The sequence below is a fragment of the Protopterus annectens genome, chromosome 8.part0 (assembly GCF_019279795.1).
Source record: "Protopterus annectens isolate FY-2018-M chromosome 8.part0, PAN1.0, whole genome shotgun sequence".
NCBI classification, from domain to species: Eukaryota; Metazoa; Chordata; order Ceratodontiformes; family Protopteridae; genus Protopterus; species Protopterus annectens.
Genome location: NC_056741.1, coordinates 1,786,610,506 through 1,786,754,684, shown reverse-complemented (window position 1 = coordinate 1,786,754,684; position 144,179 = coordinate 1,786,610,506). Strand labels below are relative to the sequence as shown.

The window sequence follows — 144,179 nt, the reverse complement described above, 5'->3', positions numbered from 1 at the left end:
GGTGGTGAATTACACGCAATGAGTAATGACAATAATTAAGAGGTTAGACACTTCTTTTACTTCAGAAAAGGTGTATTAATCCATATGCTCTGGTTCTCTCAAAGTCTCAACTTAATGGCACTAATATTTTAAAGGTGTCCCTGACTTTTTCTCTATTTTTCCCTGAGTCTGTTTAAATATGTACCAGAGTGTTTGAGAGGTCTGGCAGAGGCAGAAACACAGAGGCATATCAGCCTTTGTGCTGTTACACACTGTGCAAACAACGTTGGAAGGAGTTCCAGAAGCATACCCTTATGTAGGAATACAACACTGAAATACATAAGGATGTAGCCATGTACTGGTAGCAACCAATTGTAACAATGCCATTGCTCTAGTGCTGAAAAGACCTGTGTGGTGCACAGACAAAGAATATCAAGCTAATCTCTGTCTACCATGTGGATATGTTCACAGTTGGGAGTTACGCAGACAGACTACTTGCCTTGATAAACTAACATGTACACAGCAACCCTGTAAGTCCAGCAAGATAAAATTCACACAATAATATGTACGCTCTCTGTACTTCTGCACCCCTACCCAAATGTAGAATATACCTGTGTGTGCAGGGTCTACCAAGGATGTAGGTAAGCATACTCACAGTACTGAAATGTGTCCAGTTTTTCTAAGCAGCTTGTGCTAATGTCATCACTAAAAAAGCACAAACTGTTTAGAACTGAGTAAATGAATATTCACAGTATAGCAGTTCACAAACAATTCTTGTGCCAAAGGAATACATCTCAATAACTAGCTTTGTATGGCAGTTAATTGTAAAATTTGAAAAGAAAGTACATCCTCCCATGTATCTTGGGTTAGCATTTTGAGGGGAGAGTATATTTCTACACTGACAAGTGCGTACTGGAAGCAGCAACATTTAGGTTACTGGCTACACCCCTGGGTTCTGATATAAGAACTATACCAACCTTCTGTCTTAAACAATGACGTCCACAGCAAACAAGGATGATCTCCATCTTGGAAAGCTGAAAGGGCCATGCCTACCTGAGTTAGCAATTTATAGTACTGGATTGCTATGACAGTGATTACTTCAATTACTACACAGCAGGTTGCATGCAATTAGCAAATGGTGGCCACTAATTGGGGCAGAGGCCATCACATGCTCATGTGCAAATACCTACAAAAGCAGGCTGCAATCGCTGCCAACAACCTCAATCACTCTATTGCAGAGATTGACAGAGAGAGAGAGAGAGACAGAGAAAAGGAAAAAGAAATAATACCAAATCATATAAAGGAAAGGTATGTGACACATATGTATTTACTGGCATGTAGTAGATGTTTTTGAAGAGTAGTCTACATAATGTGAACCATTCATATGTGGCAGCAGTACTTATCTATGCACAGATGTCCTGCTTAACTACTGCTGTGGACAATACAGTGTGTACCTGTGGGCAGTGGGACATACCTGTGAAATGTGTAGCTCAGCATTAAATGTCAAAGATCTGATCCATGTTATCTGTGTTCTGTACAGTAGTGTGGCCGATGGCTGATAGGGGGATTAGTGCTGCCATTATATAAACATGGGTGTGACAGAGCAATACATGCATGATAGTCATATTAAAGTGTAGCTTAGCACTGGCAACTGCTGTAGCAGTCTAGTATTCTTATCTAGCATTTGTAGCTATATATACACCCCCTCTAATGTTAGTGTGTGTTCACATGTGACACCTGTTTGTGTTGCAGCAAGGCCCAACAGTTCAGCTGTGAGGTCCAGGGACTTGCAACAGTGTGGACCTTGTGTGTGTATGCCACACACATACGGAAAAATATATATGTATCATATATATTCACATATGTATATGTGCATAGAGCAGGGGACATATTGCAACTGTTTGTGAAGGGTGGAGATATATATGTTGGTGAAGGTTAGTATGTGCATATTTGTATGTAGGTTTTAGTGTGTGACAAACAAGACAGCATACAGTGCTGGTATATGACATGTAGTGGTTAAACAGTGTGGGTGGTTTGTTCAGTTTGCAATGTTGAAGCCAGTGAGGCCTGCTAAAGCTACCTGAGCTGTGAACACTTTCAATGCATTTATCACAAGACTGTGCGATATTATTACATTACTGTACACCTCACATCCTTTGTATAATTGATATTCCCACTATGAAAGGTGAAATGTATATGTGCCCACATATATATGTATATGTACACCAATGGATGTGTATATGTATATATACATATATATATATATATATATATATATAGAGAGAGAGAGAGAGAGTCATATATACTCATACACACCTACATCTACTTGTTGCAATAGATTCTCTGTACTGTTGCCTGACTGTGATGTGTGATGGTCAATGTGTTTGTGAATACGTCAAAGATATGTATTTGTGGGATAGCTTAGTGGGAAACTATGTCATGGTATTATGGGTCCTTGCTTTGATCCCAGCAAAAGCTGTGTTTTCTGTTGCTAGGCAGAATAAGTGCTATGGCATACAGTGTGATTAAGTCCCTTGGTTTTAACTGGGGTGTGTCATTGGAGGATAAAGCACTACATCTATGATTATTGATTGGTACTGATGTTGAATCCAAATCCTGTATGTACTGTAGTACTACTTGAAGCTCTGGGCCTGTACAGCAAAGTATGGTGTATGTCCACATTGCTTGCATCCACTGTTTTGTGTGGTCCTGTATTCATCACAGATTACATTCCTCAACATTAAGGTTTTGTAAGTACTGTCACACAGTACTGTATAGTACACACGTAAAGCTTATCTGGGTTGCCATACCTTTGCGTCCTGTAATTATGTCTGATGTGTGTGTGGGTATGTCTCTAACATGTCCTCTGTCATATGTGTGGTAAAACATATAACTGTGCATCTAGCAACATTTATAGTGGACTACAGCAGTATGCAACCTATATTCCCAATTGTGCACATATTTTGGCCATGGGTTTGCCATTAAGAAGTTGTGTGGTATAAGAGTAATACATTTATTGGACCTTACACTCATTGTGATGGATGACATATTTCTTTACACATCAGCTTGATGTATATCTGCTGTGGTTAGGTGGTGCATTGTGTTGCATAAAGTGTGCCAGGTACTCTTGTATAGTCTTATATCGTAATTTTATTTTGTTGCTGTGCAGAACATAGTTCATTAGAGTGAGCCAGGCACTTTCAAGCAGTTGTGGGGTGAGCAGTGATAAATGGTAGTTAAAATGTTTCTCTCTCAGTTAGCTAATATGTTGCTACATATGGCAGTTCATTGATATCTGTACTGTATAATGTTAAATGTGCCACATGACTTGCTCAGACATTATATTTCTTTATGTCTTCCAGGGATCATGGCACATCACAGAAATCCCAGTTATAGTAGTGCTGAAGATGAGATCATTACTAGATGTATGATTCAGCACTATAGTCTAATGTTCTCACGAACCAGCCAGAACCAGCAGGAGCATGCTGAAATGTGGCAAGATGTTGTCCGGAGGGTATATGAGGTAGGCCTGCATAACCGGACATATGAGCAGGTACGCCACCACTGCAATGATCTACTCAGACATGTCCATCAGCGTGCTTCTGATGTGCGGAGACAACAGCTTGCAACAGGAGGTGGTGTTAATATCCATCCCCCCTCACCAGAGTGGAGGAGCTACTCCTAAGCCTTGTGGCACCTGCCCAACAACAACAGCAGCAGACATACACCATGATGGAGGTTGGAGCCACCCAGCAAGCACACATGGAGCATGCAGGTAACATGGCATATCTATAGACTACTGTTATCTGTATTGGTAGATCATGCATATGTGAGATGTGGAGTGTGTAGTTAGAAGATGTGGAGCCTGTTGTTGTGCAATACTGATCATTTGGAACATAATCTGCAGGCCTGTGAATGTAAACTGCTGTTCTACTGTAAGATCGCAAACACACAGTAGTAATGCCACAGTTGTGGCCACTGACAAACTGTCTCATCTCTAGGTAGATCCCTCTGGGGTGACATCAAGGCAGCGGACAGATGCTGGTGAGTGTGTTCTACATTTATTATTGTAAATAAAAAGTGCATGTCATAGTTAAGGTGTAGGCCATGTACACATGTAACACACCTACCCATAATGCATGCTGTGTATGTTTGGTGTAAGACCACGCACATCTCACTAATGTGATTAGCTGCCTCAAACACATGCAATACCCAGACCATCTCAGACAAATGTGGCTTCACTGTAGTGACCATTGGATAGGCAAAGTTGATACTCAACATGCACATAACATATACAACTATGTCATAGAAAGAGCATTTTAACATGCTACACATAAAGGATTCACAAACCCTCTGTAAAGGCACACTCCAGTATCCAAAATCTCATTCAAACATTACACATAATATACCTGAGGGGTAGAGGCCTATCATGGGGCATTTAGACACTCTGCAACACACTACACATTTATGTCAGGAAATGCTCCTTATTTGGCCTCCTTACAAACCCATGTAACAACTGGTTGTGAAATGGTGAATGTAGCCAAGGTAGTACAGTTCCGGTACAGCATGATTAGTGCTGGTTTGGGAAACATTTGCAGCCTTCAGTGGCCACATGATGCTTCATGATGATGGCCTATGGTACTATACCCCATCCAGTTATTGTAACCACAGTACTACACATAGCTTTCATTGCTATACACTTCAATGTTGTGTGTGTGCAAACATATGCACCTCTAAACAATATGCATACCAATCACCATTTGCACAACTGACACATATGTCTTGTGATGCTATTGAGTGGCTAGGTCATATGACACACATTGGGTTATGTGTTGTTTAAATATGTAGTTGTGTTTTAGCATGCCATGTCATGGATGACACTGGCATGTCCACAATATGATCTACACTCACCATAACTACTGTACATTGGGTATGTGGACAAATGGTATTCAATCAATTATCCATGCACCACTGATGATGTTGTGTGAATACTCATCATGCATGTGCTAAAACTGTGCCCACAATTATTTGCTAAAGACACAGAGGCTGTAATCAGCATTGGATACCTATCTGACACACAGATACACATCCAGCCATGGTATGTAGACCTGTAAGTTATGGTGCACAGTACATTACAGAGTTTTGAATACTTGCACAGCAATGTTGTGTCCATGTATGCATTGCATTCCAGGGGGAGGCCAATCACCTAATAACAAAACACATGCAACAAAGCCATGTATACTGTTAGTAACAAGGACTGTCTACACTTGCACTGCATGCTGTTGAGCAACACATGTCCTATATGCTGACATGTGTGATATGACTGTTTTGCTTGTGATACTGTACCCCACCATCACCTGCTACTGTGTATGTTCTGAGATTGCTGGTGTTGTGTGTGTGTCTGCTTTAGGGAGGAGTGTATTTGTGTGTGTGTGCATGTGTGCATGTGTGCATGTGCATGTGCACATGTGCATGTGTGCATGTACATGTGTGCATATCCATGTGCATGTGTGCATGTGAATGTGCGCATGTGTGGATGTGTGTGTGCATGTGCGGATGTGCATCTGTGCATGTGCATGTGCATTTGTGCATGTGCATGTGTGTATGTGTGCATGTGGTCTGACATCATGTTCAGGGCTTAAAGTGTGCTTCCTGTTTTCCTCTCACAGGTGCTGAGGTGGGGCTGGTTCAGTACAGCAGGGAACCTGATGTCACTGAGACAGACAGTGATCAAGATGACAGGTGTGTTGAGGCACAGGCAGGTTTGTCAACGTCTGTTGTTGGGCCACCAATTTACAGTACACAAGTCTCCACCCCCATCCATGCACACAGTCATACTGCCTGTACATCCATCATCACCATTGCCCTTAGCTGAGGGACAGTGTAGGGTTGGCACTGGCCAGGACAGTGTGGTATCTATGGCACATGTATTAGGACATAGCAGCCATAGCTAGATGCCTGGAATGGTACCACACAGGCAGATGCCCAGGGGTTCTTGTCAGAGCACTGCTGGTCATCATGCCCCTGGCAGACGTGCTACACCTCTTTCTACCACATGCATGCTCCAGACTGTCATGAAGGCACAGACACGAATGGAGCAGTACACCAGACAGGAACTAAGGGCACAGAGGGCTCATAACACCTTTGTAAATGACAGTATCCGTGACCTAGCAGGTGCCATACGTAATTACACTGAGGTCGTTGATAGACGTTGGCGTGAGACATTGGATGTCCTCCACAATGTCATGTCCATGTGTCAGGACAGTGCAGGACAGTGGAGATGTCCATGTGGCTGTATGCCAGCAACATCAGCAGCTGGAGGTCACCATGGATGTCCAGCAAGTCACAGCCACTCCTGTAGTGCCAGTACCAGCCCCAGCAATGTTGGGGGGGCTGTCCATAGACCATCCTAGAAGACCATGTGCACGTGGCTCTGGGCAGTCCCAGCTGAGACCTGGATCCAGTGGATATATGTCAACCTCTTCGGATAGTACCCAGTCTGGATTAGTACCTGATACTGTCTGTAGCAGCCCTGCCAGGCACATCCATGGCCAGAGACGGTGATCTGTAAAGCCTGCCAGGTACAGTCTGTAGCTGTCTCACAAATCCCCATATATGGCAGCCACATGGTGGAACTGTGTGCATGCAGACACACACACACATAAACAAGAAACCTAGGGCAAACACATACCCGCACACATTACATCAACATTGGCCCATAAAAGTACTCATGGCTCTCACACACACACTCACACACACGTCGATTGTATGGCTCAGTGTAGGCCTCTGGCAAACCAACAACACACCCTGTGCATATGATGAAACCTGTGCCACCTCCTGTCATCTGTAACATTAATGCTGGAATAGGCTAACATGGTGCTGATGCACAGGGTGACTTTAATCAAGTATAGCAATGGTTGAATGTGTAGCATGTTGTCAGCAGTAAAGTGTAATGGTATCCTTGAAGGTGTAGCTGAGCAGGCATGATGCATTAAAGCTGTAATTAGCAATGCTGTATTGTTTCCACCAGTGTTTATTCCAATTGTGTTTTGTTTGCCCTTGTGCCACTTGGCTGATGTGTGTAGTTGTGTCAGCATGCGTTATACAGTGGAGAGTAAGTATGGGGTGTGTGCAGCACAGGTCTGCAGGTGTACATTTGTGAACATGGTGGAGGTGCACTGTCTGCATGCACATGCATATTGGACACATGGTCAGGGTGACTTGCACTGTATTGACCAGAATTAACACTCTATACTTTCTATTGGTGGCCAGTATGCATTGTACTACACACGTTTTGGAACTTGAGTATGCATGTGTGTGTATGACATGGGTTGACACTGTGCTGTGGGTGATGCTGTTGTTGCTATCTGTCATTGGTTTGCATTACTAAGGTTAACACTGTCCCAGCTGCATAATCCTTTATTAATGCACACTGTTCACCTACAGGGTTGCATGGACCGTGGTATCACAAACACAAGAAATTCTCACTTATACAGTAAAAGTGCATTAGTCTCATGGACCCCTGCCATGAACTAAATATATAAAAGAAGGTGTGAAGTTGTACCAAAAGAGTTACATACCAAGAAGGGATAACCTTTCTGGTCAGTATCAGTGGGAAAATACAATCCCTCAATAAACATATAAGGCAAGCTTCAAAATACAAAATGGCAAGGATTCCAAAGACAGCACTAAAGCTTTCTTCAGTGTTGCTCATAATCTACAGGTGGAATCTCAGATCAGGTCACAGTTAATGTAAAAGTTCACAAAGTACACTTATCTGACTGACATTACAAATTCCTTGTCAGACAGTTTGAATGCGGATTTCACCACCCTGTCATTACACAAGGGCCACATTTCCAGACCCGAAGAATGTAAAACCTGATGATTCACAGACACTCTAGTTAAAACATCTCTTTAACAAAGTTCACACCACAGTGGCAATGGTACTGGACAGTGTCCCTGGCTGTGTCATACACAAGTTGACATATGAAGTCACCACTCACCTAAACGCTCTGTCGAGATGCAGCCTCTATACAGGTTACATACTTGTGGCATGACACACAGTAATGGTGTTCACAGTCCACAAGGGTTGAGCTACAATGTCTTCTTCTTCTTCTCCTTTTGGATGCTCCCATTAGGGGTCACCACAGTACATCATTTCTTCCTGACCTCTGCATCTTGCGCTATCACACCATCCACCTACATGTCCTCTCTCACCACAGCCATAAACCTCATCTTAGGCATTCCTCTTTTCCTGTTACCTGACGGCTTCATCCTTAGCATCTATTTCACAATATACTCTGCATCCCTCCTCAGCACATGTACAAACCAACTTAATCCTGCCTATCTGGCATGGTCTACTAACCTTCATACCTGGCCTGACCCTCTAATATACTTATTCTTAAACCTGTCCACCCTTGTCACACCCAGTGCAAATGTTAACATAAATTGATTAAGGGCAGAACTACAACAGGTCCTGGAAACTCTCACCCTATAAGCCAGACCAATGTTATCTGGAAGACTATGGAGCACAGCATTATGGAACTCATTAAAAGAGACATTATGAACCTGCAAACACTGCACCATACCCACTTAGGTTCTCTAAAGGCCAGATCATGACTCCTACACCTAGTAGACTTCAAGCCAGTCAACAAGGCTATAGGTGAGGGAGGGGAGGTCAACACAGCCAAGCTATAGCTCACCAGCAATTCATACCCATCCCACATACTGGTATTAGACATAACCCCAACAGACTGACCATAAATGATTGTTAGATGATGGCTTGACAACTGACACACAAATGTAGGACACACACAGTAACATTTGCAGCCTCCATGTACTATTCTATGCCAGTAACAAGTGGTATTCACCTGCACTCAGTCCTGGGACCACTCTTGTTTGGCATATAGCTTTCTTAGGTACAAGCAAACACAGTAGGGATATGTCTGCCCACATCTGATGAAAATACATTATGTGGGCTATACTTTATTCTCCAGATGACACATACATCCTCCAAAAGGGTATCATCCAGATAGATACCTGGTGTCAAACTCATGCTGTAAAACTATAAGCCTAAGAAAGTATAGTTATCCACTTTTAGAAAACAAAGTATCCCCAGAGTACCACATAGGTAGTAGCCCCCAAAATGTGGAACAGGTACTACTGTATACATAGAGCCATGTGTTAAGTGTTAATGACATTACCAAAGGGTTTTGGAAATATCTCTGCGGAGCACATAAGCAATAAAGGGTTTGCATGCAGATCCACAAAGGTTGTTGCACACCTATAATGATTAGTCATCTTTGCCAGACTTTGCTTGCTTTGGAACAGGTTTCAAATATACCTCAAGCATAAACCCTCACTCACACTCTTCAATAGAAACCGTGATGAGTGGATGTGAAATGGAAGCCATAGCCCAGGCATCACTGCAGTGGCTAAGCTTGTCACAAGCATACAGAAGTGACCTAAGGTCTGGAAAGCACCAGCATGTTCTGGCAAAGATAACACATGCGTTCAAGGAGAAAGCAGAGTACCCACCTATGAAATACTTGAGGTCACATGTATGTATATGGGTTTGCCCCACAGCTACCTTACATGTGTAATGCACATACAGTTGTCATTGTGATATGTCATACACTAGAAAAATCAAAACCCACTCCACATTGGTCAATGGTGTCACACACCTGGAGCACAGACACACAGTCAGCAAGTGCGAGATGCAAACTCTTTTTTAACTACATTATGATACTACAGCAGTACGCATTTACACGACGCACGGTACACATTACTGGGATTTCATCTTTCCACAGGTATATTTGTAGGATGGTGACATCATTGGACTTGACAAAGATGAGTATACCACTTTTAAGGTGTGTGAGTAGTCTCCAAAAAGGTTCCTCCTCCCCTGGGAGACACACACAAACACACAGTTGGCAAGTGCAAGATTCAAACCCCTACTTAACTACATTATGATATTATAACAGTACGCATTTCTATGACATGCTATACACATTACTGAGATTTCTCTTTTCCACAGGTATATTTGTAGGATGGTGACATCATTGGACTTGACAAAGATGAGTATACCACTTCTAAGGTATTTGAGTAGTCTCCAAAAAGGTTGCTCCTCTCCAGGGAGAGGTACACAGTTGGGAAGTGCAGGATTCAAACCCCTACTTATGCTATGCTAGTACAACAGTATACATTTACACAACGTGCTATACACATTACTGAGATTTCACCTTTCCACAGGTATATTTGTAGGATGGTGACATCATCGGACTTGACAAAGATGAGTATACCACTTTTAAGGTGTGTGAGTAGTCTCCAAAAAGGTTGCTCCTCCCCAGGAAGACACACACACACAGTTGGCAAGTGCAGGATTCAAACCCCTACCTAACTACATTACAATACTACAGCAGTATGCAGTTACACAACACGCTATACACATTACTGAGAGTTCATTTTTTCACAGGTATATTTAGGGATGGTGACATCATTGGACTTGACAAAGATGAGTATACCACTTTTAAGGTGTGTGAGTAGTCTCCAAAAAGGTTGCACCTCCCCAGGGAGAGACACACACACACACACACACACACACACACACACACACACACACACACACACACACACACACACAGTTGGCAAGTGTGGTGTTCTTAATCCAAACTAAGTACGTCTTTACACTTCAGCAAGCAATATGGAGTTACAGGGTGTAATACAGACATTACTTGCTGACAGTCTGCACAAGGGTTTTTTTCACATTTGCTAACCTCAGCAGGCTTATCATACTAGGTGTATTGTGAGTGTATTGTATGCATAGGCCATGACCATATCATATATGGGTTGATGCACCACATGCTGGCACACACAGGGTCAAACCTTCAGTAGCATCTTACCTTCACCTACATGATACTGCAATATAACAAAAAGATGATAAACTTCAACAATTGGCTGAGCTTCTGGTGTCATTCAAAGGGGATCCAGTCTCTGTCTGCCTGTGATGACATGATAGACAAGCCTTGTTGCTTCATTACAGATGGTTTGCACCTGTCGCCCCTATGCTTCTGAATACTGGCCAAGGCTCGTGCTGTCCCCATATTACCTTTTTTAGGCAAGGCTCAAAGGTTCATAGGTTCATAGGTAGGTACTAGTCTATCGGCCCTGGGGCCTATACAAGTCCAGCCAAAAAGGTACCCTGGCTTTTGCCACCCAAGAAATTTATTTTCCTGTGCCACTGTCATGCAAAGACACAGAAGTGATCCCCAGGATGAATATCCTATTTCCCATCCAATAATAGCTTTACCAGAAAGGCTCATCCAGACTCTGCTACACTTTGCTGTGAAGGAAAGGTTAGTTTGCTTTTATTTTTTTGTATTACTGTATTGCCTTTCTATATTTTGAATACTGTAGTTTGTTTTCTTTACCTTGTGTTTTGCTTGCATTCTGTTTTAACAGCATATTACAACTTCAAAAGAGACCACAGCTCTCTCTGTTCTGAGTCAGGCAGAAATAAGAACTGATTAATTAAGGACTCATTCATAAGATCAAGATAAGGACTCATTCATTTCCTGTCTTTCCCAGCCCCCTGCTTTAAAGCACGCTTTGGTGGGCTTTTCCAGCTGTAGAGAACTCAGCACAGCTCCTCGTGGTGTTCAGCAGAGTTCCTAGAGCAGCAGAGACCAGAAAAGACAAACTTTCCAGATTTTAAGTATTTTTCTTGGCTTTTTCGACCTTTTGTGACTTTTGACCACTGTTTCTGCTTATTTTATCGAAATATTACCTGTTTTTACTGTTTTTACAAGCTCAAACTGTTTACTGCACTTGCTAGTTTAAGTTTTGCTTAAAAGTTAAACTACAGGCTAATACACTCAAGTGTACTAGCTTTTGATAGCAATTAGTCGAAAAGTATAGCATTTATTGTGTTTTCTGTCTATCTGTGTAAAAAAATTTGAAAAAAACAAAAAAAAATATCCTTGTTTTCCATACTTTCCTAGCTAGTGTTCCAGTGATCAGATTTTGCTGATCTCTGGGCTTTGTCTTGGTTCCTGTACTTCTCCATTTTCCTTGTTTCGTCAGGGGGAAGTTTCTTTACTCACCAGTGAGAGTGGGGAGTACTGAGCTGCCCGTTTGTCCTCAGAGGAGTGGTTTAAGGCAGTAACTTGTAGTTTATTGGCCATTTTGGGTCATTTCCTGTCTTTTCCAGCCCCCTGCTATAAAGCACGCTTTAGCACGCTTTAGCGCAATTTAGCGCGGAGTTGCCACAGGAGCACACAAGAGCAGCGGCGGTTAATCAAGGTTAAACTATTCGGGCTACCTAAAGTCCACTCTTCAAATTTTCCCTTAAAACAGCCTTCCTTGAACTTTACTGCTGATCAAACCAGCGTATTCTATATCTAAAAAGTTCAGCTCTACTTGATTCCTAAGTAGACTATTCTCTATCTGTAAAGCCTAGCACTTGCTCCTAAAGTATTTTTTTACTTGATATAGCACTTTTATTATACATAGTACCCCACCAGCCTAAAACCCCTTTTTCGATCACCCACATCCCCCGGAGTCTTTTTTAAAGTTTTTGTCCATTCCTTCTAGCATGTCGAGGGATCAGTTGCCAGTGTCCTCTCCTGCTCAGCTGGTGAATCTGGGAATATTGAGGCAATGTTACAATTACCTCATGTACACAGACAACCCTCTCCTTCTCCCACAAAACACAAATACATATGAGAGATGCAACTATATAGCCAAACTGGAGGCTGAGCTCTCTCAACATAGGACTGGCAAGACCAGACAGGAGGAGAAGGTAACCACACACACCACAAACCCAGTCTCACATAGTACTATCACAACTTCAAATCATACACATAAACACACAAAGACATACTCGGAGGCTCTGATCAAAAATCTACCAAAACAGCAGAGGCCACCAAAGCAAACACCCAAACAACTGCCATCTCAGGACACAACACATGCAACACATAGACCACATAGTCAGTGTGCCAAACAGTCACAGCCCTTAAGGCCAAACACAATGCCAGACACACTCGTCATTGGTGACTCCATAGTCAGACACACTGACGTCCCACTCACCAGATTGAGTAAGGAGAAGGTCACAGTAAGCTGCCTGTCGGGCGCTAGAATCCTCCACATAACACAAGCACTCAGGTCTCTCAACAGCAGGTACAAGTACGACTCAGTCATTGTCCACGCTGGTGTGAACGACCTGAGACGTACCTCCTTGGACTACATGAAAAGAGACATAGAGGAGCTCTCTGATTATGTAGACCAGGCAGGTATGACCCTGACCTTCAGCAGTATCCTACCTTCACCAAGAATGATGCCACAATACAGAGACAAGATGATCAGCTTTAATAATTGGCTTAAACTCTGGTGTCATTCAAAGGGGATCCAATGTCTGTCTGCCTGGGATGACATGCTGGACAAGCCACGCTGCTTCACAAGGGACAGCTTGCACCTGTCACCTCTGGGCTTCTGGATATTGGCAAAGGCTCTTGCCACCCCCATAGTGCCTTTTTTAGGCAAGGCTCAAATTCTAAACCTACCACCCTAGAACACAAAAAAGGAAAAAAAAACTAAGGGTAATGCTGCTCAATGCCAGAAGTCTCAACCTCAAGATGCACTCGAGGCCTTTCTCAGTATGGAGAACATCGATGTCTGTGCTGTGACTGAAACCTGGTTCAAGGCTCCTGAGAGCACCCCGGCACTATCAGGTTTTACCTCATATCATGCGTTCCAGCCCCAAAATCCGGACACCACCAAGAAAGGAGGGGTGTCCATATTCATCAAGGACACCCACACCTCAAGGTTGGTGGCAACGCACGATGCATCGGGGACCATCCAGGTGCAATTAACCATAGGAAAGACTGCTCTGCAATTTGTAGCATGTTACAGGCCACCCTCTCAAACTCAGGAACCTCACATAGCTTTCCTGAAAACACTGGAGGGGATAAATGTATCTCCAAACACCATCATACTAGGTGACTTCAACTACCCGAATATAGACTGGGATCACTACTCAAGCCCCAACACTCTAGCCCAAAGGTTCCTAGAGTTCATAAACTCAAATGCCATGGAACAACTAGTCACCATCCCCACAAGAGGAGAAAACATACTAGATCTCATCATCACGAACATGGGGTCACAATGTTCAACACCGGAAGTATACCCCTCACTGGTGAGATCAGATCATAAACTAATCTCACTGGAAGTCCACATCCCGCCCCCACCTGAGATAAAAAAGACCACAGTGAAGAACTTCTCAAAAGTCGACTTCACACTTCTAAAGACTAGTGTGGTCTCTTTTAAGGCCTCCGAGCCTGCGGAAACCATTACTCAAGCCACTGAATCACTTACAAATGCCTTCTACCAGCACCTACAGGACTGCATGGATCAGGCAATCCCAAACAAAACAAAGACTCTTTGTACCAAAGGCAAGCGTCCAGTCTGGTGAACCCCAGCCATAAACAAGCTCTACAACAAAAGGAGGAAGCTACTACAAGATAGAGCAAAATGCTTAAAAGGGAAGACACCTTTGATCATTATAAGTAAAAAACTAAGATCTCTCATAAAATCATCCAAGGCAAATTTTGAGAGAAAAGTCGCTAAGGACTCAAAAGACAATCATAAGGCCTTCTTTAGCTATGTTAGAAACTTGGGAGGAAACTCCCAGATATTCTCAGAATTAGTTCAAAATGATGTAAAAATCACTGAACCTACAGACATTGCCAACATACTGGCTGACAGGTTCAGTGCAAACTTCTCCCCCCCCCCTCGCCTCCAAAAGGAGAGATATCTATACCAGAGGATTGTAGCCCCCCAAACATCTCTAACACGCGAGAACTGCTCTCTCCAAGGCGAAAAACACAGCATCCATGGGACCAGATGGTGTCCCCGGTTGTGTGCTCCACGAACTCAATGAGGAATTAAACCCACAGTTAGGGCAGCTGTTTAATCTTAGCCTCACCTCAGGATACGTGCCCAAGGAGTGGCATACGGCAACTGTGGTCCCACTTCACAAAGGCGGTGCCTCCACCGACCCGGGAAATTACCGTCCCATCAGCTTGACAAGCCTGATCTGCAAAGCTATGGAGAGGATCATAATGGAACTCATAAATAAAGACATAGGGGACTTGTAGACTTTGGATCCAACCCAGTTTGGCTTTGTCAAAGGCAGATCATGCCTTTTAAACTTGGTTGACTTTTTCGAAACAGTCACCAAGGCCATTGATGAGGGAAAGGCAGTCCACACAGCCTACCTCGACCTGGCAAAGGCTTTCGACACAATACCCCACTCAGGTATCATTGAAAAACTCATCAGCTTAAATGTAAACCCATACGTCACAAGATGGGTTGCAAACTGGCTAAGTGACAGAACCCACAGGGTCAGAGTTGCTGGCGCCATGTCAGACTCAAAGCCTGTCACAAGTGGTGTCCCACAGGGCTCAGTCCTAGGCCCACTCTTGTTCGGCATCTACTTTTCAGAAGTACAAGCAAACACAGGAGGGTTATGGCTGACAAAGTTTGCAGATGACTGCAAACTGGGCGCCATAGTAGAGAACACATCTGACACAGATATCCTTCAGAAGGGTCTCATAGAAATGGATAACTGGTGCCATAGCCATGGCCTAAAGTTAAACGCCAAAAAATGCATAGTCATACCCTTCGGGAAAAACAACGTTACCCCTAGCTACCATATAGGTGGCAATCCACTAAGCACAGAAGAGGTTATCAGGGATCTGGGGACCCAGGTTGACAGTAACCTTTCGTTTGACACTCACGTTGCCAAAGTAGTTAGGAAGACCTTCTACATTGCCCACCTGATCATGAAGGGATTCACATCTAGATCAAGGGAGGTCATTGTCCGCCTGTACTCATCACTCATCAGACCAATGATTGAGTACAATGCCCCATTCGGAATGTATCTGACCCGACACCTGCAGCAACTGGAAAGACCCCAAAAGTTCCTCACCAAAAGGATAAAGGGTCTCAAAAATATGTCTTATGCTGCCCGACTGAAGGAACTCCAGCTCTATTCAGTCGCTTACCGTCTGCTCAGAGGTGACCTGTGCCTGACATACAAGGCCATGTCCAACCCGGAATTGATGAACATGCTTCACCTCAAAAAATCTAGATCCCTCAGAACTACAAGGGTGGGAGACTTAAACCTTGACACGGTTATTAATAGGACATGCTGGAGGGACAGATTCATCACCCAGAGACTCCCTATGCTGTGGAACAAAATCCTGGTACATGTGAGGCAGAGCACCTCGCTGGCTTTGTTCAAGAGAAATCTTGACCAATGGATGGGAGATCGCAGATATACCCCAGGGATTACCTCAGTGTCACTGCTCGACAGAGGCACAGCAAAATAATGGGCATAGTATCCTTCAAACTAAAGGGGTGGCGAAAGCCACAAAACTCTGGGCTAGGCTTATAAATGCCCTTGGGCAGATAGCCTAGTATAAACCTATGAACCTATAATAATCAAGATTTTCCTTGAAGAGTGCTAATGAGGAGCTTTGTTTGATATAGATAGGTAGTTTATTCTGGAGTATGTGAAGTCTGTGGGATAGGAATCTATCCCTCCGGCATGTTCTGTTTATTGTGGTGACAAGGTTTAGGTCCCTAGAGTGTGTAGGTTCATAGATTCATAGGTAGGTACTAGGCTATCTGCCCAAGGGCATTTATAAACCTAGCCAGAATGTGTTGGCTTTTGCCTCCCTTTTAAATTAGTTTCCTGGGCCTCTGTCTAGCAGGGCCACTGAAGTGATCCCAGGGGTAAATTTACAATTTCCCATCCACTCATTAAGATTCCTCTTGAAGAGAGTCTGCAAGGGGCTCTGCCTAACATCAACTGGGATTCTATTCCAGAGTGAGGGAAGTCTCTGGGACAGGAATCTATCCCTCCAGCATGTCCTGTTTATTGCTTTGCTGAGGTTTAATTCACTGCAGCATGTGGCTCTAAGAGATATGTTTTTCTTGAGGTGGAGCATATCCATTAATTCCGGGTTGGACATGGCCTTATACGTCAGGCATAGATCAACTCTGAGCAGGCAGTAAGCAACCGAGTAGAGTTGGAGTTTCTTTAGTCGAGCTGCATAGGGCATCTCTTTGAGGCCCATGATCCTCTTGGTGAACTACTTCTGTGGTCTTACCAGCTGTTGCATGTGCCAATTAAGGTACATACCAAATGGGGCATTGTACTCTATTATGGGCCTAATGAGTGATGAGTAGAGGGGCACAATGACCTCTCTTGATCTAGAGGTGAACCCTTTCATGATTAGGTAGGCTACATAGAAGGAATATCTAACCACTTTGCCAATGTGATTATCAAAGGAGAGGTTACTATCTACCTGGGTCCCCAGGTCCCTAATTACCTTTTCTGTACCTAGTAGATTACCACCTATGTGGTAATTTGTGGGCACTTTGTTTTCTCCAAAGGGGGTGACTATGCATTTTTTGGCATTCAGCTTGAGGCCATGGTTTTGACACCAGGTATCTGTCTCTGTAAGACCCTTCTGGAGGATGTCAGTGTCAGCCAGAGAGTCGATTATGGCCCAAGTTTACAGTCATCTGGAAACTTGGTCAGCCATAGTCCTCCCGTGCTTGCCTGTACCTCAGAGAAGTATATACTGAACAGGAGGGGTCCCAGGACCGAGACCTGTGGGATGCCAGTTGTGACTGGTTTAGTGTTGGACATGGCACCTGCAACTCTGACCATGTGTGTTCTATCCATGAGCCAGTTGGCCAGCCATGTCGTGACATAGGGGTTAATGTTCAAGCTCGTAAGCTTGTCTATGATGCCAGAGTGGGAAATGGTGTCAAAGGCCTTAGTGAGGTCCAGGTAGGCTGTGTGGACTACCCTCCCTTCATCTATGACCTTGGTAACTGTTTCAAAGAAGTCAACTAGGTTTAGGAGGCTGGATTTACCTTTAACAAAGCCAAATTGGGTAGGGTCCAGTATCTGGAGGTTCCCAATGTCTCTGTTTATGAGTTCCATGATAATTTGCTCCATAGCTTTGCAGACCAGGATGGTCAGGCCTATAGGGTGATAGTTCCCAGGTTCTGTTGTGGCACCACCTTTGTGGAGTGGGATGACTGTTGCTGTACGTCATACTTTGGGTACATAGCCTGTGGTAAGGTTGAGTCTGAACAGTGAATGTAGGTGAGGGTTTAGTTCCTTTTGGAGCTCATGTAAGACACAGCCTGGGACACCATCCAGTCCCATTGATGCTGTGTTCTTAGCTTTGGAGAGGGCTGTTTTTACCTGCATGCCCATGAAGTATGGGGCTCTGCATTCTTCTGGGACGGACACGGGCCTTTTGGGGGTGAAGTTTGCACTGAACTTGTCCAACAGGATGTTGGCAATGTCAGTTGGTTCCGTGTATTTTTTGCCATTTTGCAGTAGCTGAAAGCATATCTGATAGTTGCCACCTAAATGTTTGATACAGCTAAAGAAGGCTTTGTGGTTATCTTTAGATTCCTTGGCAATTTTTTTTTTTAAAAACTGGACTTGGATTATTTTATGAGCAATCGTAGTTTCTTGCCAATAATGATCAGTGATGCCTTTTTGGAATTTTGCTCTATCATGTGTTAGTTTCCTCCTTCTGTTGTATAGCTTTTTTATGGGCAAGGACCACCAGATTGGTTTCTTCATTTTGGAGGAGTGAGTCTTGGTTTTAATTGGGATGGCTCGATCCATGCATCCCTGTAGATGCTCATAGAATGCACTTGTAAAGGATTCTGCAGATTGGATAGCAGTATCCTGTAGCAAGGGGGCTTTGAAACTTTACACTTCAGTCTTGAGAAGTGTGAAGTTTGCTTTTGAAAAGTTTTTCACAGTGGTTTTGTTGATTGGGGGGGGGGGGTTGGGATGTGGTTGTCCAGTGTGATTACTTCATGATCTGATATTACCAGTGAGGGATTTACCTCTGGTGTGGAACACTGATCCCCCAAGTTGGTGATGATCAGGTCCAGTATGTTGTCACCTCTAGTGGGCGTGGTGACCAGCTGTTCCAGGCCATTTTTTATAAACTCTAGGAAGCATTGGGCAAAGGACTTTGTACTCGAGTAATTCTCCCAGTCAGTGTTTGGGTAGTTGAAATCTCCTCATATCATGGTGTTTGGTAGGACCTTTATATTTCCCAGTGTTCTCAGGAATACTGAGTGAGGATCCTGAGACAAGGTATGTGATCTGTAGCAGGCTACAATCTGATAAGCAGCTTTGCCCAATGTTAGTTGTACATGCATGGTCTCCAAGGCCTCATGCTGTGCCACTAACCTGGAGGTGTGGGTATCTTTTATGAAAATGGATACACCCCCTCCTTTTGTATTTCAGTCTGGGATTTGGGGCCGACGCTCGAAGGGATTGGGATTTCTTTAAGTAGAGCATGTCCAACAGGTCTGTGTTTGACATAGCTTTGTATGTTAGGCAGAGATCACCTCTGATTAGGTGATATGCTACAGAGTAAAGCTGTAGTGTTTTGAGACGGTCTGTGTATGGCATGTATTTGAGGCCACTAATCCTCTTTGTGAGGTATTTCTGCAGGCTTTCCAGTTGTTGTAGATGTCTTGTGAGGTACATAGCAAAAGAGGCATTGTACTCTATAATGGATCTAATGAGTGATGAGTAGAGGGGAACAATGACCTCTTTTATTCTGCATGAGACACCTTTTGTGATGAGGTGTGCCATGTAGAAGGATTTCCTGACTACTGTGGCAATGTGATTATCAAAGGAGAGTTTACTGTCCATCTGTGTCCAAAGGTCTCTTATCACATTTTCAGTGTTAAGTATACTACCACCTATGTTGTAGTGCATGGGTACAGTGTTCTTACCAAAGGGGGTGACAATGCAATTTTTGGCATTGAACAAGAGGCCATGATTTTGACACCAGGCATCTGTCTCAGTGAGGCCCTTTTGTAGGATGTCCACATCGTTAGTAGTCTCGATTATGGCTTCTAGTTTGCAGTCATCTGGGAACTTCATTAGCCAGAGACCTTCCATGTTAACCTGTACTTCAGGGAAGTAGATACCAAACAGGACAGGACCCAGGACTGAACCCTGTGGTACTCCACTTGTCACTGGTCCGAAGTCGGACTTGGAGTCTGCTACTTTCACAGTGTGGGTTGTGTCAGAGTGAGTCAGTTGGCAACCCATCTTGTGACATAGGGATTTATACATAGTTTAGTGGGTTTATCCATAATTCCAGTGTGGGGGATGGTGTTGAAAGCCGTGGCAAGATCTAGATAGGCTATGTGAGCCACCTTACCCTTGTCTACAGCTTTGGTGACTGCTTCAAAGAAGTCGATCAGGTTTAGGAGACATGATCTGCCTTTTAGAAGCCCAAAATGGTTGTGGTCCAGAGTTTGGAGATTACCAATGTCTTTGTTTATAAGTTCCATGATGATACGTTCCATGGCCTTGCAGACCAGGCTCATCAGGCTAATGGGGCGCTAGTTCCCGGGGTCTGTGGTGGCTCCCCCCTTGTGTAGTGGGATAACTGTCACTGTGCACCATTCAGCAGGCACAAAGCCTGAGGTGAGGCTATGATTGAACATGGTAAGGTGTGGTGCCAGTTTGTTCTGTAGTTTGTGTAGAACGCAGCCTGGGATGTAATCTGGTCCCATGGATGCTGTGTTCCTGGCTTTGGAGAGTGTTTTTTTACCTGTGCAGCCATGATGACTGCAACTTTGCATTCTTCCGGTATAGAGATGTGCTCTTTCATGGGTGAGAGGGGGGTAAAGTTAGCACTGATCCTGTCTGCCAGGCTGTTGGCAATATCAGTTGGGTCTGTATATTTAGTGCCATTGTGCTGCAACTCAGAGCAGATCTGAGTGTTGCCATTGAGATGCTTGACATAGCTATAGAATGCTTTGTGGTTGTCTTTAGAATCAGTGCCGACTTTGTTTTCATAACTAGCTTTGGAGGATTTTATCAGGGATCTCAGCTTCTTCCTGAGGCTGACAAGGGAGCTCCTCCACTCATGGGATTTTACCCTCTTTTGCAACAGTTTCTTCCTTCCGTTGTGCAGTTTGTTTATGGCAGGGGACCACCAAATTGGCTTCCTTTTTTTGGAGGATAGCGTCTTGGTTCTGTTTGGGATAGCATGATGCATACACTCATATAAGTGCTTATAAAGAGCAATTGTGAAGGATTCAGTAGTCGTAACAGTATTGTCCATCTGCATGGGTATCCTGAAGTTCAGCACTTCTGTCTTAAGAAGCATGAAGTTGGCTTTGGAGACATTTTTTAATGTGGTTTCCTTAATGGGGGGTGGGTCCAGAATGTGGATATGTAGGGTAATTAGCTTATGGTCAGATGGGACCAATGAGGCGTTGACTTCAGGTGTGGAACACCGGTCACTCAGGACAAACCAAACCCCATAACCAACCCAAATAACCACAAAGTTAGCTAAATGCTACTCATTGCCAGAAGTCTCAGCCTCCAGATGCTCACACTCGAGGCACATCTCAGTATGGAGAATATTGATATCTGTGCGGTAACAGAAACCTAGTTCAAGGCTCCGGAGAGCACACCAGCACTACCAGGATACTACTCATTCCATACCTTCCAGCATCAGGACCTGGATCATAGCACATAGAGTGGGGATGTATCCATATTCATCAAGGATACCTACACCTCTCTCTCTACATACTCTGTACAGGATATGTACCCATAGAATGTTGCACAGCAACATTCTTCACACTCCACGGGGGGGGGGCACAAAAACCCCTTGGCATTCATGCTCTATAAGCCTGCTGAGTCTGATCTTTAAGGCAATGGAGCCAATCATAATGGAAGTCAACAATAAAGAGATTGTGAACCTTCACACAGTTGAGCACACCCAGTTTGGCTTCATCATATGCAGATCACGCCTCCTGATCTGGGTGGATTTCTTTGAGACCATTACCCAGGCTACAGATGATTGAAATGAGCTCAACACAGCCTACATATACCTCACTACAGCCTTTGACACCATTCCCCAGTCAGGTATCATAGATGAACTCACCAACGTGGGCATGAATCCATACATCACAAGATGGATTGCAAACTGGCTCACAGATAGAGTCCACAAATTAAGAGTGGTTGGCTACATGTCAGACTCTACACCGGTAACAACTGATGGCCCCCTGGGATCAGTCCTGGGGTCCCTCCTATTTGGTATAGACTTCTCAAATGTACATGCCAACACAGGAGGGTTGTGGTTGACTACGTTTGCTGGGAACTGTAAAGTGTTTGCCATAACAGATTCCCCGGATGACACAAATATTCTCCAGAAGGGTCTCTATGAGACAGATGTGTGGTGTCAAAATCATGGCCTCAAGCTCAATGTGGAGGAATGCATAGTGATCCCCTTTGGTGAAAACAAAGTACACACAGACGACCACATAGGTGTTACCCCCTTAAAACTGACAAGGTAATAAGGGATCTGGGGATACAAGTAGAGTCATCTTTCCTTTGACAACCATGTTGCCAAAGTGATTAGGAAATCCTATGTGGCCCACCTAATCAACAAAGGGTTTTCATCAGGAATCAAAGAGGTAGTGGTGGCCCTCTACTCTTAAGTCATCAGACCCATCATTGAGTACAATGCACCATTTTGGATGTACTCGACTATGCATATCCAGCAGCTGTACAGACCACAGAGGTACCTCACCAAGAGGATTACTGGCCTCAAACAGTTGTGTTATGCAACTCAACTGGTAAAACTAAATCTGTTCTTCGTTGCGTACCGCCTACTCAGAGGCACACTCTGCCTAACATAGAGAGCCATGTCCAGCACATAACTGCTGAGCATGCACCATCTACAGATAATAAAACTGAGTCACCCTACACACTCCAGGGACATGAACCTCATCACAACAATGAATACAACATGCTGGTGGGATAGAGTACCATCCCAGATACTTGCCTTCCTGTGGAACAGAGAACCAATGTACATCAGACAGAGCCCCTCACTGACACTCTTCAGTAGGAACCTTGATGAGTGGATGGGAAACAGACAATTCATGCCAGCCATCACATCAGCAGCCCCACTAGAAAGGGGCTTAGGGTACTAACTATTAGAACGAGGGCTTAGGAGACTATCCAATGGGATGGTGAAAGCTGCACAATTTGCCTAGGCTAACATATGCCTTATTGGAGATAGTCTACTACATACCTATGAACCTATGTGACAGGCACATGTCTACAGATAGTAGATGTGTACTTCATTGTACCATCATGTTGTCCAGCAGGCACGTGGACCACATACAGTGTAATGCTTACAGATACTAGTGGCTGTTATGTACACTGGGTGAGATGTGCACCTCATGTCTTTTGTGCCATTGGGATATGTGCTGGATGGGACAGTCCTGGATGGCTTCCTGTCTTGGTCACCCTCTTGCACACATCTCTGCCCATCCATCTTTGGCTTATTATACAGTGTTCCCCCTACACACACACATATATATATACATATATATATATATATATATATATATATATATATATATATATATATATATATATATATATAGGTACATAGGTAGGTAATAGACTATCTGCCTGAAGGCATATATTAGTATGGCCAGAGTGTGCAGCTATCACCACCCATTGAGTTAGTTCCCTAGGCCTCTGTGTAGTAGAGCTGATGAAGTGATCCATGGTGTGACAGTTCAGTTTCACATACACTCATCAAGGCTACTCTGGAAGAGTGTCAGTGAGGGACTCAGCTTAATGTAGGTTGGGAGGGAGCCTGTTCCAAAGAAAGGGAAGTCTGTGAGTTATTACTGTATCCCTCCAACATGTTCTATTTATTGTTGTGATGATGATATCCCTAGAGCATGTAGTACAGTGAGCTTGGGTTTACTTCAGATAGCACATGTACATCCGTTCCGCATTTGACTTGGACCTGTCTGTTGGGCAGAGATCACCTGAGTAGACAGTATGCAACAGAGCACAGACTGAGTTAAATTCAGTCTTGTTGCATGAGGCAACTGTTTGAGGCCAATAATGCTCTTGTTGAGGTACATCAGTCGTCTTTCCAGCTGCTGAAGGTGCCTAGTCAGATTCATCGCAAGTGTGTTGTGGTACTCTATGATGGGTCTGATGACTGATGAGTAGAGGGAATCTCCTCTGACCTACATGCAAAGACCTGGCAGTTTGTGGGAACATATAGCATGATTTTCTAACCACCTTGTGAATGTGTTTCTGGAAGTAGTGATGACTGTCGACGTGTCCATAGATCCCTTATTATTACCTCCATATTTAGGGTGTTGGCACCTATGTAGTATTTGTATGACTGTAGCTCGAGCCGATAAGTTTGACACCACATCTGTTTGACTGAGACCCTTTTTAAGGATGTCTCTGTTGTCCCAAACATCGATTATGACAACCTTTTTGCAGTCATCCATAAACCTTGCTAAACATAGCCCTCTTGTTTGACTGTATTTCTGCAAAGTATACACCAGACAGGAGGGGTCCCAGGACTGAGCCATGGGGGACAGCAGTTGTTACCAGCTTGAACAGGAGACCACAATTCTTACCTTGTGGGATCTATCTGTGCCCCAGTTGACAATCCATCAGATGACATATGTGTTTATGTACAGGTTGTTGATTTTGTGGATACGACATGTGTGTGGGATGTTCGAAAAGGGCTTTTCAAGGTCTATGTAGGCCGTGTGTAGCTCATTTCATTGATGCATGTCCTGGGCGACTGTCTTGAAAACTGTCTAGCAGGTTTAGGAATCATGATCTGCCCCTGACAAAACCAAAATGGGTAGGGTTGGGTGGTTGTAGGCTCTCAATAGCTCTGTTTATGAGTTCCATAATGATGGACTCCATGGCCTTGCACATCAGGCTTATTAGGCCTATAAGACAACAGTTCCCATGGTCTGTTGTGTGCCAAACATTGCTGTAACCCATTCAACAGTTTCATATCCTGTACAGACGGTGAGTCTCAACAGACTGTTCAGGTGCAAGTTCTGTTTGTTTTGAAGTTCACATATGACACAGCCAGGGAAACCATGTTATCCCATACACACCGTGTTTTTAGGTTTGGAAAGAGCTGTTTAACCATTGTATATGTGATTTCTGGGTTTTCACAATCTCCAGGTATGATAATGGGCCCTTTTGTCAGTGTGAAGGGGGTAAATATGTATGGATCTGTCTGACAAGATGTTGGCAATGTCAGTCATGTACATGTATTCATTTACAGTTTGTACTGACTCAGAACATATATGAGTTTACATTGATATTTATGACATAGCGAAAGAAAGCTTCATGGTTCTCTATGGACTCTTTGACCATGGCTTGGATAATGTTAGGAGTGCTCATTGTTTCTTGATGATACTGATCAGAGAATTATTGATCTTCTTTGGTTTTTCACTTTCTTTGAACAACTTAAGTATTTGGAGTACATAGTTTGATTAGGACAGGTGTCCAATATATTATAAGGGTCTGTTTTCATATCTGTGTGTGTACAAGGCAGGACCGGTGAATAGTGACAAGTGTCTGGAGTAAGAACTACAACTGCTAGATATGTGTGGCCCACTGCTGTACTCAGACATGGCCTAAGTGTGTGAGCATGCCCAGTATGAGCATATATACTATATGTGTGTGAAAATCAAGTTGGTTTTTACTTAAGGGCTCACCTTTGTGTTGTACATCAACAGGAAGCACAGTGTGCCTGCAGGGCTTCCATGAGTCATTCTACATACAGTGGGGACAGCTGTTATTTGTACATTTCTACCCGGGGGGGCACACCTGATTGTTACTGTGGGTGTAGATAGGATGAAGGGTTCACCTGACCCTTATACACATTTGCTAGGCCTGCACTGCTATGTCAGGTACTCCATTTCAGTCTGCACTGTTGTTTATCGTACTGGCATGAGGCATACCACTGTATTACAGACCTTAGCTTCCAATTACACACATACTAGTTTGCGACTTCATAGCCTACCCAACCCACATCACATCACACTGCCTGGACTGCTGTTATCTGTCTGCATAGGCCAGGGGGGAGGTTACTCATATGCCTCTTCAGAGGGCATGATACAGCATTTGTTTGTGTTTTCGTTTGTCTACATTTGTCCTGCTGGCTGTGACTGTTAGGTATGTGACCCCCCCCCAACTGGTATGTGTGAGTGAGTTAAGTTGTGTCTGAGCCAGTGAAATGCTGTCATGGCTTAGTGGTTCAGTACTGTTACTATAGTGCACAGTATCCTGAGTTCGAGCCCTGTCACTGCTTTTTATATTCCTGCTGGGCAGACCAGACTGCTTAAGGAACAGAAAAGTAGGTGTGAGCATGTTTACCTGACTTTGCTCAACTTTGCCCGACTTTGCCCAATATTGCTCAACGTTGCCTGACATTGTGCTGGTTAGCGCAGTGCGCAGCTACGTGCAATTGAATTTAAATATGCTCAATACTGGTAAAATGTGTTTAGCAGTGCTTTATATTGCTTAAAATAGGGCACTCATGCCTCAGGTGGTACTGCAGGGCTGGCTATGTCGGATGCACATAGTACACTCCCTATACATGTTTGAAAGCAGGTAGTGTCAAGTTAGGCATCCCTTTTACTGTATGTGCGAGTCAGAGAGAGGTGTCATTTCCAGGGTTCTTACTGAGTCAGTGTATGTGCTACGCGTTGCCTCTTTGCTAAGGCCAGGGCATACTGGGCATGCTTCCTCCTGCCTACTGGGGCAGGCTCAGGTTGTTCTTCCGAGTCACGCTGTGCCTGTGCAGGCCTTGGCAATGGTGGGGGGCTGTTTGGCCCTGCCCCATGCTGTTCCTGCTGCAGCTGTTTTCACAGGATCATATTTTGTAGCATGGCACATACCATGACAATTTGGGTACATGTAGTTGTTGAGTACTGCAAGGCTCCACCAGATGTGTCCAGGCACCGGAACCATGACTTGAGCATCCCAAGCACACACTCAATAATGTTTCTTGTTTGTGCATGTGCCTCATTATGGAGTTCTTGTTTGGGTGTGTGTGCATTTCTGATGGGTGTCATCAGTGGAGCCTCCTGTGCGTATCCAGCATCCCCCATTAGGTGACCGTCAGGGATATCCCCATTGGCAAATCTCTGGTACAGCTGCGTCAAATGTGGGAATCGTGATAGCTTCCAGGGCAGCCAGCACACACGTTCATTATTATGCCCAGGGAATCGCACATGAGCTGGCAGTTGATGGAGGCGAAGCCCTTGCGGTTGATGTAGGCACTACCCCGCTCACCGAGTAGTGCTTTGATGTGTATGTGCATGCAGTCTATTGCACCCACTACCTCAGGGTATTCTGCTATTTGGTGGAAAAGATGCATATTGCTGGCCAATGCCTCACGGGAATTGGGGAAATATATGTGCTCACCGACATGTGCTGACATGGCATCCAGGAATTGGTGCAGTACCCTGGATGCTGATGCCTGTGAAATCCCCATCATATCACCAGTTGGTCTCTGGAAGGTACCTGTAGCTAGTATTCTTAGGCCAACACATACCTTGGTATCCACTGGGATGGGTTCCCCTCTCTTGGTTCTGTGTGTGAGACATGGCCGGCACAGCTCAACAATTTGCTGCAGGAGGTCTCTGTCTACCCTATAGCACTCCACTATCTCCATCTCATGTAGCCCCTGGTAGGTTACCCTGGGACTGTACACTCTTCTCAGTCTCCTGACTGTGGGTTGCTCAGCAGCATTCATGTCACCAACCTCAGCACCTTGCACATGTTGGTTTATGATAGCAAGAGCAGCCCCTAACATTTTGTCTGACTTTAAAGTTTTTAAGCTTTCCCTCTTTGTATACTGCAGTGTTGCAGAGTTCTTGGGGAAAAAACAGGGGAGAATGCTGTTTGCAGAGTTTAAAGTGCTGGGCTGGGCTGGGCTAGTCTGCTGCCTGTGTAATTGGCTGATTCTGATATATTTCACCTGACAGCTCTGCTAATTCTCTTTGGTTAACTTCCTACTGCTTCTTTTCCTTCCTTTTCCCTTTCTGTTTCCACCCAGGGCAGTACCGCGCAAACGAGCACACACACTCTCGCACATGCTGTGTGCATGTTTGCAAGAAATTTCAGATATATTCATGGCGTACACCTTTGGTTTCTGGTTTTCAAAAAGGACAACTGTAGACACGCCTCTTGCAATCCTGAGCAACTCAGGGCAAACACAAGACACTGTGCTCCAATAAGTATACAGCTTTTCTGACACACCCCCTCATGATGTCACCCATCTTCTACTCTACTACTCACCTACTCCTACACTTACACTCTTGGGACATGGCTCACATGCTGGGGAAAATTGTGATTCACTATCCTTATCCTCATTTGCATTGGATTGCCTACTAATGCTTGGTTACATCTCTCACACTGAGCTTCCCCCCCCTTAGCAACCACTACTCAGTTGCCATGTTGTCTTTAGCCTGCCATTCACCTGCATGGCAGGATAAGCTTTTTAGTGAAAATGCCTATTTTTGGCTATGTTTTAATTATTTTCTTGTTTTTTTAAGCGCCGCACGTTTGAATGGCACCGCGCTATGCTTAAACATCGGAGATCGGGGAAAAAAATTATATTTTAATAATTTTTAACATTTAAAAATGCCAATGGCCTTATATTTGGCCATTGGCATGCTTCCTCAACTGGATGCATCCTTTATTTGGAGCTGTCATAGCTCCGTTTTGCTATCTGCAGAATGGTACTCCGTTACCAACGGAGTACAATTCTGCAGATAACACTACTCTTCCACGGACAGGTTAGTGTTTCCTGGATTGCAAATTTACCTCATTTGCATAGCTTTCAGCAGCAAATGAGGTAATTTGCATACCATGACACTGTCCGTGCAAGATTAGCTTTAGAAGCTTTCATGCACCCCCCTGCCGGCTGTTGCTGGATCGCTCGGCAGACATATTGGCTGTCTGACATCTTACTCTACTCTACAACTCCATGCAAGCTTTTGTAAATCCGGCCCAAAATATTAAACACAAACTATAACCATATCAATAAGGACTGCCTCCCTTATATATTCTGTTCATATTCCTACCTATTAGACAAGATGGCAAACAAAAAAAAAAAAAAAAAACTTTTTATGGTTCCACTTTTTATAATTCCTTTAGTTATATCTAGATGAAGCTACAACCAGATGAACATGACTGACTGTCTTTGTCCTAATGAAAAACATTAGTCTTTAAAGAGAATGTATGCAAAGCAAGCAGAACAGATTAATAATTTTGGTTCTTCAGAATATGGGTGGACAAAGAATGCAAGGGGGGCTTGAAGGGCATATAAGTTATTAGAATTTACACCAGTAATAACATTATTAGGAGCAGTGGGGTGGGGGTGTTGTACTTTTGTTATATGTCATGTACTGAATTTTATTGTATTTGAAGTCTACATTTAATTATTTTTTGCTGAAAACATCCATAAAAATTTAGGGGTAAAATTAAATTATTTCTTGAACATAAACCAAAACTGGTTATTATTAGTTATCTGGCCAAAATCCTCTTTAAATTCATTGAGTTATCTGGCCATTCCTCTCAACTGTCCAGATTTCTGCCTCATATTTTGGTCTGTGCCTCAAAATGTGTGTGCTTTTTTTGGCAAATCACAGAAGACTGAAGTCAGTAAATAATTACATACATTTGAGTTTCAGATGTATTATCCGTTTAGAAAATGCATGCTAATGCATGACCTGTTATTCTAACAACTATTGTTTGCCCTTTAACCCCCCCCCCATTATTTTAGAATTTGTGCAGATTTCTTGGCCTAAGAGGTTGAGAACTATGTTTGCATATACACTATAAAATAAAAGAATGGTTAGCATTCCATTAGTATTCTGTCTATTAGCAGTACATGGCAGTGATTTAGTACGTGATACATATTTTAATACAGAATGGTTGGACAATAATAGACTGGTAGTAATTACTGCTCATACTGACAACATACAGAGTTTTTCTTCCAGAGCCAGTGTTGTCAACGGGCAGTACTCACCTGAGTCTTCTTTTCTTCAAAACAATATACACAAAAAACAAAATAAAAATATACCAGCAGCCACATTGAATGCTGTATAATAATAATGCTTACTAGTATGTTGTTACAGAATACTATATACATTTTCCTTCTTAGCATGTGATCTAAAAGCTTAACTGCATATATAGTATCACATAACTCCAGCACAAAATTTCATTGATAATTACTCATTCCTTCTTTAAACAATGTGCACAGTCCAGAGTGTTAGGCTATCATCTGAGTACAGGGAAGTTTTTAATTCCATTGTTCCGCAGTTTTACCTTCCAATGTATGACCTTCTTATTTAATTAGCTAATGGTGGTGCAGCGGTTAGCATTGCCACCTCACAGCAAGCGGTTCACCGGTTCGATCCTTGGCTGGGGTGCCTTCTGTGTGGAGTCTGCATGTCCTACCTGTGGTCGTGTGGGTTTCCTCCGGGTGCTCCAGTTTCCTTCCAAAGACATACTGTAAGTAGATTGGACACACTAAATTGGCCCTAGGCGTGCATGTGTGTGTCTTCTGTGGAAGGTTGGGCACTGGGGTGTCAACTTGGCACCATAAAACTCTATTGCCAATCATGAGCAGACAGGTGATCCACTGTGGCGACCCCTAACTGGGAAAAAGCCAAAAGAAGAATTTAATTAGCTAAGGATTCTAAATAGATTGCAAATAAAAGGATGTGGGTGGGGGGGTACAGCAACACATGTAATCTTTAGCGAGATATTCAATATAAGCCATGCAGTCATGCAAAGTTTTTATCATATCAATATGTGTTGCAGATTTCATTACTAGCAGGAAGTTGATGTCTCTCAGTAAAGAGTGCACAGAACAAAAATAACTTACTAGAAGACATACAGAGGTTCATATCAGTTTAATATTTTGTATGTAGCATTAAAGACAATCAGCAAGAAATTACAGAAAGGTTTTCCTAATTATTACTGTGAAAAGCAATATCAAACGCATGATTCAGGGCTTGGTAAGATTGGAGGAATGATTAAAGGTACATGAGTGAATTCAGTCAGTATAGAGAACAACAAAACAGTCATATGGGTGGGAAAATTAAATGAAATGGAGAAGTGTTGACACCCAATCTATGTTTGTGTGTGTGTGTGTTTGGAGGGGAGATTGTACCAGACAACTGGCCACAATTAAAGTGCAAACAGACATGTATGATTTAGGAACTGTCATAAGTCACTCTCACAGTGGTTTTCTTTCTCAGACCACACACACACATTCTCTGAATCTGAATTGCTTAAAGCAGTCCAACACCAGCTTGTAGCAGGCTAGCAGCCTATTGTCTGTTTGATCACATTCACTCACCACATTACATGAAAGCACTGCTGCTGCTAACTATTTACATTAACAATAAAAGAAGTGTGCACTGTGCAGGCTGCAGCAGTCTGCAGAATTGTTTCCCATTCCTTTGTTGCAGTTCGGCATACATAACATGTTTTTTTTTTTTTTAATTGTTTTTCACATCCCTGGAAGGCAAGCCACCAAAGCTGGAGAAAGTAACTTTTCTCATGCTTCCTGACTGCAGTGTGGATACAGGTGGGCATGCTGAGGAGAATGACGGTCTAGACTCTTTTGAAGTTCAGACCTCAGAATCAGAATAACTAAAATTGTTGTAATGTGCACATAATTGCAACCCTCCACTCCACACCTCGTTGCTGCTGGTTAGGAAGATATTTCCAATCCAAGACCAAGACGAGTCTCCACTCTCTCCAATGGAGCTGTCTGGTTGATTCCAATAGGCTGCAGTCTGCTCACGAAGCTGGTGTCATCATGCATGCCCCTTCACATTGATGGCATTACAGGATATGCTGGCGATGCATGGTGACGTCAGCCATAACTGTAAACATGTATAAAAATTTTTTAAAAATCAGAAATTAAAGGGGGGCACTTGGGAATTCATGGCACCCCATTATTTTGACCTCAAAACTGGTATTTTTGTCTCACTTTTTATATCACAAAAACCTTACATTTTAACAGGGATGTGCACACTTTTTTTATATCCACTGTAAGTAGTATTTAGAACAGTGATTTATCTTAGAGATAGATAGAAATAGCCAGATTAGTCTAGCTATTTTCTATATTTATGTCAGACTATCCTACAGTATTGTTTTAAAGCATTTTCCTATTATTTCTGAAATCTTTATTAGCACTGTGTTGAATTTATGAGTATTGTCTTGTTTTTATTATTTATTATTAAATATTTTGTAACCTTTTAACTGTAGCTGTTTTGTGTGAGATAATTTAAGATCTAGAGTACTTCATGTATTTGGTGACATTGTACAAAGTACTCCAATAGCCTTGATATTCATCACACTTACTAATTGGATAATAATAATATTGCACAGTAAAATTGGACACCCTTTGGTAAGGGCCTTATTAGTAGTTGATAAATAGTGTTTGGTGACAGTGATTTCTACCTTACAGCCTGGAGAGAAGGGGGCATAGCTGGAGAACCTATGCCAGCCTTCCCCAGGAGTGTCTGTGTGTTTGTATATAACTCATATTTCAAAGTGTGTGTGTGTGTGTGCCAGCTACTTGGGCAGGGACACAAAGCACTGGTTGGACAGAGAGGGTGCTGGAGGTTTTGGCTTGACCACTAGGCTGAGATATGTACCCTACAGCTGTGCCAGTAGGGAGTCTTATTAGGGATCTGGAGAGAAAGGGAGAAACCAGCCCCAGACTGACTGTGATCTCTGTGTGCTCTTAAGGGAAATTGTACTTTACTGCGTATGTCCTTGCTATCTTCCCAATGTGGATACCCCTCACTGGTGCTAGTGGCGAGGATTGAGGCTCCTTGATTACTGGGCATCACATTTACGTATTATCTCAACCAGATTTGCAAGGCACAAAAATATGTAATGTTTTGACAGAAGTATGAATGTTAACCTGAAAAGGGTCACCTGAAGTGTTCATTTCTACTGCATCACATTGTTTATAAGTGTGAAAGAGGAATAAAGGCAAAATTACTCTTCCTCGGTAGTGGCAATTCCTGACGCAAGTTCATGAGGCATTCAATAAAGATGCCTACTGCCTGTGAGTCCTGTGAAGAAGGGCCACTTTCCTTCTTACCTTTGGTCAACATTTTGACCAAGCATCTCGTAAAAAAACACTTTATGCAGACAAAGTATGCACTACAGGGAATAAATCAAACTAATAGTACAGGTAAAAAATGCTGTCTCCTAAATAAATCCTGTCCGTTAAATACACTATATTCACTGCTTCGAAGTACAAGGAGAAACTTTGTGCATGTAAATATGACAGTATACAAAAAACAGCAAAATACAATGAATGCCACTGTGGAATAACAGAACAGAAAACGTCCATAACACATGCTGTTACTAAGAAGCCTCCAACAGTATGCAACTCAACAGTCACAGTGGCATGCATGGAATCTAACATTGCTTTATGAAGAGTGTGAATCAGCTGTCAGGTTTTTTTACTGGCACACTGACTCCCGTTGGAAAAGTACATCCCGGAGAAACCCAGAATGTGACCGTTATTTTTCTTCCTGAGTTGCACACAATCTGATATATTAATACTTATTACTAAACACACTCGTTGTCAGGCTACCATTAATGACTTCGGCCAAACAGAACGAATTTTTGTCCCTTGCAAATGTGGTTGTGATAATACACAAGTACCGGCATCACTATTATGGAATAGAATTTTAAAGCAGTCTTAGTAGTACAGCATGTAGATTTGTATTTTAATGTTGTGGGGTGCTGCACGTCTGAGTATGTCCTCCTTTGGATGAGATGCCTAGTAACTATGAACCTGTTTTTCAGCTTTCTACCCATTCCCTATTAAATATAAAGTTGTTTTCTAGTAACAACCTCTTCATTCATTTCAGATCTCTTTAATGTGGAATTATTCAGATGACTTTTACTTCTGCAGAGATGTGTATATTGACTGATATTGGTGGATTGTAATGACAGAAGTGAGTGGCCTTTTATGGTTGAAATGTTCTGAACTGGGCAGTTTGTCATTATTGGTTCATAGGTTTTCTTTCATTGCTTACTGGAAAAATGTTCAAAACTATAATTTAAGACACACTCTGACAAGTGGTGCTGTGTTAGACAAGAGATATAATTCAAGTATATACTATAGTTAATACAATCAGGAAGGTGAATTAAAGAACTTTAGCATGGCCCTAAAAATGTGTGCAAGGGGCCTATGGTTTGAAAACAGCCCAAATGTAAACGTAACCTGCCACTGGCTGGATGCAGTTTCTTTGAATGTGGGTTTCAAAAGTACAGAAGCTTTAATGGTAAGTCTGTTTTCATTGTAAGACTATTGCTTATTTTATCAAATGTCTAGCAGTGTTTGTGCAATACATTTTGAAACAAAAGTTGTAAATTAAATCCAAATATCTGTAATCACTGTAGAAGTAAAGCATAAAACAATATGCACACAAAGATTTGAACAGTGTTTATGGCAACTGGGGAGAAATAGCCAAGTAATGGGACACTAGTACGTTTTTTTTTGGGGGGGGGTCTCTTGGTTTGCACCCCCTCCCCTGCAAAAAATCATGTGAGCCCCCCTGGTTGCATTTAAGTTCTGCATTCATACAAAACAACAGTACAGACTATGGCATGATGCATCTGTATTGTGTAGTTGTATTTCTGCACAAGTATAACATGTCTGTAGGATGTCTTTCCTTAAATGATGCTTCCATAACACTGTCAGTGGACTTGTGTATTAAAAATTACTTCAGCCATATTTGCTAATTATAACGATTATGCTCAAACATATACACTTTCCTTGGTTGTTTCCACAGCAAATGTGTTTCGTTTCCATCCAGAAACAATTTTAAAGTCAGCTGTCTATTTTTACCTAGCTTTCTTAGTCTGTTATGTATTAAACAGCGAGTTTCACTTGCAAGTTAAAGCCTCTCTCAGCACGTAGCAAATGGGTCTGGTGCACGTTTCTCAAGCAAAACATTTCATCAGATATCAATGCAGGGTTGGCTTATTATATATTCAATCAGCTATCAAACAGACAGGACCAAGTGTGATCTTGATACAACTACACCATTTTGTAGCTCTGTAAAACTTACCTCAAAAAAGCAAAAAGTCTCAGCTACCTAGTATAACAAACTGGAGACAGCTAAGAATACAAAAAAGGTCAATGCGTGCATTTCTAGAGCACTGACAAATTCGGTACTTTTCCGTTAACAGGGCAACAAACACTTTCAGCTTCAACGTTAACACACACTAGCTTGCAAGAAGAGTCGACTTCATTTTAAAAGTATAATATTGCCTTTCTTTTTATTAAAAAGTACAGTAATCTGTATTTGGTATGTTACACCTGTGCTTTACAACCTCGCACTGCTGTAATGGCTTGAGGCGCTTTACGTTTTAAATCGGAAAACAGCTGTTACCAAGAAAAGCGGTTTTCTTACACTGGGTAAGATAGATAGTGCTGCCGCGGCATCCTAAATGACTGTGTTTGTCAGTACTGCTGGAAATGAAGTAAATGTGAAGTACTCATTTTTTTGTCAGCCTTGAGATGTGCTTTAGTTTTCAGTGTGAAAACAGCTGTTATTTAGCATCGCGGTTCGTTCAAAGTGGCAGCTACAAGTTGGGAAGTGTTGCCTAACCAACGTAAATTACTTATTTTCCAAAAAATAAAAAAGAAGCACAATTTGGCTTTTATATACCGCTCAGTTCTGTTTTAAAGTGGAGCTGATAACAGGAAGTACAATTACTGTATAACTATCGATGTTCTTTGTCTACCATTGCTGCAGTCCTGACATATGGGTATTCCGCTGTCCACCATCGGCCCGAATACCAAAGGGCTAGAATCTGGCGTCGGTCATGGCGCTCGAGGCTGACATCAGTATGTGCCAGTACAAATGCGCATGACCGACGCCATACCCTCAGTCTTTCTTGCCGCGTGGTCCTAAGCAGAAGCAGTGTTTGCAAGTGCCGTTTGGCTTTCTGGAATTGTCGGTTTTCGAGTTTCAGACCGGAGACCAAGCTGGGCTAAGTACCCCGTTGGGGACACTTTTGTCTTTTTCTTGCCTCAGTATTACCGGCTGTCAGAAAAAGTTAATAACTGTATTTCTTGTGGGAAACAGATTCCTTATAGGGATTACCATTTTCTCTGTATTCCTTGTTTGGGCCTGAGCACGGCGTTGTTGGGTGTCGCTTTTGTGCTGCCTTTGATGAGCGCACTATTACATGTCGCTTGGATTGTGCTAGGCTAGTGTTTGGTAAACGGTGCAATTATAACATGCCGTCGGATTCTCCGCCCAGTTCGGCTAAAACACGCAAGGAGTAATCCTTTGTGGTCCAAACAAGATGAGTCCATTGCGGACGCCGGTTCGGTAGAGCCACCAACTACTTCAACGGCTCCTTCTGACAGTTTAGCGGAGTCTCAAGGGGAGCCTTTGCTACTTCAGGAAGTGGCTTCTCCTGTTGTAGGCCAGGCTGAAGGGGCTTCTCATGTGTCGGTGGTTCCCTCCCCTCTCAGAGTTTCTAGGCCTCCCCCTTCTCATAGTAAAAGCCTTTCTAAATCTAATTCTGCCCCTGCTGGTGTCTGTCCACAGGGTCCAGCTCCTAGAAAGCACGTGTTAAAGGTGGCGGAGGATTTGATTGCTTTAATTAGGGGTTCTATGCCTCCCCCTGAGAAAAGGCCCAGGGTAGAGCCAGGGATAGAGGGTCTGGATCAGTCTTCCAATGACCCTGATTCTTCTGTGGAAGGGCTCCAGGATTTCCCTCCCTACTCTGATTCAGAGGCTGAGGATTCTCCTCCCTCTGCGTCCCCTCCTGAAGATTTTTCTTTTTCTGAAACCTTGCATTCCATGAGGGAGCATTTTAAATGGGAAGGCCAGGATTATTCTGACTCTCGTAAAAGGCTTAGAGAATTCTTGTTTTTGCCTCAGCATAGGCCTTTGGCTATTCCCCCTGTATTGGATGTTGTTCAGGATGTATTTTCTGAGGCTTCTCTTAACCCTGACTCTTTGCCTCCTGCCCCTGCTAAACCAGATAGATACTGCAGGGTACCGGAAGCTCACTAGTATTTATACAAGAGTCCTAGGACTGACCCAGACACCATTACTCAAGGCCCCAAGGGTGTCAGGGCTGCTGTGGTTAAGAATCCAGTTCCTTTGGACATGGATGCTAGAGCTCTGGATAGGTGGGGTAAGAAGTTGTATACCTCTTCCACTTTAGCTATGAGTGCTTTACATTGTCAAAATTATTTGCTGGGCCAATTGAAATGTAAAGTTGATGCTTTATCTGAAGGTATTGAATGTAAAGAGCTTCAGGATTTAGTGCATGTTTCAGACCTAGTTGGTAAGCATTCTTTGCAATGTGGTTTTGATGCTTTACAGGCTTCTTCCAGGGTGGCTGCTACTAGTTTAGTTCTTCGCAGGCATGCCTGGTTAAAAGTTCAGACATTGTCAGAGCATGTTAAGGCTCGGATTATGGATGCTCCTTTGCAGTCTGATGTTCTTTTGGCCCTCCGGTTGAATCAGTTTTGAAATAATGGAGGAAAACGCTAAGTCTATGCAGACAGTTAAGGATTGTTTACAGGTTCAGCCCCCTAAGTTCAGTAGGAATTGGCCTACTAAAGGGTGGTCTTTTCCCTCTTCAGATTATCAGTCTAGGGGCAGGTCTAGGCGAGGTAGGGGTAGAGCTTCCTCTCAGGGCCCTGCTACTCCTAGGACTTTGGGTTCTTTTACCCCTTCTGCTGGGGAGGGCAGGGGTCAGTTCTTTCGGAAACAAACTCGATGACCTGCGTCTTCAGCTGTCGGACTCTGCCATGCTGGCAGCTCCTCTAGGAGGAAAACTGGGACTTTTTGCAAAGTATTGGCATTTGGTTACCCAGGACAATGGGTATTGGACATTGTAAATCGAGGCTACAAATTTTATTTCCACACTTTCCCTCCTTTCAAAGGTATGCCAGATGTGCCTCATCAGCAAAGACTGGAAGCACAGGCAAAAAAAAAAAAAAAAAAAAATTCTTCTCTGCTTCAGTGGAGGGCAATACAGGAAGTACCTTCTGCTGAAAGAGGCACAGGGTTTTATTCCCGTCTTTTCTTAGTGCCAAAAAAAAGTAAATACTTGGAGACCAATTCTGGATTTGTCCATTCTAAACACCTTTTTGGAAATTCCAAAGTTCAAGATGTTAACGTTGCAGCAGTTGCTGCCTATGCTGGGCAGGGCTCATTGGATGGTAACTCTGGATCTCACGGAGGCCTATCTTCACATTCCTATCGGGCCCAGTTCCAGGAAGTTCCTGAGATTTCGGAATGGGAATTTGCATTATCAGTTCTCTGCATTGCCCTTTGGCTTGTCTACTGCGCCCAGGGTATTCACAAAAGTCCTGGCTCCAGTAATTGCTTTTTTCAGGCTACAAGGAATTCAAATTTATCCTTATCTGGACGACTGTTTGTTTCTGGCTCAAGGCAAGCAAGAACTTCTTCAACATCTTCACTATGTAATGACAGTTTTAAGATGCCTAGGGTATTCTGTGAACGAAATAAAGTCCAGTCTAGTACCCTCACAAGAGATGTGTTTTCTGGGTGTGAGACTGAATACAGCAACCCAGATGGCATTTCTTACCCTGGACAAACAAAGACATCTTCATCAATACTTCCAACAGCTTTCAGTAATGTCCAGGCTGACTGCAAGGACAGTCCTTCAAGCCTTAGGGTTCATGGCATCTTGTATTCTAGTGCTTCCCAATGCCAAACTGCATATGAGGAAGTTACAATGGTATCTCAAAAGCGTGTGGACTCAACACAGCCACGATTTGGACACTGTCATTCAGATTCTCCCTTGCATACCAAAAGAATTTCTGTGGTGGGCTCAGGAATGTCACCTAAACAAGGGACTCTCTGTGACCCAGCCAGAGGCATGTCAGATATTAACGACAGACGCCGAGTCGGCCTGGGAGCTCATCTCGAAGGAAAATGGATTCAAGACCTTTGGCCCCAGAGCTACTTCATTTACATATCAACATGAAAGAGATGCTGGCAGTTCAATTTGCTTTGGAAGCATTCAAGAGCCTACTTCAATCAGGACTGGTGTTGATTCGAACAGACAACACTACAGTCATGTGGTACATCAACAAGCAAGGGGGAACCCATTCTTATCCATTGTGCAGACAAGCAATGCTAGTATGGGAAACTGCTTTAAAACTGCACATCACTCTTCGAGCACAGTTTCTGCCAGGAGCACAAAATTCTTTAGCAGATGTTCTGAGCAGACAGATTGTGGATCCTCGCGAATGGAAGTTGGATCATCAGGTGTTTCTGCAGTTGGCCATGGCTTGGGGAACTCCAGACATAGATCTGTTCGCTTCTCCTCTGACTTATCAACTGCCAAAGTTTTGCACAAGGCTATTTCATCCAAAGCCTGGAAAATAGATGCACTATCCTTCAGCTGGAGAAACCTGCACGTGTATGCCTTTCCTCCTTTGCCTCTTCTTCCAAAGGTATTGTTGAAAGTCAGGAGGGAAATGCCTCGCATGATTCTGATAGCACCAGATTGGCCTCGACAACATTGGTACCCTCTCTTAAGGAGTTTAATTCATGGGACACCTTGGTCATTACCACAGTTTCCTCACTTATTGACTCAGGAGGACAATCATTTTCTCAATATCAGGGTGCAATCTCTTTACCTGACAGCCTGGAGAATTCAGTTTTGAGGAAGGAAGGCCTGCAGCTTCCACAACAAGTTTTGGATGTTCTTTTGGAAGCCGGGCGTCCTACTACTCGGAAAGTTTATGCTGATAAATGGAAGAGATTTTTTCTTTGGAGTGCAGCTCACGGCTTTGATGTTAAATTGCCTAACTTGAGTTGTATTTTGCAATATTTGACTGTTTTGTTAGACAAGGGATTGTCTTTCTCTTCTGTTAAAGTGCATGCTGCAGCTATTTCTGCTCACTATGAATGTGACCCTCCTTTGTTTTCTCGTCCATTGGTTAAACAGTTTCTTAGAGGGGCAAGGAATATAAGACCCCCATGAAGAGCTCCCACTCCAGCCTGGGATCTTAATTTTGTTTTGGAGAAGCTGACTCTGCCTCCATTTGCACCTGCAGCTACAGCTGAGTTGAAGTTGTTGTCTTGGAAGACTGCTTTTTTGTTGGCTGTTACTTCTACTCAAGGGTCTCTGAATTACAGGCCCTCATGGCAGTAGAACCATTTCTGATTTTTCACAAGGACAGAGTTTCCTTACGTACTAATCCTACTTTTATGCCTAAAGTAATTTCATATGTGGCACTGAACCAATCTATACATTTGCCTACTTTTTCTGCTGACCCCCAAAATAAAGGGGTGAAAGTTTTGCATTCTTTGGATGTGCATAGGCATTTAAGATATTATTTGAGCAGAACCACAGAGTTCAGAAGATCTCAACAGTTGTTTGTTTCTTTTGCTTTGACTTCACAAGGGAAAGCTGTTTCAAAACACACTATCTCCAAGTGGATTGGCCATTGTATTGCTTATGTTATTCTCATCATGGGAAAGATGTTCCTGCTGGGATCAGGCCTCACTCTACTAGGGCTACGGCCACCTCTACTGCTTTTTTGAGAGGGGTAGCTGCTAAGGACATTTTGGAGGCAGCTACTTGGAGTTCTGTACATACATATGCTGAGCATTATCATTTACCTCTTTATTCTAGGTCTAGGGCTGGGTTTGCCACTGCTATTCTACAGGGCATGTTAGCAGCTCCTAATTCTATTTAGTTGGCCATCCTCCCTGTTTTCCGTTGCTCTGGGATTCTACCCATATGTCAGGACTGCAGCAATGGTAGACGAAGAACATAGTACAGTTTTGTACCTACCATAAATGTAGATGTTCGAGGATATCCATTGCTGCAGTCCAGGTTTCCCTCCCTCCTACCCCCTTATTTAGGTTTGGGTTTTGGGTGGTGTTTTTTGCATTCTGACGTCTGAGGCAAGAAAGACTGAGGGTATGGCGTCGGTCATGCGCATTTGTACTGGCACATACTGATGTCAGCCTCGAGCGCCATGACCGACGCCAGATTCTAGCCCTTTGGTATTCGGGCCGATGGTGGACAGCGGAATACCCATATGTCAGGACTGCAGCAATGGATATCCTCGAACATCTACATTTATGGTAGGTACAAAACTGTACTATTTCAGCTTTCCAGCCCCCCCCCCCCCCCCAAAAAAAAAAAGTATTTTCCGATGTCGGCCTTAAAAAAGTGGTCATTACGACTGTTGACGTGATCACAGAAAACTCGGTCAGACATAATTTAAGAAAAATAAGGGTATCAGTAACCCACTTTCTAGTCTAAAAAAAAACATGTTCTTTTCCGATGTTGGGCTGATAACAGGAAAAAAAAAACATCAAACTGCTCATTGGCAGTGTTGCCCTGATAACGGAAAAGTACCACAAATTCTTTAGTAACAATGCACACCTGGAAGCTTCTGCTACAACACAGAAGCCTTACATAATTAAGAGACCTAAAAATAATGAAAGTTGTAACTGTCATCCGAGGCTGTGCGGTGAACAATGCAAAGTACGCATTAACTGCATACCTCTCAATGCAAGAAACATGGACAAAGCCAGAAAGAATGGGGTACAAAAGCCCCAAAACACAGACAGAATGTAAGTATTGCTCCTGGAGTTGCATTATTATGTCTTTTCTGAAGAATATAAAGTCTGAAACTCAAATATCTGTGTCTGTCACTATTTAAAACAAAACGTGCACAATTTATTAAATGCAAGTGAACTATTGATAAGCTGAGGAACATACAATTAAAAACAAAAAACAACCACATTGTCAAATACTTAAACGGTTAGGGAAGGAGCAACGCGTCGTATTGAACGGAAATGACGTTTTCCTTCCCACAAACATTAACAGGGACCGTGAGACAGCGGTAAGAAAATATATTCTAAACGTAATAGTGTGTTTGATGCGGTCTGTAAAGATATGGTGATGCTGCCGCAACCGTTAAAGAGAATACAGAGAGTTATGTGTTGTAAGTTCTGTGCATACATCTGGAAGTATAAATAGCAGCAAGGTAATTAGGGAATTCATGAATACTTCCGGAAGTGTAGATACTGGCAATGCAACTGTGGTGAGTTGAGGGACCCTTCTGGAAGTATAAAACAGACAGTTGAGCGCCACTTCCGGAAGTATGAATAGTGGAAGTGTAACTGATGTGTTGGATGTCACTTTTGGTAATTATATTGTACAGTCGTACAAATTTGTACAGGAAGTTTTTCTTGAGCTAGAATTTTCAAGTTGTTTCCTTATTGTATGTACATTCTAACTTTATTCACACAAATGGTTAATATTTCTTTCTGTTGTGTATGAACAACAGAACTTCATTTCCCAGGATTTGGGTTGGGGAGGGAATGTTGTTACAAGTCACCCCCACCTACCATAATAAGAAAAAAGAGAGGGAGGAATTAAAATAGTCGCTACTTGCAAAGCTTGAAAACCACATCAGTTTTAGTGTATGGTGTTCATGCGATATTGTACTGTACTGGCTCTTTCAGTTTTGGGCAGGAGTGGGCGTGGTCCGGATGATTGACGTTCGAACCTGAATATGAAATTAGGAATGGTTAAAAAAATTGATGTTGCCTCTTGTTGGCAGACATCCCAGTATAACTGACAGTGTAACTGAAAGCAAATGAACTGGGATTGAAAGCTTAACAACCTTGATGTGCAGTTCTCCCCAGCACTTCATTAGTGTTTATAAGGGTTGGAGAAGATCCCCACCAACCATTCTTCCCAGAATTACTTCTCAACTGCTTAGCGCACTTAGTTTGGACAAAGTCTAAAATAATGGGGGTGACAAAGGCCCAAAAATAGAGACACATTTTAAATATTGCTCCATAGCAGGGACTGTGTTATCCTGCATTTTTTGAAGGAAATTAAGCATGGCATTTAAAATGTATGTCATTATTAAGTGATGTCAAGCCTCAGTGATCTGCCTGAAAACTATTAGGAATGGAGCAAAAATATGAGGTGAAAATCTGGACAGTTGAGAGGTATGCGTCCTTTCCGCTGATGGGTCAACCATTTATTGTTTGATAAAATTAAAATTGGTAGTGAAGGAATCACTATATATATTTCATTTTTACTCTGTGATAATGCACTTAATAATGTATTACTCATTATTACTTGGCTACCCTGTGCTAAAAATATGGACTGAATGTAGATGCCAAAAATTGCATTATTGTATCCTTTGGGAAGTCATATATTGCAGGGAACTACCACATTGACAAAACACCCCTAAGAGTTGACCCAGTTGTTTGGGATTTGGGAATTTAAGTGAACAATGACCTAACTTTTGACCAGCATATGCCTGTTGTAAGAAAGCCTTTCTGTATTGCACATATCATAAACAAAGGGATTGTGTCTAGCTCTGGGAATTTCATTGTCCCCTTTTATTCAGCCCTCATTAAGCTAGTCATTGGCAATGATGCCCCATTTTGCATGCATCTCTCCAGACACATGCAACAACAGGAACGCTCACAGAAATACCTTACTAAAAGGATTCAGTGCCTAAACAACATCCCCTTATATGGAACGATTTAATATCCTGTCCCTATACTTAGTATCCTACAAACTAAGAGGTGACCTGTGACTGGCATACAAGGCATCCTCTGACACAATACTGATGGATTTATTAGATGTCATCAAGGCAAATGGCATCAGAAGTACTCAGTTTAGAAATCTAAATCTTTTCTGGAACAGAACGGTTTGGAGGGACAGGTAAATCTCAAATAGGATACCGCTGTTGTGGAACAGACTCCTGTTCCTCATAAGACAGAGTTCATCCATGTCCATATTTAAGCACAACTTGTATCTATGAATGGGAAACAGCAAATTTACCCCAGGATGGCCAGAGACAACTTCTAAATGCTTTATCTCATGCAGGGTCATCTCAAACTATCTATGGTATGATCTTGGATATTCTCACTGTTGTAGGGAGTACAGTAATGACTTGTATCATTAATATTTTATATGTTAAGCAATAAGCAAGCAATAATGCTGAACAAGGTATGCCTTATTGGGGAAGTAATGACCACCCAGGCTGGAATGGAACTAGTTCCCAAATAACACACACCCTGGAGGACATTATTGCTCCTAGAGAAAAGGCTTTCTTTAAAAAAAATATTACTGTGTACTTTTTTTGTATTTTTGATGTTAAAATCGTTCCCACACCTAATGTTTCAACTTTGCTGCAGTATATGTAATTGTTATAGGAAGTATTTTACATCCAAAATGTAAGATGTTATGTAGTCCAATCTCGCCTACATTCTTACCTGTGGGTTCGGAGCCGAATGTCGGCTCCGACTCGGCCAAAAGTTTTCTAGCTCGACGTCTTTCTATTGGCTGGGCTAAGATGGTATCCCATGTTGCACTGCTCTATATCCCCAGATCTCGTTTGCCGCTCGTGTAGCTCTGATGTGGTCTCGCTCTTGGCTGTGGCTAAGTACCCTTTTTCTTCATTGTAGAGAATTGGTTTAAAACAAAAAGCTATTTTAATAGCTATTGTGTGTTCTGGTCTTGTATGGTAAAAAAGTTTTGTGTTTGATCATTTTTTCTGTAGTATCCCCTAGCTGTTTCCAACGGGCTAGGCCCGTTTCAGTTAGAGGACCTAGTCTGTCCCTTGCTTCCTTGTGTTATATTTCTTTATAGGTCTAAAACCGTTTAAATTAGAGGTTTTAGTCTTCCCCTCCTGTGTTGTGCAAAAGAATCATTTTAGTTAGAGATCTTGAGGGGTTTTTTGTTTGTGGTAGTGTTTTTCCCGCCTTGTGACTGTTTTACCGTTAGTACTGTTGTCATTTATTTTTGTCTTTGGTGCTTTGTGGTAGCTAACTATGTCTAAAGATTCTAAGGAGCATAAGCCCTCTGGCTTCAAGAAATGCTCTAGGTGTAACTATAAAGTGTCCATTACAGATGGACATTCTGTCTGTGTGTATTGTCTGGGAGCAATCCATCTCCAGGAGTCGTGCAGTTTCTGTCACTCATTTAGTTCGAGAGTTCTTCAGGAAAGGAAGAATAAGTTGATTTTGAAGGGACTTCTGAAACCCTCCTTCGAGGAGGGTCTGGAAACTGCTTCCAGCTCCAAGACAAAATCTTCAAAATCAAAAAAGAAATCTCCAGCTCCATCAGTCTCCTCAGAGCCACTGGATAAAATAGCAAAGTCTGCTTCGACATCCTCGGCTCCATTGTCCTCGGGACCACAGGAAGTGTCTGTGGTTATGGAACCGGCATCGGCTCCGAATAGGTTCCAAAATTATTGGAGCCGATCACCTAGCATTAGGCCAGCATTACCTCCTCGCAAGTCCCCTTCGGAGAGGAGGTCTCGATCTCCCTCCTTATCCTCTAAATCCTTCAGGACCTTATCAAATGTGGACGTCGATAGAGTGGTGCAGAGACTCCTTCAGTCACCCGTTTTGGCTAAATTGTTCTCGGCTCCGACCCAGTTGGCTCCGGAGCCCATCCTTCAACCTGCTTCGATACTTCCTCCTCCGAGCGTATCTCGGCTTTCGAGCCGGAGTTCTCGGCTCCGTGTGATGTCCCTAGGTCGGTTCCGACAGCCCCTCCTAGCTTATCGGGGCCGACGTCTGCTCCGACCCCGTCGGCTCCTTCCACGGCTTTCAGGACTCAGGATTCTTCGGTCGGACCCGAGAGAGAGGCTTTGGGGCACCTATCGGTTCCTAGTCTCCCTCTCGGTGCTTCGGCGCAGGGAAGTCTGACTCCTGTTGTGGTTTCGGAGGCTGGTCGTTCCTCGAACTCAGGGGGACCGGCCTTTGAAGCCACGCAGAGTGCGCTGGCCAGGTCTTCAGCGACATCATGCAGGTCGGTCACTCTGTCCCCTACTACACCGGTGCAGGTCTCTGATCGCCATCTATCTCTAGACAGCGGAGACCCAAGGCCTCAGGGTACCCCCATGAGTGGTCCCCACAGAGTCCTTGCCTGAGGAGCCACCCAGAAAGAAGACGTGCAAGAGGAAGCACATAGATTCCCAGGACGTGTCTCTCACATCTGACACCGACCTCGATGAATCGAACGGGTCCCCCAAGTCATCCTCTGAGGATGTTTCTTTCTCTGACATCCTAGAGATTTTGAAACAGAGGTGACTGGCCATCCAAAGCCCCCTCCGAGGAGGAGTCTGTCTTCCTGCTGGCCTTTGGTGCTCAGCCCTCCGCCTTCTGGGTATCTCCACCCTTCGACAGGCTTCTGGATTTGGTTTGTCGAAGGGTGTGGGAGACACCTGACCCTGTGGAACCAGTCCCCAGGAGACCAAATAAATTTTTGTCTGCTCCTCCTGGTAAGGAATTTCTGTCCAAAGGAGTCCCTGTGGATGCCATGGTGGTGGCAGCGACCACTCAGAAGGAATTAGCCGAGTCTTCTTCCACCGTCCATCCTCCTAACAAGGAGTCTAGGACCATGGACCAGTACGGGAAGCGTACCCTTTCTTCAGCGACCTTTACCTTACGGTCACTGAATTATTTATCTCATCTTACACGGCTCCAGAGAGATCTCATGAAGGAGCTTGGAGATACTCTCACGGGTAACGTTTCTGAGGCGGTGACCCAGACGGTTAACGCTCAGATGTCTACCCTCAATTCCATCGTTAACTCCTCCATGAGGCTGATCTCATATGCAGCCGATGGAGCGAGTAGGGCAGCAAGTTCAGGAGTTGCTCTTAGGAGACAGGCCTGGATGCGCCTTTGTCATTTCGTGGAGGCCTTCAAGTCTTCATTCACCGACGCCCCTTTCGATGGTTCCTCTTTGTTCGGAAGCATGGTGAAAGACGCCCTCACCAGGTGCGAGCAGGATGGAAAAACTCTGTCTGCTGTAGGGGTCTGTTTTTCCCTTCCCTCTAGGCTTTATCCAAAGGCCCAGAGGGGTGGCAAGATGTGGTTCAAGAAATCACAGAGGTTTTTTCTCGGAGCACAAGGTGAGCCCCCCTCCAGAGGCAGAGGAAGGGGGGTGGTTATTCAGGGAGACACCGCCCTAGAGGCAGAGGAGGCCCCGCAACTCGGGAGACTGTGATTCCTTTCGTGGTTCTCCCTACCGCTGCTCCTGATGGGAGGCCCGACTGTGCGTTTCCGGAGCCAGTCGGGGGTCGAATCTCGTTATACCCGGAGGCCTGGCAAAACATCACCCAGGACCAATGGGTTCTACGAATAATTTCTGGAGGATATGTTATCCCCTTCTCATCAGATCCCCTTCCAATCAAGAAAATCCCGGATGTTCCACCCAGTGAAAGGGATTACGCAGCTTCAGAAGTTTCAAAGCTGCTAGGGAAAGGAGCCATCCAACATGTCCCCTCAGACCAGATCGGATTAGGGACTTACTCAAGATTCTTTTTGGTGCCGAAAAGGACAGGGGACCTGACACCAATATTAGATCTCAGCCAGTTGAACACCCACGTACAAAAGTCCAAGTTCCGAATGGTCACATTGCAGTCTATTCTCCCATTGTTGGGAAAAGAAGTGTGGATGTGCTTCATCGACCTCAAGGATGCTTACTACCACATCAAGATGAACAGGGCATCCAGAAGTCACCTATGCTTCCGGCTTGGATCCAGTCATTTCCAGTTTCGAGCCCTGCCTTTTGGTCTCACCACAACCCCCAGGGTGTTTACCAAATGCATGGCAGTGGTGACTGCTCACTTGAGACGTCAGGGATTCCAGGTGTTTCCATATCTGGATGACTGGCTCCTTACTGCCACCACCAGGCATCTACTGATTCAGACCAGGGATGCTACTATAAACCTATGTCAACAGCTGGGTATCACATTGAACTGGGAAAAATCTGCCTTGTTGCCCTCACAGTGTGTCACTTTTATAGGTGTAGAACTAGATACCATCCTCATGCGGGTGTTTCTACCACAGGAAAGAATCGGAGTCCTACAACAACAAGTTCATGCCCTGCTTCCCCTGAGAAGAGCAAAGGCAAGATGGGTCCTCCAACTATTGGGGACAATGGCTAACAATTGTGTTAGTCCCTCTGGCAGGGTTACATATGAGACTCCTTCAGTGGCTTCTTTTTGCCCAGTGGTCTCTCCAACGTCTTCCACTTTCTTACCCTATTCTTCTCACGGACAGATACAAACAGGATCTCAGTTGGTGGCTTCGCACCGACAATCTGATTGCTGGAAAGCCCTTTGTTCCTATGCCCCCAATTGTCACGGTGACCACGGATGCCTCCCAGATGGGGTGGGGGGGGGGGCATTATCTAGGCAGGATAGTCCAAGGCACGTGGCAAGAACACTAGATGCATCTGCATATCAATGTCCTGGAGATGAGAGCTGTGCTGCTAGCATTGCAAGCACTTCAGAGTTTTCTTCCTCTCGGGACTATTGCAATCCATTCAGACAATATGTCAGTGGTGTGGTATCTGAACAAGCAGGGAGGAACCAAGTCCTATCCCCTCTGCAGAGAGGCCATGCGAGTGTGGCAGTTAGCAGTGTCTTCCCAACGTTTTCTGGTGGCAACGCACATTCCGGGGAAGTCCAGTGTGATCGCAGACAGGCTGCTCTGATGCCTTACGAGTGGTCCCCGAACTATCAAGTTGCGGAACAGATCTTCCGCAGGTGGGTTCAGCCTTGCTGCGACCTTTTTGCCAGCCCCCTCGATGCCAAATGCAGCAGCTACTTCACGTTGATCCCCCCTCAGGGGGAGTCACCCAGGGACGCTCTAGTCCATGATTGGCCCTCCGGTCTACTATATGCCTTCCCTCCAGTTCCCTTACTGTCAAAGGTTATTCAGAAAGTGCAAGCCTTGGGAAGCAGAATGATTCTGATTGCTCCACACTGGCCTCGTCAAATTTGGTTCCCCTTTCTCCATCCCTATCTCATGGACGCTCCTTGGATTCTGCACCCACAGCCAGACTTACTGACACACGTCAGGACAGCTCCATCCCTCTCTTCGGACCTTCCGGTTGACAGCCTGGCTACTCCACTTCCGTTATTAGTTAGGCTTCATCATTTCTCACCGGAGTGGTTCATATTTTATCTTCTTCTCATAAGCCTTCCTCCAGGAAGATTTACTACAGCAAATGGAAGAGGTTTTCAATCTGGGCTCATACCTAAAAGATTGATCCGTACACGGCTTTAATTTCGTCTGTATTGGAGTTCTTGTCTATGCTCTTTAACCAGGGTTCAACGGCCGCAACCATTAAAGTCCAATTGGCGGCAATTTCTACCTTTCATTTCACTAACGGGCCTAGTCTGATGGCTCATAGACTCTGTACGGCTTTTCCGAAGGGCACTCTGTTACTTCGTCCTCCGGTATCAGAACCTGTCATGCCTTGGGATTTAAACTTTGTTCTACAGGCTCTTACTTCATCCCCCTTTGAGCCTGCAGCCACTTGTGATTTAAAATTCATAACTTGGAAGACCATCTTTTTTAGTAGCCATCACGTCAGCCAGACGCGTTTCAGCGCTTCAAGCCTTATCAATCAACCCCCCTTATTTGATTTTTCATAAGGACAGGGTTTCTCTCAGACCCAACACTTCCTTTCTTCCCAAAGTGGCGTCAATCAGTAACCTTAATCAATCTATTGAGTTGCCAGTGTTTTTACCCCAGTTCTCAAGCAAGGCAGAATTTAAATTTCATCAATTGGATGTACACAGACAATTACATTTTTATCTGCACAGAACCAAAAGACCTCAGAAAATCTGATCAGTTGGTTTCCTTTTCGGAAAACAGAATTGGGTCTCCTGTCTCCAAAGTCATGCTTTCCAGGTGGATCTCTAGTTGCATTTCTTTCATTTATTCCTCAGGGGGTAAAGATTTACCGTTTCCGGTAAAGGCTCACTCTGCTCGGTCTGTATATACATCTACAGCCTATCAGGCCTGATTGTCTATGGATGATATTTGTGCTGCGGCTACTTGGGCATCTCCTCACACCTTTGTTACTCATTACAAGTTGGATGTGGTATCTAGGGGCAGGTCTTCCTTTGGTTCCACAGTGCTCAGGAGTATTTTCCACTGAGCCTCCCAGGATTTAGGTGCTAGGGACGCTGTCCCACGGGTAAGAATGTAGGCAAGATTGGACTACATAACATCAAGAAGTTATGTACTCACCATAACGTTCGATGTATGTAGTCCATCTTGCCCACATTCTTACTTACCCCCTCCTGGAGGATTTGGAGGTTAGGTCTGGTTTCAGAGCTCCCTTCATTCTTGGTTTGTTCTTCCTTTCCTTGGGTGTTGTTATGCATGGAGAATGAGTGCTGGTGTTCGCAGCAAACTAAGCCCAGCCAATAGAAAGACTTCGAGCTAGAAAAGTTTTGGCCGAGTCGGAGCCGACATTCGGCTCCGAACCCATGGGTAAGAATGTGAGGCGAGATGGACCACATACATCGAACGTTATGGTGAGTACATAACTTCTTGTTACGTAAATATTAAATGTCTACACACACATCCACATTAAGAATGACAAACTCATAAACAAAGGGATTGTGTCCAGCTGTAGGAATTTCACTGTCCCCTTTTATTCAAGTCACACATATAAAACATATACACACACACACACAGCTGCAGTGTCTGTTGTGAGCAAATGAATAAAACACACACACACACACACACACACACACACACACACACACACACACACACACACACACAGAATGCAAGTCATTGCAACAGTCCGCCATGCCTCATTATTGTCTGATTTTGCCAGTTAGTTTTGTCTGTCCATGTAGAATGATTAGTTTGCTGGTAAATCACTGAGGACTAAAGTCAGTCAGTAATGCCAGAAGTTAGTGTGTCATACTTGGTGTTAAAGGAAAGCACGCTAATGGGCTGCCTGTTGCAGTCTAAAGACGATATGTGTTTCTCTTTCTTGCATGTAGGTGTTCTCTCTCTGTCTTAAATGCGAGCACACATGCACAATTTCTTTCATTTTTATCTTTTTTTGTGAATGTGTTGGTTTTACTCTTCCTAAACAGCAAAGCACTTTTCAGGAAGTGTAAATAAATGGCAGCCATTTATCTTTTCTGTCTGAACACTTGCTTTTCAGCAGAATTACTTGAACATTTAACACCCTGCTGGAAAATGTGTATAGGGTGCACATTCTCTAATATTAAGTATTGCCAGTATTGAGCATGATGGGTGTGCCAATGATTACTGCGGCCCATTAGGTCAGCTCCTGGGTTTCACTACTATACATCGGGGGGGGGGGGGATCCAGTCACCGCCATTTAGCATTCATTTGCAAATTTTGATAATGCTGGTTTAGAAGTTATAATTTAGTTGTTAGCAGTGTGAATGACTGAAAAATGGATTTCACGAAATTCACATGAAGAACAAAACTCTTGAATCCATGCTACAAACCAGTGGTATGCTTTTACGATCAGGAAACCAAAGATGTTTCATATCATTTAGACTCTTTTGTCAAAAGCAAAGCAGATAACTGTGGTGTAAATAATAGGAGTCTTACTGTGCTGCTCTTTAGACTTGTTATGTATAGTGTGCTTGTTGAGTAAGCAAACTGCAAATACAGTAGACTCCCTCTTATCTGGCCTCCTCTTTAACCAGCCATCAAATTTCTGCCATAGCTCTAGCAAAAGACAATAGGGAAGAAAAACACTTCCGTCTCCTCTGGACTAAATAAGGACAGACTTTTGAGTTTTAAACTTCATATTCATTAAAAAAATGCATACTAGCACAAATCCTGTTTTTCTAGCTGATTGATGACCTAGAGATGCTATTTTGTATGCATTTTCTGATACCAGCCATTCGTTTATCCAGCCTAAGGTCCAGTTCCAGTGAGACCGGATAAGAGGGAGTCTACTGTAACAGTTTTGTAATGTACAAGTCTTGGTATAACTAATTTATTATTTACATGATTTCTGTATAAAATAATGGCTGTCAGTATACCTCATGTTTTTTCTTAATGTGGATTTTCGGCCACCTTGGAATTTGTTCTGGCATCTGGACACCTGAACTTTGCTTTTGTCTAAGAACTTTGCATCCATGGTAGCATTGAAAAGCCTCACATGGTCTTATTTTTTGGACTGCCATACAAAGCCATAGGTTGACAGCTTTGTTAACATGGTTCAGAACCGACATGTATCACTTGCACAGCACATCATATGCCTTTATTGGATGGTTACTCACAGCAGCCAGTCATGCGTTTATTTACAGCCTGTCTGTAGTACAAAAATAATTCTGCCATGAGTGTTATCGATCATGCTAAACCTCACTGAACTGTGTTGGCATTGTTGATTAATTTGTGGCTTGCATGTATTGCTGCGTGGTTTATAGGTTCATTGGCATTTACTAAGCTATTCATCTCTGATGATCTTAAGGATATACCTGGATTTCCATAGTAATTGTTAGCTGTTAAATTTTGTGACATGAGTTTCAAAAGACAGGAAAAACACATATATGTTTGGGTAATTACATGTTTTGTCCTGTGTATAAGACCCATTAGTGCTAAACCAGGGATGTATTTGCAGTTACACATCCATTTTATCCAAATTGTATTTTGAGTAAGGGAAGTGTCCCCTTTATGTGGAAAGGAAGACTATTCTATAAAATTTTGATGCATGGGATTTCATTGCAGTTTTTGGTTAATGGCCTATTGTCTGTTGTGGCCATAGAAATGACAGCTTAGTTTAATCCACCCAGTGGATGTTAGTAAAACTATTGCATTCAGCTGAAGATTCATAATGCCTCCAAAGTTTACATGATTTTTGCCTTAAATTTAGCTTTGTCCTTCCTAGATTTTTTTTTAAACACACCTTTATTGAATTATCACTTGTGATGTAGGCAAATTTACATTTATACAAAAGTAATGAAACTGTATAACAAATAAACATTTACAAACATGATACTTTACATATATTGCTATATATTATATAACCTAAGCAATATTATGTAAATTATTCAATTCCTGTCCCTTTTTTAAACAAGAAACAGCTTTATTAAACCATCACTTACTAAACCATCACTTACAACATAAGCAATCATGCATTTATATAAATGAAAACAAACCACTCCGACACAATCCTAGTTGCAAGCATTTTTCATCACAACCCATACTGGCACACTCCCAGTTGCAATACATCACTTATAATCTACCCAATTATTTTCAGTCAAACATTACATAGCCAAGTCGTGCCTTCTTTTGAACCTCATTCCTCCTCTGTATGTATTGTTCCCACAATTCCCGTTTTTTTCCTATGTTCATAGGTGTGCACTAGGCTAATGGCCCTGGAGCCTTTATAAGCCTAGCCCATAAGATTACCCTGGCATTGTGCCACCCGACCTTAGTTCTCGATGCCTCTGTCGAGTACAGCCACTGGAGTGATCCTCAGGGTGAATTTTCTATTTCCCATCCGCTCATCAAGATTTCTGATGAAGAGGGCCAGTGATGTGCTCTGCTTGACATGTATGGGAAGTCTATTCCATAGCATGAGCAGTCTCTGGGTTATAAACCTGTCCCTCCAGCATGTTCTGTTGATTGTGGTAATGAGGTTGAGGTCTCTGGAGCATGTGGTGCGGAGGGATTGGGATTTCTTTAGATGTAGCATTTCTAACAGAGCTGGGTCAGACATGGCTTTGTATGTCAAGCAGAGATTGCCTCTAAGTAGGTGATATGAGACGGAGAATAGTTGGAGATTTTTGAGTCTGTCCATATAGGGCAAGTGTTTAAGGCCTAGGGTCATCTTTGTGAGGTACTTTTGCGGCCACTCCAGTTGTTGCAGGTGTCTAGTGAGGTACACGCCAAATGGGGCATTGTACTCTATGATGGGCCTAATGAGGGTAGAGTAGATGGAGACCATGACCTCTTTCTTCCTCAATGCAAAACCCTTAGTAATAAGATGTGCCACATGACTTTCTGACCACAGTGGCAATGTGGTGGTCAAAAGAGAGGTTGCTGTCAGCAAGTGTTCCCAGATGTCTTGTAATGCTTTTTCTGCTCAATGGACTACCATCGATGTGGTAATTCATGGGAACTGGGTTTTTCTCAAAGCGGATGACGACACATTTTTTGGCATTGAGCTTAAGGCCATGGTTCTGACACCAGTCGTTGCTCGTAGTGAGGCCTTTCTGTAAGATGTCAACATCATTTGGGGAGTTAATAATAGCTCCCAACTTGCAATTGTCTGCGAATCTTGTCAGCCAGAGTCCCTTCATGTTGGCCTGGACTTCAGAGAAGTAGATACCAAACAGGAGAGGAGGACCCAGGACCGAACCCTGTGGGACTCCACTCATGACTGGTCGGCAGTCTGATTTGGAGTCAGCTACTTTCACACTGTGGGTTCTGTTTGTGAGCCAGTTTGCAACCCACCTAGTGATATAGGGTTGATGCCTGGCTTAGTGAGTTTTTCTATGATTCCTGAGTGGGGAATGGTATCTAAGGCCTTGGTCAGATCAAGGTAGGCTGTATGAACCACCTTGCCTTCATCCACAGCACTGATGACCGACTCAAAAAAGTCGACCAGGTTGAGCAGGCATGATCTACCCTTCACAAAACCAAACTGTGTGGGATCCTGAGTTTGGAGATTCCCTATATCCTTGTTTATTAGGTCCATGATGATGTGTTCCATAGCTTTGCATATCAGACTCGTCAGGCTAATGGGGCGATAGTTCCCAGGGTCTGTAATCGCTTCTCCTGTGTGTAGAAGGATGACTGTAGCAGTGTGCCATTCGGAAGGGACAAAGCCTGAGGTGAGGCTGTGATTGAACAGGGCACACAGGTGAGGTGCCAGTTCATTCTGTAGTTCATTTTGACCACAGCCAAGGATATTGTCAGGTCCCATAGAAGCTGTATTCTTGGCCTTGGACAGTGCTGTTTTAACCTGTGCAGCAGTAATATTGGGTGCCTGGCAATTGTGATTGGTCCTTTGGGGGGAGGAGGGTAAGGTTGGCACTGAATCTGTCGGCCAGTATATTGGCAATATCGGTTGGTTCGGTATAGGAGATACCATTGTGCAGTAGCTCAGAGCAAATCTGGGTATTGCCGTGGAGTTTCTTTACATAACTATAAAAGGCCATGTGGTTGTCTTTACTATCTGCTGCAATTCTGTTTTCATAGGTAGCGTTAGAGGATTTGATGAGGGATCTCAACTTTTTGTTGAGGCTGATAAGGGAGTTTTTCCAGTCTTGAGACTTCACCTTATTCCGCATCAGTTTCTTCCTTCTGTTGTAGAGTTTGTTTATAGCAGGGGGACACCAAATTGGCTTGCTTTTTTGGAGGAGAGTGTCTTGGTTCTGTTGGGTATGGCGAGATCCGTGCATTTGTGTACGTGTTTGTACAGTGCATTGGTGTATGACTTAGCAGTCATGCAGCTATTCTCCATTTGCATGGATGCCGTGAAGTTGGCCACCTCTGTTTTTAGGAGCCCAAAGTTAGTTTTGGAGAAGTTTTTCATGGTGGTTACCTTTGCGGTGGTGGGCTGGGGTGGGAGGGATGTGGATTTCCAAGGTGATTATTTTGTGGTCGGATCTATCCAGGTAGGAGTTGACTATTGGTGTAGAGCAACGGTCGCCCATGTTAGTAATGAACAGGTCAAGGAAGTTGTTACCTCTAGTAGGGGTAAGAGTGAGCTGGTCCAGGCCATTGATGTAGTTTGCTCCTACCCTTTTCTAAAGATGTCAGTTCCAGTTGTTTTATCTCCGTTACTATATTCTCTACTTCCAATACAGTTGGTTTAGATTTTGCTTTCCATTTTCTAATCATTATTTTTTTGGCAACCACCATAATTAGACACAGCAAGGCCTTACCATGTCTAGGCAATTCCAGTTCTGTATCATAATTCAGAAAAAGCATCACCTTCCTCACACCAGTCTGCCCACCCAGCATCTCCGACAGTGCATCCCACAGGGAATCCTTAAAGTCCGTCAAACCACTGCACTCCTAGAAAATATGTTTTGTTTTTGCATCAAAATAGTGAAGGGTACTGTCACTGTAGGTGTAATAACTTCTTTTATTTTCAGCTTTTCCTGCTAGGGAAAGTTGGGTAAGGTAGAAATCGTACTGGTGGTTAGAGGTAAAGAGTTGTATTTTTTTTGCTTCTGAGTATAGGTTTTTGTCTAGGGGATTTATACAGTTTTTATTTAGTTTATTTATGGTGAGAAGCTATTTGCCTTCTAATCCGAGAGTTCTTTTAGGGAAATATGTGTTCATTAAAGGTGTAACAATGGTCAGGCTAATGGTTTGTGTATGATTTTATGTATTTTTATAAGTTGGATCTAGGGGAGGTGGAGGGGGAGTTCCAGACAGCTAGGGGAATGCAGAGCTTTACAGTGATGGGTAACCAAAGCTGAGTTAGTAGCAAACTTGGCAATTTTGTTGTAGCAAACTTGGCAATTTTGTTGTAACAGCTTTCAAGTTTGTTTTATGGATGATTATAAATTGGTTAGAATTGGGGATCCATAGATTTGGGTAGAAGGTAGGTTTTGGCTACATTAATTTTTGTGAGTATGCTCATAAAATGTTTTTTTTCCATGTAGCTCTCTACTTTTTTATTGGTTTTCTTAATATTGCTTTGGATGTTAAGGTCACATTTAAGGTAATGGTTATTCTTATTACCTATTAATGATTTTAGCTGTTTCTTAAATGCAGTACACTTTCCAATTTGCGTAATTTTATGCCTTAAATTGTTCCAGGATGCAGGAACTCTTTTAGTGGTAAGAGAGAAGGTAGGTCTCAGTAGTTGGGTTTCTGAGTTTTTCCTTGTGTGATACTTTTGAAGGTGAGTTTATTTTGAAATGATGGGATGTACCTGGCCTATAGTGATTTAAATGTCAAAGAATCTAACAAAAATTTAGCTGTCACAGTAATGTGCAACCATATATTTCTTTGAATTGTGTTGCAGTGATCTTGATCATAAGAAGAAAAATTGAATGTTAGAATTTTGTTTGCTGTGACTTGTGGTATGTAAGTATTTTGTGGAGAGAAATGGGCAAGTAAGAGATAGTGTTAATGATTTTAGATCTTCTTTCTTCAGGCATCAGCAACTGAGAGAACATATGAGATGTGTTTTAGTTATTTTAGGACTTTAACCTGAATTTCTGAACGGTAATGAAAAAAATGCTTACATAACAAAATTCACAGATGATATTGCTGTTTTATGTATGGTAATTGTGCACTATTAGTGTGGGTAATCTTTAAACTGTTAGTTTTATGTAGTTGTTTTGGGATGCCAAGTAGCATATTTGTGGTCAGTCTCTCTCTTTCATTTTTGTTTTTGTCATTCCAATTAAAATATTTTAATTTAGCCAGTTCCAGTTTGATATCAATTCATATTGTAAAAACTAGGTAAGGTTTTGCGAGTTCATTGATGTCTGCTGCATATAAAACGTGTTGGGTCCCAAGATCATTTAAATAGCAGAAAGAGCAGAGGACCAAGTAGTAACCGCAGTCAACACCACTGCCTGAGAGGACGCTCATGCATACCTTACTGCCAGTGCAGGCACCACAGTAAGTGCCTGTTTCAGGTATGCCTTTGTGTGTCTTCTTCTCCATAGACTGTTTACAGAGTTAACAAATGGTGGTATCCAGTCTGAATAAAGGGCTCCTGACTTTTCTGAGCCCAAGCCTCCTCCAGTGGAGCTCATGTAAAATGTAACCATTCAGTCCTGATTTAAACCTGATTGTGACAGCCTAGCTTATGTCTCCCTACTACCTAGATATGCTTTTTGAAAACTACCTTTGCCCCTCTATTTTCTTGACCTTTAACAAATGGGCTGTGGCATCCATTGATGGGAATGTGGCTTTGTTTCACTTTACATGAGATTTTAACGTCAAAACATTATGGCTGTTGCGATGTTGTGATGTATTGCTAGGTATGCCAGGGGAAGTAGGGCAGTGGATATGTAATGTATGCCAGCACAGCTGGAATTTTGTAAAGAATTACATGTCATTTGTGTATCAAACTGATTTGTACAGGTGCTTGTGTTTGAAAATATTTTTGTAAAGATGCTTGTGTTAAAAGTGTATCAACAGTGTATCCTGCTGGACAAAGAAAGAAATATACATGTATTGTTGTCACTGTTGAAATGTATATATTGTAACAAAGGGTATTGGAAGAGAAGGGGTTAATTTCAGTCCAGCTAAGTTTAAAAATACTTTGAAATTAAATTACCTGGCTTAGGCCATAAAGATTGTATTTTACAGTTCTCAGTGCAGCCAGAGACAAAAAGTCTGTATGAGGAAGCTTTGTCTTTGGAGTGAACTAATTGCTACTCGGAAGGGTGGAGGCTTGAAATTCTTTTATAACTTCCAGAAGATGCAACTTTAGCAAGGTATGTGTGTGTTATTGACACTTATCTGCTAAATCCTGACAGCTTCTAGCAAAGGGGGTAGCATGGGAACCAGAAGTCAGATGACCAGATGTATGTGATGACATTCTGGAATCCATCACTAAAAATGATGTTTTAATACTAGGTGAGACTGAAGTCTCAGGACAGTCTGTTTCTTGGAACCTGACACAGAAGGATATCTCACTCGCTTCATCTTGCCTTGCTTTAGTAAGTGAACCAGGGAATAGTAAATCTTTAGATCAGTCAGGAAAATATAGTGAGATTCGTTAAGTACAGTTTTTCTTTGGCTGTATAAATCTGTACATCTGTGTTATTTTAATATTTCCTTTGAATGAAACTCTAGTGTTTAATATAAATAACTGTTTAGAATCTTCATGTTCTTTAATTTTTGTATATGTATTTAAACTTTTCAAGGTGGCTGGTCCTTTAGAGAATATGTTTAAACTTTGAGAGGACCTACATCTTTTTGGTGACACTGGCCACTCCTGAAAGTCTTACTGCATTGGCCAAACACTATCATTTGTATTAGTATTAATTTCACTCAGTATAATTGGGTACCCTTGTAAGACCCTTAGAGTACCTGGCTTTGGAGTGTCTGGTGGCTGTGTAACTACTTTATAGTCTGGGCAGAAGGGGAATAGCTAGTAAATCTGTGCCATCCTTTCCTGTGTGTGTGTGTCAGCTGCTTTGGAGTAGGGGCACAAAGCACTGCTTTCACAGAGAGAGTGGTGGAGGACTTGGCTTGGACACTCTGTTGAATACTCAACTCTATAGTTGTGGCAGTGGGGAGTCTTATTGGGATCTGAAGAGAGAGGGAAAACCAGTCCCAGGACTGTGTGTGTTCCCTGTGTGCTCTTAAGGGAAATTGTGCTTGATGCAGAGAGCTGCATCTGGAAATACTGGGTGTATCCATTTTTGTTCCACGTGAACGTCCCTGTCCAGTGTCAGTGGTGAGAATTCAGATGCCTTGATTATTGGCCCAGAGTGGGTAACGTCACAACTGTATCTATATCCGAATACTTTGTGTTTTCTTTAAAGTTCTTTTGCTGGATTCATATTGCATCTTTTTTTGGGTACCTTTCCATTTTAAGCATCAAACCCCAAGTTGACTTTATAGAAAACCAGAAAGGTATTAAAATATAATATCCAGATCCAGAAATTCATCTAATAGTTGGCGATTTTTTTGTTCTCTTTTTCTTAACTTTAGGAAGTGAACTGGTCCTTATCTTTACTTTTTCAGCCGTGATCTAGACTACAAAGGCAAGGTTAAATCTTTTATACTTCTTGTTAAACATCTAACAATGGTTCCAGATAATCACAGGCAAAATCCAACTAATCCTTCAGATAGGTCAGCAGGTGTTTTCTGGTTGTTTCACAATCTCTGCCAGTAAATCTTCCAGCTGGTGTATTCTGAGTACATACTTTTGGCTACAACACTTACACTCCAAGAAAGGCAAATGTCTCTGCCATATCAGATTGAAAGGCATTCCTTTTACTACCTCTTCTCCAGGTGTCCCAAATCAGTCTTTACTACTGTATGATTTCCGCTGCCGCTGTATGCTTTACCACATTGTTTGAGATATATATATGGGAGCTTAACATTTTCATAGCATTTATTTACCAGGGTAGGGCACTAACCAATTTCAAGCCCAGCCACAGTTGTGGAGAAGCAAGTGATTAAACAGTACAATATGCCAAACATATTATAGACATAGGTTACAACAAATAACGTGCATGATTTTGATTACAAATACATGTGTAACAATATGTGTAAGTTAAAAGAGATGGTAATACTGTGTAAAAGAAGCAGTTGTGAGTAACTGCTCATTTTATGTACATTATACAGATTTCATGTTTACTGAAAGAGAGAAAATGGGTCAAATGAGAATAGATGCTTGTACAAAGAAGATATTTAGGTAACTTGGCCTGAAATGGGACTTCTGCACATGAACTGTTTCATTAGTTTTTTTTCTTTGGTGCATGTGAGAATATCCTTTTAAGATGATGAGAAATTATTGCCATAGTTCTGGGACTAGTAGAGAGAAATTGTGATTTTATGCAGTGGAGCCTGGCTTGGGGGGGGGGGGGGGGGGCTTGCAGATTTGGTCATGATAAAAGCCAGCTCTTTGTTTTATAGGCATACATTTTTTTAATTGAAAGGCAATGGTGTTTTTGTTTTGGAGAGGTGGATATTAAATGCCAGATTTTGTTAGTGTTTGTAGATGTCTCGAGGAATTCTTTCCATTTGGTCTAGTAACATACACGTGTCTGCAGTGGCTGTTGTAGGACAAGTAAAAAACTGGGAGTTTTTTGTGCCCAGAATAGGATTTAGTTGATTTTTTATCTGTTTTTTTTTTTTTTTTTCAATGTTGTATTGAAAAACTTAACATTTGTTCCAGCCATATAGCTAAGAAAGTGAAGGTAGTAATGGCATCTGTGATGCTGCCAGCCCAGCTAGCTGGAATTTTGTAAATAATTCTGTATAAGTCATAGCAATATTCATAAATGACATAGAAGTGTATGTTATGTACTGAGCTTCAGGAATATAACCACAGTGTACCCTACTGGAAAAGAACAGAAATATATATAAAACATATACCCGAGAAAATGTATGTTTTAATAGTAGAAGCTGGAACATACAGAGTTGACTTGCAAAACTTCAAGAAAATAAGTTGGAATCAAAATGTTGTACGATTGTGTCATCTCTCAGTTTCAGTGCAGCAAGCAGACACAATGTCTAGAGCTAGATATTTTTCTATTGTCTTGAAAGTAATTTTAATTACCAGGTTTAAAATGTTTTATTGTTTCCTAGCAGCTGCACATTTGAGAGATATATACTTCTCACATAGAGATGATAAAATTCTGCTGGTATCTGTTAGCCTGGGAACAGAAGGCAGGTGACAAAGAGTGATGTTATCCAAGTTGACCCAGCAGTAATGTTTGATAGTAATTTAAGAACTCTCTCAGAGAGAGAATGGACATTTTGTAACTTGTCTTGGACCTAGAAATATCCATTCAGTACTTCTGCCTGCATGTTGTTCTGTAATTAAATGTAGGATACAGTAATTTCTTTTAGATGTAGATAAGAATATAGTAAAGATTAGTTTATATGTTTTTTTTGTATTTATTTGAGACTGTCCTGCAATGTTGTTTTAAAATATTTCCTGTGATTCTGAACTCTGCAGTTACTGTGTTGTTTGAGCATTGTCTTGTTCTTTTATTATTTATTATTAAATATATTTAAACCTATCGTTGTGGCTGATATTTGTGAGACATATTTAAACTCTGAGTACTTGCATTCATATTTGGTGACACTGTACTGTCCATTCCTAAATTACCTTGATCTTGGTCACACTTGCCATTTGGATAATAGTAACATTACACAGTAGGATTGGTCACTAAATACCAAATGAAAAGACCAGAACCAGTATAATCCACAAAACAAGAGGTTAATAAAACACTCATTATTCTCATTATAAAGTTTTTTATCTGTCATTTTTAGTAAAATATCCTAGTCTGTAGCCTTTTAATAACAAAACCTGAAAATTCTGTTTTGCACTAACATATTCTTGTAATGGGACTCTCCGATAAGTATCTACATCATTAAGATGATCGACACATTTGCATATATTGATTAATATGCATAACAACCAACTTGTTGTCCTTATTCGAGGGCTTAAAAACAAGTTCCCTTTGTTCCCCCAGTTTTCTTAATGCCTTCCATTCAATTTTAGATAAATTATAGGCAACAGAGTCTTTATTTTCCATGAATTCGTTATATGCTTTTTCCAAAGAAAAAGTCACCATAGCAGAAAACACCTTCATGTGTATATGATGGAATAAAATCACTTTTGTGGCTAACACAAGAGGCATCTAAATGACAATAAGCATTTAGGTCCTCAAAATCTGATGCACATGTATAAAAGCTGTCATCAGAATCATCACTGTTGTAATTTGAATTACTAGATAAATTCAAATCAAAACCATCTCCATTAATATTTTCTGAGAAATGATTTAAAAAAAATTAACTTTCTATACATTCTAAAAATCTCCATTTTAATAACATACAACCTGGGTAAAGCTGTTGGTATGAATTTTAAACCCTTGTTGAGAACACACAGCTGCATATAGTCCAAAGAAACATTAGATACATTTACAACACTGTTACTCACACACCATTTTTCAAAGACATCAATATCAGTTCCAGTTAACCCTTTTAGTACTCTGTTGGTAAGTTTCTTTATAGTTCCCTGTTTGTCCCCTGGACTTCATTCCTTTTCCCATTCAGAAAGTTGTTAATCAAATACTATGTTTTTTGAGGTGGGGGGTAATGGTGAATACTGATGATCATCAGTATCCCAGTCTGTAGAGCCTCTAGATGTATCAGAAAGAGGCTTATGCATCATACATACACCTTCATTACCTCCTTGACCAGTAGATTGAGTCGATTGTGGTTTACTATGTTTATTAACTTTCCACAAGAAAGCCTTGTGGGTATTGTAGTCCTTTGAATCTCTTTGCAACTTGCCTTTTTTCTTTTTCAGCAGTTCCTATTCTAAATCGGACAGTTTCTTGTTGCAAACGGCTGGAACTAAGTTTAACCGCCAAAGAGTTGCACAAGCCACAAATTTCCTCCTTTAGTTTGCGCTGTCTGAATATATCTCTCTCAATGGAAATCTGCATCCACTCCAGTGCACAGCAATGGGCTGCAGCTATCCATCTGCTCTGAAACCGTTTCTCGGTTTCATCTGTCAAATTGAATGGCATAGATGGACTTTTGAAAGCACACAGTCCTCTGGGGGTTATATCAAGCTCTTTATAGCATAGTTAAAATGTTTTATTGCTTCCTAGCAGCTGTACATCTGAGAAATATATATACTTCTCACACAGAGATGATACAATTCTGCTGGTCTCTCTCTCTCAGCCTGGGAACTGAAGGCAAGTGACAAAGTGTGAAGTCATCCAAGTTGACCCAGCTGTAATGTTTGATAATTATTTAAAAACTCTCTCTGAGAAAGACTGGGCATTTTGTATCTTGTCTTGGACCTAGAAACATCCATTCAGCACTTCTGCAAACATGTTTCTCTGTAAGTAAGTGTAGGGTACAGTAATGTCTCTTGATATAGATAGGAATATAGTAAAGATTAGTTTATATGTTTAATGTATTTATTTGAGACTGTCCTGCAATGTTGTTTTAAAATACTTCCTGTGATTCTGAACTCTGCAGTTACTGTGTATAATATATTTAATGGTGGATACTGATAAAATACCATATAATGGGTATGTTATCCTTACGCTTTGTAAGGTCCTTTATAGTAGCTGATAAGTAGGGGTTGGTGGCAGTGATAACTACTTTATAGTCTGGGCAGAAGGGTGCATAGCTAGTAAGTCTTTGCCAGCCTTCCCCAGGTGTGTGTGTGTGTGTGTGTGTGTGTGTGTGTGTGTGTGTGTGTGTGTGTGTGTGTGTGTTTATATATAAATCAAATCTCAAAGTGTGTGTGTTTGTCAGCTACTTGGGCAGGGACACGAACCACTCGTTGGACAGAGAGGGTGCTGGAGGTCTTGGCTTGACCCTTAGCCCTATAGCTGTGCCAGTGGGGAGTCTTATTTGGGGATCTGGAGAAAGAGGGAGAAACCAGCTCCATACTGACTGTGGTCTCTGTGTGCTCTTAAGGGAAAATTGTACTTTACTGTATGTGCTTGTCATCCTCCCATTGTGTACACCCCTCACTGTTGCCAGTGGTGAGGATTGAGGCTCCTTGATTACTGGGCCAGTGCAGGGATGCCACATATTATTTGATGGCAGTGGTGGGATACCCACATCACTTATTGATTGGGTGATAGTGGTGAGATAACCACATCACACATTAATTGGCTTGTAGTGGTGTGGATATTGAATTCCTGTAGCCTGTGTACAGTGGTCACTGAAGGTGTTTGCACACTCGATTAGCCACGCAGGGAACATTCAGAGTTCATTGCACAATTGTTTTATTTTTTTGATGGCTTAGTTGCAGTTGCAATGTTTGCTCTTAGAGTGTTGATGGAGAAGTACAGAGAAAGCCAGAAGGAGTTACATTGTGTCTTTGTGGACTTGGAGAAACCATATGACAGGGTGCCTCGAGAGGAGTTGTGGTATTGTATGAGGAAGTGGGGAGTGGCAGAAAAGTATGTAAGAATGGTACAGGATATGTACAAGGGTAGTGTGACAGTGGTGAGATCTGCAGTGGGAGTGACAGATTTGTTTAAGGTGGAGGTGGGATTACATCAAGGATCTGCTCTGAGCCCTTTCTTATTTGCAGTGGTGATGGGACAGGTTGACAGACGAGATCACACAGGAGTCCCCGTGGACTATGATGTTTGCAGATGATATTGTGATATGTAGTGAGAGTATGGAACAGGTTGAGGAGACCCTGGAGAGGCGGAGATATGCTCTAGAGAGGAAAGGAATGAAAGTCAGCAGGACTAAGACAGAATAGATGTGTGTGAATGAGAGGGAGGATAGAGGAATGGTGAGGATGAAGGGAGGAGAGTTGACAAAGGTAGATGAGTTTTAAGTACTTGGGATCAACAGTTAAGAATAATGGCAAGTGTGGAAGAGAGGTGAAGAAGAGAGTACAGGCAGGGTGGAGTGGGTGAGAAGAGTGTCAGGAGTGATTTGTGATAGACAAGTACCAGTAAGAGTGAAAGGAAGGGACTACAAGAGGGTAGTGAGACCAGCTATGTTATATGGGTTGGAGACAGTGGCATTATGGCAGGAGTCGGAGCTGGATGTGGCAGAGGTAAAGATGTTAAGATTTGCACTGGGTGTGACGAGGGTAGACCGGATTAGGAATAAGTATATTAGAGGGTCCACCCAAGTTGGACAGTTTGGAGACAAAGCCAGAGAGGCGAGATTGCATTGGTTTGGACATGTGCTGAGGAGGAATGCTGGGTATCTAGGTAAAGGGATGCTAAGGATGAAGCTGCCAGGTAAGAGGAAAAGAGGAAGGCCTAAGATAAGGTTTATGGATGTGGTGAGAGAGGACATGCAGGTGGTTGGTGTGACAGAGTAAGATGCAGAGGACAGGATGAAATGGAAACAGATGATCCGCTGTGGCAACCCCTAATGGGAACAGCCTAAAGAAAAAGAAGAGTTAGTCAGGGAGAGCAGGCAAGCATGTCAGCAGAGGAGTATGGCAAGCTGCAAGCAGCCAGTTGGCTGAGATGTGCCAGTCTAAAGGACTGGTGCATGCCAACCTGACTAAAGCAGACATGAGTGCAGCTTTAGTCACAGCTACATCACAGAATAGCAAATAGGAGGGCAATTAGACTGGCCATGGAGATGTACAAATCTCAGAAAAACAGCTCAACCTTTCCACAGAGGACTTAAAAATCCATCTTTAGTTGAGACTTGAGTTGGAGGACAAGCATTTGGAAATAGAAGCAGCAGAGAGACTGAGACATCTGGAGGCTGAGGAAATGAGGAAAATGAGAAACTGTGATGTCTGCAGGCTGAGGAAAATGAGAGGCAAAGGCAACATGAAAAGGAAATGCTGCCTCTTCGCCATAGTCATGGAGGTAATGGGGAAGGGAGTAACTGAACCCTAGGAGCAACAAAGGTCAGTAAATTTCTCCCGCAATTTACAGTGGGGGATAATTTTGATAGTTTCATTCATATGTTTGAGAGGATAAGTAAACAGTATAATGTTGACCAAGGGTTCAGGGTTTGGTTCCTGGTCCCCTTACTCCATGGTAAAGCTGTAACTGCAATTTCTAAACTGTCTGATACCAATTGCTTAAATTATAATACAATCAAAATGTGTTTGTTAGAATGCTTTAAGTTAACACCTGAAGCTTGTAGGAAAAAGTTTCGTGACCATAGACACAAGGCTGATGAAAGTGTGTGTGAATGTGTTGCTGAGCTAAGCACTTATTTTCATAGGTGGGTGAGTGGATGTCAGGTCACCACTTTTGAAGGGCTGGCAGACCTTATGGTGAGGGAACAAGCACTTAGCACTTTGCCTAAGGACATGAGAATCTGGTTAGCTGACAATGCAGTACTGCAGATGAGTTGGGGAAGAAGGGAGACCTAAACCTAGCAAGCAGGGCATCACTGCACAGAAAAGGGACACCCTGTGCTGCTCATGGCTCTAAGGCAACCCATGATGGGGTAGCTCAGACTGCCCACAGACTGCCCAAACAGAGTCCATCAGTAGCAGGGGAAGCCACTAGTCCAGGTACACATCCAGGACGAAGGGTTAAATGTTTCAATTGCAACCAGTGGGGCCATGTATCTTATAGATGTCCTGGGAGACAAGATTGGGAACAAAAGGTAGGAGAGCCAGTAAGTGGGAATGACAAAATGCCAACAGTAGGTTGTCTCGCGTGACAACAAGGGTACCAAACTACCACAAGAGGTTGTATCCTATCTTGGTGAATGGGAAAGAGGCCATGGCTAAGAGAAACACAGCCTCTGACCTAATCATTGTGAAGCCTGCAGTGGTTACACAGGAGCACTACTTGCTTGGGCAGTCTACTCCAGTCAGAGCTTTAGGAGGGACCCCATTCCAAATACCTTTGGCTAGGGTTCACCTTGACTGGGGGGGTGGAAAAGGAAACAAACAAGTAGATGTGTTTGAGGATATCCCTGCAGATGTGCTGATGGTGAATGATTTTGATAATGCAGTACCCCGTGCCTGGAGACAAGCATGTGGATCTGGTAGCCTGGGGGAAACCCAGACAGACCTCACACTTGCAGCCAGGACTGGTGAGGTGGTTACCTCAGGGAGGGAGCAACCCTGTAGCAGTGAGACTGAAGGTGTGCCACAGCTGCCTGTGGGTACTGATGTTCCCTTGGAAAGAGTGACTGCAAGGGCAGAGGTGAATAGTAGTACCCAGTGAGGCACTGCTGTCAGAGAATACCAGACTTCATGTGGAAGGAGAGCTGGGAAGGGTTATCAAGAGGGAGCAGAGACAGACTCAGCTCTCAGAACATACATTATAGGGCTTGAGCGAGGTAGCCAGAGAGGGACCTGATTCTCAAGGAAAGGGGAATCTGTATACTGGGATAAAGAGTTACTGTATACAGACTGGACCCCTGAAAAAGGGCTAAAGGGTGAGAGAATATAGCCATTGGTAGTGCCAAGAGCCTACCATCTGGAACTTCTAGCCATAGCCCATGACATTCCCTTTGCAGGTCATATAGGCATAAAACATACAAAGAGATGTATTATGCAAAACTTTTATTGACCTGGGATTTCGAGAGATCTAACAGGGTACTACAGCAACTGTAATTGGTGTCAGAAGTGAGGCAAGGGTGGAGACCAGGTGAAAGTTCCTTTGGTGCCTTTGCTTTGATTGAGAAACCATTTCAGAGGGTAGTTATGGATATCATGGGGCCTCTTAATATCCCAAGTTTCACAGGGAAAAAGTATATCCTACTGGTATTAGATTATGCTACCGGATACCCTTAGTTGGTGGCTCTGTCTTCCATTGAGGCAGAAAAGGTAGCAAATGCTTTGTTAGAGATTTTCATCAGACTAGGTTTCCCAAAAGAAAAAACTGACTGCTAGATGTGCCAATTTCATGTTAGACATGCTGGCTTGTCTGTGGAAGCACTTTCTAGTGAAGCACCTAAAGACCACTTCTACCATCCCCAGACTAATGGTCTGGTTGAAAGGTTAAACTCTACACTAAAGACCATGCCATGGGCATTTGGAGGCTAGTTTAAGAAGGAGTGGGACAAATATTTGCCCTGTCTGTTTTTTGCTTACAGGGAGGTGCCCCAGGAATCAACATATGTTTCATCCTTTGAGTTGCTGTATGGGCATAGGGTGAGGGGACCCCTATATTTGATTTGTGATGAGTGGAAGGGTGAGTATGAATCCCACAAGGAGTCTGTTGTGGCATATGTCCTAAATCTCGGGACAAGGCTCAGGGAACTCATGGGCTTGGCCCAGTAGAACCTGGCAGAAGCTCAACAACAGAAAACAGGTCTAGTAAGATAGGAATGCTCGAGCCAGAGAGTATGCTGTGGAGCAGCAGGTTATGGTTCTCATTCCTGTCGGACACAACAGGCTGCAGGCAACTTGGGAGGGACCCTTCAAAGTGGTAATGAAGGTCAGTGCTGTTAATTACATGGTAGAACTGTTAGGCAGGAGGCAGGGGCACAAATTGTACCATGTTAACACCAGGAAACCTTACCATGATAGGGAGGCCCTGGTGCTAAGTATTCACAGTAAGAGGCAGGAGGAGTCTGGTTGGGATTTATGGCTACAGGGAGCTAGGCAGCAAAATCCCAAATTACTATGGTGGAGCCTTGGTTGCAGGCATATGACAGGACAGTGCAGCACTGTACTGTGGTCAGAGATGCCAAAGCAGCAGGAATCTCAAGACAGGGAATGGGTAAGGTATTCATGATAGGCTCATCCTTGTCAAGCAATGCTTCTCAAGTGTCACTTGAAAAACTAGCTTAAGTCTTTGAGGGGCAGAGAAATGTCACGAAGAGAGATACTGCCAGCTAAGCTATCTGGAATTTTGTAAATAATTATATGTCATTTGTGAATATCATGTGCTTGTGTTACAAATGGTTTGTGCAGACATGTGCTGAAGAGATATTTTGTAAAGTACTGAGCTAAAATGTAACCATAGCAGGACCTATTGGAATAGAACAGAAATGTACCTGCACTATTGTAACTGTTTAGATGTATATATTTAATGGTGGAAACTGAAACACGAGAGGTTAACTTTAGAGAAATAGTTGAAATTAAGTTACTTTATGGCCATGTAACAAAAGGATGTTACCTTTCAGTTTCACTGCAGTAACAGATACCATGTCTGGAACTACAAGTTTTTTTTTTTTGTATTGTCTTGGAAGTGTTTATTCTTTTATGAATTCCAGGATCTGCTTTAGGGTCTATATTATATCCTCGAGCGCTTAAAAAAGCGAACGCTGATTGATCAAACTTATTTTCGCGAAACTGCAAAATATCGAAGCAGCAGAAACTCAAATTTTTTCCTAGGGAAAGAATTTGGTTGTCCGTTTCTGTTGCTTCGGTATTTTCAGTGTTATGGTGGAAAGTTACCGGTCGGATTCAGGTAAGTGTGCGATTGTGTGGATGTGAGTGTTAGGGTGATTTAGGTGAGTTAGGGTTAGGGCTCGTTAGGGTTAGGTGTGTGTGCGATTCAGTGGACATGAGGGTTAGGGCGGATTTAAGTGAGTTAGGGTTAGGGAGCGGGTGAGGTGAGTGTGCGATAGTGACGGACCTTAGGGTTTGGGTTAAGGTACGTGGGTAGTTAGTGGTGTGTGCATAGTTTAGTGTAGGGTTAGGTATCAGATTTTAGGTGTATGTGTGTGGATTTCTGTTTGTTTGGTGTGCTTGTGTTGTGTGTATGTGTTTTGGATCAACAATATTTTTCCCTGGGAAAAAAATCTCTGATCTGACAGTTCGAGATTGTAAGCTTTCGCTTAAATTAGGTCGATCAATCCACGTTCGCTTTTTTAAGCGTTCGATGGTATAATATAGACCCTTGCCTTAGATGCTCCCTAGTGGTAGGAGTGTGCAGTTAGAACTTGTCTGATCGAAGACTGCTGGAACGGGGCTCAGTTTTTAACTTTTTATAGGTTAATTTGTTTGTCAGTTTGCTCATTTGCTACTGTTATATAAAAAAATGCACTTTATGCATCACTGCTTAGCTAGGGTTAACTATTCCTGGCGCCATAAAGTCTGCTCTTCAAAGTTTTCCTTAGAACTAGCCAGTTTTAGTTTTAGCACTCAAATCTTTCTTTGAGCTCAGCACTTGTTCAGAACTCGTAAGCACTAAATAAACTACAAACTACTACAGCACTCAACTTTCTTCACTTGTCTAGAGGAGAACAGTATTTAGTACTTAATAAGTAAGCACCTATCCAGGCATGTCTAAGGGTCAGCTCACGGTGTTTTCTCCTGTCTACCTGATGAATGTGGGCATCTTGGGGCAATACAGCAGTTGCCTCGTGTACACAGAAAACCCTCTCCTCCTACCATCCAACATTACAACCTGTGAGAGATGCACTTATCTAGCCAAACCGGAAGCAAAGCTGTCTTCACCCAAGACTAGACTAGACAGTCAAGAGGAGAAGGTAAACACTTGCACCTCACCACACTCATCACATAGTCCCTTAAAACCTACACCGCCAAAACACACACACAGCAACACAAAACACACATCTACATTCACAGAGGCTCTCAATAAAAATCTGCTCAAGCAACAGAGACCTGCAAAGCAGAAATGCATGCAACCTCCACCCCCAACACAACCCAAATGACACATAGCTCACAAACTCAGTGTGCCACTCAACCACAGCCCATAAGGCATAACAATGTACCCAACACTCTAGTCATAAGTGACTCTATAGTCAGGCACACTGATGTTCCACTCACCATGCTAAACAAGGAGAAAGTTACTGTCGGGTGCCAGGATCCTCCGCATAACACACTCACTCAGGTCACTCCACAAGTACAAATATGACTCTGTCATTGTTAGTGTTGGTGTGAATGACCTGAGACGTACCTCCCTAGACTACATGAAAAGAGACATGGAGGAGCTCTCTGATCTTGTAGCTCAGGCAGGTATGACCCTAGCCCTGAGTAGCATTCTGCCATCATCCAGAATGATACCACAGTACAAGGACAAAATGATCGATTTCAACAATTGGCTAAGCTTCTAGTGTCATTCTAAGGGGATCCAGTATCTATCTGCCTGGGATGACATGATCGACAGACCACGATGCTTTGCCAGAAATGGCCTGCACCTGTCGCCCTTGGTATTCCGGATACTGGCTAAGGCTCTTGCCACCCCTATAGTGCCTTTTTTAGGCAAGGTTCAAATGACAAACTCATGACCGTAACTGGTACAAGCAAGCAAAATCTGAGGGTAATGCTACTTAATGCTAGAAGTCTAAACCTCAAAATGCACTCACTCGAGGCACTCCTTAAAATGGAGAACATTTACATCTCTGCTGTGACAGAGACCTGGTTCAAGGCTCCAGAGAGCACCCCTCCATTTCCAGGCTATAATTCATACCACAGCTTTCGGCTACCTAATGTGGACCGAAACACTAAAGGTGGAGGCGTGTCCATTTTCATTAAGGATATCCACACCTCCAGGCTAGTTGCTCAGCATAATGCATCCGAGATTATCCAAGTGCAACTAACTCTGGGCAAGACCGCAATCCAAATTGTAACTTGCTACAGATGCCCCAGGATTCCCACTTCTCATTTCTTGATACACTGGAAAATATTAGGGTACAACCCAACATCCTAATAATGGGCAATTTCAACTACTCCATTAACTGGGAAATTTACTCATGTACCAACTCATTTGCTCAACGTTTTCTGGAATTCATAAATTCCAATGCCTTGGGTTAACTAATCCACACCCCCACCAGGGGCAGCCATATCCTAGACCTGGTCATTAACAACATAGGCAACCGGTGTTCCACACCAAAGGTCACTTCCTCATTGGCTAGATCCAACCACAAGCTAATCATCCTAGACATCCACATCCCGCCCCCACCCCCCATTAGGGAAACCACCGTAAAGAATTTCAACTTCACGCTTCTTAAGACAGAATTGGCAAACTTCACGATACCCATGCAGATGGACAATAGAGGTACGACTGCTGAATCCTACACAAATGCACTTTATAAGCACTTACATGAGTGCATGGATCGTGCTATCCTCCAAAAAAAGGAAGCCAATCTGGTGGTTCTCTGCCATAAACAAACTCTACAACAAAAGAAAGAAACTGTTGCAAAAAAGAGTAAAGCTCCATGACTGGAAGAACTCCCTGGTCAGCCTCAGTAAGAAGCGGAGCTCACTCATCAAATCCTCCAAAGCTAGTTATAAAAACAAAATTGCCACTGATCCTAAACACAACCACAAAACATTCTACAGCTATGTCAAGAATCTCAATGGCATCACTCAGATCTGCTCTGAGTTACAGCACAATGGCGTTAAATATACAGAACCAACTGATATTGCCAACATCCTGTCAGATAGGTTCATTGCTAACTTTACCCCCCCTCCCCCCTAAAGGGCCCGTCTCTATACCAGAAGAATGCAAAGTTCCTGTAGTCCTGGCTGCACAGGTAAAAACCACACTATCCAAAGCCCAAGAACACAGCATCCATGGGACCTGACAACATCCCAAGCTGCATTCTACATGAACTACAGAATGAACTGGCAACCCACCTAAGCACCATGTTCAATCATAGCCTCACCTCAGGCTTTGTGCTCACTGAATGGTGCACAGTGACGGTTATCCCACTCCACTAAGGGGGAGCCACCAAGGACTCCGGGAACTACTGCCCCATTAGCCTAACGAGCCTGGTCTGCAAGGCCATGGAACACATCATCATGGAATTTCTAAGCAAAGACATTGGTAATCTCCAAACTCTGGACCCCACCCTGTTTGGGTTTGTAAAAGGGTGGTTCACACAGCCTATCTAGATCTCTCCAAGGCTTTTGACACCATCCCCCACTCTGGAATTATAGCTAAACTAGGTATAAATCCCTATGTCACAAGATGGGTTGCCAACTGGCTCACTGATGGAACCCACACTGTGAAAATAGCAGACTCCAAATCTGACTTCAGACCAGTGACAAGTACCACAGGGTTCAGTCCTGGGTCCTCTCCTGTTTGGTATCTACTTTTCTGAAGTACAGGCTAACACAGAAGGTCTTTGGCTAACGAAGTTCGCAGATGACTGCAAACTAGGAGCCATAATTTAAATTCCTAATGATGTGGACATCCTACAAAAGGGCATCACTGAGACAGATGCCTGGTGTCAAAGCCATAGCCTCAAGCTCAATGCCAAAAGGTGCATTGTCATCCCCTTTGGTAAAAACTCTGTAACCATGAGCTACCACATAGGTGGTAGTCTGCTTAACACCGAAAGTGTGATGAGACCTTGGGACACAGGTGGACAGTAGTCTCTCCTTTGATAATCACATCGCCACAGTAGTCAGGAAATCCTTCTACGTGGCACACCTCATCACAAAAGGTTTTTCATCCAGGAAAAAAAGAGGTCATTGTTCCCCTGTACTCGTCACTCATTAGACCTATTATAGAGTACAGCGCCCGTTTTGGTATGTATCTCACAAGACATCTACAACAACTGGAAAGGCCGCAGAAATACCTCGCAAAGAGGATTACCTGCCTCAAACAGATGCCGTACGCAGACCTTCTCAAAAAAACTCCAGCTTTACTCTGTCGCATATTGCCTACTCAGAGGCGATCTCTGCCTAACATACAAAGCTATGTTAAACCAGAGCTGTTGGACATGCTCCACTTAAAAAAAATCCCTGTTCCTCCAAGCTACACTCTCTAAGGACCTAAACCTTGTCACTGTAATAAACAGAACATGCTGGAGGGATAGATTCCTGTCCCAGAGACTTCCCATACTGTGGAACAAACTACCTATCTGTAGCAAACAAAGCTCCTCATTAGCACTCTTCAAGAAAAATCTTGATGATTGGATGGGAAATAGAAAATTCACCCCAAGGATCACCTCTGTGGCTCTGCTCGACAGGAGCACATGAAAATAATTTTCTTGGGTGGTGAAAGCCAGGGTACCTTTTTGGTTAGGCTTGTATAGGCCCTAGGGCCGATAGCCTAGTACCTACCTATGAACCTAAGAAAAGCCCTTGTTTATAATTTTTCACAGGTAGATGCTAAATGATACCAGCTGCATCAATGGTTGTTTTTCACATGGAAAAGATTTGGATGACGAGCAGTGATGTCATCCTGCATGCTATCCTAGGTGTATTAATTTAAGAACTCTCTGAGAGAGACTGAGTATTCTGTATTTCTCTTTGACCTGACAACACCAGCTAGAAGACTCACTCACCACATCTGCCTTGCTTGCTCTGTAAGTAAGTTAACTAGGAAATAGTCATTCTCAAGATGTAGTCAGGAATATAGCAAAGCTTAATTTAGATCTTTTTCTTTATTTATTTGAGACTGTCCTGCAATGTTGTTCCATATATTTCCTGTGATTTTGAACTCTGATATTACTGTGATTATATACTGAGTATTTTCTTGTTCTTTTATTATATATTATTAAACATAGTTAAATCTAGTTCTGCTCTAGTTCTTCTTCTTTTCCTCTACCTATCTTTTTTTTTATTTTTTGCGCCTCCTCGTTCCAATATTTCTCATTTGATTATTATTTTATGTATTTCATATGTATGTGTTCTTTTGCATTATTTTATGCAAATTGTGCAAATGTATAATTCCATGTTTGCTTGTTTTAATTGTTTTGTGCAATTGTTTTTAATATGGAGCTTTTCTCACTGGGCCTCCACTGAAAACGGGCCCTTTGGGCCCAGTGGACCTCCCCGGTTATCAAACTGGAAATAAATAAATAAATAATCTTTCATTGTGGCTGATATTTGTGAGACATATTTACGTTCTAAGAATACTTGCATATTTATTTGCTGACATTGTGGGCCACTCCTTATAGACTTGCTTCTGGTCAAACTGCCATTTGTATTGATAGCAACATTACACAGCAAGATTGGATAGCCTTTGTTAAGGGCCTTAAATTAGCTGATAAAGAGTTGGCTGGTGGCAGTAATAACTAACTTAATAGTCTGGGCAGAAGGGGGCATAGTTAGTGAACCTGTGCCAGCCTTGCCCAGGTGTGTGTGTGTGTGTGTGTGTGTGTGTGTGTGTGTGTGTGTGTGTGTGTGTGTGTGTGTGTGTGTGTGTGTGAGAAACAAATCTCCAGGAGTGTGTGTCAGCTACTTGGGCAGGAACAAGAAGCACTGGTTGGACAGATAGAATGTTGGAGGTCTTGGCTTGGCCACTCAGCTGAGATCTCAACTGTAGCTGTGCCAGCGGGGAGTCTTAATGGGGATCTGAAGAAAGAGGGAGAAACTGATGGGTGCTCTTAAGGGAAATTGCACTTGATGCAGTTAGCTGCATCTGGAAGTGCTGTTTGTGTATCTGTCATTCTCCCACTGTACGTCCCCCACTGGTGCTAGTGGTGAGGATTGAGGCTCCTTTATTATTGGGCCAGTGGTGGGGCGTCACAGTCAGCTGTACATTTTGTACAGCCTTGTGGACATATGTGGATGACCAAGTCCCTTTGCACATATAACTGCGTATGGCTGTGTCTCTGTGTTCATCTGGATACCTGTGATTTTATGGCCATTATGCAGTTCTGGTCTTGTGATTTTGAATATGCTGCTGTGCACACAGCATGCTCATGATGAAAGTGATGGGAACTCCATAGTAAGGTTGCGTCTATGTACAGAATATGTGTTACAATTAGTCTTGTGGATTTGTACCCTTCTGCAGTACATCTGTTCAATTTCTTATGTCTGTTAAACAGCTCATTGCTCTGGCACCCCTGGATCTACTTGATATAGTTGGTGCTTTCTTTAAACTTGAATTCCTTTATATTCTGCCCCTTTGATAAAGTACTTTCAGGGAGGTTTACCTCTTTGGTAAACCGCGCAAATTTACTTTTTGTACTACTATTGCGTTTCACTTTCCACCCACATATTCAGTGTCTTTTTGAACACTGCAGCCCTGAATATATGCTGCTTTCCCAATACCCAAAGCTCAGTGGAGGTCTGGCATGTGTGGGTGTGGTGCATATTGTGAAGCTTTATTATTAATTTGATGTCTGTTATGACAGTGCTACTTCATGAGTATAAAAGAGCAAAGGAGCTACAGACAGGTGGCAAAATATTCAGGTTGAATCCAAGAAGTGCTGTAGTTACTCCATGAGGCATTTCAGATGGCAGAAACCGCTGTTCCTATAATGTGGCTTTGTTCTTTTGTGATATCTCTCAGCTCATTGTTGCCTACAAGAGTATAGTCATCGGGAAAGCAGAGTTGCTTTGCATTTTGAAAGAGTGTACTCTTTACAAGAGACTTCCCTGTACTCGTGAAATGAATATACTCCTCACGGTTTTCAAAGTCTTAATTTCTGAAGTCATGGTAAAGGCACATACATAAAACTAAGGCAGCAAGGTGGCATCTGCAAGCTGACATGATTTGTTAAGCATGACAGTGAAATGGTTAGTATAGGATGTGCAGATTTCAGTTGTGTTTCAAAAAGTTATAAAAAAATAGAACATATTCCCATATTGACATTAATAATGTAAAAATAGTGTGTGATACTCTTACTATCAGGGTGGTGTATTCAAGCAGTGGATGTTGGTAAAAAAAATGACATTAAAACAAGGTGGGTAATATGAAGACATTTCCTTTGTGCCTGGATGTCGTTTGGCATTGTTTGTCTTTGGTGTTTATGATTTCAAGTTATTCCATATTCTCAATGAAATGATATTCACTATGTTGAATGTCCAACTAAATGTATGCACAACCATATGGTTACAGTGTTACGATTGTCAACCGCATGCTTATTCTTTAAAACACTACATATCCCTTTGGTGTTCCATTCAGGCTAAGGTGGGTTATTGCTGTTACAGTCCAGACCTATTTAGACATTTTCATTAGTCTGAAGAATTAATCACTGTAACCAGATAATCTAATGCTGCAGGTGAAGCATTACTTTTAAATTGTATAGCTAAACTATAGAACCATTACCACTGAAATCCTTTCAGAATAATATACCTTGATTAGCATTTTCTTTCCTTTCCTCCCACATCCCAAAGACATGCTGTAGGGGGATTGGGCACTCTAAATTGGCCCTAGGTGTGTGTGTGTATGTGTGTGCCTTCTGTGGAAGGTTGGGCTCTGGGCTGGCAACTTGACACCATACAACTCCACTGCCAATCATGAGTGGACAGGTGATCTGCTGTGGTGACCTCTAACTGGGAAAAAGCCGAAAGAAGAAGAAAAGGCATTTATCTTTTGTGTGATTTACCCTTGAAACTGATGGCAGTGCATAATGATGCAATTCTAATTTTAGCCTTAATCTGCTAGCATGAGTGTATTAACCAATGAACAGTTCCTGTTATCATTGTTTAAGATGTTTTTTGCTGGTGGTATGAAATTGCCACTGAGAGACCATCACTGCTGATCATTTTAACATGTTTTTTGCCATTGTGTTACTATTGTCTGTTGTATTGAACAATGATTTCATTCCTGTGGCATGTTGAAACAGAAATGGAGGTATAAATGAAGGGAATTATGACAATTTCTCAAAATGCCTCAACATTGAACCACTGACCAATTAAATCGAGAAAACATTGGGAAAAAAACACACAAGCATCATTTTCTTATTTGCATGGGGCAAACCCCACACTCCATGATAATTATGTATAGCAATTCCGAGTTCACACAACAGTAGGGAAAGGGCAAAATCCTTGACCACTGCTGTTTTGCTGTCTCACAAAAAAAATCTCTCTTTCTCTTATAAGTTTTGATTAAACAAAGTGTTGATTAAAGGTAGATAACCGAAATGGAGTAATGTTGTTGCATAGCAACACACAGTGCTTAAGTTTATTATTTTCAATCAATAGCTTTTTTTTTTCATAGTAGTAATTTGACGTGTTCCCCTTTGGCTGATGTAACTACTGTGATCATCATCATCTTCTTTCGGCTGTTCCCGTTAGGGGTCGCCACAGCAGATCACCTGTTTCCATTTCTTCCTGTCCTCTGCATCTTGCTCTGTCACACCAACCACGTGCATGTCCTCTCTCACCACATCCATAAACCTTATCTTAGGCCTTCCTCTTTTCCTGTTAACTGGTAGCTTCATCCCTAGCATTGTTTTCCCAATGTACTCAGCATCCCTCCTCAGCACATGTCCAAACCAACGTAATCGTGCCTCTCTGGCTTTGTCTCCAAACCTTCCAACCTGGGCTGACCCTCTAATATTGTGTAATACATATCTGCCATACTTGATTAGTCTCACCTCCTAAAATGCACTCTCTTTTTCAGATTGTGTCTATGGAACTTACTGCTTCCCCATGGAAACGTCTGTATTTATACTGCTGCTTGTATGCCACACCGTGCTTCAGCACCACTGTACAGATGGATAAACTCTTAATTAAGGCATGGATCCAGGAATTTGATGTTAGATGCTCTTGACATTTGTAATCTACAAAAATAAATCAAGTCATGAATTACAAAAATGAATAGAAACAATTTACTCGATCTATAATGATATTCAGCACAGTTATAGCTGTGTTGAATAATTTTGTATATAATATTTCTAACCCTATTAGGGATATCATTTGAGAGGCAAGTGAAAATGGACTGTTGAAAATGATTTTTGGCTGCTTTGATAAATGGTTTAATTAACCTTTAGTCTATATTGGTCGGACCGAGCTCTTTATAAGCTGGCATGTGTTTTTTATGGAGTCAACAGTGAGTGATCTGTTTACATTTGTCCCATAAATCTTTGGTTTGCTTTATTTTTAACACAAGTAGCTGAACTGGTCTTACTCGAAAAGCCTGTTTATCTACTTACTGGGACACAAAGTAAAAAAAAATATATATGCATGTGTACGTAGCGAGTATAAAACACTGGAAGCACTTCAACTTAAGGGCAATTTGTTTACAGTGAAATGTAAAGTTCACTTCTAACTTAAGTAGAAAATGGGCAAACATTTGCTTTTATACAGTTCTTGGCAACATGGGCAAGCATTTGCTTTATACAGTTCTTGGCAACATAAAGGTCAACTCTGTGTTTTCCAGAGTAGTTTTAGAAGTTTTTTTTTTTTTTTTTTTTTCTGTGGAATATAACAATCCTTGCAGTTCACAGGCTTGTTGCAGCTTGGGTCAAGATACTTCCAAATGACTCTACTTATAGGCCTCTAGTACTCCTTGAGTAAATCCATTAGAAGTCCAATGATTCTGGAGTCCAAGTTGACCTTAAAGTCCATATCCTTGAGTGGCAAATATCTTGATCTCTGCAGCTACAGGCCCTAGTTTTGACAAAAGCTTTTTTCAGATTGACATTTGACTGTACAATCACAGGGCTTCAGTAAGGTAATGTATTAACTCTACATATATTACTACCAGAGTACATGGTACATATGTGGAACTTTTATTTGTGAAGTAGCCACTATGCCATAATGATCCCCCCGCATAGAATTCCTTGTTCAGTTCTGAATGGGATGGGTTATGGAAACAAATTAATCCATCTGCATTTTTTGTGTCTTTTGACAGACCTATTCGTAATGAAACAGAAAGGCTGTAGTGACAGATCTTGGTGTTATCATCCTGTTGCTTGTAATAACTGCTGCAGGGTGTATGCGGTAATTTGTCATACTGAAGCTACATTCCAGTAAATAATACAATGAAGTTAGTGCGCACATAATAGTGAGACATTCTCATTTTATGGCCGAATATCTTGTTTCACCCTTACTTCCCTAGGTATCACAGCTCCTTTCCTTACTTTTGATTCATCATTGTACACAATAAAGGATGTAGTAAATTCACAGGCAACACAGACAGACTCTGAATATACAATAGGTTACAGATGGTTATAAGCAGCATCTGCTTTTGTACTCCACTTTTTCTACAGTGGATATAAAAAGTTTACACAACCCTGTTAAAACTCCAGGTTTTGTGATATAAAAAATGAGACCATAATATATAATTTCAAAACTTTTCCCAACTTTAATGTGACCTATAACCTGTACAATTCAATTGAAAAACAAACAAATCTGTTAGGGGGAGAATATAAAAAAATAAATGTACAATAAGCTTTTTGCATAAGTGTGCACACCCTTCAACTAATACCTTAGTATTAGAAAAAGATTTCCAGTTGTTGAAACCATTTTTTTCTCTTATTGTGGCATCATCCTCAATGATGGTAATATGCTGCTTAGTGCTTGGCTTTTACCAGCCTGAGAAACATTGTCTGAAAGCTCCATAATGTGTCTCTCCATATAGTTCAGGAAGGTATATCTCGGGTCATTTGCACCTACATGGACTGTGATGAAATCATACTGGTACTTGAGTGCATAATTTATCAGATCCTGGCTTCAGATAAGCAGTTAACAGTTATTTTTTTTTCAGCCTGGTAAGCGGGGCATCAGTATATCTTGCAGTGGAGTCCCATATGATGAGAGTCCTGGGAAGTGTGTTTGCTTGCCTTAGGGGATTAGTGTTTGGGGCTCCACTGAGAGTGACTGTATGTGTGGTGTTTTTTTTTTTTTTCTGAGTGCCTCTGGGCTTGCTGAGGCTTAACTTTGACAGTGGGTGGTCTAGGTTACCTGTGTTGTTTAAGAAGATTGCTTTTAGTGCCTCAGCATATGTCAGTCTGTGTGTGTGTGTGTTGTGTGTTATGTGAGGTGGGTGTTTTGTGTGTATGGCTTCAATAACCTGATGTGGACTTGTATGCAAGAGTTCAGCCTCTAGTGTCATTGTGCAAGTACACCTCTTGCATACTGTCTGTTTCTTTAAGGATTAAGTGGTTGTCAGTAAACCTGAGACAATTGCTACATTGTGTCAAAATGCCCAAATCCACCCCTTGGCAACAGAGAATTAGGAAATTGCATATCCGTACTGTCATTTGATTTGTGAGCTACAATTTATGTATTTAACATTTATTTACCAGGATAGTCTGGATGGACCACTAGTGTCCGTTTTCATCGGAGTCCTGGGGAGAAAAGCTCCATACATTAAGAAACTACACAAGTTATACATAGTATTAATGGAAGAGACAGTTTAGTAACATGCTGTAGGATGGCTAATAGTTATAAAGGATACAAAGTTGGAGTACAGTATACAAGTGTAACAGTTTCATGGAAAAGCATAGATAGGTACAATATACGTCTAAGGTGTTGGTATAGTAGAAGTTATTTACATTGTATACAATTTATACACAAGGCAACTGTAGAGCAATTTATAAGTGTGCTACAGAGGCTTGGGGTGGTAGGCTACTGTGTTGGGTTTGCCTTCAGGAGGGTAAATTGCAGTTCCATAGAGGCTTGGAAATGAGGTATGGTTTAAGGAGGTTTTTGAAAGTAGTGGAACAGTTCTGCAGTCTGAGGTCGGGAGGTAGGGTATTCCATGACTTTGTGACTTCTTTGGGGAAGAGGGATTCCCCATGGCTGTTTTTACATGGGATATTTGCAATCAGAGCTTTGTTACTAGATCACGGTTGCCTATTTGAGTTCTAGAAGTTTAGTAGGCCAGATAGGGCAGGGGTTTTCTCAGGAGAGTATAGAATCTGGTGAGCTAGGTTAAGCTGGTGGTATTGTAGGAAGTTGGGGAACTCAAGCCAGTGTAAAGTATGTAGGGTAGGCAGTGGTGAGACAGGGATTTTGCATTGGTTGCAAACCTCAGCGACCTCCCAAACCTCTTATGGCACATGGGATATATATGCAAATGAGCCTTATGAACAACAGGTGTATTTTTTATTACACACAATGCATTTAATGCTTAAACTAGGAATAGGTAAGCTGGGAAAGGTATTTATACTCCTGTTAACCTACATATTTCATCATTTTATGTTTGCATATACTGAATTATCTATTGTATTTTTCATCATTCATATAATATTCATAATTTTTGTTTTTAATGAGAACTGTTATATATTTATTTTTGGATGGAATTGGTTATAAAGCTATGAGGTTCATAGGTTGGTACTAGGCTGTCAGCCCTAGGGCCTATACAAGCCTAGCCATAACAATTCCCTGGCTATTTCTTCCCACACTATTTACTTCCCTGGACCCCTGTCTACCAGGGCGACTGACGTGATCCCCGGGGTGAATTTCCTTTCTCCCATCCAGTCGTCAACGTTCCTTTTGAAGAGGGACAAAGAGGCACAAAGAGGTTATATCTCTAATGCAGAAAGGAGACTGCAGGGTTTGCCTTCTTCAAGCTGAAAAATGGATTAATTAATTTATTAATTAATTTCATTTGAACTTGCTAATTAGGTGTGAGCATATTTAAAGAATGAGCTGTTATTTGTTGCTAGTTCTAATGATGCCCAGTGGATGGACGAAAGCGCTTAACTTTTACTCATTTTTATTATTTTGTTTATTAAAGAGTTTTTTTATTTACTTGTTCTGCCTGCTTCTGTTGACCAAGATGACCCTTTTGGTTATTAGTCTAGTCTTAGAGTCATTTGGTTTGCACACCTTTTTTTGTTACTGGTATTTTTGGTGTGCACAGTCAGCAGTCGCAAGCTAACCCTTGGAGGACTGGGTTGACTTACTAACTTTCCTGATCGTTTTTTATGACCAATCTATATTTGGGAGTTTTTATGGATCTTAGTTATACTGTTGGTTGCTGCCTGTTGCTATTGTTGCTTTGAGCGAACAGAAGAAGCTCTTTTTGACCTCACTGTGCGTGTTGGTCGGATTTTATGCCAGGGTATGGACTGTTTACTTGTTGGTTTTTTACTCCATAACAAAGTGTGTTTCACAACAGTGTATTTTTTTTTTTTTTTAATGAGGCGCCAGTTTGTAGTCCGTTACCCCTTTGAACAGCCTTGGTAGTTTGATATTGGTATTTTCTACCATTTATTGTTTACCATAAAGGGTTTGCATGACCTGTACTGTTTTTTAGACCTCACTGAACATGTTGGTCGGATTCCCTTTTTGGGCTTCGATTGCTTATTACATTTTGGCAAGCCATTATATCGAAGTGAAACTTTATACACCGATAACTGTCTTTTAGACTTATTGCTTTATTTTTTGAATTTCCTGGATTGGGAGAAACCACTGAACTAGAGTATGGAGGGTACATTTGAGAGCAGTACACAACGAGACAGCATAGGGCAACTTAACACAGCTGTTGGAGTTGTTGACCCAAAAGATTAATGATATTTCCACATCACTGCAGTCCCTGCTTTCCTCACAAGGATGCACTATTATGGAAAATAAGTGTTTTTTAGAACAGATTGCCCCTTCAGTAGACGGTATGAGTGATTCTACAATGGGAATGAGTAGTTTTGACTCTAGACAAACAGAACACAGAAGTACAACTCTAAGTTGTGAAAGAGAAATGTTAAACCCCCAGACTTGTTTTTGGAATGGAAACACAAGTTCAGGGTTACCCGAGTCGAACAATTGGCTGTGTCAGGAGTTTGATTTCTCTACACGAACAACCTCAGTGGACAACAAACAGGTTAGTCTTAAATTTTGACTCCGGGATTTTGAAAAGAAACTTAAGAAACTAAGGACATTACAAATAGACAACACCTATTTAAAGGAATGTCTTCGCCGCCGGGAGATCCCAAATGGATTGAGACTTTTTAAATTTCCTTTTGGTGTTACCCATGTTTCAAAAGAGTATTTTACTCTTGTTGAAATGTTCAACAGGGATGGTATTGAATTGTTAGAGTTTATTATTAAGTTTAATGGTGAATGTATTGTAGATTTAATGAGAGAAGCTACCAACTTAAAACAGGTTATCAAAAATGATTTATTGTTTTTTTGAATTTCAGCACAAGTTTAATAACATTTTTAATTTTGTTGATGAGCATGCTTCCTGGGTTATTAAGAAAAAAGAAAAAAGTTGGTAAGGGACAGTGTTGAATATAGGGAGGGTAGAGCCTACCCACTGTTTTGGGGTGGTGGGGACACTGGTTATAATGGGAGGGATTTTATCCCTGCCCATTCCATCCCCCCGGACGATTGGATTGACTCCCCCCATAATGAAACTGTGCCCCCCACACAATGTGAGGAGATCAGACAGAAATAGGAATCAGAAAGCAAGGGGAATGCACCAGGTCAGAGAGGCAGGTTGTATTTTTAGGAGAAAAGTCACTTAATTAGATAAACCCCAAGTACTCGGGAAGCAACTGTATTGATGTTATTACTGTTGAATATGGAGGTAGAATTTTTATACATAATGGTTTTCACATTTTCAGCTATTCTGATCTTGAAATTGATATGACATACTTTACATTGTTTGAAAAAAGGTTTCAAATTCATACCACACTGTCTGGGTGGTATAGCGGATGTGATTTTGTAGTTAATATGTCCTTGTTATACAAGGATTGTACAAATTTTCAGTCGGCAACTATATGTAAGAAGATATTGTTAAGCTACCTATACACAATGTGTTGCATACATTCCAAAAGGTTTGTGAAAGAGAAATTTATTCCCTGTAGTAATAAGTGCAACATGTTTTACAACCTGACCATGGAGGAACGCTGCCTTTTGGATGCGCTCACTAGAGACAAATCTATTAGAATAATGAAACCGGATAGGGGGGGGGGGTTGTAATCACTACACATACTGATTATGTAGGAAAAATGTTTAATATGTTACAAGATGAAACCCGGTACCAGGTAGCTTCTAGGAACGAGGTAAATATAGCATACAGAAATATTGACGTGTTCCTTGAGGACACCTTGTTGCAGGGTACCATTACTATTGACACTTACAATTTTCTCCACATTAAAGATGCTTTGAGCCTGTCATTATCTGATATTCCAAAGACCCATAAAAGTGTTGAGGGACCTACCTTACTGGTTAATTGTGGCAGCCCAAGGCTGCAACTGCAGAGATTACTGTCTTCCCTTACCTGGACAACTGACTCCTTTTTTCCCCTTCCAGGCATCGACTCTGCCAAGCAAGGGAAACCTTCATCAAACAGCCCACCAGTTGGGCATAACCATGAATCTCAACAAATCCCTACTGACTCCAGTTCATGTTCTAGATTTCATCGATGCTCGGTTGGACACAATTCATACCAAGGTTTTCCTAACCTCAAACAGAATCCAGCCCCTGAAACTTCGTCTGGTGTATCCTTCAAGCTCAATCGCCAGCAGCAGGATTGGTCTTGTGGGTGTTGGGGTCCATGGTGGCCATAATTACCCTCATGCCCACAGCTCAGTTGCACATGAGGGTTCTTCAATGGACCCTTGCAGTTCAGTGGTCACTGCTAGATCTTCCATTGACTCACCCTATTCGCATATCCTGGGCATGCAGGGATTCTCTACTGTGGTGGATTCATTCCCCGGATCTTCTTCAGGGTCACCCCTTTGTTCTGCCTGCCCCTTTCGCCACGGTGACCATGGACTCTTCCCTACTCGGGTGGGGGGCATTGTTTGGAAAGGACAGTCCAAGGCACGTGGTCTCCCCACAGGACTCTGTTGCATATCAGTGTCCTGGAGATGAGGGTGGTACTACTAGATTTGCAAGCTCTGCATGCCTGTCTTCCTGTCGGGATGATTGCCATCCAGACAGACTATATGTCGGTTGTCTGGTACATCAACAAACGGGGGTAGGGCAGGTCTTGTCCCCTGTGTCGTGAAGCCATGATAGTGTCGGAGTTGGCGATCTCCACCGGCCATTTTCTGGTGACAACGAACATTCCGGGGAGGTTCAACATTCTAGCGGACAGCTCCTTTTTTCTTTTTTTAGCAGCTTTATTAACAAGCTGCTAAAAAAAGAAAAAAGGAGCCGTTTTCTTCCACTAGTACCTTTTGCTTTGCTTAGTTGTGACTGTTCTGGTACTAGGCTCCATTGTCGTGATTCTAGCGGACAGGCTCAGCAGGTCTATCCTGACACTTTGAGTGGTCACTGAATCCTTCGGTAGCGAAACAAATCTTTCTCAAGTGGTGTCAGCCTTGCTGCGATCTCTTCGCCTCTCCTTCCAGTGTGAAGTGCAACGAGTTTTTTGCTCTGAACCCCCCACAGGGGGAAGACCCCAGAGATGCTCTGGTTCATGTTTGGCCCTCCGGTCTCCTCTGTGCTTATCCTCCTCTCCCTCTAATCCCGAAATTCCTTCAGAAAGCTCACAGGCTCCTTCAGAAAGCTCTGTCATTCTTATAGCCCCATTATGGTCTCGCCAAGTCTGGTTCCCTTCTCTGTGGTCTCATATAGTGTGTCTGTCCTGGACATTAGATCCGGCTCCTGATATCATCTCTCATCCCTCAGGGATGCCTCACCCGTACCTGGTCAGTCTGAAGCTCACCACTTGGCTGCTGCGGTTCCCATGATGTGATAGTCAGGACTGCTAGGTTATCGTCACTGGTCAAAAATATATTGGTCGCAACTCATAAATCTTCTACCAGGAAGGTTTATTCCAGCAAGTGGAAACGTTTTTCTATTTGGGCATCATAGCGTGATCTAGACCCCTTTACTACTCCAGTTTCGGTGGTTTTAGAATTTTGGCAAGCATTTTTCATCAAGGCACCAGTTCTTTTACGGTCAAGGTTCAACCAGCAGCTATATCTAATTTTCATGTAGAAGATAATATGGCTTCTCTAGATTCTTCTTAGCTTTGCAAAGCCTTTTTGAAAAATACCTTATTAGTTTCCAGAAGTCTGACCAGCTCTTTATCTCGTATTCTAAGCCCTTTTTAGGGAAACCAGTGTCGAAGGCCATCATTCTCGCTGGATTTCCCAGTGCATTACCCTGGCATATTTAGCTAGAGGTTTACCCCCACCAGATCATGTTAAGGCACATTCTGTTAGATCTAGGGCTACTTCAGCTGCCTTCTTGTTCAGAGATTCATTGGATGATGTTTGCTCTGCGGCTACTTGGGCTTCTTCACATACTTTCATTTCGCACTACAAGTTGGGACATTCTGTCCAGGAACAGGGCATCCTTTGGCTCCACTGTGCTATGGAATATCCTTCCATGAGGGCCTCCCAGTTGTTTAGTAGCTGGGGATTCTGTCCCACAGGTTGAAGAGCAAATGAAGACAACAACTTCAGATAAAGAAGTTATGTACTCACCATAACATTCCATCTGAGTTGTTGCTCTTCATTTGTCTTCACCCATCCCTCCCTCCTTCCCCCTGCCTTGTGGTGGCCTGGATAGGAAAGATATAGTCACCACGTTGGCATGTCCTTGTTCTCCTTTTCATGCTTCTGGAGACCTGTTGTTATGGTAGATGGTCTTGGGTCAGGTTGGGATGCTTGGATAGCAGCAAACTTGATCTGAAAGGAGGAGGGAGACAGGGCATTAGGGGCGAGGGAGGAGCTTGGAGTTTGGATCAGATGTTGTAAATGCAGCCGAGTCAGATCAGAGTACCCACAGGTTGAAGACGAATGAAGAGTAACAACTCAAATGGAATGTTATGATGAGTACATAACTTCTTTTTTTTTCCTTTTTGGCACTGTCATCTTTGGTCTTGGCTTCCCTCAAGCCCTAAAGGGCTTAGAGCCCAAAAGAGTTTTTAATCCATTCATCTAGAGCTGCCTTAATGGTCTTAACGGTTTGAGTGTGCAGAAGATGCCCTGAAGCTTTGGAAACTGTCCAGCTGTTTTATCATATGCAGGATATAGCTTAGGCTACTGCAGCACTGGACATTCAACCATGTATTGTTATTGTAAATTTACGTACACAACCTTACTTTGTGCTAACTCAGTACTTAAATTGTGGTGAGAAGTGAAGCATATTTTTTTTATTCATTGTCACAAAAACAGGAATCTGCAAACACTAATCCTTGTTGTACTGCCTGCTTGTTTCTTCCTTAGGGTTTCAGTTGTATACCAGGGCATGTTTCTTACAGTTTTTTCTTTAGCATGTTTGGTGTTTGGGATTTGTCTGTTAGCAGATTGTGAAATAACAATCCAGGTAATTAATTTTTTGAACTTCCCCTGTGTGCTGTTTGCACATTTGAGAGTACATCATATGAAATAACATTCCTGAGATGTGCATTTAAGCTTTCCCTTTGTGTTTATTTACAGGTGCTTTTGTTGTAGACATTGAAATATGGAGAATTTAGAAAGCCGCAAACAGAGTGAAGCTATTCTTATTACTGGAGGTGGTGGCTATTTCGGCTACCGGTAAGTGGATTCATAAAAATTGTATTCTAGTTCTTTGTTAGAAAGGATAGTGACATTAAGTAAAGTTTCAGCTGAATGGCTGGCCTTCTGACAGAAGTTTATTTCACTCATACTTTCCAAACTATAGTTTAATTAATCCATTGTTTAGCATATCTCTGTGGTTTCATCCAAAGCAAGTGAAAATCAGCCATGGTTTGTCCCCATTTATAAAAGTGGGGATAGTGATATTGCTTTTAACTATAAGTCACAGTCTGTTTGACTAGTAACATTGGAAAAACATTTTAAAGAACTGTTTTGGGTTTCATATAGTTTTTACCAGTTTGTCTCCACATGTTTTATGTTATTTCCTTTCACCCTGACCTCATCTAGATATTTGATTAATCCCCAGACACAGCTTATTCAGAACTTGGTGGTGGTAACAGTTACATTATTAGATAGATTTGTGGATGGCACTGTGGGTTGAAAATTTCTGGGATCCTTTTTGTTCAGCATTTTTATTTCAACCATGCAAATCAGCCCTGGATACGCAAGTTTGATGATGATTGTAAACTAGGGGCGAGTGGGTGACTGTAACATGTGAGTGCACACAAAGTTTTCCAGCAAATTTTGTAATCATATGCGTGGGCTGCTATTTAATAAAATTATATTTAACACCAAAAAAAAGTGTTTTATTACTAATTTTGATCTTGGAAGCCATAAATAAAATATTTGGTCATCTTTGTAAATGATAAATTAATTTTTGTAGCTGATTACAGCTAAATTACCATGTGCAGTGTTAAAGATGTACTACATTTCCTTTCATCTAGGGGCTGGCAGTTTTTATTCCTCTGCGTAAAATGCAGAGTATAGTGTTTCACTACAGTCTGCATGTACAGTGTGACAGTTTGGTGAAAGAGTTCATTGTTGTCATATCAAGAAAGTTAAGTCTGACTTTGATCCCTAACTCGTAGTGTTTGGAGAGATCAAGACTATATTCTGCGTAGTATAGGCTAGTTACATGTGACTTGATAATTGCAGATCAATAGCTGAAGGATAAGTTCTTGGGAGCAGTAGTAGATATTAGTTATATGACAGGTCAACTGGAATACTTTAAGATGTTCTTCATATAGATTGCTGCTGCAGTAGTCCTTAACTACTGGTACTTCAGCCACAAAATGCCCAGTATCCAGCTTAGGACATTCCCTGTATAAAACTGGTGTCTTTCTTGTTGCAGATTGCAGTGCAAATACAATTTCTTATGTGTGTCCATAGTCAGTAAGTGTTTGCCCTGCTCCAGAGCTCAACCAGATATGTATTGTGTTGGGAAGAGTTTTTTCCCCTTATCATTTAGCATGTTTTGTTTGTTACTGACATTTGATTATGTGTAGTTTAGTAGGGGCAGTCACCCAGTAAAATATCTTAGGTTATATTCACCTTCAAGAGAAAAATGATGGTGCTCTTGCTGTAGGCAGATCCACAAAAAGACTACTGAAGTTTGTGCATTTTCTGTTTAGGCCCAGAACATGATACTGTGAGTTGTGTGGTCGGTCAAGGGCTTACCCGTAATGATTGTAGGTGAAGGCAGTCCCTGCAAAACTGTTTAGATCAGAAGAGATTTGAGGTCTTGACTTATACCACCGTGGCAGGTTCTATTTTGTCTTCAACCACAGACATCCCATGAAGAAGCAATTAAAAAAGCAGTTAGTGACTCAGGAGATGCAGCAGTGATGTCCCTGCTCAGCTTGAGGATACAAATTTTATAGAGGATGATTCCACCCTTTGTCCTTGTGTTTCAAAGATCCAAGACCTCTGGTGAAGCCACTTTGGAGGTCGTTATGCCTGCAGATTAAAGCACATACCACCATACAAAGACATGTCATGTGAACTTCAGACCAAACATCCAAGCTCTAATATCTGTTGCTTAAGGAGGAGATGATTTCCCCACCATTTTAGTCAGGGAGGCTATCCATGGTTTGAGAGTGAAGGTTCAGGAATCCCATCCTCAGTCCTTGGCCTTCAACTCAGCAGCTCCACTTAAGAAGACTTAAAAGCTTAAGCATGTGGAAGCCACACCTATCTCCTTGCAGCAGGTCCCTACCCATCAGCATGTGGAAGCCACACCCAGTTCCTTGCAGCACATCCCTACACATCCTCTCTCCTACCAAGGCAGTTTCCTGGGAATTGATCTCACTGTTTGAAGTGATCCATCTGGTTGTATGTAACCTGCAGCCCAGTGCAGATCAGACCTCTGTGTCTGAAGTACCCTTGGCCAAGTAAGAGAGAGAAACCTTCCCCCAACAAAGATGACTCCTCTGAGTGAGAAGGACGATGTGAACTACTGCTCCCAAGTAACAACCCTCCCCCCCCCGGTTATAACTCAGACACTGATGTTATCATATGCTGTGATTCACCCTTGGAGGAAGTCTCATTTGCAGGCACTCTTTGGAAGATGAAAGACTACTTTAGACAGCAAGCCAAAGAAATATTGTATGCCTAGAAAAGATGTATATGCTTACTGAGTCTGGATACCTCTAAACCTGTGGCAATAGTTTTAGAAGCTCTAAAAGATACATTCTTAACAGTTTCCATGGAATAAGATGCCTAGCCCCCTGCTTCTAAGAAACCTGGTAGGTTTAACAGAGTCAAGAAGTCACACAAGTTCCTGTACAGAAATCATCATCATCAACCCCTTTTTTCCTATTTTCTACATGGGATCAGGGTGTTGTCAACTGTCTCCATCTTTTTGATTTAATGCTTCACTGTAGCAAGTCGTCTCTCATGCAGTCCTTTCATCTCTTTGCTGTACACCCTCATTTACTATTGCCTTCTTCCTGTCTCTTCCAAGTTTTCTTCACCAGAGTTTTTGCTTTTCGTACACCTTCCCAAATTACTGTTATCTCTTCTTTTTATCTTGTCTGCAATTGGAGTTACTTTGACTTCTATTATCTCCTCATCTCTTCATCTGCACCACAGTATACAGCCTATCACCCATTTCAGATACCTCATTTCCATCTAGCTTCCTCGACTGTTCTGCCTTCACAGCACATTTTTCTGTGCTATGCAGTAGTAGTGGTCACAATACTGTTTTGTATGCCTTACTTTTCAGCTTACTTGTCATTCTTCTGTCCCATACTAACACTGACATTCAGTGCCAATTACAGCAGCCCCTATGATTCTAGCTTTGATCCCACATTTAGACTTCTCTTTTCTTCACCCACCTTCCCAGGTACTTAAAACTGTTAACCCCTTCCACTGTTTTCCCTTTTATCTCAGTTTTCAGCTTCTTCTGATTTTCCTCAGTTGTTGCCATGAAAACGTATGGTGTATATTCATTTTCATTCCATGTGCTTTTAGCTTTGCATTCCATTTCCCTATCGTTTGCTGAAGCTCTTCTTCAAAGGGAATTGGAAAACTGGCTGTCTGCATTGTAAATTGAGAAGCAGGCAGGGAACTGTGTAGCTTCTAACAGTAGGGCTTAGGAACAGAGTATTGGGCATATAAAATGAAACAAACAAAAGCGTGCTTGTAACTCATACCTGCACATGCTGCCTCTAGGCATCTGCTGTACTGGTTTAGCCCCACTCCGTGCCCCACCATGCTCCCATATCCCACCTGCCGCCAGTAGTGCTACTTTTATAGTGCCACTGGCACGCCCCCTTATTTAACTAACCAACTACACGTGCTCCTAGAACCCAACAAACTCCTAGCACAATAATACACCCTCTGTCCACCCCACTATTTAACCCACCCATAGCTATTCTATTCTTTCTAATCTTTTATCCACCACATACACTCAATACAGACTCTACCCTAGTAATTTACTATGACTACTGCTAAAACACTAATGCTGCTACCTTTAGTACCCCTGCTATTCATTCCTTATCTCCTAATCGTCTATGAATATGTACAGCATCTTGAAATCCAATACCCAAACTCTCAAACAGTCACTAACCCAGCAGTCAATAAGTTTATCCCCCACATAACCACCCCCTCTCTTAATTCCTCACCCCCCAGTTATCTTCACTCGACTAAATACCACTACATTAGCTTAAAAGCCAAAAGCTACGAAAAAAATCATAAACAAATGTTTAAGACTCATAAGCAACTTAAAATTTAATCTTATGAAGGATGGAGACATCCATCCCAATCCTGGCCCATCCACAACAGTAGACCCAAGCGCACCATCTAACAACCCAACGTGTACTACCCAAATTGACAGACTTCCAAACTCATTTCTGGTCTGTCATCTCAACATTAGAAGCCTAAACAACAAGATCCATAGCCTACATAGTGGACTCTTAGCTGCTCACTCCCCTGATATCCTCTGCCTTACAGAAACCTGGCTAAAAACCAATAACCAAAGTTAACAAAATAACCCCCCCCCACACACACACACACACACACACACACACACACACACACACACACACACACACACACACACACACACACACACACACAGTACAGCATCCTTAGACTGGACCGGATCTCCAGGAAAGGTGATGGGGTAGCTGTACAATGCAAGTCTACCCTAAGAATAACAATTGACACCCAACAGCCACCCCAGTTTTGGAATGCAGAAATTCTCATCACCAAACTAATAATAAACAAAAATAAATGCAGATACATTGTCTGCATTTATATTCCACCCGGCAAGAATGATAATACTGTAGAAAATATCTTACATTGGCTAGCTTCTAACTATCCCCAGGAAACCATTGTCTTGGGGGACGTTAACATTGATTGGAACACCTGTACCTCTGAAACTCCCTCCACCCATTTAAACCTTCATGGGTTTACTCAGATCATTGCCACCCCCACCAGATTTAGCAAAAATAAAACAGCCACCCCCAAAAGTACAAGTCGGGTACATTACCCAATGATCTAAGTGATCACTGCCTTACCTATATTATTAGGCTCAAAGCCGACATTCCCAAGCAGCCCACCTACAAAACTATAAGTATCGTCGGGAACTTTAACCTTGACAACTTCCAAAATGAACTCAAAGCATGTAATTGGAATGTCTTGAAACGACTCCCATTACAAGAAGCAGTTGAGTACTTCAGTACCAGATTTCTGGCTATCCTTAACTACCATGCTCCTATCCGTACCTTTCATGTAAAAGCCACAGTTCCACCGTGGCTATCTAAAGAAACAAAAACCAAAATTAAACCAAGAAACAATGCCTTGGCCAGGTGGCATGTTACCAAACTATGGACCAAGTAAAATATCAGCAGCTAAGGAACCAGACCAAAAAATCTGTCATTCTAGGCAAAAAAAAATCACTACACCCTCCTACAACAAAAATATCAGCAAAAACCTCAAAAGTTTTGGGCTGGTATTAACAATCTTCTCCACCCAGGCCGTTACGCCACTCCTACTCCATCAGTTGGCCTTGATAAATTCCCTGTAGAAATTGCAAACGGCTTCAACTCCTCCTTTACTGAAACTATCCAGTCTCTAGCTACCCATCTCACTCCATCGGACATCAGCTCTGGCACATCTAGCCCTGATCCACCCAGCACCCCAACCCACCTTTACCTTTCAAACCGTACCTACCAACCTGATCCTGACCTTACTCAAAAAGCTAAAACCTACTACACTAGCTGCCAACCACCTCCCAACTGAATATCTTCAAAAAGCAGCTGATGCCGTAGCACTTCCCATTTCTATTCTGATCAACAGATCCATCTCAGAAGGATCCATCCCAGCAATATGGAAAAGATCACATTATACCTCTCCATAAAGGAGGAAGTTCCACAGAATCATCTAACATTAGACCTATAGCCATTCTTTCACCACTAGCTAAAATCATAGAAAGATGCATACACAAACAAATCATGCACTTTCTTATTCAAAATGGAAAGCTCGCCGACTCTCAGCAAGGCTTTAGGCCATTCCACAGTACCACCACGGCTCTTCTATCTTTCTCTAATGTCATCAATCTTCATCGTAACAACAACAAACTATCTTCAGCACTCGTCCTAGATCTCTCAAAAGCTTTCGATATGGTCAACCATCGGCTACTGCTCAGTACCCTACAAACCATTGGTTTAGACCAACACGCAATACAGTGATTTCACTGCTACCTAAACGATAGACAGCAGGCTGTCTTATGGTAGAGCAAGCTGTCATCCCTACTTCCTCTAACCCTAGGTGTCCCACAAGGGTCCATACTAGGTCCCCTTCTTTTCTCTATCTTTATCAATGAACTGTACACCACCATCCCAGGAGCCACCTGCATCCAATATGCAAATGACTCAATGCTAATATGCTCCACCTCCTCTCCTTCACAACTTCTAACCCTCACCCAGACCACTTTCAGCACGGTAGAAACATGGCTCGCTAATCGCTGCCTGCTTCTAAATCCTAACAAAACCAAGCTACTACTTTTCTCCCCTAACCGTAGAATTTCTCCTCCTTCCTTCAACATCAAATCTAGCAGTGACACCATTATCTCCCCTGATGACCATACAAAGCTTCTAGGTGTCATAATAGACAACAGCCTTAAATTTGATAAACATGTCAATCACACTATTAAGTCCGTCAACGAAAATTTGGCTCCCTGTACAGAACCAAACCTTTCCTTACCCCCCTAGCTAGGGTAGCTATTCCAAGATTACGCCTCCTCTCTACCCATATGTATGCCTCCCCTGTACTCGCCAACCTATCCAAAACAGATCTCAACAAATTATCAGGATGTTAATATAGCCAGATTCGCTACTGGCACGGCTTTTAGGACCCACCATTGCCAGAACCTCAAATCACTGGGATGGCTAGAGTATCCTTGCCTTCTACAGTTCAACCAGCTTATAGTAGCGCATAAAATACTCCATCAACCTGATAACACCCCTGCCGTCAAAAATATTCTCATCCGTCATAGTGCCCCCAGGCCATTACGCTCAGCTGATAAATTATTGATACTGACACAAAAATCCAACAACTCTGCAGGCGATGCTATATTTGCCAACTCAACCGGTAAAATCTGGAATCTACTACCTACTACCGTTACCAAGGAAACCTCACTACCTCTATGTAAAAGAGAACTCAAAAAATACCTCACATCTCATTGGCTGTGCTCTTGATGTTCATCGTGTTTCACTGTTGCAGTCATTACACTTGGGTTATCCTGTTGGCAGGCTACCCGCAGTTGGCCTGAATTCCAAAGTCCTGGTCCGGCGTCGGTTGCTGTCGCCTCTTCCCTGACGTCAGTATGCCAGGGGTATAAAAGATGCATTCGACGCCATTTTCTTCAGTCTTTCTTGCCGCGCGGTGCCCGAAGCAAAAGCAGTTCACAAGTGCCGGTCAGCCGACTCCTGAGATTTTCGAAATCGAATTTCAGATCTGAAGTCTTCAATAAAGCTAAGTACCCTGTTGGGGAAACTTTTTTCTTGCTCCAGACTGATGTCAGAAAAAGTTAACAATTGTATTTGTTGTGGGAAGCAAATACCTCATAAGGATTTTCATTCTTAATGGGAAGCAAATACCTCATAAGGATTTTCATTCTTACTGTATTCCTTGCCTAGGCCCTGATCACAACGTTGCTAGCTGTTGGTTTTGTGCTAGATTTAGCCAACGCATCATTAAGCATTGGTACGGTTTTGCCTTTCATTACTTTAGTTGAAGGTTCAATTATATAATGCCGTCAGAACAGCTGACGACTGGAGTTTATAAAAAGCGCAAGGAAAAAGAAAAGGGCAGGCGTCCGAGGTCCAGAACTGACGAGGCTTCCGCTAAGTCAAGTCGCCAGTTCTCAGTGAGGCGCTTTCGCAGTCCCTGACACCTGCTACCTCAGAGCCACAGGCCGCTGCCAATTCCCACGTGGAGCCAGCTAGGTCAAGGTATTGGACACTCGGAAACTTTTCCCTCAGATGGGTCCGGAGCCGCTGAGCAGGCATCGGCTTCTGAGGGTGTTTTCATACCTACACAGTTATGTAAAGCCTACCTCAGCTTCTAAAGCAAAGTCTAAAGCAACTCTAAAGACAAAGAAACAAGTACAGCATTCTCCTGGACAGACTTCCATTCCTAAAAAAACAGATGCTCAAAATGGCCGAAGATCTAATTACCTTGATCAGGAGTTCCCATCCCCCTCCTGATAAGAGGCCTAGGCAAGAGACAGATTATGAATCTTCAGATCAGGTTTCCATTTCCTCTGACTCCTCTTCTGAACAAGAATACTCTCTTCCTCCCTTTGAGGATTCTGATGCTGAAGAATCTATCCCTTCAGCCTCCCCTCCTGAGGATTATTCTTTTGGGGAAACCCTGCATACCATGAGGGAGCACTTCACTGGGAGAGCCAAGACTACTCAGAAACAAAGAAAAGGCTTAGAGATTTTATTTTACTAAATCAGCACAGGCCTCTTGCTATTCACCCTGTGTTAGACATTGTGGATGATGTATTTTCAGAGTCTGGCCTTTCTCCTGACTCTCTACCCCCTGCCCCTGTTAAACCAGACAGATACTACAGGGTTCCAGATTCACATACATTTCTTTATAAAAGCCCTGCTGCTGACCCACAAACTATTTCTCAGGGTCCCAAGGGGGTCAAGGCTTCTACTGCAAAAAATCCTATCCCCTCTGATAGGGATTCAAGGGCACTAGACAGATGGGGAAAAGGTTTACACTTCTGCTACTTTGGCTGTGAGGGCTTTAAATTGTCAATTTCATATGCTTAAATATCAGCAATACTTAATGTCACTGCTAAAACAAAAAATGTTGGCAAATTCTGATTGTGCTGAAAATAAGGAAATGCAGGATTTATTGCATGCAACTGAACAAGTAGGAAAGCATACATTGCAATGTGGTTTTGGTTCTCTGGAGGCCTCTTGCAGGGCCACAGTTACGGGTTCTGTCATTAGGAGGCATGCTTGGTTAAAGGAACAAAATCTGCCTGATCATGTTAAAGCAAAATTATTAGATGCTCCATTACAGCATGATAATTTATTTGGTACTAAAGCAAAGGAGGTGTTGAAGAAAATGGAGGACAAAGTGAAATCTATGCAGACAGGAAAGGATTTCTTACAGGTACAGCCACCCATATTTAGCAGGAACTGGCCTACTAAGAATTGGTCCTTTCCAGTGTCAGACAGGCCACAAAGAGGCAGATACAGACGCCCCAGTGGCAGTTCCCAGCCCCAGGGCTCATACAGGCCTAAACAGTGGGGCAATTCTACCTTCAAAAGCGGAGAAGACAAATCATAGCCATACAGGAAACAGTCCCAATGACTTTCCTTTGCCAGCACCAAGCACTTATCTTTTGACAGCCCCCTTAGGGGGAAAACGTGCACTTTTTTCTCAAAATTGGCACATGATCACCCAGGACAAATGACAAATGGGTCTTACATGTAGTGTCCCAGGGCTGCAGGTTCCACTTTCACACCCTGCCAAGGGCAAAAGGTATGCCAGACCTGCCACACAATCAATGGGCAGAGGCACAAAAACAAGTTTCATCCCTCATGGACATGAGGGCCATTCAGCAAGTACCACAGCTGGAGCAGGGACAAGGATTTTGCTCAAGACTTTTCTTGGTACCCAGAAAGGACAAAGCCTGGAGACCAATACTGGACCTGTCTATTCTAAATACATTTCTGGACATTCCAAAATTCAAAATGTTGAGACTGCAGCAGCTTCTGCCGATGCTGGGCAAGAAGGCTTGGCTTGTAACTTTAGACCTAAAAGAGGCATACCTGCATGTTCCAATCAGACAGTCTTGCAGAAGATACCTCAGATTCATAGCTGGCTTAATGCACTACCAATTCTCTGCACTGCCCTTTGGCTTATCTACTGCTCCCAGGGTCTTCACAAAATGCCTGGCACCAGTAATTGCATTTTGCAGACAAAGAGGAATTCAGATATACCCTTACTTGGATGACTGCCTTATTCAAGCAGAGAACAAGGACATTCTAGTAAAGCATCTGGCATTTGTAAAAAGATTATTAATTTGCCTAGGGTACACAGTAAACAAAAATAAATCAATGCTAGTACCCTCTCAAGAGATAATATTCCTGGGTGCAAGCTTAAATACAACTGCCCAGATGGCTTATCTCATGCCAGACAAACAAAGGCAACTGACTTCTTACTTCAAAATGTTGGCAACAAAGACCCAGTTATCTGTAAGAAAAATTCTGCAGGCCTTGGGCTTCATGGCATCCTGCATTCTGCTAATTCCATATGCCAGACTGCATATGAGGAAACTACAGTGGTATCTAAAAAGTGTTTGGGCTCAACATTGCCACAGCCTGGAAACATTAATTACCCTCATTCCTTGCCTGTAACAGGAGTTTCGATGGTGGGCACAGGCCTGCCACCACAACAAGGGACAGCCTTTCACCCTACCCACAGCCAGGCAGCCAATAACAACAGATGCATCAGATTATGCCTGGGGGGCACACATGGCAGGAAAATGTATTCAGGGCACATGGCCCACAAGCCAAATGCATCTTCATATCAATCAAAAAGAGATGCTGTCTGTTCAGAATGCCCTGACAGCTTTCAAGGATCTACTTCATCCAGGACAACTACTGATAAGGACTGACAATACTATAGTCATGTGGTATATAAACAAGCAGGGAGGCACACATTCCTACCCCCTCTGCAGACAAGTCATAACTTTTTGGGACATAGCTTTGACTTATCAAGTACACCTGCAAGCAGAATTCCTGCCAGGAAAGAAAAATACTCTGGCAGACAAACTAAGCAGAAACCTCACGGATCCCCACGAGTGGAAATTGGATCCACAAGTCTTCAGCATGATAACAAAGAAATGGGGATGCCCAGACATAGATCTATTTGCCTCTCCTCACAACTGCCAACTACAGAGATTCTGCACAAGGACTTATCACAAGCTAGCATGGAAAGTGGATGCTCTATCATTCAGATGGAAAACCCTAACAGTATATGCCTTTCCTCTTCTGCCTCTCCTCCCCAAGGTACTCCTAAAGGTCAGACAAGAGACGCCAAAAATGATTCTGATTGCCCCAGACTGGCCCCGCCAGCACTGGTACCCAATCCTAAAGTGCTTGTCTCAAGGCCCAGCCTGGACATTACCTCCAATTCCTCACTTACTGATGCAACAAAACAATCAGATCCTGCACAGCCATCTCTGAACCCTAAATCTGGCGGCATGGCGGATAATGTAGCCATTCAGAACACACCTCTCTCTAAAGCAGTGATGGATGTTATTTTGGAGGCCAGAAGGCCCAGTACCAGAAAATCTTATGCAGAAAAATGGAAGAGATACTGTGCTTGGAACCAGGCACAAGGAATTGACACGTTTGTACCAAATATTCCTCAGATTTTACAATACCTAACTGAGATGCTGGACAAAGTCCTATCCTTTTCATCAATTAAAATACATGCCTCTGCCATTTCAGCTCATTACAATATGGAACCACCTATTTTTTCTCATCCGTTGCTAAGGCAGTACCTCAGAGGGGCCAAAAACATAAGACCTCCAAGGAGAGCACCAATACCTGCATGGGACCTCAATTATGTCTTGGAAAAACTTACACTGCCTCCTTTTGAGCCAGCCAATACAGCTGAAATAAAGTTCTTATCATAGAAAACAGCACTGCTCCTAGCAATAACCTCTGCAAGACGAGTCTCAGAGTTACAGGCACTCATGGCTGTGGAACCTTTTATCATTTTCCATCCAGACAGGGTTTCTCTGAGGACGAACCCGACGTTTATGCCTAAGGTAGTGTCCAGTGTGGCCCTTAACGAAGCCATTCACTTGCCCACTTTTTATCCAAGCCACAGAATAAGGGTGAGAGACTCCTTCATTCTTTGGACATACACAGACAGCTACGCTTCTACTTGGACAGAACTAAAGCTTTCAGAAAGACTGAGCAACTATTAGTGGCATATGCTGCAGGATCACAATGAAAGGCTATCTCAAAGCAGACTATTTCAAAATGGATAGGCCACTGCATTCATTTCTGCTATTCACAACATGGCAAATCAGTGCCTAAGGGCATTAGGCCACATTCAACCAGAGCAGCAGCCACTTCAGCAGCCTTCATCAGAGGAGTACCAACCAAAGACATTTTAGAGACTGCAACTTGGAGTTCAGTGCACACTTTTACCAAGCACTACCACTTACCCCTCTACTCTAAATCCAGAGCAGGCTTTGCCACTGCAGTTCTGCAGGGCCTTATAGCCTGTCGTAATCCTATGTAGACCCAGCCACCCAACCTCAACTTTGGGATTCAACCCAAGTGTAATGACTGCAACAGTGAAGCACGATGAACATACTACAGTTGTGTACCTACCATAAATGTGGATGTTCGAGTATATTCACTGTTGCAGCCCAGGTTACCCACCCACCACCCCCCTTTTCTTTGCTGGGACTTATCTGTACTTCTGTATCCTATACAACCTATGTGGAGTATTTGCTAGTAGATGAAGGAAATGTTTATTTTACTGCATGCATATTTATTGGCATAATTTTTAGCCTTCCAGTTTGAGGGCACCTGACATCTGGGGCAAGAAAAACTGAAGAAAATGGCTTCTGCTGCATCTTTTATACCCCTGACGCACTGACGTCAGGGAAGAGGCGACAGCAACCAATGCCGGACCTAGACTTTGTAATTCAGTCCGACTGCGGACTGCGGGTAGCCTGCCAGCAGGATAACCCAAGTGTAATGACTGCAACAGTGAATACACTCAAACATCTACATTTATGGTAGGTACACAACTGTACTTTCCCATCCCCCTCCTGATGAGAGGCCTAGGCAAGATAGAATATGATTCTTCTGATCAGGTTTCCATTTCCTCTGACTCCTCTTCAGAACAGGGATACTCTCTTCCTCCCTATGAGGATTCTGATGCTGAAGAATCTATTCCTTCAGCTTCTCCTCCTGAGGATTATTCCTTTGGTGAAACCCTGCATACCATGAGGGAGCATTTCCACTGGGAGAGCCAAGATTACTCAGAATCTAAGAAAAGGCTCAGAGACTTTCTTCTACTACCTCAGCACATACCTCTTGCTATTCCACCTGTTCTACACATTGTAGATGATGTATTTTCAGAGTCCGGCCTGTCTCCCGACTCTTTACCTCCTGCACCTGTTAAGCCAGACAGATACTACAGGGTTCCAGATTCTCATAAATTTCTATATAAAAACCCTGCTGCTGACCCAGAAACTATATCTCAGGGTCCCAAAGGGGTCAAGGCCTCTACTGCAAAAAACCCTGTCCCCTCAGGTAGGGATTCAAGGGCACTGGACAGATGGGGGAAACAAGTTTACACTTCTGCTACCTTGGCTGTAAGGGCTTTAAATTGTCAGTTTCATATACTTAAATATCAGCAATACTGCTAAAAAAGAAAATGTTGACAAATTCTGAATGTTCTGAGAACAAGGAAATGCAGGATTTATTGCATGCAGCTGAACTAGTGGGTAAGCATATACTTTGCAATGTGGTTTTGATTCACTGGAGGCCTCTTGCAGGGCCACTGTTACAGGTTCTGTCATTAGAAGGCATGCTTGGTTAAAGGAACAGAATCTGCCTGATCATGTTAAAGAAAAATTATTGGATGCCCCATTACAGCATGATACTTTGTTTGGTATTAAGGCAGAAGAGGTGTTGAAGAAAATGGAGGATAAAGCGAAATCTATACAAACAGTAAAGGATTTCTTACAGGTACAACCACCCAGATTTAGCAGGAGTTGTCCTTCTAAGAATTGGTCCTTTCCAGTGTCAGACAGGCCACAAAGAGGCAGATGCAGACACCCTAGAGGCAGACAACAGCCCCAGGGCTCATACAGGCCCAAACAATGGGGTGCTCCCACCTCCAAAAATGGAGAAGACAAATCACAGCCATATAGGAAAACGGTCCCAATGACTTTCCTCTGCCAATACCAAGCACTTATCTTTTGGCAGCACACTTAGGGGGAAAGCTAGCACTTTTTTCACAAAATTGGCACATGATCACCCAGGACAAATGGGTCTTTGTCTCTCAGGGCTACAGGTTCCACTTTCACACCCTTCCAAAGGCAAAAGGTATGCCAGACCTGCCACACAATCAATGGACAGAGGAACAAAAGCAAGTTTCATCTCTCATGGACATGAGGGCTATTCAGCCAGTACCACAACAAGAGCAGGGACAAGGATTTTACTCAAGACTTTTCTTAGTACCAAGAAAGGACAAAGCCTGGAGACCAATTCTGGACCTGTCTATTCTAAACACTTTTCTGGACGTTCCAAAATTCAAAATGTTGACTCTGCAGCAGCTTTTGCCCATGGTGGGCAAGAAGGCTTGGCTTGTAACTTTGGACCTCAGAGAGGCATACCTGCATGTCCCAGTCAGACAGTCTTGCAGAAGATACCTCCGATTCATAACTGGCTCAATGCACTACCAATTCTCTGCACTGCCCTTTGGCTTATCTACTGCACCCAGGGTCTTCACAAAATGCCTGGCACCAGTAATTGCATTTTGCAGACAAAGAGCAATTCAAATATATTCCTACTTGGACGGCTGCCTTATTCAAGCAGAGACCAAAGACATTCTACTAAAGCATCTGGCATTTGTAAAAAGATTACTAATTTGCCTAGTGTACACAGTAAATGAAAAGAAATCAAAACTAGTACCCTCTCAAGAGATAATATTCTTGGGTGCAAGCTTAAATACAACTGCCCAGATGGCTTATCTCACGCCAGACAAAGGCAACTGACTTCTGACTTCGAAAGCATGGCAGCATGGCAACAAAGACCCAGTTTTCTGCAAGAAAAATTCTGCAGGCTTTGGGCTACATGGCATCCTGCATTCTGCTAATTCCATATGCAAGACTGCATATGAGGAAGCTACAATGGTATCTAAAAAGTGTTTGAACTCAACATTACCTTAGCCTGGAATCATTAATTACCCTCATTCCCTGCCTGCAACAGGAGTTTCGATGGTGGGCACAGGCCTGTCACCACAACACGGGACAGCCATTCACTTTACCCACAGCCAGGCAAACACTAACAACAGATGCATCAGATTATGCCTGGGGGGCCCACATGGCAGGAAAATGTATTCAGGGCACATGGCCTGCAAACCAAAGGCATCTTCACATCAATCAGAAAGAGATGCTAGCTGTACAAAATGCCCTGACAGCCTTCAAAGACCTACTTCATCCAGGACAACTGCTGATAAAGACGGACAATATTACAGTCATGTGGTACATAAGCAAGCAGGGAGGCACACATTCTTACCCGCTCTGCAGACTAGCCATGATTTTGTGGAACACAGCATTGACTTATCAAGTACACCTGCAAGCACAATTCCTGCCAGGAAAAACAAATGCTCTGGCAGACGAACTAAGCAGAAATGTCATGGATCCTCACGAGTGGAAACTAGATCCACAAATCTTCAGCATGATAAAAAGGAAATCGGGGTGCCCAGACATAGATCTATTTGCCTCCCCTTACAACTGCCAACTACAGAGATTCTGCACAAGGACTTATCACAAACAAGCATGGAAAGTGGATGCTCTGACATTCAGCTGGAAAAACCTTACAGTATATGCCTTTCCTACACTGCATCTCCTCCCCAAGGTACTCCTAAAGGTCAGACAAGAGAAGCCAAAAATTATACTGATTGCCCCGGATTGGCCACGCCAGCACTGGTACCCAATCCTAAAGAGCTTGTCTCAGGGCCCAGCCTGGACATTGTCTCAAATTCCTCATTTACTGACCCAAAAAAACAATCACATCCTGCACAGCTAACTCAGAACCCTAAATCTGGCTGCATGGTGGATAATGTAACCATTCAGAATACACCTTTCCTCTAAAGCGATTATGAATGTTATTTTGGAGGCCAGGAGGCCCAGCACCAGAAAATCTTATGCAGAAAAATGGAAGAGATTCTGTGCTTGGAACCAGGCACAAGGAATTGATGCACTTGTTCCAAATATTCCTCAGATTTTACAATATCTAACTGAGATGCTGGACAAAGGCCTATCCTTCTCATCAATTAAGATCCATGCCTCTGCCATTTCAGCTGATTACAATAGGACCCACCTATTTTTTCACATCCACTGCTTAGGCAGTACCTCAGAGGGGCCAAAAACATAAGACCTCCAAGAAGAGCACCAATACCTGCATGGGACCTCAATTTTGTCTTGGAAAAACTTACACTGCCTCCTTTTGAGCCAGCCAATACAGCCGAGATAAAATTCTTATCATGGAAAACAGCTCTGCTTCTAGCAATTACTTCAGCAAGAAGAGTCTCAGAGTTACAGGCATTAATGGCTGTGGAACCTTTTATTATCTTCCATCCAGACAGGGCTTCTCTAAGGACAAACCCAACATTTATGCCTAAGGTAGTGTCCAGTGTGGCTCTTAACCAAACCATTCATTTGCCTACCTTTTATCCAAACCCACAGAATAAAGGGGAGAGACTTCTGCATTCTTTGGACGTAGACAGTTACGCTTCTACTTGGACAAAACTAAAGCTTTCAGAAAGACTGAGCAACTTTTAGTGGCATATGCTGCAGGATCACAAGGAAAGGCTATTTCAAAGCAGACTATTTCAAAATGGATAGGCCATTGCATTCGTTTCTGCTATTCACAACATGGCAAATCAGTGCCTAAGGACATTAGGCCACATTCAACCAGAGCAGCAGCCACTTCTGCAGCCTTCCTTAGAGGAGTACCAACTCTGGATATTTCGGAGGCTGCAACTTGGACTTCAGTACACACTTTTACAAAGCACTACCACTTGCCTCTTTACTCTAAATCCAGAGCAGGCTTTGCCACTGCAGTTCTGCAGGGTCTCATAGCCACTCCTAATTCTATTTAGGCCCAGCCTCCCAACCTCAGCTTTGGGATTCAACCCAAGTGTAATGACTGCAACAGTGAAACACGATGAACATAGTGCAGTTGTGTACCTACCATAAATGTAGATGTTCGAGTGTATTCACTGTTGCAGTCCAGGTTACCCTCCCTCCATCCTCCTTTTATTTGCTGGGACGTATCTATACTTCTCTATCCTATACAACCTGTATTTGCTTGTAGATGAAGGTAATGATTATGTTACTGCATGCTTTTTTATAAGCAGAATTTATAGCCTACCTTTTTGGGGGCACCTGACGTCTGGGGCAAGAAAAACTGAAGAAAATGGCGTTGGCTGCATCTTTTATACCTTTGGCGTCAGGGAAGAGACGACAGCACCCGACGCCGGACCAGGACTTTGGAATTCAGGCCGACTGCAGGTAGCCTGCCAGCAGGATAACCCAAGTGTAATGACTGCAACAGTGAATACACTCGAACATCTACATTTATGGTAGGTACACAACTGTACTTTCTAAACTTGACTGACAACTTCACTAACACGTGTCTTGCTACCCAACCTTCTGTTTAGCCAAGTATCTATGCCCCATAGCATTTGAATGTCTAAGCATTGTGAATTATGAGATCTGGTTGTATTCTTTGTTCACATTTTCTGATATGTCTTTGCCAACCAGATGTAAGTCTGCACATTGTATATATTGATATCTGCCTGTATTCTTTGTCTATATTTTTCTAAACATGCCAGCCTGAGTTTATCACTCAGTGATGTATGTATGTACTGTCTCTTTTTTGGTATGTGAACCTTTTACTCCGCGCCTCTGCTGAAAATGGACATACATCCAGTCGGACTATCCCGGTCAACAAATGTAAAATAAATATGTAATGTTATGTCATCTGCATACAGCAGTTTTATCGATCTGTCCCCTCTGACCTGCTTGTTACAGTAGTCCATCTGTAGTCTGAATAGCTCTGGGATCAGTATTTAACCCTGATGCACACCTACTCCCACTAGGAACCCCTGTTTGAGTCTGAATACTGTGCATACTTGTGTCATTGGGTCCTTGTACATAGTCTGTACTAATTCTACCAAAGCTCCTGGGCGTTCAAACCATTGCAAGAACTGCCAAATCAGCTTTCTTGGGACTGTCTTATGCTTCAACTCTAGGAATGCCCAGTTGGATTGTTTCCTCGTCTCTAGCTTCTCGTCATCTGTCTGTCAAACTGCAAATATCAGGTTGGTTGTGCTGCATCCTGGTTTGAATCTGGACTGGTCATATGCTGATGATAAATATGTATTCATACTTTACATTCCTTACTCTCCCTTCTTCATTCACTTCTTTACTTCTATCAATTTCTCTCCCCTGGCTTTCACTAAATATACCATAAGCTTGCTTCTCTCTCTCTCTCCCCTGTCTTTCTCTGTAAATATACCATAAGCCTGCTTTTTTTCTCACTTCTTATTGCAATTCTTATTTGTATTATAGTAACTTACCTTTAATTTCTCTATAAACTGGCTACAGTTTCTCTAATTATTAAATCATTGTCATATAACTTGTATTTATTCCTAACCATTTTTTCATAGTGTGTCTAATTTGGTACAATTTAAGCTGCATTTTGTTTTTTTTGTATTATTTTTAAAGACTGTAAACTTATTCTTAAATTTTTTTGTAATACTTTGGAGCTTTTCTCACTGGGTCTGCACTAAAAATGGGCTCCTACCCAGTCGGACTTTCAAATGTCAAAAAGTAAATCTCCATCTTACTTTCTACTACTCTGCATATTTGTTTATCAGTTTGTCTTTTCAGCAGTGTGGCAGGAGTGTGTTAACCTCTATACTGTCCACATTTGTGAATCCCCTCCTTGTTCTTGCTCATTCTTCTGTCATCTGGGGTATGCTTTTCTTTCCATACATTTCTCCCCTAACTCATTCAGTACCTTGATAAGTATCTTCCTTGACTTCATCTGTGCTGACTTCATTTTCCATAGTGGTTAGCTTAATTTGTCATGGGTGGGTTCTTCCTCTCTCATATTAGACTATATCTGAGATAGTACAGATCATGTTTTTTTTTTAATCCGTAAGCTGCTGGAGTAACTCTTTCCATCTGCCTTTGATGTCCTGTGGACTGGTGAGTAGGTTATTGCTTGGTGGGGTGTCTGATGACTGTCTTTATTTTTCTGTCCTTACTTTGCCACCTAATGGTTTATCTGTGCCATCGGCTGAGTCACAGAGCATCTCCAATCCCTTGTTCTTTGCTATTGTGACTGCTCTATTAGCCTGTTTGTTAGCCAACCAATATTTCTTCTTAGCCTGGTCCGTCTTTTCCATCTCCCATTCTTTTCTACTCTCCTCCTTCCTTTTACTTTTCTGGACTTCTGCACGTCACCAATAATTTTCCTTATGGACTTTATTTCCATACCTGTCTCAGCTGTCTTATCTGTTCTATAGTCCTCATGCATAATGATTTGAGATGCTGCTATTCTTCATCTTCCCATATTTGCACTTCTTCCTGAGATGCTAGAGACCCTGAGTGTTTCCTTGAACTCTTGTGCTTTCACTCTGTTCAACTTCCAGATCTTCAGCCAAGTCTTTGCTGACCTTAGAGCCTTCTCAGAACACTATTTGCAGATGATTATGGCCATCAGTGATTTATGCTGTGATCTTGTGACTGCCTGTCTTGCCGAACCATGTGTTGGCCACAAACAAACCATTTTCCAATCAGCAGTCTAGAATGGTTCTTGCTTTATTCCTTTTGCCCCACCCATTTGGATCCAGGCAGTCATCATTTCCAGTTCTGTCTGTCCCGGTATGAGCATTAAAGTCCAATTATCAATACAAACTTATGTTGTCCTGCTTTATTAGTAGGTCCTACAACTGCTGCTTGAATGCACTCTTCCTTGCTACCACAAACTTGCTGTTGGGGCATTACTACTCCATTTCCCAGTCTTTATACTGAAATCTGATCACCATGAGTCTGTCACCAATTCTGATGACATCCTTCACTATCTTGTGAATACTCTTCCTTGCCACAATTCCCACACCATTTCTTGTATACCCCCCCCCCCGAGTAGTAGACTGTAGACGTAGCTTTGCTGCCAATGCCATTCCTTCCTTCCTTATGGTCTCCTGGATACACAAGATGTCCAGCCTCCTCCTCCTCCATTCACTTCACAGCTGCAGCCTGTTCCTTTACAGAAACATTCTGGCAAATCCAACTATGGTGTCTGTGCACCCAAAGAAGGAGTCAGAACTGGTCACCTACTTCCAGTACTACTAATAATAGTTCCAATAATAATAATAGTAGTAGTAATAATAATAATAGTAATACTTCCAATTACCTCCCTACCAATACTTTCCAGTGAGATAAGGAAAGCAGAAAATGAGCTTGACTTGGGGGGAGAGTATACACAGTTGTCAGCCATTAATTGCCAAGCACATATGACTCACATTCTAAATTATTGTCATAGACAAGAGAAAGTAGAGGATGGAGGATCTGAGGCAAAATTATTGGACGGTCAGTCAGGTGGCTAAGCACTCTATCCAGTGTAGATATTGTAGACTATCCTGTTTATTCATAGTGCTTACCGTGACTCCTAGACTAGTATCTCAAATGGAATAGAGTATGGCCTTGGCATTCAGGGTCTCATTTGTGAGTTGACAAACTCCCTGCTATTGATAAGTTGTACTTTGATGACGCAGTGGTGCAGCAGTTTGTATTGTTGCATCACAGCAAGAGGTTCTCCGGTTCAGTTCTCTGCTGAGGTGCCTTCTGTGTGGAGTCTGCAAGTCTTCACTGGATGTGTGTGGGTTTTCTCTGGGTGCTTCGGTTTCCCCCCACGTTTCAAAGACATGTATCTGGTGAGTTTCTCCCTGGGCCTCTGCTGAAAATTGGCTCATTCCAAGCTGGATTTTCCCAGTAAACAAATGTTAAATAAATGAAAGTTGTGGTACTATGCCCTGTTCGCCATTTTTAGAGCTGGTGCACCATAGGGATTTATCTCTCGTATTCTAAGGCTAACCTTTGGATAGTCTTTTTCTATAATTCTGAAAACAGATGGGAGCCTTGGTCTTGGTGTCTGCAGTTATCTTTACAGATGCATGCACATATAGCAACAGTCAGGTGTGAGTTCCTGGCTTTATCCATAAGAGTTTATTTTTATTTAAAATACTAGAAGTTACAAGAGGAAGTATTACTAGGAGATGGGAAGTCATTCCTGCACAGTACATCAGCAATACCTGGAAATCCTTTAAAACTGGTTTAAAGCAGATTTTAAACAATAACGTTTTGTCAGTATCGCCACCTGTTATCTAATGGTATTTGTGCTCACCTTTGTCTAGCACATAGTTACTTATTCATTGACAGTCTTCCTGTAACACGTAGTTATGCCTTTGCTTTATTTATATTTCTACAGTCTGATTCTATTCCTCTTTCCTGTTTATTTTCTTAGAAGAGAGACCCCTGTCAGTATGTTTTTCAATGTGTGCAATGACAAAAAGTTTTTTTTATTCTTTATAGCCCTTTATTTAGTTCATTTTATGGTTCAGTGACATGTATTTTTTAGTTTTTTTGAAATTCTGTTTGTATATGTATATATTTGCCAATTACTTTTTCTATTCAATCTGTTCAAAATAAAAAAGTGTGGGTATGCTGCTATGCATACAGCATCGCAGGTGACAACAGTCAGAACGTGTGCATGTCTGAATCTGTAAGCCATGGCAGAAAGTATCCGTGTGCAGCTCCATAATGTTCCCAAGAATAAGGAGATGCTGCTCAGGAAAATACAAAAAAAAATGAGACGACTGTGCAGTCAGAGAAGCAGATTTTTCACTCCTTCATACCTAGATATACCCATCTATGTATGATCCCTACCACTACTGCAGGTAAAAAAAAAATGTAAACCGGCCTGAGTAAGAAGGGCCAACATAAGAGAAGTAAGAAGGGCCAACATAAGAGAAGATGGAAAGGAGGTCAAAAGGGGAAGCCCATTTGCCTTCACACCCTGTGCCTTCTGTGACAACCCACCACTGGACCAGTAATCAAGGAGCCTCAATCCTCACCACTGGCAACATTGGGGGACATACACTGGGAGGATAACAGGTGCATACACAGTATTTCCAGATGCAGCTGTCTGCATTAATTGCATTTTTCCCTTAAGAGCACACACAGAGACCACAATCAGTCCAGGGCTGTTTTTTCCCTCTTTCTCCAGATCCCCAATAAGACCCCCCACAGTCCCACTGGCACAGCTATAGAGTTCAGATCTCAGCTGAGTGGCCAAGCCAAGACCTCTAGCACCCTTTCTGTCTAACCAGTGCTTCATGTCCCTTCCCAAGTAGCTGACACACTCTTTGAGGTTTGATTTACACACACACACACACACACACACACACACACACACACACACACACACACACACACACACACACACACACACACACACACACATACACACACACACACACACACACACACACTTACCAACTATGCCCCCTTTTGCCCAGACTATAAGGTAGTTATCACTGCCACTAGCCAGCTCCTTGTTTGCTACTTTAAGACCATTAACAAACGGTGTCCAATCTTACTGTGTAGTATTAAAATTAAAACAAATGGTAGCTTGAGCAAGGGCATTAGGAGTGGTCCACAGTGTCACCAAATAAATATGCAAGTACTCTTAAAACTTAAATATCTCTACACAGATCAGCCACACTGAAATGTTTAAATATATTTAATAATAAATAATAAATGAACAAGAAAATATTCATTGTATATTCATGGTGACATCAGAGTTCATAATCACAGGAAATATTTAAAGCAACATTGCAGGACAGTCTCAAATAAATGAAGAAAAATGTCTAAACTAAGCTTTGCTATATTCCTGACTATATCTAAGAGAATTATACAATTCCCTAGTAACTTACTTCATCAAAGCAAGGCAGATGTGGTGAATGGTTCTTGTCAAGTCCAAGACAGAATATAGAATATCCTGTCTCATTAAGAGACTCCTCAAATTAACATATCAAATATTACTGCTGGGATAGCTTGCAGAATGACATAATTTCTTGTCATCTGACTCTATGCCAGGTGAAACCCCCACTGCTGGAAACTTGGCAGTATTTAGCATCTACCTGTGAAAATACATAAACCTGAGATCTTTGGTAGATGTTGAAAGTCATCAAACAATTGCATTTCTTCATACGTTCAGAGGTAGTAATTAGTTTACTCCGAAGACAGTACAGAAAGCTCCTTAGTACAGACATTGTCTCTGGCCTAGCCTGTACAGTAATTTAATTTCAGTTATTTTTCTGAAGCCTCCTGTATTCCAGTTTCCATTGTTAAAATATATACATTTAAACAGTTACACTAGTGCATGTACATTTCTGTTCTCATCCCGGAAGGCACACTGTGGTTACATTTTAAGCACAGGCACTTTATAAAATGCTTTTTAGTATACATGCCTCTACAGACCAGTTTGATATACACATGACGTACAGTTTTAATACAGTTGTAACACAAGAATCCTATATAAATCATGTTGATATTCACAAGTGACATATAATTATTTACAAAATTCCACATAGCTGTGCTGGCAGCATCTCCTTTCGTGGCACTTTTACCCTCCCTTCGAAGACTCAAGCTAGTTTTTCAAGTGACCCTTGAGAAACATTGCTTGAGAGGGATGAGTCTATCTGGGAATACATTACCCCATGTCCTGTCTTGAGAGCCCATCTGTGTTGGCATTGCTAACCCAACTGCGCTGCTGCACTGTCATACCATATGCCAGTAACCCAAGGCTCCACCTTAGTAGCTTAGCATTTTGCTGGCTGGCTCGATATAGCCATGTTAAGGGATTGTGGTCTGTAACTGCAGTGAATTTCCTTCCATACAGACAAGGCTGAAGTTTCTGTAGTGCCCACACTGTAGTTAGACAGTCCTTTTCTACAGCTGCGCAGCATTCCTCAGTGGGTTGGAGCCCACAATTGAGGTATACCACTGGGTGCTCTTCTTCCTCTGAGGAAACCTGGCTGAATAAAGCCCCCACCACATGCTTTGAAGCATCCACCTGCACAACAAATTCTTTGGTGTAATCTGGACTGGCTAACACAGGGGGTCCTCCCAAAGCTCCTTTAAGCTTCTGGAATGCCTGCTCATATGCTGGGGTCCACACTACTTCATCTGGCCGATTTTTCCTTGTCAGGTCTGTGAGGGGAGAAGCTATGGTACTGTAATTGGGGACAAACTTTCTGTAGTACTATGCTGTCCCTAAAAATACCCTCATCTGCTTTTTGGTAACAGGGGCAGGCTATGCCTGAATGGCTTCCACTTTGGCAGGTTCTGGTCCGATCTTACCACTCCCCACTCTATGTCCCTCATAGGAGACCTCTGCCACACCCACCAGACACTTACTGGGCTTAATGGTTAACCCTGCCCTCTGTAGTCTACAAAGCACCTCCCTGACATGCTGAAGGTGTTTTTGCTAGGAATGGCTGTAGATGGCAGTATCATCCAGGTAAGCAATGGCAAAATCCCCTGCTTCTGCTAGGATATGATCTACCAGCCTCTGAAAAGTCGCTGTGGCGCTTTTCATCTCAAAGGGCATCTTTGTGAACTCATGCAAGCCGAAAGGAGTTACAAAGGCTGACCTCGATATGATCTACCAGCCTCTGAAAAGTCGCTGTGGCGCTTTTCATCTCAAAGGGCATCTTTGTGAACTCATGCAAGCCGAAAGGAGTCACAAAGGCTGACCTCTCTCTAGTGCTGAGAGTAAAGGGCACCTGCCAGTAGCCCTTGGTAAGATCAGTAGTGGTAAGATACTTATCCCCATTTAGCTGCTCTAGGGCTTCATCTGTCTTAGGCATGGAGTAAGCATCTGACTCTGTGACTATATAATTTCCTGTAGTCTACCATCCTTCTTTGGTCACAACACCACTGGGGAGACCCAGGGACTGCTGGACTCCTGGATTACCCCTAGTTCCAACATTTCCTGTATCTCCTCCCTCAGAGTCTGCTTGACTGGCTCAGACACCCTATAAGAGGCCTGCTTAATGGGCCTTTGGGGTCCTGTATCCACATGGTACTGCACCAAGTGGGTACATCCTGGTTTCCCAGTGAACATGTCCCCAAACTCCTGTAACACTGATCAGATTTCTCAAACCTGGGTAGGGGATAGCTGCTGGGACATTGCTATCCCTTTCACTGAGGTGTCAGTCCGAGCCTCACTGAGGAGATCAGTCACCAGATCCCCCTCAGACTCCTCCTGCCATCCACTGCAAATACTCAGCACAAGGGTCTCTCTGTCATGGTAAGGTTTCATCATGTTAACATGGTACAATTTGTGCCCCTGCCTCCTGCCTAGCATTTCTACCATGTAGTTAACATTACTGACCTTCTTTACCACTTTGAAAGGTCCCTTCCAAGCTGCCTGCAGCTTGCTGTGTCTGACAAGAATGAGAACCATAGCCTGTTGCCCCACAGCATACTGTCTAGCTCGAGTATTCCTGTCATACCAGACCTTTTTCCTGCTGTTGGGCTTCTGCCAGTTTCTCCTGGGCCAAGCCAATGAGTTTCCTGAGCCTTTTCCTGGAGTTTAGGACATGTGCACAACAGACTTCTTGTGGGATTCACACTCATCCTCCCACTCATCGTGAATGAAATCTAGAGGGCCCCTCACCGTATGCCCAAACAGCAAATCAAAGGGTGAAAAACCTGTGGATTCCTGGGGCACCTCTATGTAAGCAAACAACAGATGGGACAGATATTTGTCCCACTCCCTCTTGAACTGATCTGCAAATGCCCGTAGCATGGTCTTTAGTGCAGAGTTTAACCTCTCCACCAGACCATTAGTCTGAAGATGGTGGTCTTTAGGTGCTTCACCCCACAGTGCTTCCACAGACAAGCCAGCAGTTCTGACATGAAGTTGGCTCCTCTGTCTGTCAGTATTTCTTTTGGGAAATCTACTGTTCTGAAAATCTCTAACAAAATATTTGCCACCTTTTTTGCCTCAGTGGAGGACAGGGCCATTGCCTAAAGGTATTTGGTAGCATAATCTAGTACCACTAGGATATACTTCTTCCCTCTGGAATTTGGGGTACTCAGAGGCCCCACAATATTCACAGCTACCTGCTGAAATGGCCCCTCAATCACAGGCAAAGGAACAAACGAGATTTGACCTTGTCTCCTGCCTTGCCTACCTTTTGGCACTGCTCACAGGTCCTGCAGTACCCTGTTACATCCCTGGAAATCCCAGGCCAGTAAAAGTTCTGCCTGATGCGTCTCATGGTACACTTTAAGCCCATATGACCTGTAAAGTAAATGTCATGGGCCATGACTAGAAGTGCCAGACAGTGGGCTGTGGACACTACCAACTGTTGTATTACCTCACCCTCTAGCCCTCCATCAGGGGCTCACTCTCTTTACAGTTATCCTTTGTCCCAGTATACAAATTTCCCCTTTCCTTGAGAATTGGGGGCCTCCCTGGCTACATCCCTCAAGCATTGTAATGTAGGGTCTGAGAGGTGAGCCTGCCTCAACTATCTCTTTGTAACCCTTCCACAGGAATTCTGGTATCCTCTGACAGTGGTGCCTCACTGTCAGCGTGGGTACTACTACTCACCTCTGCCCTTGCATTCACTCTGTCCAAGGAAACATCAGTAACCACAAGCAGCTGTGGCTCATTTCAGAATGACTGCTACTCGGTAGCTCCCTCCCTGAAGTAGCCACCTTACCCGTCTTGGCTTCAAATGTGTGGTCTCTCTGGGTACCCCCCAGGCTACCAGACCCACATGCTTGTCTGCAAGCTTGACTGCATGTAACTGCATGCATAGAAGGTACTACATTATCAAAGTCATTCCTTATCAGGACATCTGCAAGGATATCCTCAAACACACTTACCTGATTGCTTCCTTTTCCACCCTCACAGTCAAGGTGAGCCCTAGCCATAGATATTTGGAATGGGGTCCTTCCTAAAGCTGTGACTGGAGTAGACTGCCCAAGCAAGTTGTGCTCCTCTTTAACCATTGCAGGTTTCACAATGGTTAGGTCAGAGGCTGTAACCTCTTGTGGCTGGAATATAAGAAAGTCCCTTAATAAACAAAACAATATGTTCCTCTGTTAATGTAATGGAAGAGATGTTAAAGATCAAACCTGTGTTCAATAATGTCTCCTCTTCACTGTTTGTTGCATTCTTTCCATACTGGGCTGACGATGCAAAGTTCCCCTTCTCCTCCGGCTCCTCGATCTGTTCTGAATTGGTAGGTGAGATGATAGAGAGCAGTCTGTGGTCACTTTGTTCACTAAAAAATCTGTAGAGCTCATTTTATGGCTTGTTGTAACACAGTGTGGCCTCAGTACAGGGCCAGAGGAATAATTAATTCCACTTGTGCTGGCTCCAGGATCCAACTTATTCATAGTTGTAGTTTGGTCCATTGAATCAGTGTTACTAGCAATAGACGCCAGAGTAGATGCAGATTGTGGAGAAGGAGTTAGTGTAGTTGAAGTGATGGGTACAGTATTACTTCCCGTTACGGCTGCAATTGATTGATGCAAATGCCCATCAGATGCACCAAAATTAATTAGTATAGTTGGTACAACACCATCCTACTCTTAGAAATAATAAATCCATAAAACAACACTTATGCCATAAGAAGAGTGTAAACAAAAACCTGTATGAATCTAATAGGATAGGAACATTTCCGTGTAGAAATTGTACAGCATGCAAGTATTTATATACAAGTTCCTTTTACCAACATCCCTCTTTGAGATTCACACTGAAAATGCAGTACTATGCAGACTGTAAAACAGTCAATTTGGTTTATTTTTCTTTCTGTGAGAAATGTCATGCCTACTATGTAGGTAAAACAAATAGACAACTTAAAGACAGAGTGCTTGAGCACATCAGGGATGTGAAGAATAAGAAAGAAAATAATGCATTAGCAGTACATGTGCTACAAAATGATCCTACACATAGTTTTAGATTTTTTGTTTTACAAGTATTAGATGTAGATATTAGAGGGGGTGACCTGGAGAATCGTACAGAAGCAGCAGAACAGAAATGGATTCTTCTGCTAAATGCTGAAAGATCTCCAGGTCTTAACAGTACTTCTTCATTAAAACCTTTTCTGAAGGCACGCCCTCTTAGCATAAATAAAGAATGCTGTTTCTATAAAGAGGGATTTTTATATAGTTTTTAGACCGTTCTTAAATGTTTTTAAAATGTATACAAATGCTTTTGAGTATGTGTTTTATATCATATGTTGTGTACTATATATGCATACATTTTTAAATACTTTGTTAACTTTAATTGATGTGATTAAGTCAGCTGACTTTGTAGAGGATTATTTAGGATGAGCACTGTCTTTGAATGTTGTCTGATGAAAAGACTAGATGTCGTGAAAGTGCTTACTTTGTGTATATTTTTGTTGTTTTATTGAATAAACAGTTTACAGTACGTTTCTAGCTTGCAGGCTTAGTGCAGTATTCTTTACTTATTTGGCTTTTGTTTTCCTGCACTACTCCATACCCTGCCTTCATTCGTTTTGTTCTTATAACTCACTGTAACCCTCTAGTTATCCTGGTGAGAGGTGCATCAGTGTTTCTCACTATGGAGTCACTTATGTCTAGGATATTGGATTGTGTGGAGGTGTGCCTTTATGGGGTTTTGATTTGAGACACTGAGAGCTTAGATGTGTGTTTCATGGTGAGTGCTGCCTGAGTTGAGTGAAGTTGCTAAGGGTAATTATTTCTAAGGTAACATTTAGGAGGCAGTTGTGGTTTAGGTATGTTGCTTTTAAGAGCCTCAGCATGTGTAGGTCTGTGGATTTGGTCTATTTTGTGTGTGATGGTAGTATTGTGGTGCTGTGTGTGAAGTTCATCGTGCATACAGCTGCAGTCATAACAGATGGGTTCTCCTGCCGTCAGGCGGGTCCTCGGTCGGCCGATTTCCAAAGTCTAGGTCCGGCGTCGGTTGTCGTCGCTTCTTCCCTGACGTCAGTGCGACAGGGGTATAAAAGAACCAGCCGACGCCATTTTCTTCAGTCTTTCTTGCCGCGCGGTGCCCGAAGCAGAAGCAGTTCGCAAGTGCCGGTCGGCCAGCTCCTGAGATTACAAAAATTTGGAACCGAAGTCTTCTTAAAAGCTAAGTACCCCGTTGGGGAAACTTTTCTTGCCTCAGACCGATGTCAGACAAAGTTAATAATTGTATTTCTTGTGGGAAGCAAATACCACATAAGGATTTCCATTCCCTCTGTATACCTTGTTTAGGCCCAGACCACGACGTCTCGGTCTGTCGCTTTTGTGCTACATTCAACAAACGCACTATTAAGCGTCGGGCGGAGTTCGCCCAGCATTATTTTGGGAAAGCATTTAACTATACTATGTCGTCGGATACTCCGACTCCGGTTTTGTCTAAAAACCGCAAAAACAAGGGCCGACTACATGTGGTCCGGTTCTCAGCGAGGCGCCTACGCAGCCCCTGATTACCGACGACACATCTTTGGCGGTGTCACTTGTACCCGAGGTCGCAGACTCCTCGGCCCACACCCTGACTACAGATACCGAAGCCATGCTTGGCATTGAAACACAGAATGTGGACAAGTCCACCTCCACTCAAGGTGTCTTCAGACCTTCCTCTTCTTTCTCCATCAAGGCTTTCACCAAGTCTAAAGCTACCATGCACCCTAAGAGACCAGCTACACAGGGCCCATCTCCAGGCCCCATGCCTAAGAAACAGATGCTTAAAATGGCTGAGGATTTAATTACTCTAATCAGAGGTTCTCAGCCACCTCCGGACAAAAGACCCAGAGTGGAGGAAGATTCCCCCTCCTCTGATCAGGGCTCCATTATTTCAGAGCGCACTGATTATCAGGAACAGTCTTACTCTCCTTTTGAAGACTCTGATGCAGAGGAATCTATTCCTTCTGTATCCCCCCCTGAGGATTACTCATTTGGTGAAACTCTGCATACCTTAAGGGAACACTTCCACTGGGAAGGCCAGGATTATTCAGATTCCAAGAAAAGGCTCAGGGAATTTCTTTTGTTACCCCAGCACAGGCCTCTGGCTATACCTCCTGTCCTGGACATCCTAGATGATGTTTACTCGGAGGCCTGCCTTAACCCTCGACTCTCTCCCTCCAGCTCCAGTTAAGCCTGACAGGTACTACAGGGTTCCTGACTCACACCAATTTCTATACAAAAGCCATGCTGCTGACCTAGAAACCATCTCACAGGGGCCCAAGGGAGTTAAGGCCTCCATTGCCAAAAACCCATTGCCTTCCGAGAGAGATTCCAGATCCTTAGAAAGGTGGGGAAAAAAGGTATATACCTCGGCTACCTTATCCATGAGGGCCTTAAACTGTCAGTTTCATATGCTAAAATACCAACAGTTTCTGTTATCTCAATTGAAAAGTAAAATGTCACAACCTGAACAACCAGACATGAAGGAGTTGCAGGATTTGATGCATAGTGCAGAACAAATGGGTAAATCTACCTTACAATGTGGTTTTGATGCTCTAGAGGCCTCATGTAGAGCTGCTGTTACAGGCTCAGTCATACGTAGGCATGCCTGGCTCAAGGAACAAGCCTTGCCTGATCATGTCAAAGCTAAATTACTAGACGCCCCTCTTCAAAAGGATGTACTATTTGGGGCAAATGCTGAGGAAGTATTACGGAAGATGGAGGAAAAGGCTAAATCAATGCAAACTGTGAAAGAATTTCTACAGGTTCAACCCCCACGTTTTAGTAGAAATTGGCCTTCCAAAAACTGGTCCTTTCCTGCCACAGACAGACCCCAAAGAGGCAGATACAGGCGCCCGAGGGGCAGAGGACAAACACAAGGCTCGTACAGAGGCAGACAATGGCAAGCTCCTACACAAAGAGGTGGTGAGGACAACTCATAATCTTTCAGAAAGCAAAACCAATGACTTTCCCCTTTGCATGCCAACCAGGTCTCAAATGGCAGCACCCTTAGGAGGAAAGCTGGCACTATTCTCAAAAAATTGGCATATTGTCACAAAGGACAAATGGATCCTGAACATTATAAACAGAGGCTACAAATTCCATTTTCATACCCTTCCAAAAATGAAAGGCATGCCAAACCTGCCACACAAACAAAGGGCAGAGGCACAAAAGCAAATTTCAGATCTTATAAACATGAAAGCTATTCAAGAGGTACCTACACACGAACAAGGTCAAGGTTTTTATTCCAGGCTATTTCTGGTGCCAAGGAAGGGCAAAGATTGGAGACCTATTTTGGATCTTTCCATCCTAAATACATTCTTACTCGTACCAAAATTCAAGATGCTCACTCTACAGCAACTTCTTCCCATGCTGGGCAAGGAGTCTTGGCTGGTAACATTGGACCTCAAGGAGGCATACCTGCATGTCCCAATCAGACAAAATTGCAGAAGATACCTCAGATTTCTTGCAGGTTCAATACATTATCAATTCTCTGCATTGCCCTTTGGTTTATCTACTGCGCCCAGAGTATTCACGAAATGCCTGGCATCAGTAATTGCCTACTGCAGACTTCAAGGGATACAAATATACCCTTATTTGGACGACTGCCTGATCCAAGCGGACAGCAAGCATATTCTTCTGAAACATCTGGCTTATGTAATAATGTTATTAAACTCTCTAGGATACACAGTCAACAAAGAGAAATCAAGACTAATACCCTCTCGGAAGATAATTTTCCTGGGTGCCAATTTGGACACAAACACCCAGATGGCCTACCTCACGCCAGAGAAGCAGGGGCAACTAATTCAATATTTCAGAACACTGGCAAATTGCACCAGGCTGACTGCAAGGAAAATCCTGCAGGCTCTGGGATTCATGGCATCTTACTAATCCCATGTGCAAAGCTGCATATGAGAAAACTACGATGGTACCTAAAAAACATATGGTCTCAACACAGCCACAGTTTGGAAACAATAATACCACTAATTCCATGTCTGCAAAAGGAATTTCTGTGGTGGGCTCAAGCATGTCAAACAAACACAGGTCTTCCATTCAGCAAGCCTCAAGCAAATCAAGTCATCACAACAGACGCCTCGGACTACGCCTGGGGGGCGCACATAACAGACCGGTGCTTTCAGGGCAAATGGACCCAAAAAGAAAAGCACCTTCACATCAATCAAAAAGAAATGCTAGCAGTGATAAATGCTATTACAGCCTTCAAGGACCTTCTACAACCAGGTCAGCTGTTGATAAGAACAGACAACACCAGAGTTATGTGGTACATAAACAAGCAGGGAGGAACACATTCTTATCCCCTATGCAGACTGACCATGTCACTTTGGAACATGGCCATGGACTTACAAATGGAACTACAAGCACAGTACTTGCCAGGCAAGGAAAACACGCTGGCAGACAACCTAAGCAGGAATATGACAGATCCACACGAATGGAAGTTGCATCCAAAAGTTTTTACAGAAATAATCCAAGAATGGGGAAGGCCAGACATAGATCTCTTTGCCTCCCACAAAAATCATCAATTGACAAAATTCTGCACAAGGATCTTCCATCCAAAGGCCTGGAGAGTGGACGCTCTCTCTTTCAGTTGGACATTAATGACAGTTTATGCCTTCCCACCTCTTCCTCTGCTGCCCAAAGTCCTATTGAAGACCAGAGCAGACAGACCAAAGATGATCCTCATTGCTCCGGACTGGCCAAGGCAACACTGGTACCCACTCCTGAGGAGCCTGACACATTCCCCACTATGGACCCTGCCTCTAATGCCTCTTCTTCTGACTCAGCACAGCCTCAAAACTCTTCACAGTCAGCTGAAGACACTCGATCTAGCCGCATGGAAGATTCCTTAGCATCACAGCAGGCCCTGCTCTCCAAGGAGGTGCAGGATGTCATTTTGGAGGCCAGAAGGCCATCAACTAGAAAAGCTTACTCTGCAAAGTGGAAACGTTTTTGTGTTTGGAATGAGAAAAATGGCCAGTGCCCTGGAAAACTGAATTTACCTCAAATACTACAATATTTGGCTGAACTGCTAAACAGTGGACTTTCGTTCTCCTCCATCAAAATCCATGCCTCAGCCATTTCTGCAGAATACAACACTGATCCACCTTTATTCTCTCACCCTCTATTAAGACAGTTCCTCAGAGGGGCTAAGAATTTAAGACCTCCAAGAAAACAACCAATACCTGCTTGGGATCTTAATTTCATTCTGGAAAAACTGACTTTACCCCCTTTTTGAACCAGCTGCCTCATCAGATTTACAATGTTTGTCCTGGAAAACAGCTTTCCTTCTGGCTATCACTTCAGCTCGTAGAGTTTCAGAACTACAGGCCCTTATGGCTGTCCAGCCTTTCATCATCTTCCATCAGGACAGAGTTTCATTACGTACCAACCCGTCCTTTATGCCTAAAGTGGGATCCAGGGTAGCCTTAAATCAGGCCATACATTTACCTACTTTTTATCCTAATCCTCAAAACAAAGGGGAGAGATTACTGCATTCCTTGGACATCCACAGACAACTGCGTTATTATTTGGACAGAACAAAGCCTTTCAGAAAATCAGAACAGCTTTTTGTGGCCTATGCGGTAGGAGCTCAAGGAAAGTCAATATCCAAACAGACAGTCTCAAAATGGATAGCCCACTGCATACGCTTTTGCTATTCCTTTCATGGCAAAACTGTACCTGCAGGCATTAGAACTCATTCCACCAGGGCCACTGCCACCTCTGCAGCCTTCCTCAGAGGAGTTCCTACCAAGGATATTTTAGAAGCAGCCACTTGGAGTTCTGTGCATACCTTCTCTAAGCACTACAACCTACCATTATACTCCAAGTCTAGAGCAGGCTTTGCCACTGCAGTCTTGCAGGGCATTTTGGCTCCTCCTAGCTCCACCTAGTGCCTACCACCCCTTTCTTAGCTTTGGGATTCTACCCATCTGTTATGACTGCAGCTGTATGCACGATGAACATAGTACAGATTTGTACCTACCATAAATGTAGATGTTCGAGTGCTAATACAGCTGCAGTCCAGGTTTCCCTCCCTCCTTCCCCTCTAGGGGTATTCTTTTATGGTGTATTTGCTTGCAACTACTGTTTTTTGATTATATTGCATTGCATTATTACATTAATTTATGTATTGCCTTCCTTCTGGGGGCACCTGACATCTGGGGCAAGAAAGACTGAAGAAAATGGCGTCGGCTGGTTCTTTTATACCCCCTGTCGCACTGACGTCAGGGAAGAAGCGACAACAACCGACGCCGGACCTAGACTTTGGAATTCGGCCGACCGAGGACCCACCTGACGGCAGGAGAACCCATCTGTTATGACTGCAGCTGTATTAGCACTCGAACATCTACATTTATGGTAGGTACAAAACTGTACTTTACTGACAGCCTGTTTACTATTTGTAATGGGTTCAGGGGAGAGCTTTGCCTTCAAAAACATTATATAATTGCATCCTCTCACACACTTTCTCTCTTTGTTTATGTAGCAGGTGGTTGTCAGTAAACATGAGACAATTGCTATGTTGTCTCAGGATGACCATTTCACCAAGTTGGCTACAGAGACAATTGAAAAGTACAAATCCATGGTTCTAGGATCTTACTAATGTGGGATTAAGGGGAACAGCACCTGTGAGATTTTGAGTCAATTACTATAGGTGCTCTTTGTCTTGTAGTGGAGATAGTGCTGGTCTCACAGCTACACACAGCTAGGAGCCAGTGCACTATTCCCAAGCTGCTGCCTGAGTAATATTATTAACCCAGATGGTTAAGTTCACTTGCTGTCATCTGCTCTTGGTAGATATCTTGGATAAAACCTACAGCAACTGGATGAAAAAGGCAAGCTGATTCAGGGAATTTCACAGATTTTTCAGCCTTCCTTCTTTAGGTTTGTCATGGGGTTTAATGCTACCTTTTTCAAAAAACAGCCACAGCAAGCTGCTGATGAGCAGATTTTTTTTTTTTAAGAAGGTGACGTGGAGGGTTCCAAGAACAAGAAATGAGCCCCCCCCCCCACACACACCTCAGAATAAAACAGTCCAGTCCAACAATTCTGAATGACCGTCTAAGAATCCTTCCACCTTTTTCCAGTCTAGCAAGTATTTAATCCTTCCCAAGATCTGAACTTCCATTTCTGTCTTTGGCAAACTTTAGTTTCAGACAAATAGTTTCAGCAAGTGATTGATCATGGATATAGATGTCAGTGGGAATATCTTCCTTCCCTCCTTTTCAGTGGATTCCTGCTTATCCACCAGATTAGACTTCTGTTTTCCCTCTTGTCATTCAGCATGGACTGACTCAAGGGGTGATATAAACAGTCGCTCCTCTTCAAGCAGAAGAAGGTTTTTATTCGAGAATATTTCTAGTGCCAAGAAAAGATGAAGATTAGATGTTCATCGTGTTACACTGCTGCAGTCATCACACTTGGGTTATTCTGCCATCAGGCGGTCCCGCAGTCGGCCAGAGTTCCAAAGTCTTGGTCCGGCGTCAGTTGCTGTCGCTTCTTCCCTGACGTCAGTGCGCCAGGGGTATATAAGATGCATCTGACGCCATTTTTCACTCTTTCTTGCCACATGGTGCCCAAAGCAGAAGCGGTTCGCAAGTGCCGGTCGGCCGACTCCTGAGATTTTCAAAGTCGAATTTCAGATCCGAAGTCTTCAATCAAGCTACGTACCCCGTTGGGGAAACTTTTTTCTTGCCTCAGACCGATGTCAGAAAAAGTTAATAATTGTATTTCTTGTGGGAAGCAAATACCTCATAAGGACTTCCACTCTTACTGTATTCCTTGCCTATGCCCTGATCACGACGTCACTAGTTGTCGGTTTTGTGCTAGAGACGTTTTGATTTTGCTTTGCACTACTTTGGCCGAAGATTCAATTATACTATGCCGTCAGATCAACCGACGACCTCAATACCAAAAAAACGCAAAGACAAGGATAAAGACAGGCATCCGAGGTCCAAAACTGATGACGAAACCTCTTCTAGGCCAGTCGCCGGTTCTCAGTGAGGCGCTTTCGCAACCCCTGACACCCGCTACCTCAGAGCCACAGGTCGCTTCCGACTCCCACGTGGAGACAACTAGGCCTCTGGAAACTCAAGGTATTGGGCCTACAGAAACTAATCCCTCAGATGGGTCCGGAGCCGCTGAGCAGGCATCGGCTTCTGAAGGTGTTTTCAGACCTTCACAACTTACCATTAAAACATCAGCCAAGACAAAGGTACCATTAAAGACAAAGAAACAAGTACATCATTCTCCTGGACAGTCCTCCATGCCTAAGAAACAGATGCTTAAAATGGCCGAAGACCTTATTACTCTAATCAGGGGTTCCCATCCCCCTCATGTGAAAAGGCCTAGGCAGGATACAGACTATGATTCCTCTGACCAGGTTTCCATTTCCTGTGATTCCTCTTTCAGACCAGGGATACTCTCTACCCCCTATGAGGACTCTGATGCTGAAGAATCTATCCCTCCAGCCTCTCCTCCCGAGGATTATTATTTTGGGGAAACTTTGCATACCATGAGGGAGCATTTCCATTGGGAAAGTCAGGATTACTCAGAATCCAAGAAAAGGCTCAGGGATTTCCTTTTATTGCCCCAGCACAGGCCGCTGGCACTTCCGCCTGTGCTAGACATTGTGGATGATCTGTTCTCTGAATCTAGCTTATCTCCTGATTCTTTGCCCCCTGCTCCAGCCAAGCCAGACAGGTATTATAGAGTCCCTGACTCTCACAAGTTTCTTTACAAAAACCCTTCTGCGCATCCAGAAACTATTTCCCAGGGTCCAAAAGGGGTTAAGGCTTCCATTGCAAAAAATCCAGTACCCTCTGACAGAGATTCCAGAGCTTTGGATAGATGGGGGAAGAAAGTATACACTTCTGCAACTTTAGCAGTAAGAGCTTTAAATTTCCAGTTTCACATGCTTAAGTACCAAAAATATTTAATGGCTCAGTTAAAACAGAAAATGCTTGCAAGCTCAGAAGCTCATGATTGTAAAGAAATGCAGGATTTATTGCATGCGGTTGAACAGGTGGGAAAACATACTCTGCAATGTGGTTGATTCTTTAGAGGCCTCTTATAGAGCCGCAGTTACAGGTTCAGTGATACGAAGACATGCTTGGTTAAAAGAACAGAGTTTACCTGATCATGTTAAGGCAAAATTATTGGATGCTCCATTACAGCTTGATACCTTGTTTGGTGTTAAGGCAGAAGAGGTGTTAAAGAAAATGGAGGATAAAGCTAAATCTATGCAAATAGTCAAGGATTTCTTACAGGTACAGCCACCTCGGTTTAGCAGAAATTGGCCAGTAAAGAATTGGTCCTTTCCAGTGTCAGACAGGCCACAGAGAGGCAGATACAGATGCCCAAGAGGCAGATCTCAACCCCAAGGCTCAAACAGACCGACAGTGGGGGCATCTCAACCCCAAAAGGAGGTGAGGACAAGTCTCAACCTTACAGGAAACCGTCACAATGACTTTCCCCTTCGTACACCAAGCACGTCCCTTTTGAAAGCCCCCTTAGGGGGAAAACTAGCACTTTTTTCTCAAAACTGGCAAACAATCACCCAAGACAAATGGGTGCTGAATATTGTGTCTCAGGGTTACAGGTTCCACTTTCATACTTTACCAAGGCTAAAAGGAATGCCAGACCTGCCACAAAATCAATGGGCAGAGGCACAAAAACAAATTTCAGCCCTCATGGACATGAGAGCTATTCAAAAAGTACCACAACAAGAAAAAGGGCAAGGATTTTACTCAACTCTTTATGGTCCCCAGAAAGGACAAGGCCTGGAGGCCCATACTAGACCTTTCAGTTCTGAATACTTACCTGGATATTCCAAAATTCAAAATGTTGACATTACAGCAGCTTCTACCCATGCTGGGCAAGAAGGCTTGGCTTGTTACTCTGGACCTCAAAGAGGCATACCTGCATGTCCCTATCAGACAGAATTGCAGAAGATACCTCAGATTCAAAGCTGGTACAATGCACTACCAATTCTCTGCACTGCCCTTTGGCTTATCTACTGTGCCCAGGGTCTTCACAAAGTGCCTGACACCAGTAATTGCATTTTGCAGACAAAAAGGAATTCAAATATATCCATACCTGGACGACTGCCTCATTCAAGCAGAGACAAAGGACATTCTTCTACAGCATCTGGCGTTTGTAAAAAGGTTGCTAATTTCTCTAGGGTACACAATAAATGAAAAGATGGCAAAACTAGTGCCCTCGCAACAGATTATATTTCTGGGTGCCAGCTTAAATACAACGGCCCAGATGGCTTACCTCACACCAGACAAACAAGTTCAACTAACTCATTATTTTCATTTACTGGCAAAAAAGTCCCATCTCACTGCAAGAAAAATTCTGCAGGCCCTGGGATTCATGGCATCCTGCATACTACTAATACCATATGCCAGACTGCATATGAGGAAATTACAATGGTGCCTAAGAAGTGTTTGGATTCAACACTGTCACAGTTTAGAAGCAGTAATACCAGTGATTCCCTGCCTACAACAGGAGTTTCGATGGTGGGCACAGGCATGTCACCTAAACAAGGGTCAGCCTTTTACCCAACCCACAGCCAGGCAAACTCTAACAACAGATGCTTCGGATTACGCCTGGGGAGCACACATGGCAGGAAAATGCATTCAGGGCAAGTGGACCACAGACCAGATGCATCTTCACATCACTCAAAAAGAGATGTTGGCTGTTCAAAAAGCCCCAACAGCTTTCAAGGACCTTATGCATTCAGGACAATTATTACTACAGACGGACAACACCACAGTTATGTGGTACATAAGCAAGGGGGCACTCATTCTTATCCCCTATGCAGGCAAGCCATGACCTTGTGGAACACAGCTCTAACGTATCAAGTTCACCTGCAAGCACAATTCCTGCCAGGAAAGAAAAATACTCTGGCAGACGATCTAAGCAGAAATATCATGGACCCTCACGAATGGAAATTGATTCCACAAATCTTCAGCATGGTAACGCAAAAATGGGGATGCCCGGACATAGATCTTTTTGCCTCCCACTGAATTGCCAACTACAAAAATTCTGCACAAGGACTGATCACAAACAAGCATGGAAAGTGGATGCTGTTTTGTTCAGCTGGAAAAACCTAAAAGGTTATGCCTTCCCGGCACTGCCTCTCCTGTCAAAGGTACTCCTAAAAGCCAGACAAGAAAAAACACAGATGATCCTGATTGCTCCGGACTGGCCACTCCAGCACTGGTACCCTATCTTAAGAAACTTGGCTCAAGGCCCACCATGGATTTTGCCTCAAATTCCACACCTTCTGACTCACTAAAACAATCTGATCCTGCACGGCCAGCTCAAAACCCTAAACCTGGCTGCATGGCAGATACATTAGTCAAACAGGCAACACCTCTCTTTAAAGCTGTTATGGATGTCATTTTGGTGGCCAGGAGGCCGAGCACCAGGAAAGCTTACTCAGAAAAATGGAAGATATTCTGCACCTGGAACCAGGCTCAAAGCATTAACCCTCTTGTTCCAAACATTCCTCAGATTTTACAATACTTAACTGAGATGCTGGACAGAGGCCTATCCTTCTCATCAATTAAGATCCACGCCTCTGCCATTTCAGCACATTACAACACGGATCCTCCTTTATTCTCTCATCCCTTGCTAAAGCAGTACCTCAGAGGGGCTAAAAACATAAGACCGCCCCGGAGAGCACCAACACCAAATTGGGACCTCAATTCCGTTTTGGAAAAACTGACCCTACCCCCTTTTGAGCCAGCCAATACAGCCGATCTAAAATTCTTATCATGGAAAACAGCTCTGCTCCTGGCAATAACTTCAGCATGAAGAGTCTCAGAGCTATAGACATTAATGGCAGTGGAACCTTTTATAATTTTTCATCAGGACAGGGTTTCGTTAAGGACAAACCCTACATTTATGCCAAAGGTGATATCTAGTGTGGCTCTTAACCAAACCATCCATTTGCCAACTTTTTAACCAAACCCCCAGAATAAAGGGGAGAAACATCTGCATTCTTTGGACATACACAGGCAGCTACACTTCTACTTGGACAAAACAAAAGCTTTCAGGAAAACTGAGCAACTGTTTGTAGCATATGCTGCAGGATCACAGGGCAAGGCTATCTCAAAGCAGACTATATCCAAATGGATAGGACACTGTATTCGTTACTGCTACACACAGCGTGGAAAATCAGTCCCAAATACCGTTAGGCCACATTCCACCAGGACAACAGCCTTTCTCAGAGGAGTACCTACCAAGGAAATTTTGGAGGCTGCAACTTGGAGTTCAGTGCACACCTTTACTAAGCACTACCACCTGCCTCTTTACTCTAAATCCAGAGCAGGATTTGCCACTGCAGTTCTGCAGGGCCTCATAGCCAATCCTCTTTATAGACCAGCCACCCAACCTTAGCTTTGGGATTCTACCCAAGTGTGATGACTGCAGCAGTGTAACACAATGAACATAGTACAGTTTTGTACCTACCATAAATGTAGATGTTCGACTGTTCACACTGCGGCAGTCCACGTTACCCTCCCTCCATCCCCTCTGAACTAGCTGGACTTATCTATACCTTTCTATCCTATACAACCTTTGAGGTGTATTTGCTGGTAACTGAAGGTGTTGCTTTTATTTTATATGTCTATTTTTCATTAGCAATATGTATTGCCTACCTATTGGGGGCACCTGACATCTGGGGCAAGAAAAACTGAAGAAAATGGCGTCGGATGCATCTTGTATATCCCTGGCGCACTGATGTCAGGGAAGAAGAGACAGCAACCCACACCGGTCCAAGACTTTGGAACTCTGGCCGACTGCGGGACCGCCTGATGGCAGGATAACCCACGTGTGATGACTGCAGCATTGTGAACACTCGAACATCTACATTTATGGTAGGTACAAAACTGTACTTTCTGGATCTTTCCATTTTAAACTGGTTTGTGATAGTGTCAAAGTTCAAAATATTCTCTCTTCACAGTCTTCAACACACCATTAAAGTTCTGGAAAAGTGTGTACATAAGCAATTGCTAAAGCACTTAAAAGGCAGCAGCCTTACTTGCTCTCTCCCAGTAAGGTTTCAGACCTGTACATGGAACATAAGTATCCTTAAATGTCCTTCAAGGATGCATCTGCAGTCATAACATATGGGTTGTCCTGCCTCAGGCAGCCCTTCGGTCGGCCGGATTCCAAAGTCTGGGTCTGGCCTCGGCTGATGTTGCACTTTCCCCGACGTCAGAGCTTCTGGGGTATAAAGGCATCAGCCGACGCCATTTTCCTCAGTCTTTCTTGCCGCGCGGTGCCCGAAGCAGAAGCTGTTCGCAAGTGCCGGTCGGTCAGATCCAGAGATTTCAGCTACCGAAGACTTCTAAAAAAGCTAAGTACCCCGTTGGGGACTCTTTCTTGCCTCAGCCGATGTCAGACAAAGTAAATAATTGTTTAACTTTTGGGAAACAAATACCTCATAAGGATTTCCATTCTTACTGCCTTCCTTGCTTAGGCCCAGACCACGACGTATTGGCTTGTTTAGCCTGTGCTTCCTTCAACCGACGGACTCTTAGACGTCGGTCGGAGTTTGCAGAAGAGTTTTTTGGATCCGCTTTTGCATATAAAATGCCGTCGGAGACTCCGACTACGCATTTGGCCAAAAAACGCAAGGAAAAGGACCGACACTCGCGGCCCGCGGTTTCGGCTGAAACCACGGTTAGGCCTACCGCGAGTGTCTCGGTTTCAGCTGAAACCGAGTCCTCTGTTCTTACTTCTGCCGAAAACATACCTCCGACAACCGAGGCCAGAGCGGCCCCGGCTGAGTCGGCTTCAGAAATCCCTACCGAAGAAGCAAGCGCACAAGAATTGTCCGACACCATTCCATTGGACATTTCTACTCCTGCACGTGGGGCAGCTAGGCCCCCTGCTTCTATGTCTATTAAGGCCTTCTCCAGGACTAAAGCTGCCAAAATTTCAAAAGCTTTACCTGCCAAATCTACTTCTCAGAGACCTTCCTCAAGTTCTCAGATTCTCAGATTCTCAGCCTTGCTGAGGACCTTATATCTTTGATTAGGGGTTCCCAACCTCACCCAGACAGGGCCTCCCATCCTCCTCCCGACAAAAGGCCTAGGACTGAACCCCCTGAACCTCTCTCCTCTGATTACTCCTCAGATGGATCTGATTTATCAGACCATCAGGAAGGGCCATATTCACCTTATGAGGATTCAGATGCAGAAGACTCTATTCCTTCTGCCTCCCCTCCTGAAGAATTTTCCTTTGGGGAGACTTTACACTCAATGAGGGAACACTTTCAATGGCAGGGTCAGGATTTTTCTGATTCTAGAAAAAGGTTAAGGACATTTTTACATTTGCCACAGCATAGGCCTTTAGCCATACCCCCTGTGCTAACTGTAGTTGATGATGCGTATAATGATGTCAGCTCTGCCCCTGATTCTCTTCCCCCGGCCTCTGCCAAACCTGACAGATATTACAGGGTCCCGGATTCTCACTTCCACTTGTAGAAAGCCCATGCTGCAGACCCAGAAACTATTTCTCAGGGCCCAAAAGGTGTTGCAGCTGCCACTGCCAAAAAAACCCTACCCTCTGAAAGAGAGTCAAGAGCATTAGAGAGATGGGGTAAAAAGGTTTATACATCTGCTACTCTTTCTGCCAGGGCATTAAACTGTCAATTCCATATGATACAGTACCAGGAATATTTGTTAGATCAGCTGAATAAAAAGCTTTCTTCTCCTGAACCTTTAGACCGTAAGTCCCTTCAGAATTTGGTACACAACTCTCAGCAGGTCAGTAATCATTTCTTAAAATGTGGCTATGATGCACTGGAGGCTTCATTTAGATCAGCTATGACTGGGGCAGTAATTCGGAGGCATGCCTGGCTAAAAGAGCAATCCTTGCCAGACCATGTCAAGGCTAAACTACTAGATGCTCCAATGGAGAAACAAAGTTTATTTGGCTCCCCTGCACAGGAAATTCTAAAGAAAGTAGAAGAAAAAGCAAAATCTGTGCAAACAGTAAAGGATTTTCTGCAGGTTCAACCTCCAAGGTTCAGTAGAAACTGGCCTTCAAAGAATTGGTCCTTTCCAGACACCTCCAGAGCACAGAGGGTCAGGAATAGACGCCCTAGAGGCAGAGGTCAATCAAAGGGTGCCTACAGGGATCGTCAATGGCAGCCTGCCAACCAGAGGAGTACTGCCACAGCTGCAACTACAACCACTTCCACAGGACAGACACAATGACTTGACTTTGATTCCGCCTACCAGGGAACAACTGGAAGCACCCTTGGGCGGAAAGCTGGCTTTATTCTCGAAAAACTGGCATTGCATTACAAAAGACACATGGACATTGCAAACAATAGACAAAGGATACAGGTTTCACTTCCACACTTTACCAAAAAGGAGCAGAATGCCAAACCTTCCACCAAACCAGAAGCCAGAGACTTTAAGACAAATCAACAATTTACTTCAGATGAAAGCGATAGAAAGGGTACCATCTATGGAACAAGGCCAAGGATTTTACTCCAGACTATTCCTTGTACCAAGAAAAGAAAACCAATGGAGGCCTGTTCTCGACTTGTCCGCACTAAACACATATCTCATTGTGCCAAAATTCAAAATGCTGACCCTACAGCAACTTCTTCCCATGTTGGGCAAGGAGTCTTGGCTGGTGACTCTAGATCTCAAGGAGGCATACCTGCACGTCCCTATATGACCAGATTGCAGAAGACACCTCAGATTTCTTGCAGGATCAGAGCATTATCAATTCTCAGCATTGCCCTTTGGCTTTTCTACTGCGCCCAGAGTATTCACGAAATGCCTGGCATCAGTACTGGATGACTGTCTAACACAAGCGACAAAAAAGACAAAAAACTAAAAAGGATTTGGCCTATACCATACACCTAAGCAGGCCCTTGGGATACATAGTCATCAGAAAGAGAGACTAGCCATCATCCAAAAGGATAACCTTTTTGGGATTTTTGGACACAATAACTCAAATGGCTTTTCTCACAGAAGAAAAAAACAAAAGCAACCCAGACTACTTCATGGCTCTGACAAGACAAGCTCAGCTTACTGCAAAGAAGTCCTGCAGGCTCCTGGGTTACATGGCATCCTGCATAATCTTGATCCCGCATGCCAGGCTGCATATGAGGAAATTACAATGGTACCTAAGGAATGTATGGTCTCAATCATTCCATGCCTGAAAAAGGAATTTTGTGGTGGGCTCAGCCTGCCCCAGTCCAACAGAGGGTTGCCTTTCAACAAACCACAACCAAGGCAACCCATCACCACGGACCTCAGACCTAGGATGGGGGGGGAGCACAGGACAAGGACAATATCCAAGGCCTATGGTCTCAAGACCAACTAAACTTACACATAAACCTAAAGGAGATGCTGGCAGTGAAGCATGCAATCGAGGCATTCAAACCTTCCTCCAGCAAGGACATCTGCTGATAAGGACAGACAACACCACAGTCATGTGGTACATAAACAAACAGGGAGGCACGCATTCCTACCCTTTATGCCGGATGGCAATGGATCTGTGGAACCTAGGCCTGAATCTCAACATCCAGCTGCAGGCCAAATTCATACCAGGAAAAGAGAATTCACTTGCAGACAGCTTAAGCAGAACTACCACGGATGCTCACGAATGGATGCTGCATCCAGACATCTTCAAACTCATAACAAACAAATGGGGAATGCCAGAGATAGACCTGTTCGCCTCCCCACTCAACCACCAACTGAAGAAATTCTGCTCAAGGATATACCACCCACAAGCCTGGAGGGTGGACTCTCTCTTTCAGCTGGAATGCCCTAACAGTGTATGCATTCCCACATCTCCCATTGCTGTACAAAGTTCTACTGAAGATCAGGGAGGAATATCCAAAGGTGATACTAATAGCTCCAGACTGGCCAAGGCAGCACTGGTATCCGCTGCTGAGAAGCATGTCTCGGGCGAACTCATGGCCTCTACCCCTATGGCCTCTTCTTCTTACGCAGAACAACTTCAAGACCCTGCATCCAAACTTGAAAACACTGCAGATAACTGCCTGGAAAATTGTTTAAAACAAAACCAAACTGTCTTATCTCAGAGGGTCAAGGACATTGTCCTGGAGGCTCGCAGACCCTCCACAAGGAAGACATACTCAGCTAAATGGAAGAGATTCCTCATTTGGAGCACATCAAAGGGTACAGATGTCACACTGGCAAACCTAGCACACATCCTAGAATACTTAGCAGAACTGTTCCACAATGGCCTGTCCTATTCTTCCATTAAGATTCATGCTTCAGCAATTTCAGCAGAGTACAATATGGATCCTCCTATCTTCTCTCACCCTCTCCTCAGACAATTTTTAAGAGGGATCAAAAATGTAAAACCTCCAAGGAGACCCCATCTGCCTGCATGGGATCTCAATTTTGTGCTGGAAAAATTAACACTACCCCCTTTTGAACCAGCAGCATCAGCAGACTTACAGATTTTATCTTGGAAAACTGCTTTCCTTCTGGCAATCACTTCAGCAAGAAGAGTATCCGAGTTACAGGCATTAATGGCAGTGCAGCCTTTCCTTATTTTTCACCAGGATAGAGTGTCTCTGAGAACCAATCCTACTTTCATGCCAAAGGTGGTATCCAGGGTATCCTTGAACCAAGCTATTCATTTGCCTACGTTCTTCCCTAACCCACAGAACAAGGGGGAAAGACTATTGCACACCTTGGATGTACACAGACAACTACGCTACTATCTGGACAGAACTAAAGCCAGCAGAAAAACTGACCAACTTTTTGTAGCATATGCAACTGGAGTGCAAGGAAAAGCAATTTCCAAACAGACAGTTTCAAAATGGATAGGAAATTGCATTCGTTTCTGCTACTCTTTTCATGGAAAGACAGCTCCTGAAAATATCAGACCTCATTCCACAAGAGCCACAGCCACCACTACAGCTTTCCTAAGAGGGGTGGCTACTAAGGACATTTTAGAAGCTGCTACTTGGAGCTCCGTGCATACATTTGCCAAGCATTACAATCTACCTTTATACTCCAGATCCCGAGCAGGTTTTGCAACTGCAGTTTTACAGGGGATCTTAACTACACCATCCTTATCTTAGTACCTCCTGCCCCAGTTTGGCTATGGTATTCTACCCATATGTTATGACTGCAGATGCATCCTTGAAGGACATAGTACAGTTTTGTACCTACCATAAATGTAGATGTCCGATAGGTATGCATCTGCAGTCAGGATTACCCACCCTCCTTCCCCTCTGTGGTATTCCTAGGGTGCTTACCCCTCTTTCAGCTAGCTGGGGGAATCTATTATGGTGTATTTGTTTGTATGTATATATGTATATATATTGTTTGCTACTATTTGGAATTTTCAACTTTTCTCCAAATTTAGCCTTCCTAGAGGGCACCTGGCATCTGGGGCAAGAAACACTGAGGAAAATGGCGTCGGCTGATGCCTTTATACCCCAGAAGTTCTGACGTCGGGGAAAGTGCGACATCAGCCGAGGTCAGACCCAGACTTTGGAATCCGGCCGACCGAAGGGCTGCCTGAAGCAGGACAACCCATATGTTATGACTGCAGATGCATACCTATCGGACATCTACATTTATGGTAGGTACAAAACTGTACTTTTTGTTTGCTATCTCTGGATGAAATTGGACAGTGGTGAGTACATCAGTACTACATTCTTAGACCTTTGCACGAGTATAGACTGTTGATTAGCATTAACTCAGCTCTTCTGCTCTTATCAAAATGAATATTTATAACTGTGTTAGCCCTTTAACTGCAGTGTCTACTCCATTCTGTATATGGTAATATAGTATACATTGCTGACATTTGGGGATCTCAGCTCCTGTACCTTTAGAATCTGTCTGCTGTAATACATTTTCTTTTCTTGTACTAGATCATGTTCATGTTCTGTAATGTTATATAACTGAAATTAGTGTTACAGTTCAATCTGAACAGTTACTCTGGCAAAATGTTACTATAATAATTGTAATTTCCTGTGAAGCTTTTCTCCCTGGATCTCTGTTGAAAATAGACTATGCCCAGTTAGACTGTCTAAGTCAACAAAAACAAGTAAGCAAGCATCTTGCTAAAAAATAAAATTTAAATGTGTGAAATTTTCATGTTGAATATAGATTTCCCCTGTATTTTGCTTGTTTATAATTTTTTTTCTATATGTACTTTTTTTCAGATTGTGTTGCGCCCTTTACAGTAAAGGATGGAACGTGATTATTTTTGATGTTCAAAAGCCAATGACAGGTGTTCAAGAAGGAGTGAAATTTGTGCAGGGAGATATTTGTGACTATTACCAAGTAGAGGAAGCCCTCACAGATGTGAGCTCTGTCTTCCATATTGCATCTTATGGAATGTCAGGGAGAGAACAGCTGAACAAAAAAAAGATAGATGCTGTTAATGTTAAAGGCACAGAAAATCTGATTAGAGCCTGCATACAGAAAGGTGTGATGACACTGATTTACACAAGCACTTACAATGTGGTATTTGGTGGCCAGGTTATAGAGAATGGTGACGAATCTCTACCGTACTTGCCTTTACATCTTCACCCAGACCACTACTCAAGGACAAAAGCTGTAGCAGAAATGGCTGTACTGAATGCAAATGGCACACAGCTCAAAAATGGAAAAGGCATTTTAAGAACCTGTGCCATTAGGCCAGCAGGTATCTATGGACCTGGAGAGCAGAGACATCTTCCACGGATTGTTTCCTACATTGAAAGGGGTCTGTTTCGATTTGTATATGGTGATTCTGCTAGTCTAGTAGAGTTTGTTCATGTGGACAATCTTGTATGTGCTCACATATTAGCCTGGCAGGCATTAAAAGTACAAAAGCAGTATATAGCTGCTGGCCAGGCATACTTTATTTCTGATGGCAAACCAGTAAATAACTTTGAGTTTTTTCGACCATTAGTTGAAGGGCTTGGATACACTTTTCCAAAGATCCGTATTCCTCTTCCATTTGTTTATTTCTTTGCTTTTCTAACAGAAGTGGTACATTCCTTGGTAGGACATATGTATAATTTTCAGCCACTTCTTACTAGAACAGAAGTCTACAAAACTGGAGTCACCCATTACTTCAGCATAGAGAAGGCTAAAAGAGAACTTGGCTATGAACCTCAGCAGTGCAGATTAACAGAAGTTGTTGAGTGGTTCAAGTCTCAGGGGCATGGGAAAAAAAACAAAATTGTCATAAGAAGACATTTTATTTGGGATGTAATAATTACTGCACTGCTCCTGCTTGTTGTACTTTCCTGGCTTCCTCTAGCTACAACATTCCATTCTCATGGCACAAGTCAAGTGTGACAAGGTTTGTTCCATAAACATATTATGAACTGTGACCTTTCATTTAGTTTTTTAACATATGGGTTTAAATATCTGTGGACAGTGGACAGATGAAATTGATACCTCATTTTTCAGAAATGTCTAAGTAATTGGGCAGTGTGCATTTCCTCTTCGACAGAAACTCAGAATTGGGAAAGAAGGGATGTTGCAAGGATCTTAATACAGGTATTGTTAGCCACTAAGAACTGATTTCTGAAGTAATCACTTAAATGGATATCTGTGATATCTGAACATGTCATTAAGGTGTTTGTTCTGTGAAACCCTTTGAAATGGCATACATAGGGCTGGATTCTGAAAGATTTTCTGTTAGTCTGTTAATTACTGACTCTGAACTCTCACTTACCCTGAAAATAAGTTTTTACATTCCTTTACCTATTCCTGCAAATAGTCATGATTACTAGGATAGTAAATAAAGACATGTAACTGTTTGTAAGTTACATTAGGTAGCCTGTTGAAGCTGTTAAATTCCTTCGGCTTTCATGTAATTTCAAGTGCATTCTTCTGAAGGTGAGTGTGCTCTGTTCTGTAGAATTTCATTTGATTTTTGTGTTTTACAGGGCTAACTCAATTTCTTATACATTCCTACAGTTGTAGTATATATTCTTTCCCTTCAGAATAGTCTGATATGATGATTCATGCTAAGTATGTGTGATACTACACTAAATAAAATTATCATCATACCCATCACCTTTACAGACTGTAAATTAGTTATATTTTCCTTTTTTTCCATTGGTTGTATTTTGCACAGATATGTACAAAATATTGTGCTTTTTGTTTCTGAAAAGAAACTGTCAAAATATTGATTTTTTTTTTCAGAGTTGGTTGTTATATGTTGGTAGCAACTACATCTAGATATATGGAGTACAGAGTTATCTTCAGCTCAGAGCTGCTGCTACTTTACCAATAACTAGTAAGAATACAGGGTGAAGCTGTGGCCATATATATATATATATATATATATTTATCTGCTTTGTGTATTGATGTCAGCTGGGATATTTCTTACATTATTAAGGCCCTGAGCACCTCCACGCACAGCTATGTATGAGTATGTGGTATCCATGTATGTATAATATATATGGGTGCCATCAATTTCGTTGAATGCAACTTCACTTAAAAAGAAATTAGTTTGGCAAATTTACTGGACAGTCACTTCACTGAAAAGCTGTTTTTTAGAATAACATTTCAGAGATAACTATGCAAGTCTGTACATCATTACTCATGCAGTGGTTTGTGTTTTTGCACCAGCAGTGATTCCCTGTGGGTGTGGTCTTTTTTCACAGTAGTTGTGCAATCATGGGGTTATTAAAGTATAGATTTTTTTGCCCCCTCCCACCACCACTTGGGGATGGGCGGCTTGCTCTTCCTGGGGAAAAATACATTTTGCAGGCCAATTTGCCCTTCAGTGAGCGTCTCTGTCTGAATTATACTAAATAATGACTTTTCATTGATTTGCCATACTGATGTCTCTTTCTGTGAAATGATTTTCAGTGAATGTGTGTGTATTATATTAAATATATATATATATATATATATATATATATATATATATATAAAACACACACACACACACACACACACACACACACACACACACACACACACACACACACACACCAAACATGTATAGTTTTACAAAAACATCAAAGTAACCACATCAAGATTCCTTTCATAGTTTTAGTGGTACAGTAGAGATGCTGTGTCCATATTTGGTAGATTTGCACAAAGGGATAAGGCTGTGAGCTGAGGTTTGATTCCCTCAACTCTCATGTACCTATTGTGTGACCTTGAGCAAGTCACTTAACCAGGCATGGCTCTCGATTTACCCTTGAAAAGGGACTGTGTGTTCGTTTGGCTTACCTGGTTAACAAATGGGTATTATTATAATTTGTCTTGATTTCATATCTTAATTCCACACGCCCTCTCTCTGTAATCCTCACATTTGTATCAATATTCCATCTTCTACTTGGGTTTACCAACATCTCACTGAATGAAACACTGTTTTAATAATGTATTACTGCTAATGGTATATTGCTTTACAGTCTGAAGGCATAAATGTATAGAAGACAATTGGCAGACTTTAGAATGAAATGTATGGCTACAGGAGCAATGTAGTATGATGTTGCTTATTTTTTATGCATAGCGAGGAATTAGATTAAGATGGGATATTCCTTCATTCATTTTTGTGGAGAGCGTTCATAGTTATTTCCTTATGTTTTTAATCAAAAAGTAACTCAGTATTTGACTTCAGAAGGCTCTGGCTAAAAGACTGTTATAATTAATAACATATTCTTGCACCACATGAAACACTGAATTGTCCCAGAGTACATATCCCACCACCCATGCTTCCATAATCCATCACCCTTCTAGAAACCTCTAATTCTTCAATTTTTTTCCCTAATCAAAAGAGCTCATTGCATGATGTGTAGAGCCACCAAATGAAATTTTCCTCTAAAGTATTTCCAACTTAGAATAGTACCTTTCATCTTCCAAGAATAATAGGAATCCATTGGGGGGGGGGGGAGTGACCCTTTTTCATTTCTTCTGGTCATCATGGCTCTGCTACCATTTGGTTACAGCAGACTGTTCTACAGATAAATACATGTGTAGCAGTTGGATTCCCCCCCCCTCCCCGCAAAGTCTACCTAAATGGTTTAATTTGTTTAGGGTCATTTTGTGATACCTGCAGGAGGCATAAACATGCTGCTTATAGAAGCATTGCAAGGTCATTAAATATCATTTGACAATCAAAAGACTTCAGTGTTTAGAATCTGAGTATTCTCCTTCCTTCCTTGTCCAGGTTTTCCCATCCTCCATAGAGGTATTTGTCCTGTAAACATCACAGGCACGCTATGGAAAAGAAATAACTATAGAGGCTTACGAGAAGGTAAGCAGAAGAAAGATGGGTCCATTTAACTGAAGCCACTAATGGAGAAAGGGCATGTGAATTACATTATTTGCTACTCTTTGTTTTTAGGAATTGCTCTCAAGTACACCTTACTGAGGTGATGTTTTGTTGACCTTCAGCTCAGTGTTTTGCAGCTGGACATTTACAGTTAGGCTCTCAAAATTCCACTCACTTGCATCCCATTGCTGCTACCTCTTTGCACTTCTTCCACTGTTCTTAACTACATTGTCCCTTTTAAGTTCTCTCTTTTGAAATAGGTGACCCTTCTCTTGCATTAATGGTATCTGTTACAGCTCCTGCATTGTTTAACAGAGCTAAGTACAGTGAGACCCATTTGAGAAAAACATCCAAAAAGAGTTTCTGCCAAATACAACATGTTGGAGCCGTAACTTACATTAGAAGAAGACTCAGAATATATAGATAGACCAGTGGCTGCTTCATCCCCTGTTTTGCTGTTGGATGGCCCTAAATTCTCTGTGATGGCACATTTTAGGGTTATCTCAAAGCTTGGGTTGCTATCTCTTCAACTTCTGACTCTTGTATGCATCTTGTGACACTCCACCAACACATGGCTGTGATTCACTCCCTTTGCTGACAGTGTTAGTGACCTTCATAGTTTTTTTGGGGCAGAAACTGATGAAACACTGAAGGCTATAAAGGCAAGTCCCAGTCCTTGCAAACTGTACACATGAGTTCTACCTGAGTGCAGACATTCATCAGGTCTTGGCGTAGCTAGCAGTTCTATTGGTTCCACAGGGGCCATATGAGGAGTTAAACACAGCAACAGCTTAAATAGAAAGCAGCTTTGTTATTACCTAATCTTTTCAAATTTATGTATCCACTTCCCTTCTTATTGCTTCTCTTGCTGCTTGACCTTCACCTGCTGCAACTTCAAGTTATTTGTACTCATTAGATATGTAACAATTTCACCATTTGTTAACATCTTTTTTTGCTATTTCTTCTAGTTGTGCATCTTATTTTTTATGTATGTGCAGTATATGTTCAGTGTGTTGTAATTGTACAGTTGTGCCCCCATTTTGGTTCTTTCTTGTACCCATTATAGTATAGCGAGTTTCATTTCTTGCTACAAAGATGCACATTTTAAAACACATTGCTCTTTGTATTTATAAGGCTTGTAATTGGATTGCTTTTGTCCATACACTTTATTTACCTTGCCATGCCTTTCCTCTAATTTAGAATTTCTATTCTTTATATCTTGTATATTTTTAAAATGTGTTTTGCTATCATATTGCATATAATTGTGTGTTTTATTTTTCTTGTTTTGACAGCTTTCCATCTTGAGATTTCATTAAAAATGTCTTTCCAAGATGAGCAGTCATGTTTAACTGACCTACCTACATACCTACCTACCTTAATAGATATTGGATGTGCCCACTAGAAATTGTGATTTAGATATGCAGATATGTATGCTGAATAAATTTAGGAAGGTTCCTCTGCTAATCATTTTCAGTTCAGAATGGTCTTTTGGCCTCACAGTATTGTCTAGTGTTTTTACCAGTTGTATGGCGGCAATGCTGAAACTGCTATAGAGCGAAGTGTATCTAAACCTGGACATCTAGAGCCTAGCAACATAAAATAAACTGTTTTAACTCATTGACTGTCAGCTACACACTTTCACTTCCTAGTTATCATTGCGAGTTATGCAAAGTCTTGCTTGATTCAATTTAATTTTCTTGGTTTTCTATGATGTTTTCTGTAGCTTCGGTTTCAAGCCTTTACAGGCATTTTTGCCATTGAAGAAGTTAGTCGGCATGACTCCACCATTCACAAAATAAATTGCTGCCTGTCTGTTTCGTATTATGTAATCTCAGACCCTAGACCATTTGCCTGCCTCTACTCTGATACCTCTTTATGCAGAGCTTCATAAGGATATATGAGTAGGCACACATAATTCACCTGCTTCAGAATTAGTATTTCAAGGGATTGAACAGTCACCTAAATAGGAGGCTGCACTTTCTTAAAACTGTTGACAGGCCAAAGACGAACATATAGCCTATGATGTCTGGTCCATGCTGGAACGTGGATAAACCAGAATGAAGACCCTGTGCCATTCAGTAACTACAGCTGCTTTGAAAGGGCTGGAATGGTGCCTCCTTGGCTCTGGTCTCCCACCTTATCCGTGTTGCACCGAGCCTGGTAATTGAATCTGAGGTCCCGAACCCCATCTTTTTGGCATCTCTGACCTCAGGATGGATCCAGTTCTCCTATATGGTTATCATGGCTTAACCAGAATTTTCACCAAAGCCATCTCCATGTAAGATCCAGACTTTACCCTTTTGGAGCCAGGAAGTTCCAAGTGCCAAAGTCTGGCAAGCCTACTTCATTGGCTTCATTTAGGTCTGCTACATATACCAAAATTGTCAAGGACATGCATCTTGATTAGCTGAAGATAATCTTTTTGAAGGCTCAGTTGGACCTAGGAATTACCCCCCCCCCTTTTCCTCTTGTATGGGGTCAAGGGCCCTGTCTTTCTGACTCCAATGGAGTTTCTTCCTCCACTGGACCACTTCCCAGCCCCATTGGCTTTGGTTCTGACAAGTGTTTACAGTAACTGCAAAACAGGGCTGACAGCCTGGTTGCTGTCAGCTCCAGCTCATTCCTTGATGTACTCCACTCCATTGCTTTCATATCCGAATGCCTCCCAAAGCACTGGCATCAGGACAGAGGGCCAGGGTTCAGATTCAAAACAAAAGCTTTCAGAGCTATCTCTATACTGCAGTGGCTCTGCCCTAGATAGCTTGACCCTGGTCATTACGTCAGATGCAACCTGGTCAGTGGCTGGTACAGGGGATTTTGTCAAGTTTTCAGACTAAGGGCACCCCCCAGTAAGCCATCCAGCTTTGGAGTTGGAATGTTGTAGACAGGATTCTCTCTAGTTCTGAGAAGGTGGGTTCTACTCCGTTCATGAGTTGGTCTTAAGCCAGTACCATCAAGCCTCAACTATCCTCAACTTTCGGTGCTTTTGGGTTGCTTTTCTGCCCCGTCCCCCAGACTATACCCCTGGGAGGTTCCCAAGGAGAGTTCATGCAAGAGGAAGTTCTTGGATTCCCCAAAGTAATTTGTAGACTCAGACCTCCGTGAAAGAGAAATATCTCGTAACTCGCCCTATAAGGATGACTCTTTTGCTGATTTTTTTGGAGTTTGTGCTACAGTGGAGGGGTTGGATCTCTGAAGCCTCTTCTCTGGAGGAGTCCGTCTTCTTTGAGGCCTTTGACACAGGCCCATTCACTTCCTGGGTGGTTCTCCCAATTGAAACCCTTGTATATCTTGTATTCAGGCGAGCGTAGGGAGACCCAGTTGTGGTGAAACTGATATCACGTAAACCAGACAAAGCTCCACCAAAGGACAGATTTTTTTTTGAGTAACGGTCACTTGGTGGATGTGATTGTCGTTGCTGCAGCCACTAAAAAGAAGATAAATAGGGAGTCATGGGCCTTGAGCTGTTTTGGCAAGTACACCTATCCTTCAGCCACTTTTGCTGTTCGTGCAGTGTTACTTGGCACATTTGGTTTCTGAAGTCTGTAATTTGTCTGCCATACACTCAGTATATAATGTGTCTATGCGCCTTATATCCAGTGTGGTGGATGGTACTACATGGGCTGCAGGCACTAGTATTGCTAACAGCTATATGCCCTTTTGCAATTTCATAGACTGCATCAAGGCATCTTTCTTAAATGCTCCTTTTGATGGTAACACTTTTTCTGTCTAAAATAAAAGACATGCTGACAAGGAGTGAGTAACAGGTACAATGCTGGCTGCTGTTGGGATACGTTTTTCCACTCCTCAAAGAACCTTCTGTATTAATCAAAGAGGGGGAGAAAGATGTCTTTATGAAAATGTAATTTTTTTCCCTAGAGCACTCGTAGCGATAATGCCTCTCAAGGGAGAGTCTGCAGTTCCATGGCTTCAGAGTTTCTTTCTCTGGGAGGGCATTCCATTGCTCCTGAAAAATTACGTAACGAAGGACAGTCAGGAGAGGGTGCTTGACTCTGTACTCTCTTAAGCTTGAAGTCCATCACCTCAGACTCCTGGGGTGTAGAGAGTTATTTCCAGAGGTTAATCTGTCCCATTCCACACCTTTTCAAACTCAAAACAGAAACATCTTCCAGAAGTTCCATCTCATCAGTGGAAGGAAGAAGCATTCGAAATTCAAAATGTCCCACCAAACCAATCGATCAAAGGTCTATGTAATTTTTTTTTTTTGGTGTTAAAGAACAGTAGAGGACCTCAGACTCATTTTAGACCTAAACACAAGCTAAACTTTTTTGTCAAACAGACCACATTCCAGATGGTGATTCTTTGATTCAAGCAAGGGACTACCTACTTCAGCTATGCCTGTCCATGGGGATGGCAGTCAGTCTGCAAAGTCCAATCTGTTACCAGTTTGTTGCTTGGAATTCATTGGCTGCCATCTAGATGTAACCCTACAAATATCAAAACTTCCCCCTCGAGGGTTTCTGCTCTTCAAACTCTAGCCAGTCAGATCCTTCAGAATCCATGACCTCCTACTCTGCTTATTCTGCACTTTCTTGGACATGTTGAAGCACCCATTTGTTTTGTTCCTTTGGTAAGGTACTACATGAGAATTCTTTAATGGACTCTTGTCTATCCAGTGGTCCATTATCACTCATCCAATGTCATATCCCATCTGCCTTACCAGTGTGACAAGCAGCACTTTCACTGCTGGACGTCCTTTCCTGTTTAGTTTGTTTAGGCCATCCCTTTGTTCTCCCTATACCCAAGGCTGTGGTAACCACGGGCACTTCTGTCCTGGGGTGGTGGCTTACAATGGTCCATGGTACCTGGTCACTGTCAATGTCTCACTTACATATCAACATCTTGGAGATGAAAGCAGTTCTCCTAGCATTGCAGGTATTCCAGAACTATCCCCCAAAGGCATGTTTATGATTCAGTCTGAAAGCTCTATCATAGTTTGGTACTTGAATAAGTGGGAGAACACATTCTTACTCATTCTTGAGAGGGCTTGAGGGTGTGGCTTTGACCGATAGGACAACACACACATCCCTTGGAAATCTAGAATGGGAGCATCCTGCTGTCTTATGAATAGTCTTATACACCGGCAGTGGTGGCCCAAATCTTCTGCTACTGGGGGAACTGTGCTGCGAGCTTTTTGCAACCCACTTCAACACCAAATGCAGTCCCCTTTTCACCCTGATTCCCCTGGACGTGGAGGGACAGTCACCGAGGGACACTGATGTCCTTCAAGGATGCAACTGCAGTCCTAACATGGGTTGTCCTGCCTCAGGCAGCCCTTCGGTCGGCCGGATTCCAAAGTCTGGGTCCGGCGTCG

The 144,179-nt window shown here is 42.7% G+C and overlaps 1 protein-coding gene across 2 annotated transcripts; it reads left to right on the top strand.

Moving 5' to 3' along the window:
* The first annotated feature begins 41,758 nt into the window (after positions 1-41,758).
* On the top strand, positions 41,759-136,635 carry SDR42E1 (short chain dehydrogenase/reductase family 42E, member 1). 2 transcript variants are annotated; one of them, XM_044081287.1, is made up of 3 exons: positions 41,759-41,843; positions 87,775-87,873; positions 134,778-136,635. In XM_044081287.1, exons 2-3 carry the CDS (start codon positions 87,800-87,802, stop codon positions 135,901-135,903), a joined length of 1,200 nt encoding a protein of 399 aa, XP_043937222.1. In that variant the 5' UTR covers positions 41,759-41,843; positions 87,775-87,799; the 3' UTR covers positions 135,904-136,635. The 2 variants fall into 2 exon arrangements, with proteins under 2 accessions (XP_043937222.1, XP_043937223.1); XM_044081288.1 differs by lacking the exon at positions 41,759-41,843 and adding an exon at positions 41,865-41,945.
* The last annotated feature ends 7,544 nt before the right edge of the window (positions 136,636-144,179 follow it).

Excerpts from the sequence above, each read along its gene's own strand:
- SDR42E1 (XM_044081287.1), top strand. The coding sequence starts at position 87,800 with ATGGAGAATTTAGAAAGCCGCAAACAGAGTGAAGCTATTCTTATTACT. Across the intron at positions 87,874-134,777 it reads GGTGGCTATTTCGGCTACCG|ATTGTGTTGCGCCCTTTACA; the intron begins GTAAGTGGATTC and ends ACTTTTTTTCAG.